General features: G+C 37.4%; 1 protein-coding gene across 3 annotated transcripts; it reads left to right on the forward strand.

The window, feature by feature from the left end:
• The first annotated feature begins 15,156 nt into the window (after window positions 1-15,156).
• Window positions 15,157-95,693, forward strand: LOC149185399 (lysine-specific demethylase JMJ27-like). Of its 3 annotated transcripts, none has more exons than XR_016257379.1 (8): window positions 15,157-15,254; window positions 57,962-58,291; window positions 58,867-59,496; window positions 59,592-59,664; window positions 59,773-59,858; window positions 94,902-95,021; window positions 95,128-95,282; window positions 95,317-95,693. XR_016257379.1 is itself a non-coding variant. In XM_089417921.1 (8 exons), the coding sequence occupies exons 2-7, from the start codon at window positions 58,034-58,036 to the stop codon at window positions 95,203-95,205; spliced, it is 1,245 nt and encodes a 414-aa protein (XP_089274047.1). In that variant the 5' UTR covers window positions 15,157-15,254; window positions 57,962-58,033; the 3' UTR covers window positions 95,206-95,237; window positions 95,343-95,693. The 3 variants fall into 3 exon arrangements, 2 of the variants coding, with proteins under 2 accessions (XP_089274047.1, XP_089274048.1); XM_089417921.1 differs by having other exon boundaries at window positions 95,128-95,237; window positions 95,343-95,693; XM_089417922.1 differs by lacking the exons at window positions 95,128-95,282; window positions 95,317-95,693 and adding an exon at window positions 60,111-60,149 and having other exon boundaries at window positions 94,902-95,024.
• Window positions 95,694-144,179: the final 48,486 nt, after the last annotated feature.

Below are 144,179 nucleotides of genomic sequence, written 5' to 3' on the forward strand. Positions count from 1 at the left end.
CAGGGCTTCTTCTGTGGAACCATGACAGAAGCACATATCTCGTCTATCTCAGTTGCCAGCCTCAGGGACAGCCCCAAGCCCTCCAGTTGCAGGCGCTTCTTTCTGTGGAACCACGACAGAAGCGCATATCTCGTCTATCTCAGGTTGCAGCTGCTACACAACCTTCTAGTGCTACCACTTCTACAGTTGCGGTTGGAGATGATGATGAGGAGGAGCCATGGGGCCCCTTGTCTGACTCTGATGATAATCCAGAGATTGATCCACATGATCCTAGCTCCTCTGGCTGTAGCCAGTAGTACTGGTCACAATTTATTTTTGTTGTAGAGGCCATTTCTAGCCTCCTTGGTTATGTGTTTTTGTTTTGATCTCTATATCATCATCATATATGTATTGGACAGTGCATTGGGTGCCATGTTGATATAATGAATATATACATGACACTGCTTTGATCATATTTTGTCTTTTATCTATATTCTAATACTGTGTGTTTGGAAACATGAATGAAAATCTTTAAAACTATGTTTTTTTATAAAAAAATCAAGTATTTAATGTATTTTTTACAACGACCGAGTCATTGAAATCAAGCCGGTGGAGTCGATACCGAGTCAGAGTCGGAGTCAGAGTTAGAGTCAACCCTCGACCGAGTCAGTGTCAGAGTCAGAGTTTTAAAACATTGCTATTTACAGACAGCTTGTGGGTTCACTTATGTATTTGGTGAACACACGACGAACATATGTTTTGTAGTTAACCAACTTAGTCAAACAATGGTTAAGCCAACCGAACTCTATTGGAAGGCAAATAATCATGTGTTGAGATACCTCAGAGGCGCCACATTAGTTTAGTCTTTGGTATGAACAGACAAAGTGAGTGAAGCTTCAAGGCTTCATAGATGCAAATTGGGCAGGAGTCCATCTGACTCGGAAAACACGTTAGGGGGAATCTTTAGTATTGGGTCAACAATAGTTTCTTGGTACAACAAAAACCAGAGATCAGTTGCATTCAGTGCACCAAAAGCAGAGTACATGGCTGCTAGTCAAGCAACTTATGAGGCTATCTGTATGAGGAAGATCCTTGTTGGGTTATTTGGTCAGCAGATGGATCCTACAGTGATTTATTGTGACAATCAGAGTTGTATCAAACTCCCTGAGAATGGAGTTTTTCATGATCGGTTTAAGCATATCGGCATCTGGTATCACCATCTACGAAATTGTGCAGAGGAGAATCATGTTGCTGGAGTACATTCTTATAGAGGGACAGGATGCAAAATATCAAGATGCAAATTTGAGTTTCATAGATGTAGGATCGTGGTAGCAGATAATCCCTTTCTTGTTGAGAGGGAGTGTTGAAAATGCAACAAAAAAATCCTAATATAATTTTGTCCTTGAATTAAATTGCAAATAAAATTGTAATTCCACATCTCATGACAACTTGTAATAGTTAACTAAGTTAATTTGACTTAGTTGGCTCAGTTAATTTGAGTTGCGGGTCTAACTAGAGTCATGTAGAGTGTCTCTTACAATTAGGAGCACTAGTTGAGTTACTTTGAGTTGTAATTAATTAATTAGTCTAACTGAGTTAAAGCCAGTTAAACTAGTTCCAAGTAATGGAGGAATTAGTGGGAGGTGTAGTAGTGGGGTGCTGCTTGCAGTCAAATGTGGTGCCGACTAAAGTGCAGTGTGGTGCTGCTTGAAGTGCAATGTGGTGTTGCCTAGAGTGCAGTGTGGTGCTGCCTGAAGTACAATGTGGTGCTGTCTGAAGTGTAGTTCGATGCTACTTGCAGTGATCAACCAGTGAACTGAAGATTCACTCATTATTTACTCATGCATGTCAGATCAGAGAAAGACCCAGTTGAGATTGAAGTTTAGGGACAATGTACTATGAGTTGTAAAATCATCTAAATTAAATAGATGGTGCATGCAGTTAGAGGAAGGCCTATGAGGATTGCACAATGGGGCTAATTCCTTGAGGAACAACGCAAGGAAATAGGGACTTGGGCAAGCAAGAAATTGGCTAAGTATTGGCTTGAGCTTGTCTAGGAAGTAGTGAGATAGATAGAGATAGTGCATAGGTTGCTTGGGTTTGAGCAGGGCACTGTAATCTTCTCACATTTTTTACTAATGCAATATACAGATAGCATGGGTTTTTAGTTGTGGCTTTCCCAGTAAATCATTGTGTTATGTATGATTGAATTCTCTCTTATATGCTTCTTGATTTCGCAATCGTTTAATTGTTTCCGCTGATGAGTAGAGTAGATTTAAGTCTATTGTTTTAGCATATTACAATTAGCAGTTTGAATCTACAAGGAATTTCTACAGTCTCCTAGGCTTGGGCATCTGCGCAAAATTGAGAGGTTTAAGGAACATGACTGTCTCGTTGACCAGAGATAGTGGCACGTCCACATCTAGCTCCTCATTTCCTTGAAACTGAGCGACCACGCAACATGTTGATACAAGGAACAAGAGGGTCAATAGATGGCATGGGGAGATATGGCATGGGCGAGAGGTGGTGTGAAGGAGGAGATATAGGTGCTGAGAGGGAGGAAGGGGCAGGATAAGCCAAATAAAGGCCATCGAAAGACTATGAAAGTGAAATGGGTTAAGTGAAGGAAGAAAATTCAACGACCTTGGGTGAATTGCACTGGAAATAGAGGAGGGCGAGGACCAACAATTAAAGGGTCGTGATTTTAGGGTGGGCCTCCAACTTGTTCAGGTTAGCTTTGATTTTACAACTATCGAAATCCAAAGAGAATTCGAGTGAGAAAGATAACATATGACTTCGAGGTTTTTTATTTTTTAATTTATTTTTACTTATTCTCTCAAATTTGTTGAAATTGAAAGCACTCTTGAAAAAGTAATGGTCATATTTTACACATTTGCAGGTCCAAATACAAATGCAATTAATATAAAACAATGTAGGTGGATTAATATTTGGAATTTAACAAAATCCTGGACAATCCAACCAGCTTGTTTAGTGGAAGATTAGAGATGGTAATGTGATGCCAATATTTGGTTTAGGTATTTTTTGGTACAAAGATACATGTCTTAGATTTTTCAAAAAATGTGGAGTGAAATATTGGATAATCTCGTAATTCTATTTGGATCAAAAGCATAATTTTTTTGCTCTAATTTAAAAGAAAAATTATTCGGGTGTAAGATTGGTGGTTGTGAGAGCATTTATAGCTAAGTTGCACCAGACGGGGAAACGAGTATGAGTTCCCGAAACGGGCATGGGTACAAAACGTGATCCCCCCAAATTTTGGATATGGGGAAACACGATATATATATATATATATATATATATATATATATATATTAGAATTTAGGACATTTAAGAAAACTTATGTGCAATCATAAAGCATACATGATACATTATAATTTATTACATTTAAAGTTTAAACATTATGATTAAATTTACATTACATTTACCCATGAATGATCACATAATGAAAATAACAATATCGTAATATCCAAAATCAACCTTTGTTATATATCCAAATCTCAAAATCAAGTTTGATTATATATATGAGGTTGCAAGTACAATAAAGCGTATGAGGCTGCAAGAACTATAAAGACAAAAGACCACTGCTCTCTCCCTCTTTTCAACTTTGCTAAAATCGTCCGTTTCCTAGAGAAATGACTTGCTCAATTGTGTGATGAGGGAATGACACAAGAATTTTTTTATAACTTGAGAGAGGCATCTAGAAGCATCCACAAGATATTTTATTTGCCTAATAAAAAATTAGAACCGATAAAACAAAAAAAAATTGCAATGTGAAGTGGAAACTCCGTCCGTCGTACGACCTGGAAACTTGTTTCTAGCCGCACTGGCCAAGTTTCCCCAACATGAAACGTGCCAGTATGGCTGGAAACTCGTTTCCAGGCCGTACGATACGTGTTTCCACGTTTCTGTTTCGTTTCCTGGCTGAAACGAACACGGGGGCAACATTTCCTGCAACATAGGGCTTGATATTTTGTCGTTCGCATTTATAATGGCTCACATATGGTTTATTCCTATGACTCATATTTATGTGGCTCACAACGCTCTGAGGCTCGTTTTGTTACTTCTATTTCTCCAAGGGTCACCCTATACTTTTGTGACACACACTTTGTATAGACAATGTACATGACATATACAATAGTGAGATCGTAATCTATACGATAGTATGGAAGCATGACAATGATCTCTAACTGTGATAGTGATCTTGACTTATTGCAATCTATATGATAGTGAGGAGGCATGACTATGATGGTAATATGGCATGGTCATAACCATTGTATTTGATTTGGCAGAAACCGTACATATGACAGTGCTCATGATTTGTGACAATATCTTCATGCGGCTTTGATTTATATATATGACAATAACCTTGGTAAATGACATAACAATAACTTAGTTCTGAAGGACATGACAAAGTCTGCAAAGAACATTAGTTTAAGATATAAAGTGCTCACTACAACATCTTGAGGGTCTTCTCCCTTTACAAAGAAAGCATTGCAAATGATTGATGCATTTGTTCAGTAACACATCTTCTACAAAGCATACTCTTCGTGACTGCTATATCTCCGTGACATGACAAACTACCTTTATGAACAGTTCATGATGATAAAATTTTCAGTGGCAAACACTTCTCAAAGGCATTGAATACAAGGACTTGTGGGATAGTATAAAGACATCACTGTGTAATGCAAATTACTGAACTACAAAGACCATAGAAGTTGTAATCTTGAAGACTACTAAGAAAAATATCTATGAGACATCTACACCATTTAGGGACTTTGTAGAGTTTATCAGATTGTTGGAAAACAATTTGAAACATACGTTGAGAACAAATAATGCCTTTGCAGAAGACAGACCTAAGATCTGTGACAATTTTGAAGTCTGTAACTAGAGGAAGTGTGACAAGTATGAGACTTCTTTGACCATGAAGCCGACTTGTTCAATTTTGAAGCATGAAAGACAAAGGACTTTCTCTCTAAGGATCGATAGCTTAAGTTTTGAGGTATTTTTAAGGAAAGACTAGACAAATATCTTTGCATGGACCAGGTAAGGTCAAAAGAGGTAACACATCATCCTTAATTGTTGTAAATAAGTTTTCTAGATCATGGTCATTGATCTTATGCTCTTTTGAAATTTAGTATCAACAAGATATATTAACGCCTGTCATAAACTTTCTCTTGCATATTAGGACTAGGTTCTAAAGTCATAGAATGGAATCTCTGGTATAGAAGGCTTGCCAAGAAAGTTTATAGGGTTTACACAGAATTTGCAATTCCTAACATGACCGATCTTGAAGACCTTAAATTATCTAGGGTTTTGCAACTAACCATCTAAGTGTAGTTGTAGAACTTTGCAAGTGACAAGGCTTGACATCTAGGGTTTTTAAACCCTAACAAAGCTTGGAATAAGGGGAGAAACCCTAGGAATGGAAAACCCTAGCAAAGCTTGGAATAAAAGGAGAAACCCTAGGGATGGAAAACCCTAACTAATTGTTTCTGTTGTAGAAAGGAAAAATGTAGTTATGAGTTTGACATGTATGACAAGGTTGGTCAGCATGTCCAAGATTGAGAGGGAGCTAATCCTTCTCAAAAGATAAGTAATTTATATCCCCTTGTTTATTATATTTGTGCCTTGTTCTCCTTGTTCTTTCATGGTCTTCTAATAAAGGTTGCAGGTCAAGACAAGATTTATATAAAGCTTGAGTAATAGAAGAAGAAGTGGAAGAACATGGCAAAGTATGAAGATGAAGAAGGAAGCAATTTTGAAGTTTGCATCAAGAAAGTTGACTAAAGGACACATGAAGGTCACTTACCTCAGATGCAAAGGAGCTGTAAAGACCTTGATGGAATTGAAGCTGTTGATTGGGTCGTTCCAGGAACACACTGATTGATGTTTGAAAGTTGAGGAGCATGAAGTAGAACTTTGTTCGAATATGAGGATAGGCCATGCAAAGGAATATTGATCTCAGAGGGAGAGTAGCAAAATTTGACATGATGAATCCCACACCTTGACTAGAGGCTATTTTGATTTGATATTGATGATTTGTTTGGGAAATGATTTGGCTTCCTGAAAGGACATATTGCAAAATTATGTGTAGAGGCTGGAAAAGATAACAGTTGAGATAATATGATGTAGCTACAACTGCTTGGTTTAATTCAATTTGGGAGCACATGGATTGAGTGGACAACACTGATGATGGCTTGGAAGAGCACGAGGGCAAAATTATGTTATGTAAGGAAGAAGACATGTGCTAGCAACTATGAGGAAGTTTGGCTCCTTGAAGATGATAGATGAATCATTTGATGACAAAGTTGCATGATGATTGTCAAGATCCAGGAAGGTCGAAGTTCGATATGATGTGATGCTATTAGGAGTCAAGAAGCCCTGCAAAGATCTAGAAGCCTTACAAGCTACCACAAAGATCTCCACAGAAGAACAAGTAGCTGATGAATAAGACAAGCTGAAGCCTGTGGTTATGTCTCCCTAGGTTGAGAGGGAGTAAGGATCTCCTCCCTGGTTGAGAGGGTGTGATGGAGGACACCGTATTCTCCATGTGTCATGCACTAGGATAGGACTAACAATCGTAAGTGTAGTGAAGGCATTGGTAGGGAGAATGGAGGATTGGACAAGCATCTGGGATTGATACTCCTTGAGGATTGGGAATCGAAGATAGGAGTAGTCCCGAGGATAGGTACTCTTTGAGGATAAGGCAGGGTATCCAAGATAAGAGTAGTCGAAGAGGGCCGATATTCTTTGAGGATTGGAATCCAATATAAGAATAGTCCTGTAAGGACATACCTGGTGAACATCCGGATGGGGTATGTGCCTTGAGAGGTGGTAGTGGTGGTGTCCAAATGTATGCCTCCCAATTTTGTGCTCTAATCTAATAGAGAGTCAGAGCTTGTTAGTCAAAACCGTGCTATATTGCATTTTGACTATGCTGGTCATGATGTTGTTGCTTGATGATGGCTTATCAATTCAACTCTTCTTATGAGAATATTTCAATTTGAGAGTATCCTTTTATCTTGTTGTATAATTATGTTGGAAAATATTAACTAGGTTCGGTCTTCATAATTGTACTTGTGTCATTGTATATTTTATGTAAAAAACAAAAAGAAGAAAAAGTAGATTTATTTATTTATTTATTAGTTAAGCATGTTCTTCATGCTTCTAGGATTTATAGAGTCGGAGTCAAAGTCTTATGTAGACTTCTTGTAAAGAAAAAGTTTTTGTTGTTGTTGTTCTTGGTTTATTTATATTTTTGGGTCAACTTATCTCAAGAATCGAAGTTGGCCCTTTTGGATGACAAGTAGGCTAATTCAAAGGATGTGTCTTTTCGCACATGAGAACAACTATATACTGGCATACGTCCACCTCTAAGTTGGAAAGCAATTTGATGCTTTCTATAAGTTTTGAGGCAGAGACATGCAGAGTTGAAAGGCAATGTTCTTGTACGGATTTGCGAGTTTCTAAGGTCATACATCTGCAAAAGAAATGCGAGTTACCTGGATCTGAGATGATGCAAGCTTTTTTTGTGGGAGGTTATCTAAGAAAATTGCGAGTTCTTTGTGGTAGATAATCTGAGCTACTGTGGCTGAAACTGATGCTATGTCTGTGATTGAGAGGGTTTGACTTGGCTTTTTGAGGCATTGGAATTTTGTCATGGTCTTGGGTCTTGAATTTCTCACTTTGATTAGATTCTATAAGAAGTGGATTTTTTCTGGGTTTCCCCCTTGTGGGGTTTTGTAATAAACAAGCCAACAAATTCACAAATAATTATCATTATAGTGAAATAAACCCTAATTCACATGCTTCTTGATTTTTTGAAACAACTGCCTCTTCATAGGTGGATGGCTCAGATTCAATGATCTTACGCATCAATGCTGCATAACTTGAATACTTCTTTGGCCTCTCGCTTTTTTTGAAGGTGCCACGAGGTGCGCATGTCCTTCTGCTTCTTTTAAAGTTCTTTTAAGCCAAACTGGTCTTTTTCTCGTCTCAAGTACAATTACACTTGGAAATTCAACAAATTCATGTGGTTCATTTGACTCTTCACGGGGATCTTGTTCCATAGGTTGAAGTTCTTTAGGTTTTGATTGCATATTCTTAGTAGCCACCTGCATCTCATCATTCAAGTCCAAGTGCGATCCTTTAGACTTTCAGAAAGCAACATCCTCATCAAAATTGACATCCCTGCTAGTTTCACTTGATCGTTGTCCTGGTATATAGATTTTGAAAGCCTTTGAATTTTGAATGTAGCCAACAAAAGTTCCCTTCTTCCCAGAAGATTTCAACTTTGTTCTTTTCTCCTTAGGCACATGAACATAAACTGGACAACCAAAAATTCTCAGTTGTTCAACATTGGGCTTCTCACCTGTGAAGACTTCTTGAGGAGTCTTATATTTCAAAATTTGGTGTTGGTATCTATTTTGAACATAGATAGTTGTCTTTGAAACTTCTCCCCATAGAAACATAGGTAGCTCTTGATCATGAAGCATGGCTTTAGTAACTTCCATAATAGTTTTGTTCTTCCTTTCGACAATTCCATTTTGTTGAGGATTGTAGGGAACTATCAACTCCCTCCTAATTCTAGCATCCTTGCAAAAAGCAATGAGCTCCTTTGATATATGTTTTTTTTTTTCTATGTAAGGCTAATTCTATTAATAAAACCAAAATATAATTACAAAGAGGCCCTGCCTCAACCGTTGTCACTGAAGTTCATCAAGAAAGTCTAAACTGCCCCAGATTTGGGGAAACCAGTTTGACATGGCAAAAGACCAAACATATAACCCGAGACTATCACCAAAGGAAAACCATACATAAGACCTGGACCCATGTTTAAGGCGAAAACCAGAGGAAGATTCAACACAGCATCACCTGAAGCTACTGCAAAATGACAAACCCACTTATCGTTCATACAAACAGCAAAAACAACAAGTGACTGGACCAAACCCGTCAGCAGCAGAAGTCTGAGTTGGCGCTTGGGTGGCCACGGATGCCACGTGGCGTCATTTGTTATCATCCTGGTCAGGTGGCTCCTCGACAATGAGGCAAGCGTACTGGTCCCAGTCTTCATCCTCCTCCGCCACATCGCCCTTCGCTACGCCACCTGGAGGCTCCCTTGCATGCTGGGTGCCGCTCGAACTGCCAGCTAGTTCCATCTTTATTGAAGCTCCTGCTGAGCTGCCACCATCTTGCTGAATGTCACCAGCGTGAACTCCTTCACCATGTAGACTACCATGACTAACGCCCCTGCAATCATCCTTCGGGCTTTTCTCAGAACCACGACCCGCTCCCTGATTTCTCTCCTCCTGAGAAGGCGCTTCAGAATTTCTCGCTTGAGCACTGTTCGGCTCATTTTCTTCAGAGAAAACTATGGTCACATTGGCAGTAATGATGGGCCTGTTCAGGCTACTTTGGAACCTGAACTGGGTCGAGTGAGGGACAGAGCTGGGATGCAGAGGAGAAATTGCAGTGTGGAGCCGGATATCACTGTGCGCAGCCATTGAGGCCTGGCCTTGCCCCCGTCCACTGCGCGTATGGGGATAGTGTCTGGGCGGTGACCTGGGAGGAGGCGAATTCTCATGGGAATGAGGGGGAGAGGCAGGAACAGAGCTCTGCGCTGCTTGTGGGCGAGCGCTGCCACCGCGGGTGCCTCCTCTGCGACTCCTCATGCGGTGACGGACCATATCAGTGAAGTTGGCATGCAATTCAGCTGGACAAGAGGTCGGGAAGGAGAACAGGTTGTGAACAGAGGGCTCCTGTGCAAGATTCAAAGGGCAATGCCTGGAATGGGAGTAATGGTGCCCATTTCCGAGGTCAATGCAGCAAAGAAGCCAACATCGGCTTCCGGTGACAGTTCTGCTGCAAGAATTTCCAGCCTGAGGCGGACAGATGCAGAGGGAGGGAGGATAAATAGGGGGGTCGAGAGGCTCCATATTATTTCCAACTGCTTCCGGATCTCGGCCTGAGGGGCCATTTAATGCTGCTCGCAGGCTTACCTGCGCTCGTCTAAGGTGAGCGTTGAACAGAGCATTACCCACCGTCTGGCAAGTCCGATCACCGACGATCCGTTGGGTGGCCATTAATGGTCTTGGGTTTCACCCGCATCCTTTGATATATGTTCACCTCCATTGTCAGATCTTAATGTCTTTGACCCTTCCTCCTGTAGCATTTTCAACCTATGCCTTGAATTCTTGAAAATTTTCAAACACTTCATCCTTGGATTTCAAGAAATAAATCCATGTCTTACGGGAGTAATCATCAATGATAGTGACATAGTACAAATATCCACCCAAGGATTTGTTAGACATAGGTTCACAAACATCAAAATGTACAAGATCCAAGATTCCTTTGGATCTACTATCACTACTAGTAAATCTTCCTTTGACATTTTTTCCAAGAGCACGTCATTTGCAAACTCCATGTTCAATCTTGATTTCAGGTACACCTTTAACAAAATCCTTCATTCTTGTCAAAGATTTCTAATGAACATGAGCGTACCTTCGATGCCATAGTTTACAAAGATCAGAGGTGTTGTGTATCAATGACTTTGGTAGATTCAAAGGAGCAGTCTTGCTTCCATACTAGAACTTGACCATCAACTAAGGCAATTCTATATCCTTTGTCTTCAAGAGATGAAATGGCTAACAAATTCTTCTTCAAACTAGGGACATATGAAATATTGTTAATAGAGACATTAGCTCCCGATTCCAATTGGAAGGATGATGAACCAATGGCTTTGACTTTGTACTTGCCATTGTCTCCAAGCTCTATCCTTTGAGATATCTTCTGCTCAACTAATTCATAGAGATGTTCACGACTTCTAGTGATGTGCCTAGAGGCACCACTATCCACCAACCAAATTTCATCATGACCTGTAATAGAACTCGTGAAAGCAGAATAAAAGGAATATTCATCATTATCATAATATTTCTTTCTAGGCCTCCTCTTCAATGAAGGTTCATTAAGATTAGTTGGAGAGGCATGTCGCCCTTGCCTTTCTCGATCTTCGTTCCTTTGAGGACATCTGTTTTGATAGTGACCATATGCTTGGCAACGAAAGCATTGAACAATTGACATGTCCCTTCTTTCTTGAGAGGGAGGAGGAAGTCTTCTTTGTGGAATAGGTCCTCTATTTGGAGCAGGTTTTGAAGTAGGTCTTCTATCAGTATTTCTTTGAAATCTTCCAAAATTTCTTCTTCCCTTGTTATTCTTTGAGTGGGCTACAAAAGCTTGAGAATCTTCACCTGGATTTGCAATCTTGCCTTTAGACATGAGCCTAGATTCTTCTTGAGTGCAACTACCCATAGTTTATCAAAGGTAAGTGCATTTTCTTTGCTACTGATACTTGATGCAAAAGAATCCCAAGAGATAGGCAAACCATTGAGAGCTACAACTACTAGTTCTTTATCAGGTACCTCTACATCAATAGCTTTGAGTTGATCTCTTAATTGAGATATTCTTACGAAATATAATGCCACAATATCATTCTTTGTCATCTTAACATCGCGGAACTAATTCCTTAGACTTGTAGATTGACTAATATTGTTGATGGTGTGTAATCCAATGAGAGCCTCATACATTTCCTTGGAAAATTTATGATCGACAATATAAGGAATTAGATGATCTCTAACAAATTCCACAATGATGCTCATAGCCAAGATGTCATCTTTGTGGAACTTGTCTTTTCCTACTTGATCAACTGGTTCAATAACTTTTCCTTTCACAATACTTAAGACCTTATGTCTTGCAAGAACAAGGTCAATTCTAGTCTTCCATGCTCTGATGTTTGTAGCTCCTTTGAGCTTTTTTTTGTCTTCATGAAGGAATTCATGATGAAGATGGTTAATCAAGACAAAAGATATGGGATCTCAATGCTCTTCTTCTTCACCAAAGCTCTAATACCATGTTGATTTTCTAGTTGCAAACAAGACTGGAATGTTTTTCAAACTGATAACTACTTCCAATGATACAATTTGACTTCTTTAGAACATTCCAATCATTATTCAGTTATACTTGAAAATTTCAACCATAAACTTCAATATAGCAATAAAGATCAAAGTAAAAACAATAGAGCAAGAGACATCAAAATTTCTTGGGACAAAACCCCACAAGGGGGAAAACCTAGTAATTTTTCCTTATGAGAGAGAGTTAATTCATCAAAATGTACATCAAAATATTTCCAGTCAAAATGACAATCTTTGAACTCAATAATTGTGAAGTCAAAACTATTCAAAAGAGAGAAAATGTCAACGAACTGCTCACAGTCAAAGTTTGAACAAGGGGCTGAATTTTGTTTTTGAGGCTGCCAGTCAAAGGGCCAAAATTCGGCTTGCAATTCCACAATCAAGATTTTGTCAAACTTTAGTAGTTGACTTGTGGTCAACTCTCGATCCATGCGCATAACAGAGACAGGACTTCGGTCAAAGAACAATCAACGAATCACAGAAAATTTGGCCTCCAATTCTTAGTCAACAATTCAGTGAAACAATAGAAGTCTGGTCAAGTCAATGTTGGCAACAAAAGTCAAAGCTCGCTAGTCAACGCAAAGATAAACCTTATTCTTACTTCTCGCACGTGTGAACGTATCTCCTTAATTGGTCGAATGAATGAGTTGTGATGTGATGCCAAATGAGGTCCAACGAATGCCAATTTATATGAGTCAAGAGGTGGATTTTGACCTTGGGGTCAAACCCCTTCAAGTAGTGGGGCTGACTTGTCCAAATGAGGCCGACTTGGATAGCTGGAAAATAATAATTTCTCCTTCAATTTTGACCATGAAAATACCAACTGAAGCTACCATTTTTCTACAAAAGATAGGTCAACTTAGATATGTTCAATGGTATTTAATGATGGTGCATTTTTTCATAATGTTTTGTTCGTTACATGTCTTTTGGGAATGCAAAATTGCTCAAGTTTTATGGGGATAAGGTGCCTTAGAATGAGCTATTTGTTTTGTTAGTGATTATCATTGGAAAAGATTCATGTTGGGAGACAATAGAGCATTAGACAATGTGTAAGAGGAAATTGGAACAACATAAGGTTGATTGGGACATTCTTTTCATGGGAAAGGAGAAATTTAGGTACTTTTAAAGCAAATTTTTCTCCTTTTCATTTAAGGAGATTACAACATTTAGAGCAAAATTGAGCTCAAGTTTGAACCAAAACTAGCTTTTTATATAATGACATAGATTGTTTGAGTTTGGGGCCATGGTAGGTGTGTTTTCATTCCTTGCCTGTGTAGATAGAGCAATTGATGTAATTGCATCTTGGCTAATTGATATGTATTCTTTGATGTCCTATATTTTTGTGCTAAAGGAAGAACTATCTATTATGAAAATCCAATGTGGAAAAAGTCGACCTCAGGAATAAATCAACAAGGGTCCAAAAATTGAAAAAGGCGTTAAAGTCGGGACAAAATTGAAAAAATCAGCAAAATCTCGGCGAAATTTAAAAGGTACGAAAATATTCATTTTTTTTTTTTTTTTTTTAGCATCGAAAGTATCCACGACATCAGATAAATGCATTTCCACATAAATATGAAAAGAAAGCTAATATATAAGATGTATAAGAAGTCTAGTGCTACATCACATATCAACACTGAATCAAGTCTTGAATCCCGAGTCTTGACTCAGCCTCGTGTCAAAATATCAACGAAAGATATAATAAATGTATATAATTATCATGAGTCATCAACATGTCATAAACTAATCACTCACAGAATTCCTCTGCCCCTCCAAATCCATGCCAAAAAACTGGTAAATCTCCTCCACTTGGGTAGTGACAAAAACCTCCTCTCTCCATTGGCACAAATTGCAAAGGTTAGAGTGCAAAATGAGTGGAAAATTCAACCTTTTCTTAACTTATATGTGCCTCGACATCTCACTCATGAGTGTTTGGATAAACTCCCGATTTTATCTAGAGTTTTACTATTAAATCTCGAATTTTTCATTTTTGAAAGAATCATGAAAAACTCTGTCGATAACATCGACGAGTTGAAAAAATCACAATTTTCCGATGTTATCATGATTTTATGGGGACTTTTTTCACTGGGTGAAAAATCAAACGTTGACGATGATTGTGGATTCTTTTAGCTATTAGTATGTTCCCTTTTAAGATGCTTTTGTGGATGCAGAGAATTTGTAAAATGGAAAAAATATGTTCAAAAGGCTTGTTTTCATGAGAAATGATGTGTAAATCATCATTATGACTTGCTTGTAGGATCACATATAGGATTCCCTTAGAGAAAAATTTAGTTGAAGGTTCAACTAGAATTGGTATTTTCTATAAAAATGTAGTTTCCCTTGAGATTGGGGCTAAGGTTGATATTTTTCCATTCCATTTCTATTTAGAGAGTGAACTATGTATAATTACATCTTGGCTTGATAATGTTTATGCCTCAATACATATTTTTGTGCAACTTGAATAACAATTTCTTTATGAGGAATTGTATGTTAATTATGAATGTGTATTCCTTTACCTTTTAGAATGTTTCTTTGTCGAGATGCTTTTGTATATGCATAGGGATTTGCAAAAGATGGAAAAAGAATATCCACAATGCTTGATGTTATGCAAAATGGTGTGTTGATCATCGTTATTACTTGTTTGTCAAACTATGTTGTGAATGATTAACAATGATGGAGAAAATTATTGGAGTCTTTTGAAGTTGAAGCCTAACGAGCTCCTCGTGGTGTGGAGAGTTGGCATAAGTGATGTGAAACTTTGAAGCATAATTTTCCTCGTGGTGTGGAGAGTTGGCATAAGTGATGTGAAACTTTTAAGCATAATTTTGAGTGGAAATAGGTAGGACCTATAAAATTCATCCTATGACTTATTTCTAATAATCCTTGGATCCATGATACCATAAAAATGAGACTTGAACATATTGACAAATTGCATGATGTCAAAAGTTATTGTAGGGATTCTCTTCTTTCATTAGAGGGATCCTATTCTTTCAATGGAGGCATTCTATCCCATCAGTGGATTATGAGTCGCCAATATTCTTTCTTAGTTCAACTGGTGGTTTGCCATTGTGGGAGAAGGATTTCTTGTCCATTTTCCCCTTTTGATCAAGGAATTGATTGTAGTGGATGGATGCATTCTCTTTAATGTAGAGATTCTTTTTGATAAATGAATTATGGTTCAATTGTGCTCTAAATTTATTTCAGCTTGTAGTTTGGACTTGTGGGAGAAGGATTTGATGCTCAAGAATTCAAAGGCGTTGAGGTTCTAGCAAGCATCAAAGACAATTCCTGGTGATATTTTCTCCATCTCTATTCCTTTTTATTATTGATATGAAATAATAACAATTTTTCTCCCTTTTCCTTTATTATGGGTTCATGGTTTGGGTTATAGGGGGTGTAGTTTATAAATATAAGAAATTCTTGTATGATGCATAAGATTTTGTGTGAGCATTGTTATTATGCTTAATTACTCAATATCTTTCCCTAAGCATTTGTGATGGGATGAATAACATTTACCTAAGTTGCCTCGAGGGACTTTGAGAATCATGTGGCTTATAGCCATGGTTGAATATTATGAGCTTCTTTAGGAATTATAATTTTATCACAATGAGATAAATTGAGTTGAGGGTGATGACTTAATTGTCATAATGTTGCTTTTGTATGATTGTGTTGCAATGGTATTATTTGATAATAATCAATTTTGAGATAATACCATGCATTCATGGTATTGGGCTGAAGTAATGACATGTTTATGTAGAAAGGCTTGCTGATTGATGGCAATGACATGTTTGATGGTAATGCTGATTAGTAGAAAGGATTGTGAAGCCTTTGAACAGATTTTTGCAGGTTTGGAACTTGTGTTCAATACCTTGTCCCACAAACTCAAAAAATACAAAAAAGAAAGCTGTTCCCCCTATTACATCTCATATTGTATGAGGTTCCACATTGTGATTTGATGGAGATTTGATATTGGTTACTTGGAGCTTTTGGATATTCGGATATTCTTAGGGGAATTCATCTTCATGGAGCCTTATCTCTTTGGTTGGGTGAGTCTCATTTCTTGGTTGGATGATGGTTGGGGTTGCTACTTTGTGGTCTTCTCCCATGTGGTTTTCTTGTTGGTCACCCCTTGGTTGCTTTTTTGAAGGATATGGGAAGCTTGGTGCTAAAATATGGTAACTCTATTCTTTATCTAGGAAATATTCAGAAGAGTAAATTGTGATTGATTGTTTGTTATGACTCTTTATGTTTGCTGTTGGAAAGTGCTAATGAATTCCATGCCCTCTTAATTAGAGTAAGTTGGAAATTACATTTTGTAAGTTGCAAACATACACTTATGCTCAATTGTCAAGTTCTCCTTCATTGGGTCTTTGAAATCAGATTTCTTCATTCATAAATAGCCATATAAGATTGGTGTAATTTGTTCATTCTACTGATAACATTGCCTTTCTACTTGAAAATATAGCTCATAAGTCATGACCTTATAGACTCCATATACCCAATGGATAGGCACTAAGCTTGATTTGTCCATCACCTTTTATTTTCTTATACTACGACTCTTGTTTTGCTGAAGTTAGTCTTCATTTCACTTCGACCCCTTTTCCCTAAGCTTTAGCAATCCTACCTTATGGACATGCCCATTGGTTGGAGAAGAATCAACCTAAAGTCTGAAGAGGTTTGGTGCGGGGACATTAGTCTACCCCTTTGTACTAATTTTTGGACATTAGTCTAAAGGTGCGAGTTTGTAAAGGAACATTACATGTGGATTTTGCATGCATTTACTTAGTCCTATTACTATTTTTTAGGATATAATTGAAGGGTGCACTTGTGGAGACATTTCTTGCTATATATATATATATTCAAAACTCTATCTTTCCCTTATTTCCTTGGATTTGTCTTATGGAGATGATCCACTTACTATTTTGGGGTTTTGACTATATTTCTTGTGGAGCACTACATCTACTTGGGATCTTGCACATTCATCCATGGATTTAGGAAAGATTTAACTACTACATAAAAATAATATTTATTTGGTTTGTCATGGAGTTAGTTAGCAAATAATAACATTTTATTGTGTGACAGAAGGGACTCACTCTATAAAGACGAGCTCTATCTCCATTGTGATGATGGTTGGAGATGTGATTTCTCCCGTATTGTACTTTTGTCAAATATCTCAAAGGCAATGGAAAGCTAGCTTCTATTGTTGAGGTATATTTGCTTGAGGTTTATTGCTGAATATTAAGGTTGAAAATAATTTCATAAATGCATTGGAGGTCTGAAATAATATAAGGAACAATATGCCTCCTTGAGAATAATGTACCTTTATTAATAAGAGCAGTAGTGTGGTTCACTCCCCTCTAAGCTTTTGCATTTCGTTGCTGGAATTTGTTCACATGTCTTTCTCCTTGATTTGGACTAGTTACATCTTTAAATATCCATAAAGAAGTACACTCTCTTATAAGAAATGACAAGTTATTGATAAGAAATAATATCTCCTTAATTCAAGTATTGACAAGTTATTTTCTGCATTAATGGATAGGAAGAAATGATTGATTATTTGCTCCGATCACTTCTCTTTTAAGCCTATACTACAACACTTGTTTTGCTAAAGTCACTCTTCATTTCACTTTGAGCCCTTATTGCCTAAGCTTAGCAATCCTTGCCTCAAGGAAGCCTAGATTGATTGGAGAATAGCCAATCTAAAGTGAAGAGGGTTGGTGTGGTTACATTGGTCTCCCTCTTAGTTGCCCGTAAGTGTGAGGTGACAACCCCCTCCCTAACCCTCATCCACCCCTCATCCTACCCTCATCCTAGTGCATTTAAAGTCTACCCCTCCTCTATTTGCTTCACACTCTTCTTTTAGTTATTTTGTGATGATTTGAAGATTTGAAAGCTGAAGCAAAAAGAGTTTGTAGGCTGAATTTGATGGATAAAATATCTAGATTAGTGGTCTACATATTATCTCAAGCTTTGAGGTGATTTGAAATTAGCTTCTTTTGCGAATTGGTAAGTGTGTAAAACAAAACAATTCCACATTATCTTTCTCTATAATTAGCTGATTACCAGTTTCTTAAACAAATAATGGTAGTTCTTCTATTTGCAATTTTTATTTTTTATTTTCTTTTTCTTATTGGTAGACATTCCTATGGCTCTTAAGGATTTGAAAGACCTTGCATGGAGCTATTGTTAAATCTTTGATGGGAAATATGTATGCAATGATTCTTAGAATGAAACCAAGGGGGTTAGGGATACATACACTGAAATGTGACTTAGTTAGCATACCGCAAGAAATTAGATCATGTATGAAAGTGTTTGATGATATAAGGGGGCCCAAATGTTAGCTTTTGATGAAGTTGCTCATGTAGTGAAAGCCAAGAGAAGGGAGATGAATGATGAGATAGGAAGAAGTGGATAAATTCCTGGACCTGAAAGTGGAAGTGGAAACCCTTTGTTGTAAAGGTTGATCCACTTACCCTTATAGGGATCCCATTAGATTACCCCTCTAAATCAAGGAAGTGAGACATCCACAACAAAGAAGAAGATGGTTGGGCTTTTTGTACATTGCATAATCCCTAGTTCTCGAAACGATGGAAAGATTGAAAGTGATTAGTCTGGATTACTATGGGTAGTCAACCCTAGTCAATGCCTCCTATTCATGCCCCTCTCAAACAATGGAAAGAAAGGCCCCAAAGTGTTGAGAAATCTAGGGGCAGCTAGATTAGATGATTTCTCTTACTTTGCTAACTACTTGTGATGTAATTTAAACATAACTTGATTAACTTTTGCTTTCACTTATTATTATTATGTTCTTATCATCAAACAACTACCAAACCATAAAGAATAATGAGACAAGAGGACACAAGATATAGGCTATCAACCAGGGCCAAAACCTCTCCTTTTGAGAGGAAAACCCACAAGAACTCTTCTCTTCTTATAGAACTTCAAATGATGAATTCCAAGACCTATGACCCTTGACCAAGGCCCCTCCAACACCAAGTCAAACTTTTCCTTGAGGCACTTTCTCAACCCAAGTCGAACTTGCCCTATAGCAGCCTCCACTTCTCCTTTGACGAAGAATTTCGACCTGCAACTTTAACAACAAGTTTGAGCTCTCTTACATGCAACTTTCGGCCTCCTGCAATCACTGCTACATCGCACATGTGAGAGGTCTAGGGCACAATTAAGAGGCTTCTCTCCTTTTCTATGCTTGGACTCTTCTTCTCATGAATTCAACTTGCAAGAATGATATTTTGATGTTAGATTTCAGCGTCTTTTAAGGTCTGCAATTTTCACTTTGGAAACCCTAGTTGTAGTTGACACGTGTGAGAAAAAAAATCTTCTTAATTTAGATTTTTCTCCTCGGATTCTCCTCTTCTTCACTTTTTTCTAGGTCTTTTTCTTCTTGATAGTTCGAATTTCTTTTGAGTTGAATTGATGCCTTTTAAATGAGGTTGATACATCCTTATATATAGTCTTCCTTGGAGGTCAAATCACGGTCCATGAGGTCGACTTGATGCTGCTTGTAGGCCAACTTGTTCTTTGCATGATGAAGAGGTCTTGGATGGTCTATTTGAAACTTTTGACTTTACATAAGTTTTCTTTACAAGATGTAACATGCCCAAAAGGGTCTTCCATACATGACATTGACTCAATTGACTTGTAGACTTAATGACAAGCCCTAGAAGCACTCAATGGGTGCTTGATCTATAAATAATTTTTCCTTGAGCATGAAACCCATGCCTCAAGAATAACAATAATAAATTTATTTTTCTCTTTACATTATATACATAAAATCATGATTACAATGCAAATAACCTTTGTATTTCATTAGATTGAATTTTTTTTTACAAAAGTCAATTACTTTAATAATTCCTTTAGCTAAAGTAATTTGCGAAGGTCAAAGGTCCTTTAGACGACTTCTACACATCTAAACACTTAGACTTGCGCAAAAGTACTTGTCTGATGCTAATATCATAAACATGTAGTGCATTTTTGGTATTGCTTTGTGTCTGGAGGAATTGGAGAGGCATATGGTTTTTGTGTATGGACACCCCATTATCCTAATAATCATTTCGGCCATAACTTAATAATTTGCACAAAATGAGAACATTTTGTGATCATAGGATAAATTGTTTAGAATTGTGCATGAGCATATCTAATAGTGGTGTGCAACAAAAATTTGTCAAAATTTGGGTACCAGAGGACAAGTGGTTCCTTAAGGCTTTGATCTTTGGCCTAGGGAAAATTGTCCAAATTTATTTTTTACTTTTCTCCTAAAGTGGCTTTGTAAGTGGTAAAGTCAATTTAATTTAAAAGTGACTTTATAAGTGGTAAAGTTACATTCTAATTTGAAAGTGACTTTATAAGTGGTAAAGTTACATTCTAATTTAAAGGTGACTTTAATAAAGTGAATGAAGAATTAGAAAGTGAAAAAGTGACCATGGAAATAAAAGGCTAAGTGGGTCTTTATTTAAGTGGGTGAGTTAAAAAATAGAAAGTGAGAATTAAATGCACATTTATTCTCATCCCTAGATCTAAATGAATCTCAACCATTAGATCTTAAGGTAACCCAAAAGGATATTTAGAGAATAAAACGAGAAGAGAAGAGGAAAATATCAATTCATTCTTTCATGAGCATTTGGGAGAAAGAGAAGAGAGAGCAAGGAGAAAATTTCTGAGCAGTGAAGAAGTGAAGGAGAGCAGCGAGAAGACATTTCAACAAATTTGGGCAACAACATTTATTGTCACGCATCCCAAGGAAAAGACGTATAGCAGGAGAAAGACACAGAAATTGAGGAAGAGGGACATCAAGTTCTGGGCACATTTTTCGAGGCTGGTTGCTGTACAACATTTAATGTTGTTTTATTGCTGTAAAAATTTCTGTTTTGGCTACTTGTTGATTGGCACGATTTTCGAGGTGGAGTTGAAGCACATAATCGAGATAAGTTGTAATTTGTGGTTGTTGGAATTTTTACTGTGTATTTTAGGTTCTCTGTAAAATCATTTTTAGAAATAAAGAAGAGCTCTCAAACTGGTTTTCCCCAAGAGTTGTAGGGGGTTTTTCCAGGGTCACATTGACCCAAAATCATTGTGTTATTTTCTGTGTGTGGCTGTCATAATTGTGCTGTGTTTTATTTATGCAATTTCAGCAGTTGTGAAATTTCTAAATTTGTGTTTTCAGAAAAATATTATCATTTCTAGATTTTAGAATTTTTTTATCATGCTTGGATTTAAAACTAAATGCATGGAGTGATAAGGAAAACTGATAATCGGAGTGGGGGTTGAAATTTCTTCATGGTATCAGAGCTTGGTTGGCTAAAAAGTGCAGTTTGAGACAACAAAATGAAAATTACAGCGAGCTGATTTTTACACAGAAAACAAAAACCTTTACCATAGATTTGAAAATTTCAATTTGGTAGGACAGTGAAATATGTCTTTGGGTTTGAGAGTTGAAGACAGGTTGGATGGGCAGAACAACTACAGTGCATGGAAGGAGAGAATCCAGAGCATCTTTGAGGAAACAGAAGTCTGGGGCATTATGGTAAATACCACACAGAACCCAGTAGTAGTACCTGCTGACCCTGTACAGTTGGCAGAGTTTAACAAAAAGAATGCTAAGGCAAAAAGATTGATTCTGGAAGGAATCAAAGACCATGTCATTCCTCATGTGAGAGGAAAGACTTATGCACATGAGATGTGGACAGCGTTGACCAGTGTTTACCAGAGCTCAAATGAAAACATAAAAATGGTCCTAAAGGAGAAACTGAAGGCCATTAAAATGGTTAAGACTGACAGTGCTACAACATACTTCACAAAGATCACTTCAGTGAGAGATGAGTTGGCAGCCGTAGGTGAGATCATTGCACCTGCTGAGTTGGTGAGAATTGCTTTGAATGGTCTTCCCAAGACTCGGGAGAATTTTGTGGATGGCATTGTTGCACGGGAAAACCTTCCCGATTGGGAGAGGTTTTGGGATGATTGCATTCAAAATGAGATCAGAAAGAACCATCTTGGGGTAGCCAAACAGGTGGAGGAGGATGACAATGTGGCATTGTTAGCAAGAGGCAAGAAGGGCATAGCAAAGAAGAAAGCTTTCAACAGTGGAGGCAAAAGCAAAGGTAAAGGCAAGCAACAAAATAAGGAGAAGGACTATTCCAAAGTCAAATGTTGGAATTGTCAAAAGTTGTGTTGTTGTGTGTCTGGAGAAGAAGAACAAGAAAGGGAAAGACACACCCATGGCAGCTTCTATAGAGATTTGATTGGCAGTTTGGGTTCATAGCTTATGAGGCCACTAGTGCAGGATCTGGAGAGAGGCCATGATGGAGGAGTATTCTTCTATTATGAAGAACGATGTTTGGGAGGTAGTGCCGAGGCCTAAAGGTAAATCAGTTGTTACTTCCATATGGCTCTACAAGATAAAGCATGTTGCAGATGGCAACATTGAGAAGTTCAAGGTTCGATCTGTGGCGAGAGGGTTCTCACAAGTAGAGGGAGTTAACTATGAGGAGACCTTCGCTCCCGTAGCTCGGTATACATCTATTCGCTCCATTATATCGATTGCAGCAGAGATGGGTTGGAAGATCCACCAGATGGATGTGAAGACCGCATTTCTCAATGGCTTCATTCAGGAGGAGGTTTATATTGAGCAGCCGCAGGGCTTTGAGGTGCATGGGAAGGAGTCCCATGTATGCAAATTGAAAGAGGCACTCTATGGCCTGAAGCAGTTGGGTTTCAAAAAGAGTGAGGTTGATCCGAACCTATACTTCATCGTGGTGGGTGAGGAGCCTCTCATTCTGGTGTTGTATGTTGATGACTTGATCATCACTGGTGCAGAGAGACTCATTGAGGGCTGCAAGAGAGATCTTGCTTCAGAGTTTGAGATGAAGGTTATTGGCTTGATGCATTATTTTCTGGGATTGGAGGTGTGGCAGGACTCAGGAGGAGGGGCATTTCTTCCTAGGACAAGGGAAGTACATTGTGGATATTCTTAGCAGATTTCACATGGAGGACTGCAAACCCATGTCTACACCTATGATCACTAACTAGAAGAAGCTTCATACTGTTGATTCCGAGTTGGTGGATCCTACTCTATACAGACAATTCACTGGTTGTTTGATGTATTTGGTCAACATTCGACTAGATATATGTTTTGCAGTTAACACTATGAGTCAATGCATGTGTGAGCCCAGGAGAGTGCACTGGGTAGCTACAAAACACATTCTTCGTTACTTGAAGGGGATTGTGGATTTTGGTCTAGATTATAGACAGGGTGATGGAGTGAGACTGGCAGGGTACACGGATTCAGATTGGGCAGATTGAGCTTCAGATAGGAAGAGTACTTCCGAGTGTTGTTTTGGGTTGGGTTCGACATTTGTGTCGTGGATCAGCAGGAAACAACAGTCAGTTGCATTGAGCTTAGCTGAGGCAGAGTATATGGCTACTAGTTTGGCTAGTTGTGAGGCCATATGGCTTTGCAAGATGTTCTTTGGTTTATTTGGTCAGGGATTGGGACCTTTAGTAATTTACTGTGACAATCAGAGTTGCACAAAACTCACGGAGAATCCAGTTTTTCATGACAGGTCAAAGCATATTGAGATCAAGTATCACTTCATTAGAGACTATGTCCAAAAGGGAGTTGTCAAGCTTGAGTACATTTCTACAAATGAGTAGGTAGCAAACATTTTCACCAAAGCCTTACCACGGGGCAAGCATGTATACTTCAGAGACAAGATGGGAGTGGTGAGGAACACTTTCCTCGGTAAGAGGGAGTGTTAAAATTTGGGTACCAGAGGACAAGTGGTTCCCTAAGGCTTTTGATCTTTTGGCATAGGGAAAAGTGTCCAAATTTATTTTTTAGTTCTTTTCCTAAAGTGACTTTATAAGTGGTAATGTCAATTTAATTTAAAAGTGACTTTATAAGTGGTAAAGTTACATTTTAATTTAAAAGTGACTTTATAAGTGGTAAAGTTACATTCAATTTTAAAAATGACTTTATAAGTGGTAAAGTTACATTCTAATTTAAAGGTGACTTTATTAAAGTGAATGAAGAATTAGAAAGTGATAAAGCGACTATGGAAATAAAAGGCTAAGTGGGTCTTTATTTAAGTGGGTGAGTTAAAAAATAGAAAGTGAGAATTAAATGCACATTTATTCTCATTCCTAGATCTAAATGAATCTCAGCCATTAGATCTTAGGGTAACCCAAAAGGTCATTTAGAGAATAAAACGAGAAGAGGAGGAAAAGATCAATTCATTCTTTCATGAGCATTTGAGAGAAAGAGAAGAGAGAGCAAGGAGAAAATTTCTGAGTAGTGAGGAAGTGAAGGAGAGCAGCAAGAAGACATTTCAGCAAATCTGGGCAGCAACATTTATTCTTACGCATCCCAAGGAAAAATCGTATAGCAAGAGAAAGACACAGAAATCGTTGAAGAGGGACAAGTTTTGGGCACATTTTTTGAGGTTGGCCGTACAACATTTAATGCTGTTATATTGCTGTAAAAATTTCTGTTTTGGCTAATTGCTGATTGGCACGATTTTCAAGGTGGAGTTCAAGCATTGAAATCGAGATAAGTTGTAATTTGTGGTTGTTGGAATTTTTACTGTGTATTTCAGTTTCTTTATAAAAGCATTTTCAGAAATAAAGAAGAGGTCTCAAAATGGTTTTCCCCAAGAGATGTAGGGGGTTTTTCCAGGGTCACATTGACCAAAAATCATTGTTATTTTTTGTGTGTGGCTGTCATAATTTTGCTGTGTTTTATTTCTGCAATTTTAGCAGTTGTGAGATCTTTAAATTTGTGTTTTTAGAAAAATATTATCATTTCCAGATTTTTGAATTTTTATCATGCTTGGATTTAAAACTAAATGCATGGAGTGATAAGGAAAATTGATAACTGGAGTGGGGCTTGAAATTTCTTCAATATTTTGGGCTACATTAAAAATGTGCCCATGGCATATCTAAAAGCCATTGAGATTTATGTAATTCACTAATGCAAATAACCTTTGCCTTTCATTAGATTAAACTTCTTATAAAAGTGAATTACTTAAATAATTTCTTTAGTCAAAGTAATCTGCTAAGGTTTAAGGTCTTTCTAATGATTTCCACAATTCTAGACTCTTAGACTTCTGCGGAAGTACTTGTTTGATGCTACTATCATCAACAATCCCTCTTAGTGAGGAAGGTACTTCCAAAAGAGCCAGCTGGAATTGGTTTTCCCTCCAATCTTAGCACAATCTCCCATATATTATCCTTCACCATGGATTTCCTCCAAACTTCCTAGTCTATTACCTCTTCAATGATGCCACTCATTAATGCGATGTAGTTCAGATACTTCTTTGGAGGCCCACTTTCACTGAATTTGCTTCTCAAAGCCTCCACATGCTCTTGAGCATCCCTCAATGTCTACTCAAACCACTTAGGCCTTCTAACAGAACTAGGAGCTACTAACTACTCCCCACCTAAAGGATAACTCCCTGAACTGGAAATATCTACATGTTGCTCTCTCATCTAAGCCTCTTGCTTCTAGTCCTCTATCATTATTAGTGGTTACTCATGAAACATACTAGATGTCGAGTTCTTCTTGAACTTAACATCTTTGCTTGCAACTGTCTTCCTTTGTGCTAGTATGAAGATCCTGTAAACTTTTGAGGTTTCACCGTATCCAACAAATATCCCTCTCTCCTGAAGGTTCCTTATTTGTCCTCTTCTCCATAGGTACATGGATGCATGCTAGACAACCAAAGATCCTCAAGTGTACTATCTCTGGATTCACTCTTGTGAAAACTTTCTCAGAAGTCTTGTCCCCCAATATCTTGTGAGGACTAGTGTTCTGCACATATACTACAATGTTACATGTTTTCTCCCAAAGAAACATAGGCAGATCTTGGTCATGTAGCATAGCCATGGTAAAACTGATGATGGATTGATTCTTTCTCTTAATAACCCCATTTTGTCGAGGGTTGTGTGAGACTGTCATCTCTCTCTTGGTCCCTGTCTCCTTGCAGATATCCTTGAAGTCATTGGAGCTGTACTCATCCCCATTATCCAACCTCAATACCTTGATCTTCTTGCTTGTCTGGTTCTCCACTTGGGCCTTGAACTCGTAGAACCAATTAATGACCCCATCCTTAGTCTTCGTGAAGAAGATCCAGGTTTTCCTGGAATAGCTGTTAATGAACGTGACATAGTAGAGTGTTACATGCATTGATGCCACTAACATCAGTCTACCCACAATTGAATGAATGAGATCCAAGATTTCACTGACTTATTATTGTCGCTCGAAAAAGAAGCCTTGGCATTCTTGTCAAGTGCACATCCTATACACATAACCTATTGCTCACAACACTAAAACTTGGGAGACTAGTGAAAATCTCCCTTGGGATCAACAACACCCTGTAGTGCAAGTGTCCTAACCTCATATGCCATAGCTTACACTGGTTATCATTGTTATGTACCAAATCCTGGATATGTTTTCTTTTCAACTTGTATAAGTTGCCTTGTTTAACTATGATGGCTAATGTTGTGTTTGGTCTATAGTGTCCTCTAGACGAATGAGTGCTTGCCCGTTCCTAATCATGACCTCATATCCTCTGTCCTCCATCACTAAGACTAAGAGAAAGTTCCTCTTCAAACTTGCTTGAAACAACATGTCCTTGGCTTCCAACATTCTTCTTAACTTGAGTTGGAACTTAATGGTTCTTTCTGCCTTCACTACATACTTAGCATCATCACCAAGCTCCACATGAACCCCTAGGTCTTTCTTTGTCAGACTGCCAAACAACTCCCATGCTTCTGTCATATGGCATGATGCACCATTGTCCAAGTACCAAGCACTCCTGGTGATGGTGTTGGTAGATAGACAAGAGATTAACTGGAAGTCTTTCCCAAGCTTCATTGCAATGCAAACTCATCAAGTTGTAGCTCTGTTGATGCTACTGTTAGTTTTGACTTCCCTTTTCCCCCCTTCTTCTTCAGACACTGTGATACATAGTGCCCATTCTTGTGGAAAATGAACACTAGAGATTGCTCAAATTCTTTTTCTTGTTTTTTGTGATGCTTCATCGTTACCCTTCTTGGCCATATTGACTAGGGCTTGGTTCCCTTCAACATCTCCTTGTGTATTGGCCTTAGACTACTCCCAAGCCTCTTTATAGATGCAATCATACCAAAGCATCTCCCAGTCGGGAAGTTTCTCTTGAGCACAGACTTGCTTGAGAAATGGTTTCATCGTTTCCATGGATTGGTGAACCAATTCAGTGACGTATTGACAAGTTTTGTCTCATCCATTTTCTCCCCAATGGTTGCAAGCTGATCTTGTATTTAGGTGATCTTCATGAAGAAACTGGTAACTTTATTAGAGCTTGACATCTGGATGGATCTGAGCTTGTTCTTTAAGATCATGTTCTTGTTCATGTTGTCACTCTGTAACAGGTCCCCATTAGATTCTTAAACATCTCTCTAGCCAATTACTTTGCTAAGCACATGATCAAATGATCCTTGGTGGCATCCATGATCACACTTTGTGCTTTGATGTCTTTCTGCTCATGAGTCGCCTTGAGTGCTACATTTGTCGATACAAAAACAATCTTCTTGGTCATCTCCCATAGGTCATGCTCCTTTAAAAGCAAGTGAGACTACCCTCTTCTTCTAGGATAAGAGGTTAGATGCTCCGCCCAATTGGTCTTCAAACCTGAGACTAGTTGTTGCCTCAACTAGATTTGATGTTTTTCAACCCCGTTTTGAGTTTTTCTAGAACCCACAAGCATAAAAATAGCTATTGGTTTATAGTTTTGCTAAGATCTCCTTGTGGATATGTGTTTTGGTCCTTTAAAACACCCACAAAATGTTAATTTTCTTTCAAAACCCTGACTGTACGACCTCCCTCTCTCCCTCTGAAGAACGACCTCCACCAAACCATTGTTGGCAGATTTAATTTGTGCCTTTTTGTTGTCGTACAGATTGCTTCTCTGTGTCATTTGTATTGCACATATGGCTGGCTATCGTCACTCTGCACAGTTTGACTTGTATATCGCACTTGTATCACCTATATAGTTGGATCCATGCATATGGACCACTCTTTGTCACTGTATGTAGCCACATAGTATTGATTTTGTACTTTTTCATGTAGCCGCCTATCATGCTCTGTGTATGGTCAACTGTCGTGCTTTTTTAGTTCCTCAGAAGCTACTAATTTTCATTCTCCATGTATGATTGTCACTTTTATGCCTTCATATGGCACTGTGTATGGTTCGTAGAGTCTGCTGTATATCACGTGTTTCCGACCACCATACTCATGTTCGTTAGCCATGTGTTACTTGTCACGTATGCATATGCCCACTATACATGCCTTTTGTCTGTACATGTGTGTACGACCATGTTTCATACTGCGTATGATTGCCTTTCGAACTGTGTATGATTGCTTGCGTCTCTCGTGCATGTGCATGTATGATCTGCTCTTGCAATTTCTGAATCTGGATTCTATGCAATGCTTTAGAAATTGGCCTCCTTCTTAAATTTTTGATACCATGCTAATTTTCTAACCCCAACCATTGAGAATTTATTCTCTAGTAAATTCTTTGCTATAAATATTATTAATTGTGGATCTACTGAATTAAAGTCAAATTCACTGCCCCTTCTTCTCTTCCTCTAGACTCTGCACACTTGGATGAATGTACTTCACCCAATCGTTGAGATCTCTCTATTTCACTGTCTTGTGGTCACTAGATGTGTCTTCTCCCTTAGCCTTGCCTTCCTTTTATAACTATGGAGTTATTGATTAAATCCACAACCCTAATCTCTGAAGTGATCGATAGTTGAGATCACTTGAGGTCAATGATTGAGATTTATCTAATTCACTAATGCAAATAACCTTTGCATTTCATTAGATTAAACTTTTTGTTATGAAAATTACTTTAATAAATCCTTTAGTTAAAGTAATTTGCTAAGGTCTGTTACGAATATAAATTATATAAAATTAAATAAATATAAATAAATGTAAATATTAAATAGTCAAGTAATGATTATGTTAAGTAGTCATTAGTTAAGTGAAAAGGCATGTCTTTTAGACATGCCCAATCATGAAAGGATACTTGCCTAGGTATATAAGCAGAGTCTCATTGTAACATTCAACATCCTTGTACATTTTATATATATAATAAATTATTATTACAAATGCCTTTGTGTATTTTAACATTTAAAGTGAGCAAGCTACAATTTTGTTGCTTCAGTGGTATCGGAGCCATGCGAGACTTTGATCGTTATCCGCCGCACAATATAACCATGCGAGTCCTTGAACGTTATCTGCCGCACAATATACCATTACGTTTACGTCCTGAATTCATTGAGCAGTTTAGTAAAATTCAAGAAAAAACTTCAACAATGGGAAAAATCATATGTAGAAGTTACAACACATCTAAAGGGAATTGATAACAAGGAAGATGATAGCGATTGTGAAACGAAACAAGGTGAAACATGAGAAGAAGATTATGATCAAGATGATGATTCCGATGAAGCTGATATAGATCAAGATGATGATCCAGATGAAGATGATCTGGATGACGACTATCTTGAGAAACAAGAAGATGAACAATATCATAACAATGAGGAATTTGAACGAGAAATGATAGAGTACTCAGTAACGGAATTCGTAGAACCAGGGCAACACCTATTGGTTGCTTGTGGAGGAAATGGACTTTATACAACATTTGTCCATGGCACTGACGGTGGGCAAGAAGTTGATCCGCTAGCTCAAGGGGAGTTGAGTGATGGAAGACTGTCACTTGAACATAGGACAACTGGAGAGGAAATGGCTGCATCTTCTGACTCTGGCAATAAAATGGATGATGGGGAGTACATAAATGCAACTTTCACAAGGGAATAAGAGGATGATGAAGTTACCTTGTTAGAAGAAGAGGAGCTTGCTAGAGCAGAGGGTAATGACACAACCAGAGAGTTTGAGTTTTTGAAGGCAAAGAGCGAGTTGCTGGTTGAAGAGTTGCTTGCTAGATATAAGCAGATGGAATGCTCAGATGAAGAAAATGCTGATGAACTAGAAGATGCAGAGGGAACCTTTGAGGCAGGAAAAGAAATGTCAAACGCAATCCCTGTTGAGAAACTGAAAGATGGTGCTGAAAGAATTGGAACATACTTAGAATATGATTCTTCAATTGCAGAAGAAAAAGATGGGGATGTAGTTTTGAAGGTGGAGATTTCTCCACCAGAAACAAATGAGTTACAGAAAACAACTAAAGAATAAAAAACCAGTGAAGTTAGAATTGCTGATGCAGCAGCTGCTGCGCGTTTAGCACAACCAACAGGAAATACATTCTCTACGACCAAAGATTGCACAAAGTTGCCATTCCTTTCGAAATACTCGCTTCGTGAGTATCAACATATTGGTTTAGATTGGCTAGTCACTCTGTATGAGAAATGCATTAATGGAATCCTAACAGATGAAATGGGCCTTGGTAAGACAATTATGATGATAGCACTTTTGGCACACTTGGCATGTAAGAAAGGAATTTGGGGACCACATCTTATAGTGGTTTTGACAAGTTTTATGCTTAATTGGAAAACATAATTTATGAAGTGGTGCCCTGCTTTCAAAGTACTTACTTTGGGAGTACTAAAGAGCGTAAGCTGAGACGACAAGGTTGGGCAAAGCCCAATTCTTTCCATGTCTGCTTTACAACATATAGACTCGTGATCAAATACGACGACTTTTATCCACATAAGTTTATAGCTATATTCCAGAAAGTGGGAGATTCTTTTATATTCGAATTAGTTTATTTGGAAACAATGGAAGAAGAAAATCGAAACATGGATACAAATCCCCGTAACGAATATCTGAAAGAACTGGTTCTCGCTGTTATGAGAACTATGGAAGCGAACGCTGAGATCACAATGGAAGATGATATGATTATGGAGGGTGATATCCAAGGTGTAATTGAGAAGAGACCAAGCTTGGAGAATTCCAGCAACTATGTTCCAAAGAAACTATTTGTAAACATCATGCTATCAGGCTGAAGCCATGCCATACTTTCACAGGCCCCTGCCATGCAACGAAGATATATCAGATGATCACACCAGATAGGGAACCTTAGACCATCAGCTCAATTGCAGTATCAGATAAATTAATGTTTGTGATGGGAATATATGCATCAGTTGTGGCAATCAACCGTGAGAACCCTAAAAAAATATATGAAGTCAGGCCCAAAGTTAAGAATTGCATGATTTGTTGCAGCCTCATGTATGACCCAGATCAAAACTTGCGGTTTATATATTGAAGAAGTTTTTCGAGAAAATTGAGTCCAGGCCTTCAGTTGCCTTTTATTGCGTCATGGTTGAATCGATCTTGAGCGGAAATCCAACGTAAGGGATCATATGTATCTTCAAGGATCGTCTCCCCGTGGAGATGCAATTTGATATTACACTCGGTGGTTAGTGAATACAGATGAGTTGAATGAAGGATTTTTCCTCCTGCTCTACAAAGTGCAACCGTGGGTACAACATTTAAATCCACACATCTCTCTGTCTTTGCGCAATCCCCTGTCACAGTTTCCACAATCCCCTGTCAGTTTACACCCTCTACCCCGCTGCGTTGCCCAGATATTCCGCTGTGCCTGCCCCGACAGGTTCCGTGGATTATCATGCTGTCCCGATAGTCGCCATTCCAACAAAGACCAATTGACAACCCGCTAAAAGAACAATGCACCCTTTGCCGTCAAGCGATGTGCCCTGGTCGAGAGGTCATGGGTTTTGGCGTCGATTTAAATGTGGATCAATGTGTTAATTAGTGCTTTGTTATGTTGGTTTGATACTTGTGGTTGGTATATATATTATGATTGTATACACCGTAAATGCACATCTTGAACTATCAGAGGAAGATTGTCTTGCTGTCTGCAAAGTCTTAGGCTGTCAAAAAATGTCTCAAGAAGTCTGCGTTCATGTTGTTCAGAGTGAGTTGATGCCCCTCCGATTGATAATGCAATCCATGTTCATGCAGCAATTGCAAACACATCAATCTATTAGGTCCAATTCTGAAAGTAGTCAAACTGCAAGGAATGATAACATCGATTCACTATCTTGTCTTAATGACATATCAACCCTTTCATCCCATTTTCTGTCGGGTGATGTTAGATGTAGCGTTACTGAAGACAAAGATGGGTTTTCATTAAGACTTATTCTGAAAAGAGATGCAACTTTTCGTCAAGCTGCTTATTTGAATGCAAACTATGAAGCTACAAGTTTCAGATTGAAAAATTTAGAGGAAGAACTCATTGCAATGAAAGAAAACCTTGATAGAAGTAGAGAGGAATCTGGCAAAACCAGGCATATTTTTTCAAGGGGAAAATCAGGGAGCTTAAGAGTAGTTAGCAATAATAAGCTAGTTGATATTGGATGCACCAGAAGGCTTGGAAATACATTTAATGGTGGTACAAACTGGCTTTTTCAAAGGAAAAATCATGGAAATTTTGCTAAGAAATTACTAAAATCTTTACAACTGTTTGGTTTTCGAAAAGCACAAATTGATCAAAATAATGCAGCATAATACATCGATCCATGTCCACAGACTGAAGCTTCAGATATGGAGGTTCCTCAAAGAAATCATTTTCACTGTCAGAATTATTCACTTTCTTGAAGTTCATTTGTAGATAGAGAACAAAACAAAGGCTTAAATCATGGGGAACTACTATTGGTTGGTATTGTATTTGAATACCTTGAAATAACGACTTTGAAGTTTTAACTCGTCTATGCAAATATCAAGTTTCTTTTTCCTAGATGGCACCGTCCTAGAAATTATATCATTAGTTGATATAACTGCCTTGTGTTTCTGGATTACTTGATTAATAATGGTAATGTTCAAATTCTTCCAAAAAAAAAAACTAGTTCCAAGACATTGTTACCAGCGAATTGAATTATATAAGCTGAGCCACCAGTGGCATCGAGTTACATGACGCAAGATGAAGAAAATTGTTTAGAATATAACTTTGAGGACAAAGATTTTGAAGGAAGGGGTAATGTTACGAATATAAATTATATAAAATTAAATAAATATAAATAAATGTAAATACTAAATAATCAAGTAATGATTATGTTAAGTAGTCATTAGTTAAGTGAAAAGGCATATCTAAAAGACATGCCCAATCATGAAAGGAGACCTGCCTAGGTATATAAGCAAGGCGTCATTGTAACATTCAACATTCTTGTACATTTTATATATATAATAAAAAATTATTACAAATACCTTTGTGTATTTTAACCAGTGATGACAATATTATCAATATTCGAAAATATCACGATATTTTCGAGGAGACGAGATATCGCGATATTTTGTCTCCCCGAAAATATCACTCTATTTTTGAAATATCGGCGATATCTCGGGAAAATATCGTGCTACGATGCAAACTAATGCTGGGCTCAAAAAAAAATTTGCCGCCGCAGTTAGAAAAGGCCGAATTTTTTTTGTTTTGTTTTCACTCATTTTGTTTTCTGATTGCTGGAGAAGGAAGGGGAGTGCATTGTGCTTGCTGCCAAGGAGGATTCGAGGGTTGAATAGCCATTATCGCCACCAACAACGAATATTTTGTTGATCAAAGATTGAAGAACATTGAGACAATCTTCATTTCTTCCGTTAACAGGTATGTTAAAATAAACCCCTATGTTAATGATTTTTTTGATAGTTTTAGGGTTATTCTTGCTTGCCTGTTTGTGTACAAACATTTTGCTTTTTTGTTTTTGTTTTTGTTTTTACCATTTGCTATGATTTTCATGCCCATGAGCAAATACAAGGGTTCTCTCCATATTTGGACAACAAACTCCATTTTTTTTGAACTTTCAAATGCACCCTCTTATTGTCATTTATGATTTTTCATTGAATTAACATTGCAAATAATGTAGCAAAAAAATTATTATGTAAAATGAGGTGGTTATTACATAGCAATTCCAATTTTTTTTTGGTGCCCTAGGTTTGAGTTAGCTCATTACAAAATTCAAATATGCCAAAAGCCTTGGACCCATTTTGGGAGTATGGGGAGCTTGATGATGGGACAAATCAGGCATATCTATCATGCAAATTGTGTGGGACCAGGATGACAGGAGGGTTTACGCGATTGAAATACCATCTGGCTAGACTCACTGGACATGATGTTGGGATTTGTACAGTTTCTAGTCCGAAGCTTATACAAAAAGCTCTTGAGGCAATTGATGAAAAAGACAGAAAGAAGGAAGAGACCGAAATAAACAAGGCTGAACGTGCAGGTAGATCTTTCGGGATATCTTCTTCTAATTTTGATGCTGAGGGTAGTGGGAGGGGCTCCACAACATCACTTGCTACTGCTAGTGTGAGGTCATCATTTTTTGTTCCACGAACAGGACATGGAGCACAACCTGGCATAAAATCAATTGTTAAAAAAAAGGAGAAGCAAGAAGCAGATAGAGTCATGGGAAGGTGTCTTTTCTAGAGCGACTTACCTCTCAACATCACTAAAACCAATCCATTTTCACAGCCAATGTGTGATGCTATTGCTGTTGTGGGCCCAAGGTACAAAAGTGCTACATATGAGGAGTTGCGAGGGTCAATTCTTCAAGCAGAAAAGTAGGACATCAACTTTAGATTGGCGGAGTTGAAAAAAACATTGGAAGTTTCTGGATGGACAATGATGTCTGATGCTTGGATAGATAGGATGGGTAGGACCCTTCTAAATTTCTTGGTACATTGTCCTAAAGGTACCATATTTATTAAATCAGTGGATGCATCATAACATATCAAAGATGCAACAAAGATATGTGAGTTGTTAGATGGGTTCATTCGGGAGATTGGTGTGCAAAATGTGGTGCAAGTCATAACAAACAATGCAGCTAATTATGTGTCTGCCAGCAAGATGCTTATGGAGAGGCATCGCACATTGTTCTAGACTCTGTGTGCAACACATTGTCTTGATTTGCTGTTTGAGGATATGGGGAAACTCTCCTTCATCAAGGAGATGGTTGATATGACTAGGAGCGTCCCCAAGTTTATTTATAACCATGCGTTTGTTCTTAGCCTCGTGAGGAGGTTCACTAGAAACAAGGAGTTGCGGCGTCCTGCGATCACACGTTTTGCCGCAAACTTTATTACTCTTCAGTCTTTGCTTCGATGTCGGTTCAAGTTGAAGCAAATGTTTGTGTCTGATGATTGACACAGTTGTAGATGCATTAGGAGACAGGACGGGAGAGCCATTGCAAAAATGGTGTACTCTGACACGTTTTGGCATGGAGTAGAAGGAGCATGCTCAGTTAGTGAACCTATAGTAAATGTTTTGAGATTGATAGATGGGGAAAAACCTGTAATGGCTTATTTGTATGAGGCCATGGATAGGGCGAAAGAGGCCATTCGTTCTTATTATGCAGACAAGGGTTCTGCTAGGCTTGATAGGCATATGATGTTATGGGATGTGATTGAAAGTTGGTGGACAGGGATGCTTCATCGACCTATTCATGCAGCAACACTCTTCCTCAACCCCACATTTTCATACAAATGCAGCTTTGATTTTGATGGCGAGGTGATGGAAGGGCTCCATTCCTATATTCATAGGATGGTACCTGATCCTGAGCTTCGTAGCAAAATCAATCGCGAGATACAATTTTATTGGTATTGTGTTGCCCTATTTGGCTTTGATGATGCTATTAGGGAAATGAGCCTTTTCATGCCACGTAAGTGACAAGTCATCACTCATTAGAAATTAGAATTTTCAATTTAGAATTTCCTTACTTATAATTTAAAATTCAATTGTGTAAATTTTATTTGAAAGTTTAATTATGTTTTAAGTTTTTAATTTTTTATTTCTTTATTTTGTTGTAGATATTTGGTGGCGAAGCTATGGTGCAAGGGCACCAAATTTGTAGAAATTGGCCATAAGAATTTTGAGTCAAACATGTAGTTCTTCAAGGTGTGAGCGCAATTGGAGTGTATTTGAGAAAATACATGCAAAAAGGTGCAATGGGTATAACTTTGAGCTCCAGCCTTCAGTTGAGCAATTGCACTTGTTGTAATTTTTAATTTATGACCTTCAAGTGTCAAGACTCATTAGTTTTTTGACACTCTTATAGGCTGGAGTTCACATGCCTCAATGTTTAGTGTATGTGCATTACAATATCCGATTTTGAGTGAAGCAAATAGAAGCACCAATTGATCCAGATGCTATTTCCTTAAACAATATTGATGCATTGTCTCAGTGGAGGGTGGAGTCTGAGGAGCCCATCTTGGAGGAGTCACCTTCATGGTTAAAGCCAGATGATCCATTAGAATAGGGGCAACAAGAGGAGGAGGACTCGGAGGAGGAGCAACACTCGGAGGAGGAGCAAGGGGAGGAGGAGGAGGACATTGTGGGAGCAACAACATCAATACCATCTGCTATAGATATAGGAGAGCACAACTCCATACCTAGCACTCATTATTTGACATTAGGTGCAGAGGCAGGGCTAGGGCCTTCTACTACTAGGGGTAGGCTTGGCAAACAACCTATCATGTTTTCTCGTAAAAGGGGGAGAGGGCAATGATTTCAGATAGATAGCTACTAGTTTTATTTGCTTTGTTACATATAACTTGTGATGATGAGATACTTTTATATATGTGATGTTATTTTGTATTGGTTCTCCACATTTGAGTCCTCGATTGGACAATTATCAGGGATCAACAGGATTTGGTATCGCCTTTGATGTATCATTTCTATTTGACATCATATATATCAGTGCTTTCTTCATATTTATGTGCCAATGTGTTTATTTCATGTTGTTATTTCTTTATATGTTTAAAAATCTGAAAAATGTGAATATATTATGCATTTTTTATGCTTGCTGATATTGACAATAAGATGTTTTATGGACCCTCACTAATATTTGCCGATACCAATATTTTCAACACTGATTTTAACATTTAAAATCAACAGGCTACAATTTTGTTGCTTCAAGGTCCTTTGGACAACTTCCACACATCTAAACAATTAGACCTCTGCAGAAGTACCTGTTCGATGCTACTATCATAAACATGTTCATTCTTTGTATTACTTTGTGTTTGGAGGAATTGGAGAGGCATATTGGTTGTTGTGTATGGTCATCTCTTTTCCTAATAATTATTTAAGCCCCCCTAACAACTTGCACAATTTGAGAACATTTCATGACATTGGCTAAATTGTTTAGAATTGTGCATGAGAAGCTCTAATGGTGGTATGCAACAAATATTTTGTGCTACATTAAAGATGTTCCCATGGCCTAAGTCACCATGTTCGGTGAACAAAATTCTTGAAATTTTAAGTTCGCCAAACTTTAATGGCGATTGAATTTATTTGTTTCGGTTCGTTGAACATCAAGGTGAACTCGAACTCGAGTCAAATTCGAACAAGAACAAAAAAAAAAGATTTGCATTAAGATCGATTAAGTTCGACGTCATGTTTAGGTAAATTTGGGTGGTTGATAATTACAAAAAATTAAAAAATCAAAACCCTAAATTTACATCGCGGTTTGCACACTCGCAACCTCACTGAAGCTCACAATCGTAACCCACTACAACCTACAATGCACTCCACTCTCAACCCCTCCATCTTGACAAACACAACTGCAGAACAACGACAAATAGGTTACGCAAGTTGGCAGGAGCTCGACCCCGAACATGAATGTGGTGACTTAGCACATTGCATGGCTAGAAGTATCCACTTCATTTTATTTATATTTTTTGAATTTTCTATGGAAAGCAAGGACAAGAGGATCCTTATTTGCACATGATCTCATCAAATACATCTTGTTACACAATTGAAGTGGACAAGATCAAGGCTCAACGGATTGAGTGGGTACACGACATGGGAAAGTGAGCAAATAATTTGAGCAAGTAGTTATTAATTCCCTTGAAACATCCTAGGGCATGAATACTCTTTTGGTGCTTGAACCGTGCTCAAGTGATCTTGGATAACATGGAATGAAATATAAACATTCCCTATTGCTTGAATGTACAATTCTTGAGATTGACTTGTAGCTTTTCTTTGTGCAATGTTGTAGATATTTGGTTGAGATCAATATGGAAAAGTTGAAGTTGGGATTAAATCGGCAAGGGTCCAGAAATTGAAAGAGTCATTAAAGTCGGGAGGTTTTTGAAAAAGTCGGCAAAATTAAAAAAAATTCTTGAGGTTGACTTGTAGCTTTTCTTTGTGCAATGTTGTAAATATTTGGTTGAGATCAATATGGAAAAGTCGAAGTCCGGATTAAATCAGCAAGGGTCCAAAAATTGAAAAAGTCGTTAAAGTCTGGAGGTTTTTGAAAAAGTCCGCAAATTTTTTCCCCTAGGACAAAAAAAGTTGGCAAAATTAAAAAAATACAAAAATATTTATTTTTTAAAAGATCTTGATTTTTTTCCATAAAATCTTGATTTTTTGGAAAAAAGTCCCGATTTATTCCTGAATTTTTTTATTTCATCCCAACTTTTTCCACTGGGAAAAAATCGGCAAAAAATTGGGTGATTTAATCAACGAGCCAAAAAAATCGTGTTTTGGGGGTTTAATCTCGATTTTTTCCTGACATTTTCCACACTGCGAGAAAAGCCTTAGAAACACTTGACACTTGAGATGGTGCAAGTGCTCCTCCCAAGTTTTTCTAATACTCAACAATATCTTCCATATACATGATCATTTGATTAAATGAGTCGAGATCTTGTCTCAAGACTTCATTTATTATCCTGATTAATGTTGCAAGGGCATTAGGAAAACGAAATGACATTTTCTACCTTGATACATATTTGATGATTAAATGATTCTAAAATGATCTTATTTAAAAACTTTATTGCATGTTGTTAATCGAACGAGTCATCTATGTGCAAAAATGGCCACTTGTTCTTAAATGTGATTGTATTAAGAAGTTGATATTCCATTAACCCACGGTGAAGAATTGGGGCAAATGTCCTTTATGCAACAACTCTTGAATGTTCATCCTTATCTTTTTATTTTGTGTGAATGAAGTTATGCATATAGCCTTATGCTGTAGAACAACTCATTGTTGCAAGGAAGTACTTTGTTCAATTTTGTGACTAAGCAAAATATCTTGAGGTTCTTGAAATAACATTGCATAGTACCATATCAAGGCATCAAATTGGTTTTACTTGTTGGGTCGAGTCTTTGTGTGACTACGTAGATGCATAATTCTAGGTGTTGGAATTTTGAAGCTGATTGGATATGTAAATGCTTCTTCCTTTGATTGCAAAAAAGAACACAATGCAATTTATGCTACTAAGGATGGATCTTTCTACAAGGTCATTAAATAGGTTTGATTGTAGTCAATTAGTCCAAACTAGTTCTTGTGCCTCTGCTAGATTGTATCTTGATCGTAGCTAGTTCTTACGCCTTTGCTAGATTTTATCTTGATCATATAGGTAAGAATTGTAAAAAATTGACACCACATACATTCAAAGGTAACGCACCAAACTTGACTTTGTCAAACCAATTTTTATGATGACGATATTCCCTTTGCACTTACATTGGATATGCAAATCCTTATTCTTTCTAAGCCATCCCAATGATGCTACTATGTGTCCTTTAAACACTATTGTTGAGGTTAAAGTTCGTTGCGTATTACTATTAAGTATTGTGATGAGGAGATCCTTATTAATCTAGGTTTTGATAGTGAACAACTTTGTACACTCCATATAATTGGGATGGACCACTAACATTAGAGAAATATATTTGGTTGTAGAATCAAGCATTGATAACTCTTAGCGACACAAGTTTAATCCTAAGTCATGGTATTGATCAAATGTGTGAACTTTTTTATCCCTTTTGGAGCACAAAATGCTGCAAACTATCTTGAGTCCTTGGTAATGTTTGAACTTATGTGGCTAAAGCGATGCTAAGGGTAATGGATCTTTTTGTAATTGCATGGATTAGCCTTGATCAACCAATTTTCTTGGTTAGTGTGTTGTCACGAGCTTGTATCATAGAGGTAAGAATTTTCTAGAAATTATACTACACATGTTAAAAGGTACCACTTTTTAACTATACTTTCTCAATGTAATCTACAACGATAAGGAACTTCGCCATGCACTTATGCTAGATGCATAAGTGGTTATTGTGGACAAGCTACCTTTATTAACCTACTTTTGAGATTAAACTTCTCGTTGCCTATTGGTATTAAATATTATGGTGGTAAGAATAGTTTTGGTATCAAATTTGGATTTTGATTGAGAATAGTTTTTCACACTTGCAAAGTCAAGCATCAATAATTCTTTGCTTTGTATGGGTGGACTTCTATCGCTTATTTGGATGAGGACCCCAACTTTGAGTGTCATTTACACTTATAATGATTTCAAAAAGGTACTTTTTGTTTGATGCGGGGTTAGATCCATTCCAGGTACTTTCTGTTTGATGCAGGGTTAGATCCATTCCTCATTGTTTTTGACTCTTGTTTCTGTTGCATGGTCCTACTTAGTCGTCTTTCCGAGTTTGCATTAACATTAGTAAAGCTATTTGGCTTCTTCTAATTGTTTGTGGTAACCTTTCTTTGTGATGGGTGCCATCCAAAGTGTGGATGTTGAACATCTCAAGCCCCATTTGAATTTGGGTGACAATCCATCAGTGAATTAGATGTTTAACCAAGTATCCAAATATCGTGTCAACTTCTTTTCTAGGTATTTTGATTGTTGTTGTTCTTATTTTCAATAGTTGATGTGATAAACTTGTCATTGCCAACAATTTTAAACTTGTCCCACATCATGGCTTGTGTCAACTCAAGTGTTTATTTGCAATGTATAAGTTCTTCCACTAAAGTAAAGCCATTTTGCATATTTGTTACTTTGCAAAGGCAACCTTGTCTTCATAGGTATATTGTTGTACCTTGTAATAGGTATCAAGTTTCTACAACAAATCGCTAAGCCCCAGTGCATCGATTTGATTGTCAAATGGAACCCCACTTTGAGAGAAGGTCTTAAATTCAATAGTGGAGGAGGGTGTTGACTGGCTTCTTACATAGGAGTTGTTCAAGGAATACTTGTAGTGATATGATGGCAGTTTTTGCAATAACCAAGTAATGTTGGTCATTTTTTTGTCTAGATTCATAATCTAGCTATTAAGATTGGCAATTTATTCCTTGAGCAGTTCAATTTGTCTTCATTCTTCTTATCTATATAAGACCTAATCTTGCCCATAAAGCTTTTAAGAAACACTATCAATTATGTGCAAAATGATGTTTGATAACAATATGTTCGAAATTGAGAGTAGTTTAATGAAGTGTACAAGCAAATCACAAAACAAATTGTTCATTTCATCACACACTTTTAACGTTATGGTGCATCTTATATTAGACCACTTAGACAATAACACAATTGTTTGAGTAGAAAATCAACCATAATTATTATCAAATAGAGATAATGTCAACATATGAACAACATGAAGTGCTTCAGGACAACTTATCTACAATGGCAAGATCTGTCTAACTAGTATAGCTAAGGGAAGACAAAGTGTATTTCACTTCTTTGTTCATATTTGTTATAATACAATAGCATACACAAATTGAGGAAGAGGAAGAGACATGGTAACTTTTGTTGAATTTTCTAATTGCAGCAACATGTTCCTCACTCTTCTACTAGTTCATGAAATAGTTCATGGTTAGAGATAAATGGACATGGTGCATGAAGTAGTTGGCTAGAGAAATACGTAGGAATCTTATTTTTTAGTATCAAGGTAACATTGATACAGACAAAGGTTCATTATCATACAATCATATTTAAAATATCTGGAATATGAGGATATCCATCATAGGACAAATAATATTTTATATAAATATTTGAATGTACAAGTGATATGATTGAATACTATGATGGGCTCGTTGTCTGAAATTATAGTAGGTCTTGTGAGGTGAGCTTACAAGGCAAAAGCTAGATCAAGTGACAACACTTATGAGGTGTGGCCCACTATCACCACAACCACTACCTCCAACTCTTTAGTGGGTTTGCATCACAAGGGAGGCTTCACTGTTTTAGGTCACCTAAAGGATGTGTCAAGTCCAAGGGTTAGAGGTGATGAAATAGGCCAAGGAGAGATGCTCTACTTAGGAACAAGGCTCAACTAACACAAATAAGGGAATGCACATTCTCTAAGAGGCCTAATAAGGATATAAAGTGACTTAGGGTTTTAGAATACGCAAGGTAAATAGGCTTATTTGAGGATCACAAGGGCCAATAAAGGGCTTGAAATAGACAAATGTAGTCAATTTATGGCACAACAAGCCTTTATCAAGGCCCAAGTTGAAGCCTACGACAATATTAGGGAAAAATTTACCTAGGGGAAATGATGTTGGGCCTGAAATGGGGAAATTAGCCACAAGAATATGTTGATTTTGAGGTAATGACCTCACAACCAAGTGTTGAATCCCTCCACAAGGCAGTGTAGTGAACCCTAGTTGAAATAAATCCCTAACCCTAGCTAGTGGCTTTCCTTAAGAAGCCGAAAATGAGATTTGGGGAAGAAAAATGTGATTTAAAGATAGTTTTTGGTGTGATCAACAATGTGAATAAGGCCATTGCCTTGACCTTGGGTGACGCAGTCTAAGGGAGGTTTACGTAGGAAAAAATACTAAACCCTAGGAAGGAGTAAGCGAATATGAAACTTTAGTTTCAAACCCTAGCTATCATTTTATGAGGGAGCATGGTCAATGAAGAGAGCTAGTCTAAAGATTCACTCATGGGATTGTCACACAAATTCTACAAGGGTAATGCATACAATACCATTGCTAAGATTCCATAGAAAAACTTTCAATAATAACTAGCACATAGAAACCCTAGACAATCACCATTCCATGCAATAGCCATAAAATAAATTCCATTGCAAAGAGAACTTACAAGATAAGTGTATGAACCAATTCTTTATTTCTCCAAAGTGACATCTCCAAAACAAAAGAATAGCTCCATAAGCAAAATTACAAAATAGATCACATCTCCACAATATATAAGACAAATTTAAACTAGGTCGAAATCTCTAAGAGGGTCGAATTGATCCAAAAGTGATGATCTAAATGAAATGAGAGTATCCTCTAAGTAATGACAAAATAAACCATAATTTTCCCACACGTGTTAGCTGTAGCCTCTCTAAATGTTGATGTAATGCCCAATTAGGGATCCAAATGCCATGTCAGGGTGTGTTGAGGTGCTAAAATGTGTGATGTTGCCTAGATGATCCAAAATTTGAGGGATAGTCCTCAAATCCTTCTTTGGGGTCTAAAGTGCAATTGGGGTACCATCAAGCGGTCTCCATGGGTCTCCAACATTCAAACAAAGCACCTCCTCTCCAGCGATTGGTATTCATTTGGTGGAACAAGCCTTCCCTAACCTCTCAATGGGAGACCATCTTCGTCTGTGCTCAAAATCAGTTCTTGCCCATCAGGTTGTGTCAAGGCCAGCCTAGTGGCACACTGGGTCCAATGGTGTCATCACGAAAAATCCTCGAAGCTAGGTTGAAGTTGACCAATGTCCTGGGTCTTGTAGGTACTCTGGTATGTGTAAGATTTGCTCATGTTGTCAGGAGCTTGTAGTTTCTCAATGCTGCACTTGCTAAGGCCATGTACTTCTTTGGAAGACTTGGGTCTGTGGAGTGGGTTGCCTTAAGGTTCGGGCTGTTGTGGACCACTTGACAAAAACAACATGAACTCAAGTGAAAGCAACCATCCATTAGAGACAAGGCATACATGCATGTAAGTGGACAAAACATGAATGTTAAGGGGATGTTAATACTTCAAACAAGGATCACCTTTCAAAATCTAACTAGATCAAGTTTTGTAAAGGTGTTCCCTACCTTGGTAGAGGTGACTAATAGCCAACCCTATTAGGTGCTTCCAACCCACAAGGGGAAATGACAGTTCCAAGGTGAACCCCTCAGTCAATAGGTGTTAGTGAAAATATTGTGGTAATGAAGGGGGAAGGCTTCATGGCCAAGTTCCATGTTTAAAGGGACCATATGATGGGTTGTCCACATCCTGAGTGTATGGATATAAGGAGGAAGCATTCGTGGATGCACGAGTTACTTGTTTGGCCTGGTTTTTTCACCCCTCTCGTGTGCCTTTTACTTCTTCTCGATTAATTCCTTGTAGTGCCTCATATAGATCAAGGGTTAGAGCTTGCTTTTTATGATGTAGTAGTTTTATTACCCCTTAAGATGAGCCAATTTATCTCTCATTAGGGTTGAGACATGCAAGGGTTGCTTTTTGATGTAATGGAGCATCATGTGCTTAGGAATTGGGTGATGGCCATATGAGGATGGTAGAGTTCATGCATAGGCTTTTTGCCTGCATGCTAATCTTTATGTCTCGATCATATTTTACATTTTGATTTTCTTTCTTTTGTTCCATTATGGCCATGATGTGCTCTTTCTTTTCTTTTAGTTGCATCAACGTCGAGGGCAAAGTTTTTTGGCTCTACTCAAGGTATGTGAACATACGAGTGCCAAATCCCAAAGAACCAATGACAAGTTGAACTCTAAGAATGGAGGTGAGATATGGGGCTTGTAATGTGTCATGGAAAATGATAAGTATGGTATAGGGGATATTGAACACGTTATCTCAATCATGGTTGTCCAAGCGGTACTCCTCCTATATCCCAAAGGGGCCTAAAGGGAGATCCCACTAGACTAGGGCTATAGATTAATCCCCAAGTAAGGTGAGAGAACAAAATTACAATCAAGATCGGTCAATCTTCCAAATCACTTGAGTGAAAAATGATCAAAGTACCTTTTTAATAGTTGCCCACCTTCATCCAAGTGTAAATGCCATATGGTAAGAGGCACATGGCTGTTGCAAATGACTGAATCACACATCACATGATTGTTAAACTGTGGCTAGCAGGGGCTTCTAGCTGGTTGACTGTCCAATCTAGGAGAACAATTTTTCTCCTATGGGATTTACCATTTTGGTGGGTAACAAGGCCTCATATATTAGGCGGGAGTGCCCTTTTGTAAGGAGTCATGTCTTTTGGAGACATGCCCTTTCATAATTATTAATTATATTATTTATTATTTGAATTTTTCCATATTCATGTTCATAACGTTGTCTTCCCCTTTAGAAATGCTTTGTCCTCAAAGCATATGGATGAAAAGGATTTTATATTTGTACGTTTGCTTGTAATATCTTTGCATGATCTTGATGTTATCATGTTTGGTGATGCTAGATGATGCAAACTTTGAATTGCTGAGTAGAATTGTCGAATTGTAACATGAGTTGACCAACCTAATTTGATCCTTTGTGGCACGTCGCGGTTATAGGCTTCCCAAGATGAATTGTTATCGTAAGACTTGAGAATGTTGGTATCACTATTCTTCAGAAGATATGTTATTTTCTTTATGATTGATGCTGATGCCTTCACTAATTAATTTACCCGTTCTTGTGATTAGGATGTCAATAATGCATCTTAGTGGTGTTTTGTTGCTTTGATGTTGGAGTTTTATTTTCTCTATGCATTAATGTTGCATCATTAATTGTTGAGCTTTTATTAGTAGGTACCCTCAAAAATTTCTATAGGTCACACTGAATATATCTAAGTATGTATTTACTTCAATTGGATTTGCATCTTTTTGAGTTGTAAGATTAATGGGATATGTATTTGTTCCCTTCTCCTGAACTAGGACATTTTTACCTAAAGACTTTGATGCTTTTGTTTGGATAAGTTGTTCTATTCTAGTTTCTAATGACTTCCTCATTTCCTTGGACTTTTTGACGTGTGCAAGTAATTTTTTACTGTGATATTTTAAGCGACAAATTTGTTCATTTTTATTTGAAATAACCTTCTCAAATTCTTTTTGCATCCTTGATGTTAACTTTTGATTTTCCTAAAGTATCACATTCGAGATATCTGTAAAGTCTTCTAATGAAGATATTATCGATTTTGACTTCATTGTAATGTCTTGGAGTGTCATCTTCTTCTTCTTATCGGGTAACGTCGATTTTTTTGTTTGTTTGTCTTTGTTTCTTTATTTGTTGTTGTTTATTTGTTCTTTTTTCTTTTCTATATATATATATATATATATATATATTTTTTTTTTTTTTTTTTTTCTTTATTTGTATTTAAGATAAAGGACCCTAGTGATTCCATCCAAGGTGAACCCAAAATAATGTCACTATCATCACAAAATAAAGATTTAATGGTGAATTGCGAGACAAAAGTATAGTCCCCAATATTCAATTGTAAATTGCTTATGTCATATTGTTTTTCATCCCTATCTATTGCTTCAATTATATTAAATGTTGCAAAAACAACTTTGCTAAAAGTTTTAGAGAAAAACATCCCTTCCTACAATTGTTCCTTTGAATTTAAATAGTGCAAAAACAACTTTGCTAAAAGTTTTAGGAAATCTCCCTTTGCTCTATAATCTATGTCAAACAATGCTTTGATTATGAAGCTTATGTACTCTTTCATAATGAGTGAATGTAAAAAGTGTGAATGACTTGCTTCTTCAATATGCCTTTTAAGTTAAACTTAACGTCTCCCTTTTTAAGCGTCAAGTTCCTTGAATGCTCGACACAACTCTCACGGCATAGTCCTTCGATTCCCTTAAGAAAAACACTTGGATTGGAAATGAATCATGTGTCCTTGGAATGTTTATGTAGGAACCTTGTGCAAATCTCTTCTTAGATAATTCACTTCCTCTTCATAGATATTTCACTTCACAACTTATGGCGGCAATTGCCAAAAAGATTATACCCTCACTTCTTACCTTGTACAATTATAACTTTCTTACTCCTTCTATATATATATATATATATATATATATTGATGTTATAAAAAGGGTAATCAAAGATATATATATATATATATATATATATATATATATATATATATATTGATGTTATAAAAAGGGTAATCAAAGATATATATATATATATATATATATATATATATATATATATATATATACAATTTCCTTCACTTCTTTGGGATATAATATAAAATATATGTTCGCTTACGCAATTTCAACTCCTTGGTTAATTTCCTCCACATAAAAAGATAAAGTAAAACTACCATTCATGTAAAGAGATGTTTGTATTTCTTTTGTTTTTCTTTACCTAGAAAATACCATTGGTTGCTAAAATCATGAGCTTATAAATCACCAATGGTAATTAACGAGGAAACAAGATTATCTTGTTTACTCTTATTTTTCTTATGTGTAGTCTTAAAGATTTTTGGAATAATTCCTTTTAATGTGGTTAAGGACCTGAAGAATAGGGATAAATTCCAAATTTTTTTTTATTGACTGGCTAAAAAGCGTATATGGCCGGATTAGTCTGGCTTTGATACCAAATGATACGAAAAAAAGTTCGTTATCACACAATCATATTTAGAATGTTTGGAATATGACGATATCCATCATAGCACAGATAATATTTCATATAAATGTTTGAATGTACAAGTGATATGATTGAATACAATGATGGGCCCCATATAAATATGAGGCAAAAGTGACTTTTTTTAAGGAGTCATCTTTTTTTGGACATGCCCTTTCATAGTTATTATTTATTATTTGTGTTATTCCATATTCATGTTCATAACAAACATTATAATCAATTTGTTGGGGATGATGGCCACAAATTTGGAGATCTTTGAATTTTTCAAATAAGCAGTTTTAGTGTTTATGAGCTTAGCAGATTAAATGAATCTCGTCTCAAACGAATGTCAAGAGGTAGTAAAATACAAGGAACGTGGCAATGGATGAGTTCCACTTTATGAAAGAATGTACTTGGAATATGCATCGTTCTGTTGAAAATTGGCAGCTATAGGATGAATTTCCCCAAGGGGAAGCCCAACAAACCCATGGAGGAACCTTTCTTCTTCAAAGGAATTTTCAAAATGGTCAAAGGAAAATCGCTTCTTTGTGTTTGACAAGTCGACACAATGAAGATGACAAGTCAACCCCACATGTGTGAAATTAGCCCTCCTTAATCTCATAAAAATAGACCATCGTTGACCTCACTTGGAGACCATCCCATCACATCAAGTGGTTCGTACATCATCAAGTGGTTTTTACTCTAAAATTGCAGGTTGACTTCACACATGTGAAGGAGGTGAAGGATTTCTATTTTGGGACTGTGTTGACCAACATTGACTCAGTTTGACTTGGGCTTATTTGACTTGGTTTGACCAAATTTTTGATTTGTTTTGGGACGATGAATTTAGGGAGATTTGATTGAACTTCTAAGCATGCTTTGACTTGGTTCAACCATTTGAGCGAAGGTTTGACCGCAAGTTGACTATGGAAGTTGACTGAATTGGAGGCAGAATTTCTAGATTGTTTTGAGTAGGTTTGACCGAGCAAGGGAGGCTGAGTTCATTGCTGGTTTGGCTGAACTTTTATGAGCAACTAAACTGTTGACTTTCACTGGTTAGGGAAAACCGTTGACTATTGTTGACTGTACTTTCACAGGGCCAAAATTTTGCAGACTGTTACCTTCGACCAAATTTGACTTTATCGTATTGTTGACTTGTATTGTATTGGTTGATTTGGCAAGTCAAGGCTTTGACCTTGAGTGGTTGATGGATGTACTATGTATCTCTTGCTGAACATTGGTTGACTAATAGAAGAAGAAGAATTGATTAAAGGGTTTTCCCTCTTGTGGAGTTTTTCCCTGGTCTTTGGCCAAATTTCTGTGTCTCATTGTGCTTGGCTATCTTCTATTGTGCATTTATTATTTACTGTTCTATCTATAATTGCTCTATTGTTGTTGGGGTGATTGGAATTGAAGAAATTGATTTAAAAGTGATTATATCAGCATAGACCATTGTGTAAAATTAACACCTCCTAGATAAGGATCATTGTGTATTTCATCTTTCTTTGGACATCATTTTGTGAGAACCAATAGATTGTACAAGACAAATACTTCAAAGTCCGAGGAAGGGCGACTAGAATACCGTAAATGTACAATGTGTGCAAAGGAGAATTCAATCCAAAGGACAAACTACATGAAGAAGTGTTGGACTCTATATAATAGTGTGTGAAAAATATAGGTTGCAAGGACAAGTTGATTGGATAGGTAGCTAGGAGTTTATGTGCCAATTTGAACAATGGGTTAATGTGAACCTTGCCTTCTTGTTTGTTTTGATGGACAAACTAAAGTGTATCTTGTTGGGTGGGGATCAATCACATGCCTTGATTTTTACTAGTATCTTGGGTACTATCACCCCTCTTTTAGCAGGGGTACCTATAGATTCATTGTAGCATTCTTAAGCACCATTGTAAGCCCAAGCTCACAAGTCAAAATCCATGTAACAACCAACCACGCGAGGCCTTGTAGGCATCCTTAACCCCGTGTCATGTTAGTCAGTCTTGCTTTGGTTAGACCATGCCTTGCCCCTTTGAGTTTGCAGCAGGTTTTTTTCATCGCTAATAGGATTGGAGGGCCTGAGGTAAGCTTATATGTGGACTCATGGTTTTGTGGGAGCCTTGCAATGTAGGGGTGATCACCATTATAGGGGCCAGTCTCGCCCATGTCGGGTGCACCTTTGTCTTTTTGCATGGTTATGAGCCTATTGAGTTTATACGTGGCCTTGGCTTTGGTGTTGTATCCCTTGTATGTTTTCTTAGATATAACAATCTCATAGTTAGTGACATTTTCACACTTCCCAAGGTAGTTCATATTTTCCAAGGCAAAGTGGTCTTGGAAGTCAAAAAGTCAACAGGGTCCCAGATTGCAGAGCTCAGTGAGAGGATGACATGCCACATGAAATTTTTCCATTTGGTGAAGGCATTCTCAAGATATGGCTGGTCAACGCTGGTCAAATAACAGTGTTATAGGTTTTCCATGGCAGAATAAGGGGAGCATTGGGAAAATTTTCACATGCATTACGTTAAAAGTGGTCTACTCGCCGAGACGAACATAAAACATGCCTCGTAATGTTTTTATCCTCAAGTGCATTAGATATCATCCACTTGGGTGTGAAGATGTGGCAGAGCAGTGTTTCCACATGGCATAATTGTTGAAATGTGTAAATAGGTTTGGTCTTCATAATGTTTATTGTAATCATAATTTTATATATTCGATATCAAAGAGAAAATAAATTTATTATTGTCATTCTTGATGCATGGGTTTCATGCTCAAGATAAATTTATTTGTAGATCAAGCACCCATTGAGTGCTTCTAGGTTTGTGATAGAATTATGAAGTCAAAAGAGTTATTGTCATACATGTAAGACCCCTTTGGGCATGTTGTATCTTGTAAAGAATTTTTTTGTAAAGTCAAAAAAGTCATAAAGACCCTCCAAGACCTTGTCAAACATGTTGGCCTACAAGAAGGACCATGTCGGCCTCATGGACAATAATTCGACCTCTTAAGAAGCCTATATATAAGAGAGAACTCGATCTTCTATGGAAACTCACTCATCATCCAAGCGAAGAAGAGGCAGAAGAAAGGCAAGTGAAGACGGATAGAAGGAAGGAGGACAATTTTTTTTGGGTTTTTTCTATATCTTCTCTACACACGTGCGAAGATCAGGGCAACTTTACTACAACAAAGTCGAAATTGCAAAAAAAACCGCTGAAGTTGCGAGAAATTGTTGGAAGTTCGAAGTTGCTGTAAGGTCAAAGTTGTTGGAAGTTGCTGGGTCAAAATTGCTAGAAGATGTTAGGTCAAGGTAGCTGGAAAAGTTCATCAAAAAGGAAAAGTTTTACTCGGTCTTGGATTTTTCTTTGACAAGGGCTTTAGGTCTTGGAATTCATCATTTGAAGTTATATAAGAAGAGAAGAATTCTTGTGGGTTTTCCTCTCAAGAGGAGAGGTTTTGGCCTTCGCTTACAACTTGTATTCTGTGTCCTATTGTCTCATTGATCTTTATTGTTTGGTAACTGTTTGATGATAGAAAACACAATAATAATCAATTGAAGATGGAGCTAATCAAGTTAAGTAAAAAGGCATCACAAGCAGTTATCAAAGTAAGAGGTCATCTAATTGAGCTTCCCCTAGGTTTCTCAATAATAACAGGGGCAAATTTTGTTAGAATTCAACATATAATATGTCAAAATTGGTCTACAAAATGAGAGGAACAAAATCCATGTCTTGATTTTTCCAAATTCCCAAGGACATTATGGTTGACATTGGTTTTAGTGCTCCCCATGTGTTTCGTGACATGGACTAACCGCCTCTCGTGGATCCTAACTCTCGTGATTGTAGCAGAGACTAACCCCTGCGGGTTTTGGTCTGATGACAATCGTGATTCCAACAAGTGGTATTAGAGAAATAGGTCTTGAGTTTGAAACTCACCCGGCTCGCACTGGGGGGAGATTGTTGGACATTGGTTTCAGTGCTCCCCGTGTGTTTCGTGACATGGACTAACCGCCTCTCGTGGATCCTAACCCTGGCGATTATGGCAGGGGCTAACACTTGTGGGTTTTGGTTTAATGACAATCGTGATTCCAACAAGTTAGAGACCTTGAGGTAGTTGAAAATTCAAAATACACTCATTAATGCATGGAAAAGTCAAGTCACTTGAAAAATAGTCGTTGGAAAGGTCAATATAGCTGTTAGGGGTTACTATGTCCAAGAAGATTAAGATAAGGATAAGAAAAGTAGCTGTTTAAAGTCATGTAATTAGTCTTCAACTAATGGAGTGAATTCCCAAGGATGATCACTCCCTTTCCCAAGAAAAATCAACACTATTCTTCATGGTTTTGACTTCCGGACAATTTCCTTGTGTAATTGTGGACTACTTTGGTAGTGATGAGGAAATTAGACCCATTACGTGGGCAAACTCAATGTAATTAAATATTATTTTTTTCTTGAGTAGAATTAGTATCCAAATTAATTGTGGATGACAAGTCATATTATTATTTTAGTGGAGGAGGAAAACTAACCGTTAGCAATGAAACTTATAAATTGCTAGCTCCTCCTCCCATTAGAGGTTGTTGACAGTGAGATCATTTTCTCTATGCAATAAAGAAACTAATTAGAAAAATACTCTCATGTTTATTGAATTGATTTTTCTATGCTCTCTTTTCTCAGTTTTAGCCTTTAATTTGTGTGCCTAATAAACTATCTTGCAGGTACAAGCTTAAGTAACACAAAATTGTCACCCCAAAGTTCACGTCTTAGTAGGAAGGTTCTAGTAAGAAAAAGAAAAAAGAAAAGAAAAAATGAAAAAAAAAATGAAAAAAGGCGAAAAAAGGGGGCCTAAAATGAAAAAAAGGGAGTTAAAAAGGCAAAAAAAGGAGTTAAAAAAAATGAAGCAAAAAGAAATAAAGCAAAACGAAATAAAGAAAAAAGAAAAAAAGACGCACCTACGTATTTCCGTAGGGAAAAGTAAAAGTAAAAAAGAAAGAAAACGAAAAAAAGAAAAAAAGAAAACGAATTTTTTTTTTTTTTTATTACGATGCAATCGTAAGAAAAAAGAGAGTTAATAAAATAAAAAATTGCAATCGTAATAAAAAAGAGTTAAAAAAATATTTAACTCTTTTTTCCTTACGATGCAATTACTGTCAGGTGGAAGGGGTACTTCTCTCACCTTAGCTCTCACCAAGAAGACACATTTTAAAGTGTTAGACAATCCCTTGTAGGGGGAATCTACAACCGAACTTGTGGGATATTGGTGACAACTATTTTTGTAGCAATCAGAGCATATCGAAGGAGTAGATCCTTCTAGTCGAATAAAAGTTTTCTTGCAGGTTATTCGACACTAATGTTAGTGGGGTAGTTTCACCCCCAAATCCTCACTCATCCCTAGTTGTGAAGGTGGAGTTGACTTGAGGACAATTGTGATCGCAATCCAGCAGATTGATAAGCTTTAGAGCAAAGATAAAGTCTCATATCTTTTAGCCATTTTATAAATAAAATTCTCAAAAACTCTTTTTCTTTTTTCCGCATTTTATTTTTTGTTTTATTTTACTGGCTTGTTATAATTTTCATATGTTTAGTTAGTAAACCCTTGGAGTAAAAGTGCATAAACTTAGTTCGTAACCAAAAAGATAAGTATATTTGGTTTCCTCGAGTTATTTTGCATGTTTTACACCAATATGCCTAGTTTTATGTGTGGCAATTGGCAAGTATAGTTTGTGGTTCCGAATTTTTAGATTGCAGATTTCACTCAAAGAGGCACTCTACAAGGTTTGATACACCAAGTCTGTATTTATGCCTTGTTTCAGCTCAGAATACCCTATATTGTTTATTTCTTGCATCTGAAGCTAAATTTCAAGTTAATTCAGTCCTGAAATTCATTTGTAATAGTTGAAATAATTTTATGGGTTATTTATTCAAGGGGATTTGACCCCAGGACGTCAAAAAATAATTTTCAGCTAGCTAGAAATTTAATCTGAGAGTTGATCCAAGGCTTAAAGTTGGCCTTAACTGGCTGAAATTTAGTCTTTCAACTTTCTACCCTTAGATTTGACATTTGGGAGTGTTTCAACACTTTTGGGTGACTTTCCAAGGATCCTGTTTGCTGATTTCTACATTTTTTACAGAAATTACAGGCCTATCAAAATAGGGCAGCGAACAACTTTACATAGAATCCCTCTTAACCAACCAGATCCTGTTTGCTGATTTCTACATTTTTTACAGAAATTACAGGCCTATCAAAATAGGGCAGCGAACAACTTTACACAGAATCCCTCTTAACCAACCATTAAAACTCAGAAATTTTTACATTTTGGGTTAGGATATTTTAAATAGACCAAAATCCATTACTCATACGCTATTTCTAATGAATTTTTCGAGTCTTAATTTGCTGTTAGAATTTTTATTTGCAAATTTACATAACTGCTAAAATAGGACAGCAAACATTTTTGTTCAGGAGTTTGTCTAACTAAATATCCATTTATAGAATAGACACCTTTTCTGTTTAACATATTTTTAGTACACTAATTTCTATTATTTACATGTTAAATTCTATTGAGTTTTGGTGTACTTGAGTGCTGGTTTAGCTAATCTTGAGTTGGAGACTAATATATTAAGCAAAGAGGACAACGAACCGCTGACATCAGCCACAGGGTAAACCAGGACAACAAATACAAAATTCATCCCTTCAAACATCAAACCCCATGAAAGGCATTGGTCTTATAGTGGGTTGGTTGAAGTTGTATTATGGGAAACCTCCCTTGGTCTTGTGGTAGGAGTTGAGGTGACAATGGGCCTTTACCCTATGTGCGCCTGCCATAGTGAATTGTACGATCTTCCACAATCTGCTAAATGGAGTGGTAACAGGTACTTACTGCCATTAAAATGGCTAGGAAATTCTGTGAGATCTGGGGATATCTATAGGTTACTGGTCACATAAATGAGGGATGCCATTTGTGCCTTGGAGACACTTATGAATATAATTTATATAAAAATAATACAAATAAATAAATAATCATAGTAATAGTTAATTTATTAATAATTAGTTTATGAAGAGGCATGTCTCTAAGGACATGACCATTCATGAAGGGGCAACTGCCTAGTTATATAAGCGGGACCTGATTTGTAACAGACAATCGTCATATCTCTTTTGTATTCAAACATTTTTATATATATTTATTATCCTATGATGGATACTTTTATATTTAAGATATTCTAAATCTCTTTGCTGTGTATACGAACTTTGTTCGTTACATTGGTATTAGAGCCACGTTCTCTGATTGCAGCATTTGGCTATCACCTCTCTGTCAACTTTGTTTCCGTTGTGATCAAAGCGTTTTGCTACATAGTTGGAGCTTCTGCATTCTATGGAATTCATCATTCTGGCCTTTGGCCAGAATATATATATATATATAACCAAAGCCTCGCCACGACTTTGTCGAAGAAAACCGCCAAAAGCCTCGCTGTCGAAATGTTGTCCATGACTGCCGAACGAGCCGTGGCTGCCTAGCCCTCGCACGCAGCCTCGTAATCACGAGAGATCATAGTCGAGGGTTAGCTGCAGACCTTGGCCGCTTGTTCTAGCCACCACCACATCACTTTCCAATTGTTGCAGATGTACTGCCATCATTCGCTACCATAGTTGCCACCGTTGCATAAATGATGCCGCCAGTACACCCGTTTGCAAACAACAACCAGTGGATGCTGACTAACTGCATCTTTTTCATCCAAGTAGTGTCATTTGTATAGCCGCCACCTATGCACCGTCACCTCTGTGCGGTCAGCCACGGCTAGCCAGCGATTCCACTTCTATTCTGTCAGCCATTACCATTCTGTTCAAAACTTCAAACTATCTGCGCCAATCCCATTCACCCTGCAAGCAACTGCTTCCAAGTTCCACCCCCTAGCACTGCACAATTTGTATCAACCAATCAACTGTCGCATCCTAAGCACGCTGTCGGTATAATCAGATATCCGACATCCGCCATCACTGTGGAGAAAGTTACTGTTAACTGCCAGTCGTACCATTGAAATTCTGCACCAACCGTCGTAGAAAGAGTCGTACACTATCTGTGATCAAACATTTAAGGAATTGAAGAGTAGCATCGAGTTAAGAAGAAAGGTGTGACCTTTCTTACATGAAAGACGTGACTTTTTATAAGTAAGAAAGTTTTTTAAATTAAATTATATATATATATATATAAAATAAAGAAAAAAAGAAAAAGAAATAAGAAATAAATAGATTAAAAAAAAGGAAAGAAAAGAGCGGTGAAACAATCCAACAAAGAAATCAAGAAAAAGAAAAGATGCTTTCGATAAGGAAACTGGATTTTTTGTCAAAATGTCCCTTTTGTTCAGAGGGATATCCTAATTGTCCAGAGTTACTTAGAAATCAAAATGTCGTCTGCACAAAATGTTACAACACTTTTACTTTAGTTGAATATCAAAATGACACACAAAAACAATTGTCAGAAATAGATATGAAGATTCGTGAAATGATTAAACAGTTAATGGAAACACCTGATCAACAACATGCAGATTTTAATAAGGAATTTCTGAATCTCTCTGCTATTAATAAGGAAACGACTGACAAGGAGACCACGTGTCTTGCAAGTATTCTATGCAACAGCTTAGCAAGTGCTTCTAGGTTGTTGACATTCTAGGTGATAAGATAATTTTATTAATGTCCAACAAATGACCATAATAGGTCAACGGGACTGTCGGTTACAATGATTACATCATGCCTAGCCGGTGGACCAAACGGTCCCCTTTAACATTTCTTTTAAAAAGCAGAGAATACATCTATAATCTAAGTAAATGTAAATGTAGAAGCTAGAAGCTCTCGGCTTCGAAACAAAGCACTGCGATGAAGCAGAGAAGGAGAAGAAGAAGAAGGAGAAGAAAGGAGTCTCCTGTCCAGTTCCTACTCCTAACATCCGAGGTCGAGAGAAGAAAACTGAGAGAAGCTTGTCAAAGTCTGCTGTCTTGTGGGCATATTGGGCTGTCCCCTGGAGGTTCTAGGGTGCCTCCCAGGGGTGGATCCATTCCTGGAGTGGATGGATTTGAGGAACACCTTTTAATCATAACCAAAAAAATCATATACTGAAAAAATGTGAGTGAAATTGAGATATGGTTGAATTAAAGTAAGAGGGGGGACGCCTAGGGAAACATTGTCCATGTCTCCTTTTTGGGAAAACAAAGGGGGAAATGTTTCCTCGATGGGGGGGACAACTTTCCCCAAAACGGGTGCTTGTGGGGGGTGAATGGTTTGATGACCTGTTTGGTTTTGATAACATTGGTTCGTTGTCCATTATCCACTTTTAGTTTTAACTTTTGAGTCTTGACTCTAGATACTAATGACCTTAGACTGAGTCTTTGACCCATCACTCTTTACTAATTTTGAGTTTGAGCAATTTCAATTTACTACTATACCAGTGCTCAAACTTCAATATCTACTATTTTGCTTAGTATTAATGAGATTCTAGAATAATGTATGTAAATTCTAGAATGATGAATGATGAATTTAAATCAATGTGTACAATATTTTACTATTTCTATTTCATTGAATGATTTATGATGTATGAATCAATGTATTTTATTATTGAATTTGAATACAACAATATTCATAGGCACGTAGCCATTGCAACAATATTTTCTCGTCATCATGTCACTAGCAGGGAATTGAACCTGGGTGGGTGAGATAACAACCATTCTGCCCAACCACCCGAGATAATCAGAATTGACAAGAACACACACATGCACACACACACACACACACAGCGATGTCCGCCCTGCCCCCTCGAATTTCCCTGAAGTTTGGGTGTTCTCCGACACATTCCCCCCTATGCATCTCCCTGTTCTCGTGCCCCCCCATCCCAGAAACTTGGTGGAACATTGATATTTATAAAGTGGAATGTCCATGAGTATGACGTTATTGCCCCACTCAGCATGTGATTGCTTATTTGCATGTACAACAAACAATAAGGTTTTGTAAAGTCAAATGACAATATGTTTTATGCCTACTGAACTTGTGATAGAGAAACTTTCAATTGATTTGTTTATGGGGTTTCATCCTTCATTAAATTAAGAAATATTGAAGCTTTTTATAACTAAATGTTCTTTAACATCATTCAGAAGGTCAATGTCTTGAAGTGGAGTTCTCTCTAAATACTTGCCATTGCCATTGCCATTTTGAGTTTATGTTGAGAATCAAGGTTTTTGTTCTCATTAGTCTTGTTTCATGTTTCAGTATTTATCATAGAGAAACTTTCAATTGATTTGTTTATGGTGTTTCATTTTAAATTAAGAAATTTCTGAAGTTTTCTATAACTAAATGATCTCTAACACCACTCACAAGGTCAATGTCTTGCAGTGGTTCTCTCTGAATACTTGCCATTGCCATTTTGAGCTTATATTGAGAATCAATATCTTTTGTTCTCATTATTCTTGTTTCATGTTCCAGTATTCGTGGTGATTTAGGTTATATTAGATGCAATAAAATATAGTTATACTTACCTTTTTTCTTATTTGAAAAAACATCATGGTGGTCTTTCATTAATGTTCCAAAGCATTCATGGTGGATGTCTGTGTGTCAATCCAATGCATATCAAAAAAATAATTTTCTGTTCCTTGTTCTTTTATAGTTCTTTGTAATCAGGATAATCTTTGATTTTAATCTGACATTTTGTTGTGCAGGTTGAAATCAACATTCATCAATTTTTTAAAGGATATTTGGAGGGCCGTGTTCATGAAGGTGGCTGGCCTGAGATGTTGAAGTTGAAGGATTGGCCTCCATCAAACTTATTTGAAGAGCGTCTACCTCGACATGGATCTGAGTTCATTAACGCATTGCCCTTTCATGAGTATACTCATCCGAAGTGGGGTCTGTTGAATCTGGCCACAAAGCTTCCTGATACCTGCTTGAAGCCTGATCTAGGGCCAAAAACATACATTGCTTATGGAACCCTTGATGAGCTTGGCAGGGGCGATTCAGTAACTAAATTACACTGTGATATGTCTGATGCGGTAGACTCTCATCACTAAAAAATAAATTTCATATTTGTCGTAGATCTTTTTGTGAGATGAAGTTGATAGGTTGCCATTCATTGATTTATTTCTGTCCTCTATGTGATGCCTGTGTTTTCTTGTCTTTTACTTCAAATTGTTGATGCATGTTCATAGGTCGGTATTAGAAGGCTCGTTTGGGGAATATGGTGGTGCTTTCCAATATCTGTATATCTGTTTCAAGGAAGAGTGATGGTTTTGACAGAGATTGTTTTATGGAAGTTATTTCATATTGACGTTAATAGATTGGAGGCCTTTTAACTGGTTTGTAGTATTGCATGTCATTTTTGTCCTGGGAAGTGTGGTACTTGCAGCAATCATTTTATTGTTCAAGAGATGTTGTAGTTGTCTTCAGAGTCTTTACGCCCCTAATTTTGCTGATCATACTGTAGGCATTACTCAGCTTTGATCTATTCTTCATACTTGGATGAGCCTATGATCGTTATTGCAGTTACATGCTTCTCGCTTTGGATGTAGCATCCATACTACTACTATCAAGTGAGGAATTTATAATTTCTTTTCAATTCGTTTTTCAGGTAAATGTCCTGACACATACAGCTGAAGTTAAGTTCCCACGTTGGCAAAGAGCTTATATAGAAAAGAAAAAGAAAACATACATGGCACAGGATATGAAAGAACTTTATGGGGATGCTGATGCGATTGCCAATGTGGTCAGTGAAGAAAAGCATGAGATACTGGAGAAGGTGGAGTCAGAAGCAGATGAAGTTGGTGTTTCAGGATCCCATGGAGTACTGAAGGAAGAAACATCTCGATCGCCTCCTCCCTTGGAACGATCTCCATCACCTCCTCCCCTGGAACGGCCTCCATCGCCTCCTCCCCTGGGACAACATATTAATTGTGATGAAAGTGACTCTAAAGTGATTAGCAATCTAGATGCTGACTTGGAAGGACCTGATCTATATAATGTGGAGGACCAGTCTGATGGGCTACCCAAGAGGCAAGATGAAAATGATGAATCTCCAGAAGTCAGTACCAAGCATTCAGAAAGGAAAACGGATTTTGGTAGCAGAGAAAATAATTCAGAGATCACCTATGGGGGTGCTTTATGGGACATCTTCCGCAGAGAGGATGTATCAAAGTTGCAGGCTTATCTTCGGAAGCACTGGAAAGAATTTAGGCATATTGGTGGTGCCCCGGTCAATTCTGTAAGAATTTGTACTTTTAGTAAAATCAATTGATTGTGTTTTCATTAAGAATGCCTGCTTTTCTGTTATATTCTGACAGAATATTTGTGCTTCAGGTTGTACATCCCATTCATGATCAGACACTTTTCTTGAATGAAAAGCATAAGAAGAAACTGAAGGAGGAGTACCGTAAGTTGTGATGAATATTTTGTATACCACTCATTTCTTTGTAGATACTAGGATGCATATTCATTGCAAATAAGTTATTTCTGTACAAACAATTTGTGTGCCTTGCAGAAATAGAACCATGGACATTTGAGCAATATCCTGGTGAAGCAGTTTTTATTCCAGCTGGATGTCCTCACCAAGTTAGAAATCGGAAGGTATGATATTAGTATGTATTTCTGCTGTAAGCTATTTATAGCTTTGGATATTGTTGGTTATTTTTATCCCTTTTTGGAATTATGGCTGCTTAGTCATAAGGTTGTTTGTCTGAAATTTGAACAGTCTTGCTTTGATGTCATACACATACACACAATGACACACACGTGAACATGTGTGAACACAGACATACTGTGAATCTGATTGTTTTATGTTTTGCCTGTTGGCATGATTTGTTTGCGGGTTCTGTTCAGGAGGGCAATTAACAGGTGGTAATCCACATTTGAATGGTGGTAATGAATATCTGTCTCTTTTCATCATAGAATAACAGGACTTCTGCAGTGTTATTGAACATGAATGAGATGGTTTAGATTAACAAGAGCTTCTGTTAAAATTTTAAAAAGGGATGTTTGTTAATGAGTTTAATTCACAGAACAGGTTCCATATTTTAACTTAATGATTACATGGTAAGATAGTTTATAACTTTATTGAAAGAAATAGTTGTGCAGAAAGGTTTGTTGGTAGTGAGTTATCAGGTCTGTTCGGTTAAACGTTTTTCAATCCTTAGCTAATGAAGCAAAGTCAACCCTCCATTGTGAAAAGATATCAATGCTACATCTCCTTAAAAATCCACATTGAAGAGACGTGAACCCTATGTCTCCTTTGAAATAGAACCATCTAATATTGTAGCAAACCACCCTCTTGCTGCCAGAATCCAGTAACGCAGAAAGTTAGAGTTCTGATCAATGTGCAACCTTGATCAATTTTTAAAGGCTCTGAGTCAATTCAGAATTGGGAACAACTGTTGAAGTTATTAGCGAGAAAAAGATTCTTTGATTTGTGCCTTAATTGTAGGAGCCAGAACGAGTTCCTTCTTGTGCATGATTCAAGTTCCTAAAAATTAGGAGATTCTTTAAAAATTAGGACGAGTTCCTATAATTTAGGAATTCGTCCCTAAAAATTAGGACGAGTTAGGTTGCAGTTAACTGATGTGTTGAAAGAGTTCTTGATTTTCTAGTGTGAGTTGATTGAGGAAAAACACAAGTGATGTTAAAATTTGGGTATCAGAGGACAAGTGGTTCCCTGAGGCTTTGATCTTTGGCCTAGGCAAAAGTGTCCAAATTTATTTTTACTTTTTCTCCTAAAGTGACTCTATAAGTGGTAAAGTAAGTTTAATTTAAAAGTGACTTTATAAGTGGTAAAGTTACATTCTAATTTAAAAGTGACTTTATAAGTAGTAAAGTTACATTTTTATTTAAAGGCGACTTTATTAAAGTCAATGAAGAATTAGAAAGTGGAAAAGCGACTATGGAAATAAAAGGCTAAGTGGGTCTTTATTTAAGTGGGTGAGTTAAAAAATAGAAAGTGAGAATTAAATGCACACTTATTCTCATCCCTAGATTTAAATGAATCTTAGTCATTAGATCTTAGGGTAACCCAAAAGGTCATTTAGGGAATAAAAGGAGAAGAGAAGAGGAAAATATCAATTCATTCTTGCATGAGCATTTGAGAGAAAGAGGAGAGAGCAATGAGAAAATTTCTGAGCAGTGAGGAAGTGAAGGAGAGCAGCAAGAAGACATTTCAGCAAATCTGGACAACAACATTTACTGACATGCATCGTAAGGCAAAACCGTACAGCAGGAGAAAGGCACAAAAATCGAAGAAGAGAGACAACTGAAATTCGTATGGTCCGTACAAGCTATGGGCACATTTTTCGAGGCAAGCCGTACAACATTTAATGCTGTTTTATTGCTGTAAAAATTTCTGTATTGGCTGTTTGCTGATTGGCACGATTTTCGAGGTGGAGTTCAAGCACGAAAATTGAGATAAGTTGTAATTTGTGGTGGTTGGAATTTTTACTGTGTATTTCCATTTCTGTGTAAAAGCATTTTCAGAAATAAAAAAGATCTCTCAAACTGGTTTTCCCCAAGAGTTGTAGGGGGGTTTTCCAGGGTTACATTGACCAAAAATCATTGTTATTTTCTGTGTGTGGCTGTCATAATTTTGCTGTGTTTTATTTCAACAATTTCAGCAGTTGTGAAATCTCTAAATTTGTGTTTTCATAAAATATTATCATTTCCAGATTTTAGAATTTTTTATCATGCTTGGATTTAAAACTAAATGCATGGAGTAGGAGTGATAAGGAAAACTGATAACCAGAGTAGGGGTTGAAATTTCTTCATGGTATCAGAGCTTGGTTGGCTGAAAAGTGCAGTTTGGGACAACAAAGTGAAAATTACAGCAAGCCGATTTTTACATAGAAAACAGAGACTTTTGCCACAGATTTGAAAATTTCAGTTTGATAGGATAGTGAAACATGTCTTTGGGTTTGAGAGTTGAAGACAAGTTGGATGGGCAGAACAACTACAGTGCATGGAAGAAGAGAATCCAGAGCATCTTTGAGGAAGCAAAAGCCTGGGGCGTTATGGTAAATACCACACGGAACCCAGTAGTAGTATCTGCTGACCCTATACAATTGGCAAAGTTTAACAAAAAGATTGCTAAGGCAAAAAGATTGATTTTGGAAGGAATCAAAGACCATGCCATTCCTCATGTGAGAGGAAAGACCTATGCACATGAGATGTGGACAGCCTTGACCAGTCTTTGCCAGAGCTCAAATGAAAACATAAAAATGGTCCAAAAGGATAAACTGAAGGCCATTAAAATGGCTAAGACTGATAGTGCTACAACATACCTCACAAAGATCACTTCAGTGAGAGATGAGTTGGCAGCCATAAGTGAGATCATTGCACCCGTTGAGTTGGTGAGGATTGTCTTGAATGGTCTTCCTAAGACTTGGGAGAATTTTGTGGATGACATTGTTGCACGGGAAAACCTTCCCATTGGGAGAGGTTGTGGGATGATTGCATTTAGAATGAGATCAGAAAGAACCATCTTGGGGCAGCCAAACAGGTGGAGGATCACAATGTGGCATTTTTAGCAAGAGGCAAGAAGGGCAGAGCAAAGAAGCAATGTTCCAACAGTGGAGGCAAAGGCAAAGGTAAAGGCAAGCAGCAGAACAAGGAGAATTACTATTCCAAAGTCAAATGTTGGAATTGTCAAAGGTTGGGACACTATGCTGTTGTGTGTCTGGAGAGGAAGAACAAGAAAGGGAAAGACAAACTCATGGCAGCTTCTGCAGAGACAGAGAGCTTCTAAAAGAGATTTGATCGGGAGTTTGGGTTCATAGCTTGTGAGACCACTAGTGCAGGATCACCTGCCATGCAGGTTCAGAGGGAGTGTGCATTCTCCGCTACTAGCAGAGCATCTTCTAGCATTTGGTATGTTGACAGTGGCGCTTCCCGCCACATGACAGGGGTCAGATAGTACTTCTCAGAGCTTTTAGAGGGTGATACTGATATGGAGGTAGTACTTGGTGATGACAACATTGTTATAACAGTCGGTGTGGGGACATTGACATTTGATAGCGGACCCAAACCTCCCTTGAAAGTGCGAGATGTTCCATATGTGCTTGGAATGAAGAAGAACTTGATATCTGTCTCAGCACTTGAGGACAGAGGGTATGATGTGTTGTTCAGGAGAGGGCATGTGCTTATATATCCTAGGGGAACTCCAGCTTCTTCAACTAGAGTGATTGGTGTGCGCCATGCCAAGGTGTACAAGTTCTCATTCCAGCGCTTGATGGCATTGAATAGCAGCACTCGAGACAGGACCGACAACAGATCTAGCAGTTCAAGTTGCGTGAGATTTGGCACTGCAGGATGGGGCACATGTATCATGGGGCCTTGAGTACATTGCGGGAGATCACCACTGGTGTGCCAGATTTCAGTTCTGATCACCTTGATGTATGCAAAGGATGTGCTATGGGGAAGTTTGCCAGATCCCCTTTTCCCAGCAGTGACAGTAGAGCGACTTGGATCCTTAACATGATTCATACCGATGTGAGTGGTCGGATGTCTGATGTCTTGAGTGGCTATGAGTACTATGTTTTATTCTTTGATGACCACTCCAGGAAGACTTGGATTTATCTCTTGAAGACCAAGAGTGAGGTCTTTAAGCGGTTTCAAGAAAGCTCTTGTGGAGACCCAGACAGTTACGAATATCAAGGTCCTCAGGTTGGACAATGGAAGGGAGTATACCCTTGGTGAGTTTGTTGATTTTTGTGCTAAGGCAGGCATTAGGAGAGAGTTCACAGTTCCTTACAACCCCCCAACAGAATGGGGTTGCAGAGAGGAAGAACAGATCCATTGCAGGGGATGCCAAAGCCATGCTTCATGTTCAGGGGTTACCTTTATTTTTGTGGGCTGAGGCTTGCAACACTGCTGTGTACTTGTAGAACAGGAGTCCACATCGTGCCTTCGGGAATATGACTCCGGAGGAGGCTTTTTTTGGGAAGAACCCTGATGTTGGGCACTTTCGTATCTTTGGGTGCCTTACGTATTCCTATGTCCCCAAGGAGAATAGGACCAAGCTGGAGCCCACTGCAGACAAGGGCATCTTTGTGGGTTATAGCCAGATCTCAAAAGCTTATCGGATTTATATTCCTGCGTAGAGGAAAGTGGTTGTCAGGGGGGATGTGAAGTTTGAGGAGGAGATAGCTTTCAAGAAGTCACAGGAGTTAGAGTATCCAGAGTCACCAGACCCTCGGGAGCAGCTGAATCAGTCACAGGGATCCAGTGGTCAGGGATTGAGAGGTACATCGATTATAGTGTCAGGTCCATCAATGAGCAGTGGCTCTCAGAGTCAGGTGGGTGGTTCCTCGGGCAGCATGTAGGGCAGTCCACAGAGCAGTTCACAGGGTAGTCCACTAATGGACAGTTCGCACGGTGCTTCAACATCTATAGGCATAGATTCAGGTATGAGGTCAGTTGGCAGGCCTTCAGGAGTTCAGGCTTCTGATGATGATGAGGATTCTTTCACTCCGGTGGGAGAAGTATGCTCAGGGAAGAGGAAGTCCAAGTGGCTTCAAGATACCTTGCGCGAGGCCACATCAGTTGCTAGGCCAAAGAGACAGGTTAGAGAGAGTAAACGACCTGAGCGGTTCTATAGTTACATGGCACTGATAACAAGCATTGTTGACTCCGAGTCTTCTAGTTATGAGGAGTTATCGAGCCAACAGGTCTCGAGAGAGGCCATGATGGAGGAGTATTCTTCTATTATGAAGAACAATGTTTGGGAGGTAGTGCTGAGACTTGAAGGTAAATTAGTTGTTATTTCTAGATGGCTCTACAAGATAAAGCATGCTGCAGATGGCAGCATCGAGAAGTTTAAGGCCCGATTTGTGGTGAGAGGGTTCTCACAGGTAGAGGGAGTTGACTATGAGGAGACCTTTGCTCCCGTAGCTCAGTATACATCTATTCGCTCCATTATATCGATTGCAACAGAGATGGGTTGGAAGATCCACCAGATGGATGTGAAGATCGCATTTCTCAATGGCTTCCTTCAGGAGGAGGTTTATATTGAGCAGCCGCAGGGCTTTGAGGTGCATGGGAAGGAGTCCCATGTATGAAGATTGAAAAAGGCACTCTATGGCCTAAAGCAAGCTCCTAAAGCTTGGTACTCGAGGATTGATACATACTTGCAGTAGTTGGGTTTCACAAAGAGTGAGGTTGATCCGAACCTATACTTCACTGTGGTGGGTGAGGAGCCTCTCATTTTGGTGTTGTATGTTGACGACTTGATCATCACTGGTGCAAAGAGAGATCTTGCTTCAGAGTTTGAGATGAAGGATATTGGCTTGATGCATTATTTTCTTGGATTGGAGGTGTGGCAGGAGGAGGGGCATTTCTTCTTGGGACAAGGGAAGTATATTGTGGATATTCTTAGCAGATTTCACATGCAGGATTGCAAACCCATGTCTACACCTATGATCACTAACTAGAAGAAGCTTCATGCTTTTGATTCCGAGTTGGTGGATCCTACTCTATATAGACCATTGATACCTATACTTCACTGTGGTGGGTGAGGAGCCTCTCATTTTGGTGTTGTATGTTGACGACTTGATCATCACTGGTGCAAAGAGAGATCTTGCTTCAGAGTTTGAGATGAAGGATATTGGCTTGATGCATTATTTTCTTGGATTGGAGGTGTGGCAGGAGGAGGGGCATTTCTTCCTGGGACAAGGGAAGTACATTGTGGATATTCTTAGCAGATTTCACATGGAGGATTGCAAACCCATGTCTACACCTATGATCACTAACTAGAAGAAGCTTCATGCTTCTGATTCCGAGTTGGTGGATCCTACTCTATATAGACCATTGATTGGTTGTTTGATATATTTGGTCAACACTCGACCAGATATATGTTTTGCAGTTAAGACTGTGAGTCAGTTCCTGTGTGAGCCCAGGAGAGTGCATTGGGTCGCTGCAAAACACATTCTTCATTACATGAAGGGGACTGTGGATTTTGGTCTAGATTATAGACAGGGTGATGGAGTGAGACTGGCCGAGTACATGGATTCAGATTGGGCAGGTTGTGCTTCAGATAGGAAGAGTACTTCTGGGTGCTGTTTTGGGTTGGGTTCGACAGTTGTGTTGTGGATCAGCCGGAAACAACAATAAGTTGCATTGAGCTCAGCTGAGGCAGATTATATGGCTGCTAGTTTGGCTAGTTGTGAAGCCATATGGTTTCGCAAGATGTTGTTAGGTCTATTTGGTCAGGCATTGAGACTGTCAGTAATTTATTGTGATAATCAGAGTCGCATAAAACTCACATGAGAATCTAGTTTTTCATGACAGGTCAAAGCATATTGAGAGCAAGTATCACTTCATTAGAGACTATGTCCAAAAGGGAGCTGTCAAGCTTGAGTACATTTCCAGAAATGAGCAGGCAGCGAAAATTTTCACCAAAGCCTTACCACGAGGCAAGCATGTCCACTTCAGAGACAAGATGGGAATGGTGAGGAACACTTTTCTCGATAAGAGGGAGTGTTAAAATTTGCGTACCAGAGGACAAGTGGTTCCCTAAGGGTTCGATATTTGGCCTAGGGAAAAGTGTCCAAATTTATTTTTACTTTTTTCTCCTGAAGTGACTTTATAAGTGGTAAGGTCAATTTAATTTAAAAGTGACTTTATAAGTGGTAAAGTTACATTCTAATTTAAAAGTGACTTTATAAGTGGTAAAGTTACATTTTAATTTAAAGGTGACTTTATTAAAGTCAATGGAGAATTAGAAAGTGAAAAAGTGACTATGGAAATAAAAGGCTAAGTAGGTCTTTATTTAAGTGGGTGAGTTAAAAAATAGAAAGTGAGAATTAAATGCACATTTATTCTCATCCTTAGATCTAAATGAATCTCAACCATCAGATCTTAGGGTAACCCAAAAGGTCATTTAGAGAATAAGAGGAGAAGAGAAGAGGAAAATATCAATTCATTTTTTCATGAGCATTTGAGAGAAAGAGAAGAGAGAGCAAGGAGAAAATTTCTGAGCAGTGAGGAAGTGAAAGAGAGCAACAAGAAGACATTTCAACAAATCTGGACAACGTTTGTTGGCACACATCCCAAGGCAAAGCTGTACAACAGGGGAAAGGCACAAAAATCGAGGAAGAGGGACAAGACAATAATCGAGAAAGATGGAAAGCAACAAAGACATGAATTTCGAGGTAGATTCGGGCATGAATTTCGAGGCAGTTGTACTACTGTAATCCGTAGTACGTACAACAAGTTATGGGCACATTTTTGAGGTAGGCCGTACAACATTTAATGTTGTTTTATTGCTATAAAAATTTATGTTTTCGTTGTTTGCCGGTTGGCACGATTTTTGAGGTGGAGTTCAAGCACAAAAATCGAGATAAGTTGTAATTTGTGGTTGCTGGAATTTTTACTATGTATTTCAGTTTCTCTGTAAAAGCATTTTCAGAAATAAAGAAGAGCTCTCAAACTGGTTTTCCCCATGAGTTGTAGGGGGTTTTTCCAAGATGACAGTGACCAAAAATCACTGTGTTATTTTCTGTGTGGTTGTCATAATTTTGCTGTGTTTTATTTATGCAATGCAATTTAAACAGTTGTGAAATCTCTAAATTTGTGTTTTCAGAAAATATTGTCATTTCCAGATTTTAGAATTTTTTATCATGCTTGGATTTAAAACTAGATGCATGGAGTGATAAGGAAAACTAATAATCGGAGTGGGGGTTGAAATTTCTTCAAGTGATTGAGTTTTAAGTGGTTGACTTGAAATAGGATGAGTTGCATGAGCAGTTAACTCATGCTAACTCAATTAATCACAAAATCATTCCTTAATTAGAAATTCACTAATTTTAACCATTTCAATTGCCTTTAAAAGGAGGAATGAAGGCACAAGTGTAATAATTGTTTTGGTGAGCACGAGTTGGTTTGACCAAGCAATAGGAGTATGCACAAGGTTGTGTGTGAGCTTGTGAGGAAGTGTGTGAAAGAGAAACTTATGCACAAAATTATTGTGAGGAAGAGTTGCCTTGCGTAGTGTGCATAGAAATAGGAGGAAATTCCTATTTGATAGGAGCACCTATTGCGCAAAGATTTAGGGACCAGATCAAGCTACAACAAGTGTACTTTTCAAGCCCAGGCAAGGCAGGAAGAAGGGTGTATTCTCTATTTAAAAAAAGTTGTATTGTAAGAGATCATTCCTCAGTTTCTATCTGTTGGAAATACTGAGGGGGGGGGGGTGAATCAGTATTTCTTTTCAATTATTATTTTTATCAGTTAAAAACATTTATATTTGGAACAGATAACAGGAATAGATGCTTTTATTAATATGATCTTTGCAATAAATCAAGTACAATATATATATATATATATATATATATATATATATATATATATATATATATATATGGTTTCAATCAGTTTCCAAGCACCAACTTGGACTTTTGTGAGGTTCCAACCTCCAGAGCACCAACTTTGTTTTGTCAAGGCACCAACTCCCAGGACACCAATCCTTTCAGTTCTGAGGCACCAACCTCAAGGGCTCCAACCCTCTGCTGTAATTGTTTGGATCTGTTTGGTTGTAATTCTTTGCTCCCAACCCTGTTGGACCTATGACTTACTTCTGTCCTCCTGTTCCTTCCACTTCTGCCAGAACTTTGGCTCCCTTTTTTTCTTACAGTTTGCCAGCAACTCAAACTTTCCCTTGTTCTCTGTTTTATATGCCTGATACTCCTGACCTTTGGCTTCCGCTCGTTTCCTCTTCGCTCGCTTGATCTTTCGGCTTCCTCTGCGCTCACTCTTCGGCTTCCTCTGTCTCTTCGGATTCATCAAATTCTTACAGGACATGTTAATGCGGAAGAGAGGCCGTATTATAATAGAAAAATGTTGCATATTAAAACTATATTAGAGAGGCCCTTTTTCAATATTTATACAATAGATTCAACATTTATGGAGGATTTCATAGGAGAGGTTGTACCAACAGGGAGGTCCCACATGCCACGTCACAATCTCAATCACAATCGCAAGTTCTGGAGGTCTTTTATAAGTCGTGCCCAAAACATAGCCGATGGTCGATTCCCCTTCTGGATGCGATATTATATTAACTCCACAACTTTATCGCAATCGACAAATTTACACATAACATAGCCAATTCCTTCATACTCGGACACGATATTATTATAAACTGTTTTTAATAACTCCGTCGGGTCCATATATATATATCGCAATCGGCGCTTTCAATGTGGCAAGGCTTTACAAGAGGTTTGCAATATGCGACGGATGTGATTATATTAAATCATACTGCAATGGTGTAGTCGGGTCCGTATACATGCACATTTTTCGATGTTTGCCTTTTTCGGATCAATCCTCCACCGTAGATCTTACCATCCCATCCGACGGTTGATATTACACCCGAAGTTTCAAATAGTCCGTTGATTCTTCGCCGTCGATCACCTCCCCCAAGATCCAACGATTCACAAGGAGTTCGAGTGGACAAATAGCTCGAGGATTACCCGCCCGAAAAACGGTTTCCTCTCTCCTCCTCGCTGCTACGTGTCGCTCGATAAGTGGAATCGGGTGCTCACCCTTCAATACCACTTACCACTTCTGCCTCGCTCGAAATACCATTCCCTGTTGCAAAACTGCCTTCCTCGCGAGTTAATGCCCTCACATCTATGCCATGCGATGACCGTTAGATCGACATTTTTCGGATCAATCCTCCACCGTAGATCTTACCATCCCATCCGACGGTTGATATTACACTCGAAGTTTCAAATAGTCCGTTGATTCTTCGCCGTCGATCACCTCCCCCAAGATCCAACGATTCACAAGGAGTTCGGGTGGACAAATAGCTCGAGGATTACCCGCCCGAAAAACGGTTTCCTCTCTCCTCCTCGCTGCTACGTGTCGCTCGATAAGTGGAATCGGGTGCTCACCCTTCAATACCACTTACCACTTCTGCCTCGCCCGAAATACCACTCCCTGTTGCAAAACTGCTTTCCTCGCGAGTTAATGCCCTCACATCTATGCCATGCGATGACCGTTAGATCTGTCGATCTATCGATTGGACGGTTCTTGCTTACTTCGGGTTTAGCTCAAGTTTTTTCGGGTTACCCTTTGTTCCTCAGCGGCTTGATCTGGACCATTGATCTCTAAGATCCAACGACCCTTATGCATTCGGGTTCGTAATATATATATATATATACTCTTCTGCTCTTTGTTCTTTCGATAGCGGTTTCCCTTGGACATATCTCTTTGTGATTTCCGATGACTCTGTTTATGTACCTTCGCTGATGCGATCCTCTTTCCAGTGGCTTTGCTCCTATTTTTCACAAGTCTGCTTTGCTTCTGCTTGGCTTCATATTGACATTAATGACAATCTAGATCAACACTATCAATAATATTCTCAACAAGCAGAGTGTTTTCCTAATTCGGTTCCCTAGACAATTCTGTGTTTTTGAATTGTGTGACTATGCTTTTATTTCTGTTCCTATTTTGTCGCATCTAGTAGAGAAATTATGTGTTATGTGAGAAGAAATTTTATCTCAGATTGCTAATATTAGCAGACCAGGATTTCGTGGATTTTCTACAACAACTCGTATGGGCATTGTTCCTTCCACTACACGGAACTTGGAATATGGTGGAACTCTGGTAATGCCTGAAATTTCTGCTAGATTCTTGTGAGATACGTGTACTCAGAGGGGTCCTTTTGCTACAATATTATCTTACTCCTTTAGCAACCTTTGTTGAGCAGAAGTCAACTCTTCCATCTTGATGACGAATCTGGATCAATACTTTCCCCCTCGTGACAATTTCATGCTATGACTGTCAGTTTTCCATTTTGCAGCAGACTGTCAAAATGCCAGCTTGATGCTATTGAGCGCTTAACACCAAAACCACATAATATTGCCATAGGTTTAAACCTTTAGCACCCAAGCACTAAACTCAGACCAAGCGCATAGGACTAAGTGTTACATTCTAGCACTTATTGGGACTTGAGATATCGAAGTTTGTAACAAAATCCAATAAAACACCAATATAGAAATAATATGATATGATGGACATTTCCCAAGAGAACCCTATTCCATCACACCTTTCACATCAACAAACACTATCGGCAACCAGAGGGTGAATGCATTGGATACCAGAGGTCAACGATATTGGATTATCGATGATTTTCCAAAACCCGACAAAACTCTGATAGGAGTCCGTTTTGGTATGATAGTCTATTGTTTGACAACAAAATATTTGTTTATTGTCCTTGTCAAATGATAGACCCTGATATCAAAATACGGGGAAACTAGAAAATGTGACAATATTGCAATATAGCGATACTCCGATATGACAGATGGTATCTAATGGGAATATTTATATCTAAGACTCTGTTTTTAAAAACGGTCGAGTCGACTCTAACTCGGCCGAGTTGATCCGAGTCATAGGCCAACCGGGTCGAAACGACCATTGAACTGGATCGAATCGGCCGGCCGGGTTGTTACGAAGCGGGCCGAATTGGCTAACAACTCGGCCGACTCGGTAAGAGCGGCTGGTCAACTCATTTCAGCTGTGTTTTTTTTTTAATTTGATTTTTGGGGACCCCAAAGCCCACTGTAATATGCCTTTGGGTTCTTTAGGGTCCATTCCCCTCTCCTAAACCCTATAAAACCCACCCAACCCCTCTCATTTCCTCACAGCCATCTCATTGCATTTGAGTGAGAGTTTGTGAGGAGTTGTGGAGTTTATTTTTGGAGCAGCAGTGAGGAGTCTTGGGCAAGTATTGTAGTAGGAGCGAGGACCTTCTTGGGTAGCCATTGGAACAACATTGAGGAGTTGGTTTGTTGGAGCAACTTTGAGGAGGCAGTTTGTGCCTAAAGGTATTTTTTTTCACTTGTAAAAAATTGTTTTTGCTTATTTATTTTTTTGTGAAAATCTAGAAATTTAAAAGACTGTTTTTTGTGAAAGAAATGAACATTAAAGCAATGCTATTTTTTTGTTTTCATTTTCAGATTTTTTCCTTTATTTCCAAGTGAAAAAATGGCACCTAGAGTGAAAGATGCTGCTTTGGGCATATGTTGAAATGGTTGATAGTCAAATGCATTGCAAATTTTGCCATAGAAAAATTAAGGAAGGTCCTGGGGGCATTAATAGGCTGAAACAACACTTGGCAGGGATTAGAGTCCAAATTACTCCATGTGAATCACCAGAAACTGGGGAGATTAGGAAGGATTTGGTAGCCAACTTTGAGATGTTTAAAGAAGAAAATGCTAGTCAAAAAGAATTAGAGGGTGAAATTGGGAGGAAGAGGAGTATGCAACAAATGATGGCAAGCAACCCCCATTTTGATTTTGAGGGTTCGTCTTCTATCCCTTGTACTGATGCATCCAACCCCTTCCTATATGTTCCTCCCTCTTTGGAGTCTATTAAAGAAAAGGGTAAGGGTAAAATGAAAAAGGAGGCTGATATGAATATCAAAAGTTATTTCACTATCATACCCTCCTCTCCATCATATGCACATGGTCCTCAAGCTAGTAGAACTTTGCAGCCCACTTTAGATGACCATTGAAGAAAGAATTGAGGGAGACTGCTTGTGATTACATATGTATATGGTGGTATGATGCTGATATCCCCTTCAATGCTTCCCGTTCACCATATTATGAGCCTATGTTTGGTGCCATACATGCTGCTGGAAAAGGCTTCAAAGGCCCTACTATGCATGAGATAAGGGGGTATCGTTTGTAGAAAGAAATTACCTACATTAATGAGTATTTAAAAGATTTCAAGGACTCATGGGCAAGAACAGGATGCACCAACATGTCAGATGGATGGACTGATCAAAGGAATTGTACCATCATAAACTTTCTTATCTTCTGCCCACAGGGAACCATGTTTCTAAAATCAGTTGATGCACCTGATAGGGTGAAAGATCGATAATTGTCGTTTCAACGATTGGATGAGGTTGTTGAGGAGGTGGGGGTGGCTAATGTTGTTCAAATCATCACAAATAATGCCTCTAACTATGTTCTCGCTGGTAAATTGTTAGAGGAAAAACACAACCATATTTTGGACCCCATGTGTTACACATTGCATAGACCTCATGCTTGAGGACATTGGCAAATTAGATTGGGGCAAAAACACTGTAGATCATGACAAAAGCATAACAAAATTTATCTACAATCATTCATGGATTTTGAGCCTTATGAGGAGACACACATTAGGCCTGCCATCACTAGAGTTGCTACTCATTTTTTGACATTGCAATATGCTTTCACAACATAGAAACTTGCAAAAGATATTTTCTAGTGGCGAATGGAATCAAAGCCAGTGGTCTCACAAACAGGATGGCAAATAATTGAAAAAGAAAGTTAATTAAGAAATATTTTGGAGAAAGGCAGCAGAGATTGTGAAGGTTGTTGAGCCACTGGTTAAGGTGTTGCAGTTGGTGGATGGGGAAATATTGGCTATGGGCTTCATTTATGAGGCTATGGATCAAGCAAAGGAGCAAATAAAGAGGGCATACAAGGATAAAGTGGCTAAGTATGAACCCACAGTATCATTATAAAGCTCTGGAAGCAGGATCTTTGAGGGGGGAGGTTAGAGATGGATTAATTGACTGCATTGATCGCATGATCCCATTGGAGTGTGATCAGTTGGAGATACACCGACAGGTCACAACCTTCAGCAAAGCCACTGGTACCTTTGGGAAGAACCTAGCAAAGATTGCAAGGGAAGCAGATGAGCCAAGTAAACAAAAATTTCAATTTTCAAATTCTTAATACTTATTTTGTTAAATCGTTTATAATTTGAAAGTTGGATATAATTTGTAATTTTGTTGAGCTAACTCATTACACTCCTATGTTTTTTGCAGCACAATGGTGGGAGGCTTTTGGTAGCCATTGTCCTCAATTGCAGAAGTTTGCAATTCGTATTTTGAGTCAAACTTGCAGTGCTACTGGGTGTGAGCGCAATTGGTCTGTCTTTGAGAGGATTCACACAAAGAAGAGAAACCGTTTGGATAAAAAACGGTTAAATGATCTAGTCTGTGTCCTTTACAACCTCCGGCTCAGATGCAACCAATTGCTGAACAAAAGACCTGATTTAGATCCCATTGTGTTGGAAGACATTTATCCAACATCAGATTGGGTAGTGGAGAGTCATCCAGCTGAGTTTGATTCTGATGAGGATCTTGATTTGGATTTACAAGTGGAGGCATCACTCGAACATAATGTTCAATTGAATGCAAATCCACTTGTACCAGCCTCAGGGCCAGCTCCATGTCCTCCAGTTGCAGGCGCTTCCTCTGCTCAGCCACGACAAAAGCACATATCTCGTCTATCCCAGCTTGCGACTGCTGGATAGCCTGTTAGTGCTACCACTTCTATAGCTGCAATTGGAGATGATGATGAGGATGAGCCATGGGCTTCCCTATCTAACTTTGATCCGGAGGTTGAGCCAGATGATGTTGGTCACAATTTACATTTGTTGCAGAGGCCATTTCTAGCCTCCTTGGTTATGTGTTTTTGTTTTGATCTCTATATCATCATCATGTGTGTATTGGACAGTGCACTAGGTGCCATTTTGATATAATGGATATATTCATGAGCCTACTTTGATCATATGTTGTCTTCTATCTATATTCTAATGCTGTGTGTTTGGAAGCATGAATGAAAATCTTTAAAATTATGTTTTTTTATAAAAAAATAAATATTTAATGTATTTTTTACAACGACCGAGTCATTGAAATCGAGCTGGTCGAGTCGATACTGAGTTGGAGTTGGAGTCAGAGTTGGAGTCGACCCTCGGCCGAGTCAGGAGTCAGAGTTTTAAAACATTGGTCTAAAATCTTTGTTAACTAATAACAGTGGCATGGAACTTTGGAAAATTTCAAGTTTTCTCACTTAATGAATTTGCTGAAATTTCTTTCTCCATGTTGGAATCTTTCTGTGGAACTCTGGTACTAGTATATTTGAATTCAAATCCTGATATTGGAAGAGGAAGTGGAACCTTGATATTGTAATATTGAAGCCGAGTGTTGGAACCTCTCTTGGAACCTTGACTAGTTAATACAATCATGTGTTTCTCCTATAAATGAAAAGAATGCTGATATGGCTTGATCGTTGTTACGATAACAATTATTTAGCAGAATGATAAAACATCAACAATCACGCATAAGCATCATTCACTAGAACAACAAGGAGGTATGAGACTAAGATTTATTCAATCATCAAAACAGAGATGGATGATTACAAATGTAGCTGTGTTTTGCACTATCACCCTTCGGTTTCACACAGACCTCTGCTCATATAACTCTCTCTTTACCTCACACATAGAGCTCTCCTTTGAATTCTTAATCACATTAAAAAATGCCCTCGTACAAAAATCTTCATTGAACTTTCCTAACTATCTAGATACCTTCTAAAATATTATAATATAGAAATTCTAAATATGACAAATTTAAATGAAAATTTGAGGAAACCAACTTTCTCTAGTAAATCTTTGACTTATGAAGGTCCATCATTTGTTTGACTAATAATATGCTTCTGCATTAGTTTCTTGGGGAAGAAGATAATTGCTCATGAACTCTTCAATACTTGTGAGATACTTGGAAATTTTTATTTTTGCCATCTAAGTAGCATCCTTTAAGTCTGATTCTTCCACTTAACCAAACACTGAAAGTATTCTTTGTCTCTTGTTCTTTTTGGAACCTTTTGGTCGAGTATTGCTTCAGTGTTCTGAACTGTTTTAGGATGTTGTTTCTTCCATCCAATGGTTTGATTTTCATTAGTAACAAGTTTATCTACTGAAACATCTTCTGTATCCTTGAAGGGATACACATCAACAACATTAAAGAGTGGAGGTGACAAATTACATATTTTACTCGATAATAATTCTTTTTACATGATTCAAAAGCCCAAGAAGGGTCTTATTAAATGGACAATGACTCTAATGACTTAATATAAAACCTAGAAGTCCTCTATGGGGAATTTGACCTAAAACATGATGACCCAAGCATGAAACCCATGCTTTAATAAGTCGTAATAATAATAATAAATTCTTTTTCTTTGTTTTGATAAATACATTTCATTATGACTCAAATACAATTATGAAGACTGAACCTAGTTACATTCTTCAACAATAGGTAGGCCTTGTCACAACTTTGTCATGGTGATTACCCTTGAGTTGTCGATGAAGGACACATGGCATGTTTAGATAAGGTTGGATAGGTTACATATATGCTATGCCTTTGCCCCCTTATATAAGTTTTATTTAACTCTTAATAATAAAAATTGTGTATGAGAACTCTTGTCTAAATTTTATCATGGTATAAGAGCAATGGTAAAGCGGGTTAGTATAATGAGAGAATCATGATGAGACATAGGCGATGGATCTATGGAGACAAATATTTGAATGCTGGGGCATGGTCTCTTCATCAACAAAGGATTTTACATTAGGGAGGTACTCCATTGCTACATGAAATGTTTTAGAAATTCCTTTTGAAATTTTGAATTAAAATTGTGTTGTGATATAATCTAGATCTACAATATTTTGAAAATCAAATTGTAGATCTAATATATTATTTTGAAGATTTGAAAAAAAGAAAAAAAGGGGAATTTGTTTTAATAAAAAAGGGGGCTTCTGTATTGAATAATTGACTAGATCTTATCAATTAGAGAATTATTATCGCTTGTGGGCAAATTCTAGGCTATTGAATTTTCTATCAAAGAAATACAACTATTTCAAGATATGATTCTGATCTATAGCAAGGGATCAGATCATGTTTGGAGTATCAAGAAATAAAATGGCCTTGACTGGGACATTTGGCAACCTAGATTGTCGAAAAGAGGTGAAGGAGGTGCTTCAATCTACATCCAAGGGTAGGTTCATTCCTTCCAAGCCCATTTCTTTGGTGTCAGTTCCTCTTCCGCAAACCCCTCTTACCAAGAAGGATAGTGCCTATGGCAAATTGTGGCGTCATCTTCCTCCATAACATGCAATCATACTATTTCAGGACAACCATAGCCACGATGAATTCCCCTCATTGGAATTGGGATCCGTAGTTGTTCTACTTGGCATGAATTTCCCTCATTGGAACTTCTGATCTATGTATGACCACTTTTGATTTTTGTATGGGCACTTGTGATCTCTGTATGACTGGTCCTCCATGCAAAATAATTTGTCAAGCTGTTGTAGTGGGAAGTAAGGAAATCCAATTGATTGCATGATTCTTGGCTACTGTGCTTCCCATCTTACCATGGTCTGACTAAGGTAAAGCCCACCTCATGCAATACAATCTCTGCCAAAGAGAGTCTTCTGATGCTGCAACCCTCATGAATTGACACACTAATGCACAATTATGGAAAATTGTGGTTGAACTATGTCATCTTCCTCCATAACATGCAATCATACTATTTCAGGACAACCATAGCCACGATGAATTCCCCTCATTGGAATTGGGATTTGTAGTTGTTCTACTTGGCATGAATTTCCCTCATTGGAACTTCTGATCTATGTATGACCACTTTTGATTTTTGTATGGGCACTTGTGATCTCTATATGACTGGTCCTCCATGCAAAATAATTTGTCAAGATGTTGTAGTGGGAAGTAAGGAAATCCAATTGATTGCATGATTCTTGGCTACTGTGCTTCCCATCTTACCATGGTCTGACTAAGGTAAAGCCCACCTCATGCAATACAATCTCTGCCTCTTCTGATGCTGCAACCCTCATGAACTGAGACACTAATGCACAATTAACTAGGCCCTCTAGAGAGAGAAACTTGATTATATGTGAATAAATTATTGTAGTTATCTTGCTAAAAGGCCCATTCTCTATGTAACATTTCCTTTTGAAAAGTCATGTAATGTTTCTTGAAGCTTCTACATTATGCTTCATTATTGCGCCAACATCTTTTTTTGTAATTTCCTCCACATATCCTACACTTCAGACTCGTCCAAATCAATACACTTTGAGTATCTCGATCTTGAATTTTCTTGGCCATTATGTTGGGAGTCTTCAAGGAACTTGACAAGATCAACAACTGCATCGTCCTGTTTGAATGCGAGAAGGACATAATGGCCCTCCTAGATTTATTATTTTATGGTAAAATCGATTGTTGGAATTCTCAATGTTGAAGGACAAGTAGCTTTGGTGAGACAACAATGTATGCTTTAATATTTTTGTGGAAATGGGAAGTGAACATATTGTGGTGAAGACGTCGAAAGAAGCTTTATGTAACATTGGAATGATAAGGTTATAAAAGAAAAAGTTTGGGTTATTTAATTTGTTCTCTTAGTAATTAATAAGGTATTCATACCTAACGGGGGGGTATGAAATATTGACTTTTTGAAGGGGCTTAATTATTGTTATGGAGTTGAGGAATTATCATTGTAAAAGGGGGTATTCTTTTGTGATCATTGGGTCAAATTTTGAAAGTTTGACCAAAATTCATTTGTAATTTGTAATTAAAAGCATTGATAAGAATCCAGTGAAATACTCTATCAATGAGTTTCTTGTCCCTCAAGGCCAAGCACCTATGACACTCATTTGGAATGTGTGCGTGTTGTCTCTTGTGCATTATTGTCTTCACTTTCTTGATTGTGGGCATTTGATCTATAATTAATCATGTCAAAGCTAGTCAATTTATTTGTTGAATCAGAAAAATTGAAAGGACCCAAGAACTACATGACTTGGTGTCGTCATATGCAAAACACCTTAGTCTTTAATGACTTTTAGAAGATATTTGTAATGGAGACAAAGCTCCAATTAAGCCCACTGATGCTAGAGAACTAGCAAAATGGGAAGCACAAGATGAAAAGGAACTTGCATTGTTGAGATCTTTTGTCACAGATGAGCTATATATTCATATTGAAAATGTATCTGATACATGGACTACATGGAGTATTTTTAAAATATGTTTGATACTCAATCCAAAACCAAAGGGGTTGTTCTTCATAATAAATTGCTAAATCAAACATTGGTTGAAGGGGGAGATGTTACAGAATACATCTCTCGCTTAAAGAATATCCAGCAAGAGATTTTGAAATTTGGTTTTAAAGACGTGTAAGAAAGTTTAATGACTAGTAATTTGACGAAAGGTTTGCCACCATCATATAATCATTTTCTAAAAACATTACAAATTGCCGATAAGCTGGCAAATCAAAATTTTGGTTCTCATAGTGACTTGTTGGTTCAACATAAAAGAACCTTTGGTAAAAAGAACTCAGGAGAAAATCCATGTGGCAGAAGGCTGTAGAACAAGAAATGAGAATCTGCGAAAGAATAAACTAAATTTCCAACAACATTCTAAGTCTAATCCTTCCACACCAACACAATATGCAGAAGATGAAGAAGAATATTATGTGTTCACAACTACTCAAGAAAATGAATCTGCGGATTGGATGGTTACCAACAAAATGCCAAGGAAAGATTTTGAAGATGATTGGACACTTGATACAAGCGTGCTACTCAGCATACATGCTCTAGAAATGATTACTTTTGGACATATTAAGATATGGATCTAACTTTCCAATCTATTTGACCAATAATACAACTCACACTCCTATGGGATACGGATCAATCTACTTTTCTCTTCTAGGAATTGGAAAAGTGTTATTTTCAAATGTATGGTATATTCCCACATTTATGAAAAATATCTTATCCCTAGTACTCATTAGGCAAGGAGGCCATCAAATAATAATGGAAGTTGGATGGATTAGAATCAATTCAATGAAACAAAACTTCAAGAAAATATGAAGGGCTATGAAGATGGAAAGCTTCTAAGGCTACAAGGAATAATAATTCCTCCTAAAGAAGAATTGGCAGCATCAATGGATTTATCACTTAGCTCTCCAAGATTATGGCATTATAGATTTGGCAACTTGAATTTTGATAGCCTTGGTAACTTAACACCGATGAGATGGTTAAAGGTTTGGCCTTGTTGACCACAGTTTTGTCAACAGTTCGAGAAAGCAGTGTACGAGGAAGTGGAGAAATTTTTTCAAAGATGAAAGTCTTTAGTCAGAATTAATATATCATTGTAAACCCAATTTCTGCAGGGCTATTGTAAATGATGCTATTATGACCATTTAATTATGTAACAACACCTAGGTAAGCCTTTGATTTTGGCAAAGAATTTCATCCTAGGAAGTTTTTTAACCTCCCCGAATTATGTGTGTTTGTAAACATGCATAATCGACAAAGTTTTTCTTCCAACTAAAACCCCAAAGCTAGGGTGGAATTTGTTGACAAGGTCTTAGGTGAGTCCTAGTGTTTATTGAGTCTATTGTCAAAGGGTGTTTAGGAATAATTTTAGTGCATGGTCCTTCATAATCAGAACACCACGACTAGATTGTTTTATTATAAGCACACTTTGTTTTATACTAGATCATATTGTGTTGCAGAATTGGGTAATGTTTTGAGGGTTTTGTCTAAATGCGTATTTCCCCTTCTAAGGGTTGAATTAATTGTAATATTTTGATGTAAAAATATTTTAGTACATGGTCCCTCGCAATAAAAAACCATGGCTAAAATATTTGAGGGTGGAAAAATAATTAAATCCCCTCTAAAGTCAATTAATTAACATTTTTAGCAAAATTAAATAAAAATCCTAAGCCAGAAAATTAATTAATTTTGAGTCAAAAATAATTAAAGAGAAATTAATTTCTCTCCAACTGAAAAATGATCAAGAATTCGTCGGTAAAAAAAAGTCAATTTTTGGAGGTCCTCCATCAAGGGAAAAATGGATATTTAATGAAAATTTGTGCCCTTGGACCTTGGTGGTTAAGTCAAAGTCGATTTTTTGAGGAAACTAACGCAAAATATTATTTTTTGGATTAATAAAAAATGATTTTTAAGAGAAATTCGAATTTTCCTCGAAAATAAAAATTCAAAGGTGGAGATGAAAAGAAGATCAAGTTATTTTTGATGATCGAGATTAATTTGAAGATGATCAAGCCAACTAGTCGTTATTTTCCACTTGGAGGGTTTTTTCTATATGAAGCAGCTATCATGCTTCTATTAGATTATCTGATTTCTGGGTGAAATAATGTTTTATTGATGTACTAAGTTTCTGCTCTATTGGAATTATTTTCCTCATAATAAAAAGACTTTGGGGTTTCAGTTCATGGTGTTCTTCTATCTGCTGATCTGTGGTATGTGCTAGTTTATGTGTTTATACTCTATATTGTGTTGAATATTACAAACTGTTATTTCATTTGTCGGTGATAAGAACATTCTATTGGTACGAGTTATCTTAGGCGATTTGATTCACTATATGATCTAACAATTTATTTTAAGATTGAATAAAGATTTACAAGTATGTTAGCCCATGGGCTCTAAGTTCACAGACTGTGGGGAAGGGCCGACCTTATTTGAGTTGCAAGCTTTCATTGCGATGAATTATTTTGTAGGAGGGTTTTGGCTAGTTATATTTTTTGAAATTATTCATACATGAAATTTATTTAAAAAATTCTCAAAATTTTTATTTGATACTGGGCTACAAAGATTTAACTTTTATTTTGTAAATATTGTAGATATTTGTAAATTATTCTAACCCTTGTATTTTAGAATTTAAATTTGTTATTTTGTGGCACTTGGGGTTTTGGGATTATTTGAATTTTTTGTATATATTGTGGTTTTGGGAATTCTTCTTATTCATTTTTGCAAGTGAATCCTCAACTCACCAAGAGAAATCAATTTTTTTTTTTTTATTATTTGAAGAAGCTAGCCCTAAGGCTAGGGTTTGAAGGATTTCTCTTCTAATGAAGACGTCTAGCCTTCTTGAGCAAATTCGTTGGTGTTTTGATGCAGATCTAGGCCTAAGAAGGCAAGATCTAGCCTCTAACTACCTCGTAAGCTCAACACTCAACCAAGAAGAGAAGTTGTTGGTCCAACAAGGTGATTTTTTTGAGGTATGTGGCAATTTTTTTTTTTAGTTTTGGTTAATATTTGGTGTTTTGCAGGGGTCTGATTTGTTTTGAGGCCTCTAAGGCCTTGTTGAAAACACTGATACCCTAGCCATAGCCCTATTTCCTAAGTTACCGGAAACACCTGAAGAATTTGCCGGAATTGCAGATCCCCATTTCCGATACAGAAATCAATATGATCCTTGTCCGAAACGCTGTAAAAACGTTTTTGTACTGTTTCAAAAAATCAGAAATTTCAGATTTGGAATTGGATACATTTCAAAGGGTTTTAATTTTTTTTGGATTCGGTTCCGAATTTCCGGAAATGGATACACGAAAATCATGATTGGAATCCACTCTTAAAATGTTAAAAAGCATGAACATTTGTATAGACATAAATAAATAATAAAAATGAAGAAATCATATTTGCAAGTAAACTCACTATAAACACAGTCTCATAACGTCTCTTCTAAATCTTTAGAAACAACGACACCATATATTTGTCAAGGATTCTTGCTAAGAAAAAGATAGATGTTCAAAAATACAAACAAAAGGGTTTGATGAATGTCTTCCTAAAAATATTTATTTGAGCGATTAATTTTCAGTTTGGTTAAGGTTTTGTTAATTGTCATTGATTTTGCCCTTGATTTCATAAATCCCTCCAATATAACAAATCTTCTCTAGCCAATCTTTTGCCTACATATAGTCAAGAGACCAAACTGACATTGAGAAGATTGAAATGTTCAAATACGTCTTGACGGAATATCCCAATGATCCCATGGGCCTTTTAATTTCCATGCAAGGAAGATAGATATCATCTGCCATGCATGACACGTTCTTTGAAGGAGTTGGACCCGAAAGCACAAGGGCTGTAGTATTTCTGATTACATTACTAATGATGATGATAATGTGTTGGATGTTATAATAATCATTAATGATGATGACAATGTTTTTGGTGAATGGATGATTATGATGATTTGTTTATGTTGAATTCATGACGATGATCATGTATTTTTAGATATAGATTCTAGACTCTAAAAGATGAATGGTAATATATATATATATATATATTGTTTACTTGGCGTATTGTATCCATTTTATTTTGAAAAGCTGCTGTATTCATTTCAAACCCCGTATCTGTATCCATTTTAGTGCAACTTAGCCTATTTCTCTTCAATCGGTAAGCCACAGCCTTTGTTCTCCTTAGAGTGAGCCTTATTGGGCCTTTTCCTCCACAGAAGCCTTATTCGGGCCTCCTTTGAGCCGCAGGCCTATTAATGGCTCAAATCCTTGACAACAACCTCTTCTTATCTTGCGACTGCCTCTAAGATGCCTATCTCTGAATGCCGCAACCTTTTTGGCCGTCATCCTCTCACCGGTGACCTTAGCCCTTAACCCTCACCGCTGCCCTTTTGCTCCCATCTCCTAGCCTTGATCTACCTCTTCTAGCCCTCATTCAGGTGCATTTTGAGTTAGCAGTGGTTTCCGAGCACTAACATTTGTTTTTGCAGGTGATTTAAGGTGATTTTGGAGCTAACTTTGTGTTTACAGGAAGACATTTCCATTGGAAGCCTAGCTACTCACCTACAAGGCCATTTGGTTTGCCTCTCGACCCTTCACTCTCATCACTGGTTTGCTACAACCATCTATGCATCTATAACAATGATATAATACACTTAGCAGTGGCATAAAAATTAACCAACTGCTATCTCATTTCATTGGTAAGTCATCTGCATTGTTGGGCTTGCATTGATTGGCATCTCTTGTGATTTTGGGAAGGTCTGTCATACTAAATCAAGGTCTGATATAAGCACTGTAAGGTTTGATCATAGACATAACAGTGACACAAAAGTTCTTGAAAGTCATACTATCTCGTTGGGCATTCATTCTGTGCCTCTTTTGCATCTTGGGTAAGTGTTTCTTGTTTATTTGGGTTGCTTCTCTTACTGCTGTGACCATTGGTCCTTGTTGTAGCAGCTACAACCACCCTCCAAAATTTTGGGCCCGCATCAATTTCGGAGCCTCCCTTGAGAGTTTCACTTGATAATTGCACACACTCGGGTTCACTCCGTGAGCTCGTGTGAGTCTTTGCATCCGCCTTGCTTGCTCTTTTCATTCAAGTTCATGTATGCTGGTGTCTAAGTCATGCTTGCGACCATGTTTTGGTTATGCTTGAAGTCTTTGCTTCATGTGTGCTTGTTGTGTTCGTTATGAAAGCATCTGTCGCACTCACACACGGAGTCGCATTCACTGACGCCCAAGCATCGTCTCGATCAATGAATGGTTAATCACAAGCGACGCGCTTGTCACTTGCACCGTCGGTCAGTCATGTTGAACATGTGTGTCTAGATGGTTTGGGTCGTTTCGCCGTCGAGTCATGTGAGTGTTCATGTATGCTGGTGTCTAAGTCATGATTGCGACCATGTTTTGGTTATGCTTGAAGTCTTTGCTTCATGTGTGCTTGTTGTGTTCGTTATGAAAGCATCTGTCGCACTCACACACAGAGTCACATTCACTGTCGCGCAAGCATCGTCTCGATCAATGAATGGTTAATCACAAGCGTCGCGCTTGTCACTTGCACCGTCGGTCAGTCATGTTGAACATGTGTGTCTAGATGGTTTGGGTCGTTTCGTCGTCGAGTCATGTGAGTGTGTGTTTGTATGATCACTTATGCATCTTTCAATCATTCACACACTTAGTCATTTTTGCTGAAGTTCTGACGACCAGACTCCCCTCTGATAGCTGGACCATCACCCTGCTTTCGACTCGATCGACTGTGAACCAAAACAGCATAGAAGCACCAAACTAGTCTTTTCAAGTTGCGCTGCCTGCAAGCAATCAAATCATATCCCATGCTGACCACCGAATAGTCGGACCCGATAGTCACCCCGGGACTGACTCCCTTCAAGAATTGCATAGAGGCCACTGACCTCACTCGCTCAACTGACTGAGGAAATTGCGCAGACAGGCCGGACAGACACCAAGTGTCCATTCAGTCATCCGGATAGTTGACCTGCTGCTCATCCAAGGAACTGCACAGTTTTCATGAGCAGGCCTTATGCCGTCCAACAATCTGCTCAGCTCAGAAATTGTGCAGAGATGATCAGCATGCCAACTTCCCAGCTTCAGTGCAATTTCCCTGCTAGCAGCTCCTACCAGCAATTTGCCAGTTCCCTCCAGGAATTGCGCAGTTTCTGTTGCCAGTGACTGAGCAACCAATTGCCAGTTCCCTTTGGGAATTGCGTAGTTTTCGCTGCCAGTGACTTGAGTAGCCAACTGCCAGTTCCCTCTAGGAATTGCACAGTTTTGGCTGCCAGTCTCCCAGGCAGTTCCTCCCAAAAACTACACAATTTCTGCCTGCTGACCCTTCATGAAACCTGACTTGTTCCTTTGGAAAATTGCGCAAATCTGGCTGTGCAGCCCCCGCTGCCCGTTCGTTCCGAAAAATGCACAGAGCATCCCTGCCTTGCCTTCCTGCAGCCCAGACTATCCCTCCCAAAATTTGCGCAATTTTGCCTCCCAGCTGACCAAACCTCACAAACAGTGATTGTCGACTTAGATTGCCCATCTCCATCACTCAGTGACTCTTGCTTTGTTTTCATCAGTAGTGCCTGGAATCACCATCCCGCTTCGCAACCTTGCTGCCTCTCCTGGTCACCTGCATCCGAAATGATCATGTGTCATGGTAGACTAGGGGGTTGTGGATTTGATGTCATCTCGTCATGATTGACTGCAGGTACAGGTATACCATTAAACATGGCAAGACGACAAAGGGGATGAACGAAGGGAGCACATATAGAAGGACAGGTTCACCAACGAACAAATGAATGATGCATGTGAAACAGACGAACGTGACGAACATGCACCTTCACGAACAGATGAGCCTGTCAAGCCTTCCAACATGCAAGCAAGGAACAACATTCAAAAGCTTCATGAAGTGGAGGTGAAGCTATGATACACTGTGAAGACATCCATTTCCCAGCAGCACTGCAACTCGACATGCACTCCAACAACAACACGAATGTACCAGCACTGTCATGTCAAGTCATGTCGAGTCATGTCATGAGTCGTGTTGCCCACATCTCCACTATGGGCTATGTTGTCAATCAATGTGATGTAACGTGGAAGTCCAAGAGACCCACTTGTTGAACAAAGAGTCATGTAAGTCGAAAATTCATGGAAGTCAAATTGTCATGAGGGCAGTCGAACAACCACAAGGGTCAGTTTCACCCTTGGATATAAATACCCCATCATTTGTACATGCAAGGGACTTTTTCACCTCAGCTCCTCCCATATAGCCAAGAGAGTCGGTAATATTTTCTTTGAGCAGTAAATAGTGGCTCCAATGCCTCGCACTCGGGGTTTGTGATGTATGGTGTAACGATGTGTCTTGGAACTTTCGCTTAATTCAGAAGCCTGCTAATAGACCAACATGTTTTCACACATGTATTGTATCTGTTGTAAGACTAATCTTTAATACTTGTAATGCATGTTGCTTTAACCTGTGTTCTACATCTGAACTGTTTCATTTGTTGTAATGTATAATCTATTAATGGAAATGTGTTGTTAACGTTGTCTTGCCTGTGTAGACTGCTCTCTCGAACATCAGGCACTGCTCTCTCAGACATTAGACACATGAAGAGTGCTGTAACAACCGTTGCACTCGTTCAGACTGATCCATTGAGTGCTGTACATGTTATCTTACCTTGTATGTTGTGACTGCCGCATCCATGTGGAATGCTCCTCCGAAAGCTGTGCATGTCCTGTTGTGTTGTGTGTTCCTAGCCAAGTTGGGACTGCATCCCATCCAACCTAGGACTCAATTTCACTTTCTCCCCTTACAGTGAAAGAACCATTGAGACGAGTACACTTACACTCACCAGGCACGTGAAACTCGCTTCCCGAAGACAAAGCAGACCACTCTCATGTGTTGACAAGCAAGAGTTGAGGCAAATCCTTAAGACAATGGCAACCGGGCCATCTTACCGGATGGGACTCCCACACCAAACAGTGTGAGGTCTAGTTGGGACTTCATACCGAGGTGATCCCATGAATGTTGGCGGGTCAAACATCGTCAACAGTCATTTCATTATTGCATTCATCTAATTGCATTCTTGCATCCATTGCATGCATACGTAACTCACTGTTTGCAATCTCATCTGATTGGCAAGGTATATGTGCTCTAAATAAGAAAATAAGTGCTGAAAAGGATAGCTGATATATTTGAAATGATTTGGCATCATTCACTTAAAAGATTAGCTCACTGCTGTCATAAGTTTGTTTTTGCTCCTATAATGTCTAAACATAATTTTAAAGAGCAGTGTTTGTGAGTTTTCGTAAGTGCAAAGCATTCTTACATGTCATTGGTTGCCTTGTCATTGAAAAGCATTGATACATTGTGTTGCCTAAATGACTGTTAGCATTTTTATGACATTAGTCTCTAAAGGAATCCTTACTTGTCATCATTATCAGTGCTAAAGGAATTGGTTAGTGAATATTGCTTTTCATTGCTTATAATAATAATATAAGCATTCCTTGTGAGTTTACTTTCGCAACAAGTGTACTAACATTGTGTTTCTTAGCATCACATTAATCTTGCAAATCAACTCGCTCTTGAAAGCACCTAATTGATTATCATATTGTGATCTTGGCATCTACATAATCTCAAGACTTGCCAAATTGTGTTAAGGATCTTGTTGAAGGATTGATATTGTCTAAATTGGTACATTTACATTGTTGAACATTGGACTTGTGTATTTATTGTCATTTCATGAACAATTGCCTATTGTGATATTGGTAATCTTGATAACATTTTCTGGTGCCATCTATTTGGTTTGTTGAACACTTTCTTTTGGTGAAGATTGTCTTTGAAAATTATTAAGTACTCGCCTTCATGGTTCTAAATTGAATATCATTATAATATGTTTCTAAGTACTTAAATATTTAACAATCTCACCTTAAGGATAATCACTCATATTTTGCATCCACATTCTAGGATTAGCCTTGCACCAATTAAGTTACCTCCAAGCATAAGCTTGGTTGAAAGACTCTAGGACCACCTTTCTCATCTAGCTTGCGAAGTTTTGTGGTTAACATGGTGACCTTGGAGTCTTCAAAGCTAGTCTTTGTAGCGCCAGAGGCATTGGGTGGTTAGATTTACAAGGGATGTATCGTTAACATAGCCTTTGCTATCTTTCACTGGGCTTCTCTCCAGTTCCACAACCTATTCTAGAGACTAGTTTCAAAATAGCCAAGGGAAAATATTCATCTAGTTAGGCATCTACTTTGAAATCAATCAAGATCCTGCATTTCACTTAGATTTTAGGTATCTCATATAGGATAGTGAAGCATCCTAAAGCAACAATTGTTCATCCGGTGGCTTGGTAGATAATTCACTTCAAGCAAATAATTTGACTCCATTAAGGCATTGGTCTTTCAAGATAATCCAATCAAATCATTAAACTTGCTAAATTAACCAAGTTCCTAGGCCATTCAGTTGTGTCTCCCGGACTTGTCGATTGCTGATGGGTCTTGCATCTTCATATTTCATAGGGGCCACCCCCCATACCCTGCTGTAGGGAGACAACTAGAACAGAGAGGGTGGGGATTAGAGTGTTAGCCCCTGCTTTGAGCGTTGTTGTATCTGGCCTGTACAATTTTGGCAACAACAAACCCATTTCAAACAAGAGAATGCTAAGTGTGAAGCTTGTATCATTGGAAAACGAAAAAGGGATCCTTTACCCACAAGTTAATGGCAATCAAACAAGTGCTTACAGCTTATCCCTAGTGACATATGGAAACGTCTTTTGGTGGATACAAATACTTCATTCTTTTCATAAATGATTTTTGTAGAACGATTTGGGTGTATTTTCTCAAGAAGAAATAAGAAACCTTTGATAAATTCCTACAATTTCAATGCTTAGTTGAAAATGCCACCAAGGAGAAGATTTCTACTTTGAGAACAGATAATGGGGGCAAATTCACTTCTAATGAATTCAATGATCATTGCCAAAGGAGTGGAATAAGAAGACAATTGACTAATTCTTGTACTCGACAACAGAATGGAGTCACAAAAAGAGTGAACCACACACTACTGGGAATGGCCAGATCTATGATGCACTTAAAAGGGTTAACAAAAAAGTATTGGGTAGAAGCAGTTCATACAACAATTTATCTAAGAAATTGATCCCCCACATCAGCCTTAGATGGTATCACCCCATATGAAGCTTGGTATGGTACTAAGCCTTCAGTGAATCATTTTTGAGTTTTTGGCTCCACTTGCTATGCCTTAGTTCCCAAGGAAAAAAGGACTAATCTAGAAAACCTGAGAATGAAATGCATTCTCTTGGATATTTAGATGAAAAGAAAGGATACATATTGTTATCTAATGGGAAGTTTATTATTAGCAGTGTTCCACGGGGACGCGTCCCCCAGGGTGGGGTGCGCGCACCCCGCGCACCCCACGCACCCGGGACGGGGAGACTCTCGGGGGTGCGTTTCCCCACGTCCCCCTTTTGGGGAGACTCGGGGAGACGCAAGGGGGTGCGTTTCCCCAGTGTGGGAGACTCGACTCCCCGAAAGGGGTGCTTCTGGGCGTCCCCCCCAAAAATGGGGTTCTTCTGGGCGTCCCCCCGAAAATGGGGTTCTTCTGGGCGTCCCCCTTCATTTTTGTCTAATTACCCTTTATAAACCAAAAAAAAAATTAAAAGAAAATGAAAATTAATTTATTAAAAAAACATAAAAAATAAAAATAAACTAAATTAATAATTACAAATAAAAAATTACATTAATATTGGAAAGTTAGGGTTAAAACTTAATTCAAGTTTTTAATTTTCACTTGCCGCCATTCATGAATCATTATGCTCTTACGGTTTACCCCTCAACGCATTTTTTTCTTCCATTTGCTCTTCAAACCTTCAGCGCATCCTCCCTCTTCTCCACGCAGTCCACGCAGCGGCTTGCTGTTAGGTTCAGGCTTCAGCGGTTAGGAACAGCTGAAAACTTGCAGTTCTTGCTCCACGCAGGCGGCAGGCAGCAACGTATCTTGCTCCACGCAGGCAGCAGGCAGCAAGGTATCACTATCAACAGCAGTGGCAGCGGCATCCTCCCACGCAACGTATTAACAGAGGCATTCCTCCCACGCAACGGCAGGCAGCAACGTATGGTGGGAGCATTGTTGTTTGAGGAGGTGCGGAGGAATTCCAATATAAACTTCCGTGACAGCAGTGGCAGGCACTGGGCAGCATCCTCCCACGCAGCGTATCAAGTTTCAAGTTCAACAGCAGTGGCATCAGGCGGCAGCGTATCAAGATTCTGATTCAACGATTCAGCAAATTTGCAGTGGCATCCTCCCACCCAGGCGGCAGGCAGCAGTGTATTCAAACAAGAAAACTCGTTTCTGAGGTGATTTTGTGAAGTAATTTTGTGGATTTTTTGCTGTCTCTGAGGTGGTTTCGTTGGGCTTCTCAGCGTTCACTAATCGGGCCATGTATTATTTAATGTTATTATTAATTATTAAACTGTTTTAACTTGTACCAAACCCTCCACGCAGGCAGCATTGCTGCTATACCATCGTCCTCCACCCAGCCGGCATCTTTGCTGTAACTGTAAGCCTGTAAAGTGTAACGCTATTCCAAAGTCCAAACTTCCACGCAGCTGCTCCAAACTGTACACAGTGAGTTTGACTGCAATTTTTTTTAATTTTTTTTTTCATGTTTCACTGTTTCAGTGTTAAAGTTTTGAAGTTTTTTCATTTACATGGCATTAAAAATTAAAAAACTCAGAACTGTAAATTCAATTGTTTGTCAAATTCACTGTTAAATTTTTTTTTTTTAAACTCAGAACTGTAAAATTTAAATTGTTTGTTAAATTCACCGTTTAAATTTTAATTTTTTTTAAGCAAACCCTTCTTGCAGGGCATTAAATAATACAAAATCTGCAAAATAAACTATTTGCAAAATGAGTGACAGCATTTAATTTTTAGATCAATGATTCAATGTAACAGTAAATTATAGAATGATGATTGATGATTGATGAATGATGAATGATATGGATCAATGTACATTGTATTTGAATATTTCATATTGAATTTTATTATTGAATCTTGATGAATTAGCATTATTGAACAATGAATATGAACATGAAAATTTCAAAATTATATACATATATATAATATATATAATTAAAAATTATATTATATATACCTCGACGTCTCCCCATCTCCCCTAAATTTCCCTAAAATTTGAGGGTTCTCCCACACGTCCCCTTTGTGCGTCTCCCCGCACCCGCGTCTCCCCGTCCCGGAGACTTGGTGGAACATTGATTATTAGTCAGGCTGTTGTTTTTGATGAAACAAAAAGTCAAACAGTGCAAGAACTTGATAATCACTTCAGTCACTTGGAAATGCTTGTAGAAAAATCAATTTCTCACGGAAAATCAAATTGCATTGAGAAAGACTTAGCCCCCAACATGAATTTTCATGAGATAGATCATTCTGTTTCAGATGAAGATCCTTCTACACAGGATATAACTACTGTAGTAACTTCTCCACAAGGACAACATAGCAAACCAAAATGGTTCACACAATTATTAAAAGATGTTCATGAAGATGAACAAAACAAAATAGGAACAAGAAGTTTCGCTCAACCCAATTTTGCCGTAGTCACTCATGACTCCTTTGAACCAACAACTTTTGCAGAAGCAGTAAAGCATAAGTGATCTCGCTATGCTTTCAAATACTATATCTATTGTGATGCCAATGTCATAAATTTTCTATGGGCAAGGAAAGCCTGTGTCTCTTTTCCAAGTCAAAGCAGTGATAGGCTGATTGAAAGCATTATTCAACTCAATTTTTTTCCATGAATCATCATCAACAATTAGAGCTTGAATCATTATTATTGCCTTCTCTGTTTTTCACTGCCTACAAACAGTTCACATCTCACAAACAACTATCTTTGACAATCCTTGTTTAACCTCTATGAGATACTATTCTCAAAATATATAATGTACATTATCTGGTCTCAACTACTTTCAGTAATCCTTATCTGTAGAATTCTTGCTGGCCTGAATTTACCAACTGTCATGCACCGAACAAGTTGCAAGTGCAAGGTGTTTTAAGTAGAAAATATTGGAATTCAAGCTGAAACTACACATGGACTCCAAAAAATTGGGTTTACCTGCATTCCAGCATCATCCTTACTGGTTTGCAAACGGGCACATTTTCTATGGCAACCTGTAACATCTAGTGTGTTCCTGTCCATATTATTTTCTTGTAATGAGTAATATGTGGCAAAATGATTATAGAATTGCTTAATGAGAAGGAAATAATATTCATCAACAGTCTTTGATGGGTACCTGTTTAAGCATCAGAAATGCTGGAAACCAAAAGTCCATCCCAGCTAGATTTTAAATTATCCAACCACTGCCAATGTGACTTTTCTCTTTTGAAAGCAGGGTGGCTGTTACATTCTCATAATTAGGGCCCTTGTATCCCCACAGTCTATCATTGTTAGCCTGAATCATGTTATTGAAATTTTAAATATGGTGAGTGAGTGACAAACATTAAATGTGAACCCACATGCATGCTGGGACTTGACACCTTCCAACAATTTTTGTCCATACTGCATCAGCCCACATGCATGATTGCACCTGACACCAATCAATTTTTGTCCATTCTCCAACAGCCTACATGCAGTTACCATCCTGCCCCTGTTTCTTCCATCACAATTAGCGTTGAGAGCTTGTTCATCTTAGAGAAGGATTTCGACTACTCTTTTCTCTCTTAAAGAGGGTAGTCTGTGCTGCATGTTCTTTGTCTTTGGGTAACCTTGAACTCCAAGATCGCCTTCAGGAAAATTCGCTGCCCATATCCCTTTGCTTACACCTCTATTCAAAAGTTCCCTCCCCTTTCATGGCGACTGTTTTGGTGATTTGTTGCAAAATAGGGTATTTTAAAAAATAAGTGTTTGAGATCATTCACTCGTGTTACCAGAAATATCTAACAGGGATCACTCAAATATTTTGGAGTTGGCCTTGCAGTTTTTTTATGTAAACTTTGTAAAAAAATATCATTAAGTTCAATCTTTTTTTGTTAAGCCATGAAAAAATGTATATATCTTGAGATGTTTTTGAACAATATATTATGTTCTAACTTCTTTCTGGGAAGTATAACAATTTTGTGTATCTTGACTCTTTTCAAGAGCAATTTTTTTTCCAAATTTCATTTTTCTCAGTGAGAGAACATGCTTCTTCTTGGAGTTTTTTGCAACATAGTTTGTAACTATTATCAACTACTATCCTATTAGATAATATTTTGATGTTCAACAAAAACAAGAAAGAGCATCAGTGATTCCTGGGATATGTTAAGAAGGTGTGACCTTTCCTCCCACCAAAAGCGGAAGGTTAAAGTCACATTGTTCGAGAGAGGGCATGTTGATCCTAAGAAAGTGGAAAAGACTGGTTAGTTAGGTACGAAGTTTCGTTGGATTCTGCAGATCTCTATGGAAGTTTGTGGCTTTTTTTGTTTCTAAAATAGGACACCTTTAACAGTGTAGTTGAAAAAGACAAATAAATTTGCATGGACATGAAAGCACAAGATAGTTTTGACTACTGAAAAGTTGATAGAAGCTTGCATGGACATGAAAGTACAAGATAGTTTTGATTACTGAAAAGTTGATAGAAGCTCTGGTTCTTTTTTTGTCAAAGCCTTTGAAACTGTACTGGTTCCTATTCATACCAGTGGAACAACCATAGGGTTGTTATTATCTCAGGTTGGTATTGCTGTAGGTTATGAAAGTAGAAAGATGGTTGTCATTGATAAAACCATGTAGCTTATGATAATAGAAAGATTATTGCCATTTAAAACCATGCGGCTTATGAAATTAGAAAGATGAAAAGATGTCTTATTTTTTATCAAACAACTCGCCTTTAAAAGAGTTGATGGAAAGGACAAGTAAATTTTCATGGACATGAAAGCACGAGAAAGTTTTGACTACTGAAAAGGTAGTTAATAGAAGCTTTGGTTCTAACCCCATGAAAGACCTTAAAACTTTCTTTGCTCTTACCCATGCTAGTGGAGTAGCCATAGGTCTGGTATTATTTCATTGTGCTTTAGCTTATAAAAGTAGAAAGATGATTGCTGGAAAACCATGCAGCTTATGAAAGTAGATATATGATTGCTATTGATAAATCATGCAGCTTATGAAATTAGAAAGATGTCTGCTGTTGAGGAAAGATGTTTTATATCTTATCAAAGAACTCTCGATAGTTTTCCATGTCTTGAAAACATGAAAGCATTATCATAAAAAAAATGACTGTTCATAATCCTTTGCTATTTTTTTCCTTCTCTAAAGCTGAACTTGCTCCGAGGCAATTTAAATGAGAAATATAATCTAAACATAATATACGGTGTTGGAAAAAAGAAGGTCAAGGATGTGTAAAGTCTATATGCAATATCCATGGTACAGTGAGCATCAAGGTAAACTTGCAATCCATGCAGTATTGAGTCTTGACTTCGGAAGCTTGGATTTTACAGGACACCTTAATTTCTCTTCATCTCATCATCCCGTTATTTTTCATTCCTTGTTACATATGGGTACAGGTGAATTTTCATATTAACTTACACATATACGTTACATGCTCCCTTAAGCAGGGAATGGGCAATGCAACTCTCCCATAGTCCCTAAATTTGAATCTTAATCAAAATTGTGTTGATTATGGTTACTTCAGCTTTCTTAGTATAGAGCCATTCTGCATGGCTATTTACTTAAAACTTGTGTTGGTATTGCAGTCATGTATTAAAGTGGCAATGGACTTTGTGTCCCCTGAAAATGTACAAGAATGTGTGCATTTGACAGAGGAATTCCGCTTGCTTCCAAAGAATCACAGGGCTAGGGAAGACAAGTTAGAGGTAGGTACTTTTTTAACTAGGAAATTGTTAAATAATTTCCTATATTTTGCCCCCTTGTTTCTTCTTAAATAGATAAATATCATCTGAATAGGTTATTTTTGAGCAGGTAAAGAAGATGACCCTATATGCAGCCAGCCTTGCAGCGAGAGAACTGCAAAAATTGATACCAGATTCAAAGAACTAAGACAGTAATTTCAAAGAAGAAGATACCTTTATGTGAGCTGAATAATTTAGTTTCTGACTCTCTACTCTGTTTTGAAGATTAATGTTATGTCACATATGTCACGTGTTGTCAGTCATCTAATTGACCACTGGTTGCAGGGGACACAAATGAGGGTGGAGAGTACACAATTTGGTGCTGATGTTATACAATGCTGGCTACATAGACAAAATAACGGCTAAATCTCTATTATACCTGCTCATGCAATTGGCATTAGCATATTGTTGCGTAAATACATACAGTTATGTGCAAATTACAACAATGTATTTTCATTTTCTTTTGTCGGTTCAAGCAGCAGATCACTGACAGTTCTTGCAATTATTGTTTCCACACAGCATCGCAGGGTTCCATTTTGTCCCCCATTTTTGTAAAGAATTGCTGTTTATTTTGTTGAAGAAAGTTCTTTTTCAGTCCAGCGATTGTGGACCACATTTCTAACTTCAGAAGATCTAGAGGGCAGTCTCTCGGTAGATCCATCACATGTTAGCTTGAAACTGCTAATTTATTCTAGTTAAAGGACTAGATTGGTTTGTGTGCACCTGACGAGAATAATATAGACTTACCAACCCTGAATGAGAAATTTAATAGGGAGTTCCCTGGTTAGAATTTGAGTTAGTTTGGAACTTTCGAAAAACTATAAATAAATATCCAGGTCCGGGGTCAATGTTCTGTGTTGACAATTAACTTTAAGTTTCAAAATTAGAGTAGCTTAGCTTGCAAGTTGTTTTCAACTCGTAATACAGGCCAATAACTTAATTGACTTGGAGCTAGCTGGTATGTTTTCTCATGGGATACATAAATTCATATGAACGAAATGTGCATATTTTTCAGAGTGGGAAAACCTGTCATAACTCAGTTGTCAAACCAGCAGTGAGGACAGGCATCACTTGCTGCTATCTGCAAATGCAGTTTGACTCACCACCATTATTTAAGAAAACCATGCCACCTGGAATAACCCGCTGGTGGTCTGTAAGGGGGCAGGCTTTCACTCAAGAGGCATGGACTGATTTTTTTATTTTCATTTATATTTAACAAGTTTTCATATTTCCATGTACCCTTCTTGTACTTTGGGTTTTCAAATGGGCAAAAAATGCCATTTTATTATTAACAGCATCTCAAAGCTCTGTAGAACTTCTCTGTTGCATGGTCTTATTTTTCGGTTTAATGTTGAAACTTTTAACTATTTAACATTGCTACTTGATCATTTTCCCTGTTGAAGTCCATGGCTTTTACATTTCTATATCGAATACTATTCTTCTACTGTACAAACACTCTTGCAGAAAAAAATGATCTTTGTTTTTCTTTGGTGTTTTTTGGTATTTTATGTATCTTAAATCTGTAGTATTGTTTTGAAATCGGAATTTTGTACTTCAAATATAGGATTATATTCTATGTGGAGAACTTGATTCTGTGCGGTTGTTTTAAAGTGTTGTATCTTCCAAAAAATACTTACCGTTGAAATATTTCAGGAGTTCCAAACATTTCTGGCAAGATACAGGTGGTTTGGTGGTGTTATTTTTTTAGTCTGCTTGTTAATTATAATTTCCTGCACTGGGAAGCTTGTTACAGCAAACGTATTTTCCTGCCAGATCTATGTTTTTAGTCTGACAATTGAACAATGGATTGTGAGATTTAAGAGTTGTGATCTGTTTACATGAATATTTCCATTTCCTGCATATATATCTATTCTTGTAGGAAATTCAAGTGCAATGATGTGAATTTGTTAGAAAGATTTTGTAAGTTGAACAGTGACATTCGTTTTCCACACAGCTATATTATAATGTTGATGCCACTCTAGAGATTTTGAAGGCAATTTTGAGCATATTGCATGTTGTTATAACGTAATTATAAAGACTTTCCTACACCTTGAATTAGCTGATCTTGAATTAGTTGATCTCCCAAAAGACAAAACCAATATTGGTGTAGACAAAACCAACAGTGGTGTCAAGTGGGTCTACAAGACCAAATTGAATGAAAAAGGCAAAATCGAGAAACGTAAGGCAACACTGGTTGCCAAAGGGTTCTTTCAACAGCGTGACATAGACTACGGCGAAACCCTTGCTTCAGCAGTTAGGTTAGATACAGTCAGGACTATTCTGGCCACTGCAGCTTTTAAAATAAATGGCAAGTTTTTCAATTGGATGCCAAATTTGCTTTCTTAAATGACATATTGGAGGAAGAGATTTATGTGGATTATCCACTTGGTTTTGAAGTTCCAAGACAAGAACATAAAATGTACAAGTTGAAGAAAGCCTTATATGACTTGGAACAAGCTGCTCCCTGAGTTTGCTACAATTGAATTGGCTCGCTCTTCATCAAAAGTGGATTTCATGGAAGAAGCCTTGCACCAACTCTTTATACAAAAAATCATGAAAGTAAAATTCTCGTTGTTTGCCTCTATGTTGATGATTTGCTCTATATAGGTAATCTGATGATGAAAGAATTCAAAGTTGCCATGTAAACAAAATTTATGTTGATGATTTGCTCTATATAGCTAATCTGATGATGAAAGAATTCAAAGTTGCCATGTAAACAAAATTTGACATGACTGGTCTTGGCCTCCTGAAGTATTTCTTAGGAATTGAAATTCAAGAATCCGCAAATGGCATTTTTGTCTCTCAACAAAATTATGCCATTGACATCGTGCACAAATTTAAAATGATCAGTTGTAAACCTTCTGACACAACAATTGTTCTAGGCACCATGCTGAGCAAACAAGGTGGACTCAGTGGATTCTACTTGTATAAAAGTTTAGTTGGTAGTCTTTGGTATCTCACTACAACTAGACCAGACGTCATGTTTGTAGCAAGTTTTGTTTCTAGATTTGTGCAATCACCCAAGAATTCCCATTGGAAAATTGCGAAAAGAATTTTAAGATATGTTGCAGGGACATTGAACTATGGCTTATTCTACAAGAATTTTGAAGATTATTCACTCTCCGACTATACATATAGTGACTACGCAAGAAACTTAGATGATTAGAAAAGCACCTCATGTTTCGCTTTTCACTTGGGAAGAAATCTTGATCTCATGGGCGTGCAAGAAACAACCCGTGCAAGAAACAACCCATTGTTTCAATATCTTCTACAGAGGTAGAGTATGTAGCTGCAACTTCTGTAACTTGTCAAGCATTATGGCTGAGAAGGCTATTGAATGATTTTTCACATGTTCAAAAGGAGCCAACTCCTATTTTCTGTGATAACAACTCCACCATTGTTTTATCCAAAAATCATGTGTTTCACAAAAAGAGAAAACATATTGACACACGCTTTCACTTCATTCGAGAACTTGTTAATAATGGAGATATATTTCTTGATTTATGTGGATCACGAGATCAACTTGCACATATTTTTACAAAACCATTGGGAAAAATTGTATTTGAATTTCAAAAATGGGAAAAACTGTATTTGAATTTCAAAGAGAGTACTTAGGCATTGTAAGTGCCAATAATTGTAAGTGTTGAGAGCATTAATTTCCCCGTCTTATCTTTGTTTGCTAGGTGTCAGTAAGTTTGAGTTCAATTCAGTTAGTTGAGTTCTAGTTGACTCTTACTCTAGTGATAATTGTAAGAAGTGTTGAGAGCATTAATCTCCCCGTCTTATCTTTGTTTGCTAGGTGTTAGTTTGAGTTCAATTCAGTGAGTTGAGTTCTAGTTGACTCTTATTCTAGTGATTTATTGTTGTTGTTCCTTTGTCTATCTATATAGCTGTTATTCAATGATGAGAAGAGATGGTTCATTCCATTTCTAGTTTTGAGTTCATTCAATCAAATTAGGATAGTAATTTGTTATTTCAAGATTATTATTTGAATATGAGAGGTCTGGTAGATATAAAGTAGAGTTAGTGGGAGCTTTTGAGTAAAATTCAGGCAAGGGAGATTGATCCTTTTCTAGAACAAAGACCTGATTGGTAACTTGCATGTATGTTGTCGCAATTATAATGTTGTAAAGGTGAAATCTCATTTGAAGGATGTTATAACCAACCAAAGCAAATTTAAAATTTAAATGTTAGGAGGAAATAGAGATACATAAAACATAATTGGTTATTGAAGATATGTTTATGATATGAGAGGTTGGCAGATTTAAAATAGTATCTGGCTGACCATTTTATTAGTAAATTCAACGATGGGATATTGTTCCTTTCTAGAACATGAGACTTGGTTGCTACTTATACGTTGTCACAAATGGAATGTTGTAAAGGTGAAATCTCACCAATGCACCCACTCTTAAATGTAAATAATAAGGTACAAGGAAAGAGAGACATAATAAACCAGCAGTTTTAAGAGTAAGTAAATCGTTGCAAGAGAGACATTTAAATCAATTCTTAATGCAATATTTGTATAAAAGACGAGAAAATTATAAATTGTTGCAGTCTTCTAATCTTTCAAACAAAATAGAGTAGTTTGGAATTTGCTCTTCGAATTTCACATCAAGAATAAAATATTGTGCAAATATATGGTAATCTTCTAAAACTAACTTGGCCAAGACAACATTTAAGTAACCATAATCATTCATATGAAACATAATCTTCCCACATACCACAAAGTTGTTTAGTAGGAAAGTGGTAAAAGACTATAAACATAGAAACCATTATAATCATAATATTAGTAGTACTACACCAATAAACCTCTTATTTTAATGATATGAATTTCCAAAATTCGCTTGGAAAATTCAAACACAAGCAATGGATAGATGAACATTACCCTTTCAGAGTTTTGACATAAAAGGTAATATAATCGAGCAAAGATGTGAAACATAACTAACATAGTAAGTAAAGGTGTAGACAATTCATTGTTTATTTACAAATTTTGATCATGTAAACAACATTCATTCCTTTGAATTCCTCAAAGCACAATTACAATAAATTCAAAAACAAAAAATAAGACACTGTGGATTTTGAATATAACATATAATTAAGTGTCAAGCCGTTGAAGTCATTCAAATAGTAATAGATTTACAATAAAAGTATATCAAAGTTCCACAATCATTGCAACATAATTAACACCTTTTTCATTAAAAAATTAAGGGCTTATATACATGACCTTCCATGTCCAAATGAAAAAATATGTTTGAACAATGTGGAGGAAAATGGTGCTGGGTTGGCGAATTTAAAGGAGGTCGAATAACAAACTGCACGTAGGCAGTAAAAGAGAATGACACCTGCAAGTATTTGACCCAAGAGGTAAGATTGAAATCTAAGAAACTAAAGCTCGAACCTCCAAAATGCGTTTACCAAAGGTAATATTTTCATGCAGTTAGGATGGTGTCACACCAGCAAAAATAGGTCAAAAGCGTTTATACACAAAATAAAAAGATTTTTGCCATCATGCTATGAGTTGATTTTATGCACTAGCATAAGAAAGAAAACCAATGCCGAAGTCCATACTTGTTCAGACCAATAAGATATTGTTGATGTAGACTTTCAAACCTTTTGTCGACTAAGAGGATGTGGCCCAAACTGAGGCTCTTCAAACATCCCAAGTCGTTTGATTAGTTACTCTTGACAGGTTTAAAGACTCCGTTGGCCTTTGTATCTCTTCTCTTGCGAAGAAAAGAGTTCTATATATATATATATATATATATATATATGTATGAAACTAAAGCTATTATTCTACATTAACATAACTAATATACAAGTTGAATGATTAGTAAACTATGATACAATAATTAGTAATTGGATGTTAATATACAACAAATAATCTACAAGTTGTACAGGGAATATAATAAAGAAAGAAAAGACCCAGAAACTTGTGTTACTCATAAATATGATGGAGAATGAATAACATTTTTTCTATACAACGCTGAATGTAAACTGAATAAGTAAACTTAAATTATATATGCAATTTATAATTTTAAATTTAAATCAATTCTTAATGTGATATCTGTATAAAATACAAAAAAATAACAAATCGTTGTAATCTTTTAATCTTTTGAACAAAACATAATAGTTTGAAATTTTCTCTATGAATTTTACATCAAGAATACAACATAGTGCAAATATATGTAATCTAAAACTAACTCATCTTAAACAAGATTTAAATAACCATAATAATTCCTATAAAACATAATCTTTAGACACTGATACCACGAAATCATTTAGTAGACAAGTGGTAAAAGACCATATAAACACATAAACCATTACAATCATAATATTAGTCCTACTTCACCAATAAACCACTTAATTCAATGATCTGAATTTTCACAATTTAATGTGAACATTCAAACCCAAGCAATGGATAGAATAACAATACCTTTTCAAACTTCAGACATGAACTAATAACACAATCAAAGAAAGATGTGAAACATAACTAACATAGTAAGAAAAGGCGTAGACAATTCACTTTATTTTATAGATCTCAGTCTTGCTAACAACATTCATTCCTTTGAATTCTTTAAAGCACATTTACAAGAAATTAAAAAAATAGGTTAATAAGTAACATGGATTTTGAATAGAATGTATAATTAAGTGTTAAATTATTGAAGTCGCTCAAATTATAACAAACAATAAAAGTGTATCAAAGTTCTATAGTCAATGCAACATAATTAGCACCCCCCTCGCACTACAGTGATAATATTAGTCCTACTTCCCCAATGAACCACTTACTTCAATGATCTGAATTTTCACAATTTAATCTGAACATTCAAACCCAAGCAATGGATAGATTAACAATACCTTTTCAAACTTCAGACATGAAATAATAACACAATCAAAGAAAGATGTGAAACATAACTAACATAGTAAGAAAAGGCATAGACAATTCACTGTTTATTTTATAGATCTCAGTCTTGCTAATGACATTCATTCCTTTGAATTCTTCAAAGCACATTTACAAGAAATTAAAAAAAAAGGTTAATAAGTAACCATGGATTTTGAATAGAATGTATAATTAAGTGTTAAATTATTGAAGTCGCTCAAACTGTAACAAACAATAAAAGTGTATCAAAGTTCTATAGTCAGTGCAACATAATTAGCACTCCCCTCCATCTTAACCCCGCCCCCTCACTCATTTCAAAAATTAGGCCTTATATACATGATCATCCATGTTCAAATGCAAAAATAGGATTTCTAAAAACATAACAAGGTTATTCCTAAAAAGTTGGATCATATCTTATCTAATCTATCCAACCAACTAGGCCGTATCAAAACTATCTAAAAAAGAATGAGAAGATAATTGACAAAATAACCTAGGAGATTTGAAAGCCGCTGAAATGTTTCAATTGCAACTGTCCACGGAATAACCCGTGCCAACACCAAAAAATGTAATGTTCATAAACAGGAATTTAAGTGATAAACCAATTAAACAAACAATCCAATTGTGGAAAATTAAAAATGTTTAGCAAACACCCATGAAACACTGTAATACTAGAACTGTTGAGCCATATATTATGAAATATGAGAGCATGAGTACAATATATGAATGGAGTAGTTCACCTAGGCTTGTCTCAAGGACAAGCTGGCACAAACCCAGGTGGTAGAATAGCTAGAAAGATGGTTGTTCAACTGCTGCTCTACTATGCTTTGTGTTGTCCTAGTAAACTATTGATCCGCTGACTTCGACCTGCTGGAAATTGTCCAAAAACTACCCAGAAAATTCTACCCTTTTAGCCTTAGACTCCTTGGACAAAACCCAGAGAAACCTAGAATGGAATTTCTTTGTTTTTGACTTTGGATTTTCGGTGTCTTTGGAGCTTATCTCCAACTACATCCGCTGACTTTCGCCCTGCTGGAAAGTGCCCAAAAACTGCGCAGAAAATTCTGTCCTTTTGGCCTTAGACTCCTTGGACAAAACCCAGAGAAACCTAGAAGGGAATTTCTCTGATTTTGACTTTGGATTTTCGGCCTCTTAGGAGCTACTCTCCAGCGACATATGCTGATTTTCGGCCTGCTGTAAAGTGCCCAAAAGCTGCCCAGAAAATTCTTCCCCTTTGGCCTTAGACTCCTTGGACAAAACCCAGAAAAACCCAGAAGGGAATTTATTTGATTTTGACTTTGGATTTTCGGCCTCTTGGGTGGCTAAATCAACCTCTGCATATTTCCCGCTGCCCAGAAAACACACAATCCATTCCTTTGGGTGGCTGTATGAGTTGTGAATCACTGCTGGAAACTTCTGCAATATCTGTGGAACAACCTCCCTAGGGCTGATACGGATGGTCCCCCGAAGTAGAGGTTGAATCTTCCTTGCGGAAGACTCGTGGCTAAACAACCGGTAGACTCGGTAAGCAACAGAGCGTACAAGAGTGAGTTTGTTTATCAAGCATTCATAATGAAAACAAAATGAGAGCTGATCTCTCTTTATAACTCCTTGGCCCCCCTTAGCCTCATGTGGGCCCCTCCATCCACCCATTCGATTTTCCCTCCAAGCATATTGAATGGCTAATTCGAACTCCTATGTGGGTGGCCCCCACATTCCACTAGCAACTAAATAAAGTCAATTTGACCCCTAAGTCCTTAAGTCGAAAGTGTGGGGACCTCTTCCTTAGTCAAAAGTGTGCATAATTGTGTAGCAGCACCTCGTTACTAATGTGTTTGAGAAGGGACATGACAGTCCTCCCCTCCCAAATGTTGCTTGCTCTCAAGCAACCTCAAAGATGGGTGCTCCAAAATATGTTCACCGTCCTAGGTGGCATCCTCATCTCACAAGTTCTTCCAATGCACCAAACATTGCTTGTCCTCAAGCAATGCCTAAACAAACACCCTCTCTAACTGTGGACCCCACTATTGCTGCAAACTTCACCAGGGTCCCAAATCTGCCATTGGATCGTCCTTGATCATTGTACTATCCTATAGTGAAGGAGTGCCTTGATACCAAGATCCCAAGCCAACCCGATCAACGTGAAGCCCCCCTTGCTCCACTCACTATCGTGCCAGGTATGGGCATTAGAACCCTTATGTGTCTATCACCAATAAGTAGAGCACACTGATGATGTAAATCTTTGCCCAAATCGTCATGAAGCTGCTCTACCGAATAGTCCATCTCGTGCACTACAAGAGTAAACTCCTGAAGATGCAATCCAATCATGGTGAAATTGAACCCTCGTCTACCCAGGCCTCCCCTGATCTCCTCTTGTTGATCACCCTGCCACACCGGTGAAGTTCCCCACACTATCAATGAATCAGTAAAACCAAATGGAAGATCCGCATGACCCTCCCCTGTAGAAACCAGCTCACCTCTACGGGTAGTTGAACTGCTCGGCCCTATTATGCTAGAATCTCCTTCCCATCTCAAAAGGAACCTATCCCGCTGACATCGTGACACTCTGGTCATGAATGACTACCTAGCATGCTCATACCATAACCTCCTCTTCCATAACTCTCGGCCATAATCTATGCGATGATTGAGGCTAGGCCAATCTTGCCAAAGTTACTCAACTGTGCCAATGCCTATCACTCCATGACTAACCCAAATTCCGCAAAGATCTAGCTATTCTGTGCATGCCAAATCACACAGCGAGATCTGCTATCCCAACTCTTGATGATGTGCTTAGGTACTACCAAAAGCCTAGGCATCATCCTGCCAACAAGGACTATTGTCCTCCACACCTCATGCTCCCCTAATGCCCCAAGCTGTCCAATAGAAAAACCACCATGTAACTCTCTCTCGGTCACCTCCCCAAGTGTGAACCCAGGGGTGGAACATATGCTACCTCGACAATCAACCATGCCATCCCTAAGTTTGTAACCGTCAACTCGTGCACCTACCAAGTGTCTCAACTGGAGAGTCTCCTCTCGGCCCATGACATGTGGTGTCTCATCCAAGTGCCTAGGGTGAGTCCCCCATGCCCTGTTGCCTGAATGGAGAGTGTCAAAGTGAAACAACCAAACTCTCTGCGATTGTAAGCAACACTGGAGGATGATGGGTGGGTATGTCCCAAAGAGTATGATCAAGAGTCTGTTGGGATGCTCAAGAGTAATCCTACGGACAACCCTCTCTCTGCCTCAGAACTGTTGATAACTCCCTCGAGGCCCTGCCTCCACTAAACATGGTGTCCCCAAATGCTCGACAATGTCCTCATCGATCCTAGGTGAGTTGCATCCAATGGTACACCTACTGTCCATAAGTCTCCTTGGAGGCAAAGCTCCAAGAACCCGTTGCATCGCATCATGTGTCACTGCATACCACCAAGTACCACCGCACTCCATGAAATGCCATTGTATGCTGCAACCTATCCCTGTACACCACTGGATACCCCCGACTACGACTATACCATCCTGTACCCTCCTGTGTCCTGCCTGTGTCACTGCACCTGTCACTCCCCGCACGTCCTCAATGCGATGCGAGTCACTCCTCCTACCCCACAGTGTAAACCGGCATGCTATGGTATACCACCATGTATCTCCATGCTCCTTTGCAGACCACTGCTCCTCACTACATAGCCCTGCACACCATTGGGTGTTATGGCCTAGAATTGGGTTTGTATGCATCAGGCCACATCCCTCTATATAACATTGAATGCTACGACCTGACTCTATGTAGTCTTGTGTACCACTGCCTACTATCATATCACCCTATAACATATTGTGTCCTCCATGTGCCAAAGTGTTCGCCACTCTGATAATGACCCTACCATGACATGTGTCATGTCCCCTCATACAACCTGGTAGACCTGAGCACCCTAACTCCACTCCTGCTAGGGGGGATATCTTTGTTGTGCCGATCGTCTGTGACCCCTGAGTCCTAAACCTCAATGGGAGAACATCGTCTCCATACAATATTTGGTTTGGTGGCCTACCCATGCCACCTCCTCAAACCCACTCCTGCCAGAGAATGCTAATCATCCTGCGCCCCCATGCGCAACCAACATGCCAAAACAACCAACAGATTCTGCTCACAAACCACCTGGCCACTAGCATCAACTGGAGCTCCCCTAAGGAATGCATGCGCTCATGCATGGGGTTGACTACCTCATCAATTCCATAGCCATCTCGCATCTTTGATATCGAATAGGAAGCCCCGCTTGGATCCCATTGCCAACTTGGGCCTCCAACACCCTCAATGTCTGAGAGCTCCCACCGAGCTTTACTCCGAACTAAGACCATCTCTATGAGTCTAGCCCACGCCACCGGGTACCAACTCAGAATCTCTCGCCATCCAATCCCAAGAGAGGGATCGAATGCACAAACTCTAGCACATAGAACAAGCCCAACGTGCGAATGTTGCATCTTGTGCAACTCTGACCGTCTCATCCCACTACCTAGGTCAACACATGAGATCTGTCTCTCTCTCTCCAATGGGAAAAGGTGACCCAACAATGCTGCTAACCTGGTCATGCCCTTTGGTATGTCTAGAAAACTCCACCTCTCTTAATCCAATGCGTAAGGATGGGCTGATAATGTTGTAGATCCTGTCAGTGTGCATCTGAAGTGAACTGTGCTGAAATCCCAATGTGTGGTCTCTATGCTGCCCCTCATCAATGACTAGCCCAAGGGATGGCTACACATCCTCCTCCATCATAGGCTCGAAATGAGCCTTCGACTGCTCCACCATAGACAACCCAATATGCACGATATGCTTACTAGTCAGCGATAGGCAATTGTCATCTGGCAACTCCGTCATATATCTGGAGGCCTCTGTACCTATCGGCCCCTCAACAACAATGGAGCTGTCTTTCGGCACCTCACCGACCTGTGGTGCATTGTTATCACCTGAGAACTCGGTCACAACCCCGAATACCTCATCAATGGATGAAGCCTCATAAATGGGTGTATGTTCAACTATCTCTTTGCCAACCATGGTCCCTTCAACTACTCTTTCATATTTTTTCTTAATACTTCTCATTATCCTTGCAAAATCCCACTGAATCTCCATTGGTTTGTGCATACCCCTTAGTTCACAAAATTCCCAAAAAGAGAGGGACGCCTAAATGCCATGACCCAATGATTGGAATGCCCTCCAGTTTCCCCCCAATAACTCCACATCAGTTGCAATCATGTCCGGATTCCCAACTGAGGAATGAATCAACTTCTTCCCCACATCAATCATCATTTGTTGTATCCTCACCACCTCATTCCAAGTCACTGCCATGTTGTTTGATTCTAATCTTTCCCAAACGCTGACCCAAGATTATGGCTCTGATACCATTGTAATGTTCGTAAACGAGAATTTAAGTGATAAACCAATTAAACAAACAATGCAACAGTGGAAAATTAAAAACATTTAGCAAACACCCATGAAACACTGTAATACTAGAACCACTGAGCCATATATTATGAAATATGAGAGCATGAGTACAGTATATAAAGGGAGTAGTGCACCTGGGCTTGTCTGAAGGACAAGCTGGACCAAACCCAGGTGGTAGAATAGTTGGAAAGATGGTTGTTCAACTGCTGCTCTACTATGCTTTGCGTTGTCCTAGTAAACTGCTGATGTACTGACTTCGGTTTGCTGGAAAGTGCCCAAAAACTACCCAGACAATTCTACATTTTTAGCCTTAGACTCCTTGGACAAAACCCATAAAAACCTGGAAGGGAATTTATCTGATTTTGACTTTGAATTTTCGGTCTCTTGGGAGCTCCTCTCTAGCTACATCCGCTGAATTTCGGTCCACTGGAAAATGCCCAAAAACTGCCCAGAAAGTTCTGTTCTTTTGGCCTTAAACTCCTTGGACAAAACCTAGAGAAACCCAGAAGGGAATTTCTCTGATTTCGACTTTGGATTTTCAACCTCTTGGGCGCTGCTCTCCTACGACATTTGCTGACTTTCGGCCTACTGGAAAGTGCCTAAACACTACCCAATTTTTTTCCCCTTTTATCCTTAGACTCCTTGGACAAAACCCAGAAAAACCCAGAAGGGAATTTCTTTGATTTTGACTTTGGATTTTCGGCCTTTTGGGTGGCTAAATCAACCTCTGCGTATTTTTGGCTGCCCAGAAAACACGCAGTCCCTTCCTTTGCGTGGCTAGATGAGTTGTGAATCGCTGCTGGAAACTTCTGCAATCTCTATGGAACAACCTCCCTAGGGTGGGCACGGATGGTCCCCCGAAGTAGAGGTTGAATCTTCCCTGCGGAAGACTCGTGGCTAAACAACCGGTAGACTCGCTAAGCAGCAGAGCGTACAAGAGTGAGTTTGTTTATCAAATATTCAGAATGAAAACAAAATGAGAGCTAATCTCTCTTTATAACTCCTTGGGCCCCCTTAGCCTCATGTGGGCCCCTCCATCCACCCATTCGATTTTCCCTCCAAACATATCGAATGGCTAATTCAAACTCCTATGTGGGTGGCCCCCACATTCCACTAGCAGCTAAATAAAGTTGATTTGGCCCCTAAGTCCCTAAGTCGAAAGTGTGGGGCCCACTTCCTTAGTAAAAAATGTGCAAACTTGTGTAGCAGCACCCTGTTACTAATGTGTTTGAGAAGGGACATGACAAAAAAACAATGATTACTTGTAACAAATTGAGAGAGGAAAAACCAGTGGTTGATAATATAACTAACATGAAGCGACTATAGAATCCTAGATTTTGTAGATGTTGGCAAAACTAAAATAAACTAAATAAAAACAAGTAAGCATACCTCACCAGATTCACAACCTGTAAATAGATAATGATCTTCATATTATTTGGCAAACATTTGACTCTAAGTGTTTGAGATAATTACTACTTTGACATTAGAAGACTTGATGACAATGTGCGTATCTGGTATTTGTGATTTTTCCTCACACTAAGAAACCTCTTTACTCTATCTACTTTCCGTAAAATGATTCATCAATCTTAGCTATTCATTTTTTTTTGCGTAAGTTGATTAATACGATGTTCAAGACGAGGTACCATAATTAAACTATTGCTACCAGTACATATTATTTGTAGATTTATCAAAGTCAATTTTGCACTAGGGATGTTTTTCAGAATTACTACCATCGTCTTGATTATGATCATTGTTTTCCATAAATAAATCATATTAGGGTTTATTCTTCTTTGGCAAGGGTTCAATAGGAGTTTCAAGATCAACATAAACCTCTTTGACAAGAGCATTTTTACTCCTATAAGCCTTGCTCTAGATATTTTTCATTCTAATTGTTTAATCTTCACTCGGGACTAAGGGTTTAGGTTAGACTGATGAATTTTGTTTTCCTGTGTAGGTCCATAATGAAGACTATGGTTTAAGGAATTCAACTTGACATCATCTTTGAAATCGAGTTGTAGTTCAACATGGTGAAACTCTAATTTATTCCCTATACTCCATGTAATGCAAACATGCATTGACTCTAGAGTTTCAACCTTAACTTCATCACATAATTTTGACCCATTAGGATGACACAACTTATCAGGGTCGAAATCGTTAACACCATGGAGTTAGACAACGCTGAACTAGCTGGTTGGAAATTAGGGGAAACCCTAGGGTAAACTCCTTGTTGATTGATCATATTGGGTTTATTGATATGGATTTATGCATGAACGAATTGAAATAAATATCTAAACAAAAACACAAAGCCACAACGAAAACTGAACTTCAATTAATTAATAACAAATATTGAAAATTGTTTACATGCAAGATGGAAACAAACTAGGTCAGGTGATGGTAGTTTATCTCTGAGGAGAGATGTGATGGCTACATGCCTTCTAAACTGTGTTAGAATGAGGCTTAGATGCCTTTTTATTATTGATAAATAATGTAAACCTTAAACATCCAAAAATCTAACCCTAGGAGATGAAGCGCTGAAAGTTTGTGGGCCTCGTTGGGATTAGTAGAACACCAATTTCTGAGGGTCGTAATTTGGGCATATGATCTCTGTTTGGCGTGCATGATATCTCGTTAGAAATATCTATCTGAGGACAAAATATTTTCCCAACATGCCCCACATTTTCCAAAAAAACGTTGTTTAGGGCCTCAAAACAACTCCGAAAGTCCAGGACCCAAAAAACTGCCAAAAAATAGAAAGATGTGTTAGAATTAAAGAAACTGAAAGGACACTGTGTTGGAGGTCCAAGTTGAATAGGCGAGTGGCCACCAATATCCACCTAGATCGGTCCTCCCCTTTGGGAAGCAATGGTATCTTATGTGTTGAGTGCCCGTATGAGATGATGAAACTTCTGCTGAACTTGATCCTTGGTGAGCCACTTACCTTAGTGCATGAGCTGGCTAGATTGTAAAACCAGATACAGTTGGATCCTATATTGGTGAGTGTCCTTGATCTGTGTGTCCATGATCCGATCAGTTATGCCATGTTCAAAGCAATATAGGTTGAGCTCTGTTGGTGTCAGGTGCTCAATGATGCCTGATGTGTCCAACAATAGTGGAAAGTATGGCCAAAAGCGATCCAAATTGAATATTGGGTGCAAGCCAAGGAATGGGGGGGTACTGAGCTCGAAAGCGTTGTCTCCCACAACCTTGGTGATAGTGTAAGGTTTGTATCGGAGTGGTTGAAGCTTCAGATGGGCTCCGACAAGGCGTTCTTTCTGCAGATGCAACCAAACTTAGTCGCCCACTTGAAACTTATGTGGCACCTAATGTTGATTGTGTCATTGTTTGTATTTGACATTGGCTTTATCCAAGATGTCATGAACCTGCTGGTGGATGTGCTGAATGCGCTCAATAAACATGGTGGCGAATTTCGGACTGAACATGTGCAAATTCTTCTTATGTAGTGGCAAGAGGCAATGTGACATCAATGAGACATAATGGTTGAAATCGCAAGCCCACTTAAAAGGGGTTGTGGCTAGTCGAGCTATGAAGAGCTTTATTATAATTGCGTTTCACAAAGGGAAGATTCTCATCACATTTTCACAAATGCTTAGAGTTGTACATGCGTAATATGTGCACTATCATCTTGTTGACAACCTTTGTCTAGGGGTGGAATGCAACCGACTTGGTGAGCTTGGTAGTCCAACAATGACCAGAGGCTCGACCATAATACACTTAGGAACCTACTATTCCGATCTGATATAATGGTCTAAAGGATATTGAAATTACACACACTCGTTCAAAGAAGAGTATGACAATGGCTTCCGCTGTGATACTGTTCTTGTAGGTAGCCAATATGGCCATCTTAGAAAATTTGTCAACGACCATAAATACACAGTCATTTCCATGCTTGGTAGAAGGAAGACCATACATATAATCCATGGAAATGGATTCCCAAGGCCGACTAGGAGTAGGCAAAGGAGTATACAAGCCTTACTTCTTAATGGTTGGCTTGGGGATGACACAGACAATGCAAGATATGATATATTTTCCAACATCCTGTCGGAGATTTGGCCAATAAAAATACTTCTGCAAGACTTTCACTATCTTCTCTACCCCAAAGTGTCCTATAACAATGCATCCTGGAGGTGGAAGTCTGAACTTGCTTGCCATCTATCAAAATTTGGTATGTCATGGTGAATTCTTGATCATTTTTGTAAAGCTGCGGCCATCCAGAAGTCTCATTCCCACAATAGTCGAGCACAGTGGTCAGTGTCACAACTGGTGGTTGACTAAGGCAATCTTCAACATTATTGGTGTTGTCCTTCTTATACTTAATTTCAGATGAAATTTTTGTAGATATGTTGACCATTTCTAATGGTGGTCGTTTTGCAACTTCCTTTGTGTTTGTATGAACTAAAAAGGGCAGTGATATGTGTGGATGATCGTCTCCTTCCCCAAAATGTAATGTTTCCACTGCTGGAAAGCCTGCACAATGGATTACATCCCTTTCTTATAGATTTGGTATTTCTAAATTATATCGGAGATTGTCTCATTGTGATAAGCCGCTGTATGCTCTTGCTGGATGAGAACTACACCAATAACATAATCGAAGGCAATTGTCTCAATTTCAAATGGTTGTTGCAGGTATGGCAATGTGAGTAATGGTGCAAAGCAAAGGCGATGCTTAATCTCAATGAACACCTTCTATTGGGACTCAGACCAGAAAAACTTTTCTTTCACTCTGCCTTTGGTAACTTGACTTAAAGACCAAGTGATATGAGATAATCCCAACATGAACCTTTGATAAAATTGACATGACCCAAAAGGATGAAAAGCTCTGTTAGAGTGGTTGGTGCTAGCCAATCTCGAATGACTTGGATCTTAGCCGAATCCACATGCACACCTTTCTCATCAATGATGTAACCCAAATATTGGCCCTGGCTCATGCTAAAGATGCATTTCTCCAAGTTGGCACATAGTTTGTGTTTCCGTAGGTTTTGAAGGACTTGTCGAATATGTTGCAAGTGTTCTTCCCAACTCTTTCTGAAGAAGAGGATGTGGTCCTGATATACAACCACGAACGAGTTGGTGAAGGGTTGCAAGATGTCATCCATTAGCCTTTAAAGTTGCAAAGGCATTTGTCAACCCGAAGGGCATGGCCAACCACTTGAAGAGGCCCTCCCTGGATATGAAGGAAGTCTTCTATACATATGTGGGTTTTATTGGAACCTAGTGAAAGCCAAACTTCAAATTAATCTTATTGAAGTACTTGGCTCCCTTGAGCTAGTCAAGAAGGCCATCAATCTGTGGGATTGGATACTTATTAATTAAATAAATTTTGAGGTCTAAAATGGGCCTCAAAACAAAAATGTATAACCAAAATCAACTTTATAAGAACCAATCAGATTCAAGATGATGATGTAAACCATGGGGGATGATTCACCATTTTTGGGTTAAAAAAAGTAAAAAAATAAAAAAATTATTTTTTCAACTCATATTTGCAACTTATCTCCCTATGATTTTACTCCAATTTTGAGTGGGAGAACCCATTCGATGCATAATTTAAGTCCTCATCCAAGGTGTGCCCATGTTGCATAGTTTTGATGGACCCTGCTACACGGAAAATGAGAAATACATGAAAAACGTAATTGCAATCACATTTTTCATGTATTTCTCATTTTTCGTGTAGCAAGGTCCATAAAAAATATGCAAAATGGGTACTCCTTGGATCATGAATTAAATTCTACATCCAACAGGTGCTCTTGCTCGAAATTTTAGTAAAACCGTAGGGAGATAAGTTGAAAAAATAGTTTATTTTTTTTTCCTCTAAAATTTGATAATGTCATCTAACCTTATTTTATTATTTGCAATATTATTTGATAATATTCCTTAGGAGGCCCATTTTAGACCTCAAAATTTCTCTAATTTCCTAATAGTGATTTTATTCAGTGCTCAATAATCAATGCAGTCTCTAGGTCTCATCGTTCTTCTATATGAGTACAATTGGGCTCCCACAAGGTGAAGAACTTGGTTGGATGTGCCCTTTTTGTAGAACTCCTGGATATTCCACTTGATTTCTTGATTTTCCAAAAGAGAGCGGTGGTATATCAGCCCGTTGGGCAGAGGTGCTCCTAGAGTTAGATCGATCAAATGCTTGCAAAGGTACCCTTGTGGGTGAGGATAATATGTCCCTATATTCTTTCATGACCTTATCTACCTACTACTTCTATTGCGTGGAGGAACCCTTCCAGGGGGGCATGGATGTGGCCACGATCTTCCCCTTTGAGAGTGAATCAGAAAGAAAACAAATTCCCTGATCTTGGATATGATATTACTGCATTTCTTACCAGAGATCAAAGAAATGGAGGTAGGCGGGGCTACCTCCAATGTCTTCTATAACTTATTGCCCAAAGTAATAATAACATTGTGAGGCCCAGGCTCATACACAAAATGATGATTCTACAAGTATGGTTGGCCTAATAATACATCACAAACTTTAAGGGGAGAAACATCACACAATACCTCATTTGTAAAGGGCTTGACACTGTTGGAAATAATACTGAGAGGGGGGGTGAATCAGTATTATCAAGTTCTTTTAACAAATCTTCCTTATTTATACTTTGAATTATTTTTGCATATCAGTACCATAAAATAATGAGCATGAACAAGAAAAACAGATAGTCACACCAAAGAACACCAGATATAAGGTGGAAACCCAATGTGGGTGAAAACCACCTGCTGCAATATGTCTCTATCTTCTTTCAAATTAGAAACTCCTTTTACAATGATTTTGTACTGGTGCAGTCCTTTACCAGTACACAGGCTGCAACCTGCAGAGAGCTACAACTCTCTCTCATTTTCCAGTCTTTCCTGGAAGGGAGCTACAACCCCCTACTTCTTTTCTTACAAGGACCACTTTTCATAAATTTTCAAACTAGATCCATAAGCATCAAATGATCATCAAGTACATGTAAATTACATAGTCAACTGCAGCAACCAGATCATCAATAACAAAACTACACCCAGAACACCTTATCAACAGAAAAATTCAGTCAACAAAAGATCTTAAGACAGATACGCAGTTTTTCTTTCTCTGGCCTGCGTCGCTACGCACTTCACCTTCTGCTTCCCTGCGTATACCCGCAGAGAGCCTTCTGCTGCACGGCGTACCCACACACTTCTTCTTCAATCGCGCTGCGTACTGTTACTGTAGGTATGCACCCAGAGACACTATCGCGCCGCGTACTGCTACTGAAGCCACGCACTCATAGATACTATCGCGCCACGTACTTTTACTGTGCATACGCACCTGAACCTCTGTCGCGCTGCGTACCCACACAGTTCTGCTTCTTCTGCTCTGCGTACCCACGCAACTCTCCTGTTTCTCCTCTGCGTACCCACGCAGTTCTGCTTCTTCTGCTCTGCATACCCACGCACTTGCACCGTTAATCACCTGCGTACTTCTGATTAGGGCCGAATTGGCAGTTCACCAGTGTGCCACAGTTAGTCGGATGCCCAGATCTGATCATGCGCTCGAGAGATCACCCTTCACAGATTTGCTTTCAACTTCACTTTCATATAGATCAAGCTTTTAAGACAATAACCCAATATTTCAGATCTTAAGATATTCAATTGCAAAAGATACTTAGCCAAGTGATCTCCTTTGCTTTATATAGGCAAGCTCCTCCTAAAGTCATGGATCAATACCATAGATAACCAATACCAGGGGCCCAAAAACATGGGGCTCAATAATAATAATAATATAAAACAATACCACGGGCCAAAACCATAGAATCAAGAGCGGCGGGCTAAATACCACGGGCCAAACATAGGAAACCCCACGTGAACGCGCTTCTCTGCCTTGAAGTAAGTGAAACTGGGGGTACGCACCTTCTGAACGGGTGACCTGCGTGTCTGGCCGCGGTCCCTTCACGGTGTACCTGCGTGTACGCATCTTCTGAACTATTCTCCTGCGTACTTCTTAATTTTCAACATTTTGAGAGCCTAATCAGAGCATTGCCATGGGTGTTTCCATCAAGTACAACATCTGTAACATAGAGCCATACCAGAATCATAATGCCAACAATCTCCCCCTTTGGACTTGATGGCAACCTCAAAATCTTCAGCTTCATTCTCCCCCTTTGACATCAAGGGCAAAGGGTTATGCTCCCCCTAAGAACATGCCCCCCCTGAATATGAACCATGAAAGAGATAGAGACATATTGCAGCTATATTTAGACCAACATCCATGATCTTCTCCTGTACATCCTCCATAATTCCAACAATGCATTATATGCTCCCCCTGAACCTGTGCCATTTTATCTTCAATCAAACCGCAACCCAGCACATGTACGCATATACCCCAGATGAACCTTGCGTACAACCATCAATCAGAAGAGTTTCAATAAGATGATGCATCAACAACCCCCAGCTTTTGCCTGAGGTATTCAAAAGTCTCCCTGGGCAATGGTTTGGTGAGTATATCAGCAACTTGTTCCTTAGAAGGAACATACTCCAACTTGACCTTCTGTTCAAGCACTTGTTCTCGGAGAAAATGATACTTGATTGGTATGTGCTTGGTTTTTGAATGCATGACTGGGTTCTTTGAGACGCTGATTGCACTTGTGTTATCACATAAGATGGAGATAGGTGGTGTACAAGTGATTTGAAAATCCTGCAAGGTCTGCATCATCCAAAGGAGTTGAGTGTAGCAAGATGCAGCAGCAACATATTCCGCTTCAGTTGTAGACAAGGCAATCGAACTCTGTTTCTTGCTGAACCAAGATACTAATCTGGAACCCATAAAGAACGCACCACCACTTGTGCTCTTCCTGTCATCCACGCTTCTGGCCCAATCTGCATCTGTATAAGCATTAAGTGTGAGATCTGTATTTCTAGGATACCATAAGCCATAATTTTGTGTCCCTTGAAGATATTTGAAAATTCTCTTCACTGCCTGAAGATGAGTCTCCTTTGGATTTGCCTGAAATCTTCCAACTATTCCTACTGCATGCATGATGTCCGGCCGGGTACCTGTCAAATAAAGTAGACTTCCAATCATAGATCTGTAGGTTGGTTGATGTACTGCTGTAGATTCATCATTTGCACTGAGGCTACATCCTGTGACCATGGGTGTACATACTGGTTTTGCATCTTCCATGCCATATTTCTTCAAAATCTGTTTGAGATACTTGGTTTGAGACAAAAAGATTCCTCCTTCTTTTTGTTGGATTTGCAAACCAAGGAAATATGTCAGTTCTCCCAGCAAGGACATTTCAAATTCTTTCTGTATGACCAAGGCAAAGCTTTGACTCATAGCTTCTTCATTGCTGCCAAAGATAATGTCATCTACATACACAACAAGTATTAGCAATTTGTCATTTTCAACTTTTATATAAAGATTGCTATCTGCTGATCCTTTTGAAAAACCTTGTTGATGAAGATATTTGTCCAAACGATAGTACCAAGCCCTTGGAGCTTGTTTGAGACCATAGAGAGCCTTTTTCAATCTGCATACAAGATTTGGATCATTTCCAAGAATGAACCCATCTGGCTGCTCAATGTATACTTCTTCTTCAAAGTCTCCATTCAGAAAGGCTGATTTCACGTCCATTTGAAATACTTTGAAGTTTTGAAAGCTTGAGAGAGCAAGGAACATTCGGATGGCCTCAAGTCTTGCAACAGGAGCAAAGGTTTCTTCAAAGTCTATTCCTTCTTGCTGCGCATACCCTTTACAAACAAGTCTGGCCTTGTTTCTAATTACTTCTCCATTTTCATTCAATTTATTTTTGAAGACCCATTTTGTTCCGATAACATTCTTATCCTTTGGTCTAGGGACCATCTCCCAAGTGTTGTTCTTTTCGATCTGCTCAAGTTCTTCATCCATTGCTTTCACCCAACATTCATCTTTGCATGCCTCTTTCACATTTTGTGGTTCAGTGGAGGAGAGTAATGCCAAATAGCTTGAAGCTTCTGCAACTGTTCTTCTTGTTTGTACACCTGCTTCTTTCTGCCCCACAATCTGAGATTCTGGATGATTCTTCTGAACATATCTGGATGGAGTCTTTTCTTCTATTCTTGTCCGCTCCTCTGGTTCTTCTTGAGGTTCTTCTTCTTCATCATTCTGTCTTTGAGGGTAGCCTTCATCTTCTTCGATGTCTTCATGATGTACTTGCCTAGGAATGTATCCCTTCTCATCAACCACTACATCAATGCTGTCAACAATTCTGCCAAGTCTTTTATTGTAGCATTTGTATGCTTTGCTATGTGGAGAATAACCAAGAAGAATGCCTTCATCTTCTCTAGGTTCAAGTTTGCCAAGTTGCTCATCAGTATTCTTAATATAAAATTTGCTCCCAAAGATTTTGAAGTGCTTTACCGAAGGAGTCTCACCACACCAGAGCTCATGAGGGGTTTGAGTGCTGTTCACCCGGACATTTGTTTTGTTGAGAATAACAACAACAGCATGTGCAACTTCACCCCAGAAAGTTGCGGGAGTTCTCAACTCATCAAGCATAGCACGAGCCATTTGTTGGACTGTTCTGTTCATTCTTTCCACAACTCCATTTTGCTGAGGAGTTCTAGCTGTAGAGAATTCTCTTCTTATCCCATGTTCTTCACAGAAATTGAAAAATTCATTTGAGGTAAACTCCCCACCTCTGTCGGATCTAAGGCACTTAATTTTGTATCCTGATTCATTTTCAACCAAGGCTTTGAAGGATTTGAATTTTTCGAATGCTTCATCTTTGTGCTTCATAAGTCCTAACCAGAAAAACCTGGAGAAATCATCAATGAATAATATCAAGTATTCTTCTCCTCGAGGTGTCCTTTTCCTGAATGGACCACATGTATCTGTATGAACTAGCTCAAGAGGCATGCTAGCTGATCCTTCCTTCTCTGGAAAGTTAGTTCTGGTTTGCTTTCCAAACTGACATGATTTGCTTATGGTGTTGTCTGGAATTTTGATATCTGGAAGATCGCGAACTGCCTGATATCTGCATGCTTTCCTTATTTGTGAAAAGCTTAGATGCCCCAACCTTCGATGCCATAACCAGTGTTCATCATCCTTGCTTAGATAGCATTGTTGTTGTCCTTCTTCAAATATGTATAGATTATTTGGAGTTCTTTTACCTTTGATCACCGTTTTACCTGTATCAAGATCACGAACAAGACATCCATTTGTTCTAAATATCACCTCGGTTCCTTGATCACACATCTGGCTGACACTTAGAAGATTATGTTTCAATCCATCAACATACAAAACATTTCCAGCCTTGACCTTTTCTTTTAGCTGAGCAATGCCTTTTCCTTTTATAGTTGCAGGAGTATCATTTCCAAAAGAAACTTTCTTTCCTTTTTCTAGAGCAGAATATGACTCAAGTTTTTCTTTATCACCTGTCATATGCTTCGAACATCCACTGTCAATGTACCATAGATTTTCCTGTCCCTCTACATAAAATGCTATCCCACATCTTTCTGTTTGTGGTTCCTTTATTCTCCATGTTTTGGTGCTTGAGGCTTGTTCCTTTGTCTGCTAAAACTTGCTCCTGCATTCAGAGTCTTCATGACCAAAGTTATTGCAAATAGAACATTCAACTTCATTTTCAAGAGCCGAAAAGTTGTTATAGGTCCTTTTTGTAATCCCGGTCATACTTCTTTGTTTTTGAGCTTCTCTAGTCATGATTGTTTTATATGCAACACATTGAGCTGCTTTGTGACCAAAGTTATGACAAGAGAAACATTGTCCATTGAAGAAACTTCTGCGGTTATCAAATCTACCGGCCAAATGATTGTAATTCTTATTGTCATCCATTCTTGAACCAAATTGAGAAGATTTTACCTGTGGCTGGTTGTAGCTTTTGTTCACCCTTAAGACAGATTGCCCCTGATAGTCTCTGTTTGCAATTCGTCCCTGCTTTACCTGATGGTCTCCATTGTGCTTTTGCTCATTCCTTCTTGCTGCATCAAGATAGCTTTTTGAGGTGGATGCTTGAGAAGTTTCTTCATTATATCCCAGACCTGTCTTGTTTAGTGGAGAACGCTGTACATTGATAATCTCATCCAAGGTTTCAGATCCTTTGACAAACTTGAGATTAATAGTTTTTGTTTTCTCAATCTCTTTTCTAAGACCAACAATTTCACCTTCTAATTTTTCAAGATGTTTTTCCTTTTCATCAATTTGAAATTGTAGAGTATCAATGATCATATTTTTTTCTTCTATACATCTCTTGAGTCTAGTAATTTCTTCATAAAGGCTATCCACATCTATAGCATCCATATAATCATCATCTTCAAATGCCATTAACAGTTTATAGTCATTACCTCGTTCATCTTCATCACTATTTGATAGACCATCACTATCTTCATGAGTGTAGTAGCTTTTCTTATTTGCACTCTGTTTCTTGTTCCATCTAGCAGGTTCTTTTCCTTTATCCTTATAAGGACATTTTTCAGCATAATGACCTACTCTTCCACAAGAAAAGCATTTAAAAGGTAACTTACCTCTGAACCTTCCAGAACCCCTTTGAAGATTTCTGACAAAATTTGATTCTTCTTCTTCTTCTTCTGGCACGTGACTTGCTTCATAATAATCTCCTTTGCCTGAAGCTTTGAAAGCAGCTTCTCTTCTGTCTAAAGGACCTCCCTTTCTCATTTCATAAGCAGTTAGAATTCCGTGAAGCTGAGACATAGTAAGAATTCGTAGATTTTCCTTTTCTTCTATTGCAGACACTTTAGATTCAAACTTGGGGGACAATGATCTTAGAACTTTTTCAACCACAATAGCCTCTTTTATTTCTTCACCCAAGTTTTTCATGCAATTAACAATCTCATCTACCCGAAGAAAATAGTTAGCCACACTTTCATCATTATACATCCTGAGATTCTCATACTGAATCCTGAGAGTTTGAAGTTTAGCACGCTTTACCTGTTCATCTCCTTTGTAGCTCAAGACAATCTTGTCCGATATTTCTTTTGCGGATTTATATTGCATAACCTTTACGAATTCTGTTTGAGATAAGCATCCCAGCAAAGTATTGACTGCTTTAGAATTTGTTTCATATTTCTTCTTTTCGGCCGTATCTGTAGGAGTAGCTGAAGGAAAAGTGTAGCATGTATCTATGATATCCGAAACTTCTGTACCAAGAGATTGAAGATAGGCAGTAACTCTTACCTTCCAATAATTGAAGTTTGTCCCATCAAAAATTGGTGGCCTGATTGATGCTTCCCTCTCGTAGTTGCTCATGATGAATGATCTTCCTTCAAGCGATCAAGCTTCTCCGAAGGACCTGCTCTGATACCAATTGTTGGAAATAATACTGAGAGGGGGGTGAATCAGTATTATCAAGTTCTTTTAACAAATATTCCTTATTTATACTTTGAATTATTTTTGCATATCAGTACCATAAAATAATGAGAATGAACAAGAAAAACAGATAGTCACACCAAAGAACACCCGATATAAGGTGGAAACCCAATGTGGGTGAAAACCACCTGCTGCAATATGTCTCTATCTTCTTTCAAATTAGAAACCCCTTTTACAATGATTTTTTACTGGTGCAGTCCTTTACCAGTACACAGGCTGCAACCTGCAGAGAGCTACAACTCTCTCTCGTTTTCCAGTCTTTCCTGGAAGGGAGCTACAACCCCCTACTTCTTTTCTTACAAGGACCACTTTTCATAAATTTTCAAACTAGATCCATAAGCATCAAATGATCATCAAGTACATGTAAATTACACAGTCAACTGCAGCAACCAGATCATCAATAACAGAACTACACCCAGAACACCTTATCAACAGAAAAATTCAGTCAACAGAAGATCTTAAGACAGATACGCAGTTTTTCTTTCTCTGGCCTGCGTCGCTACGCACTTCACCTTCTGCTTCCCTGCGTATACCCGCAGAGAGCCTTCTGCTGCACGGTGTACCCACACACTTCTTCTTCAATCGCGCTGCGTACTGTTACTGTAGGTACGCACCCAGAGACACTATCGCGCCGCGTACTGCTACTGAAGCCACGCACTCATAGATACTATCGCGCCGCGTACTTTTACTGTGCGTACGCACCTGAACCTCTGTCGCGCTGCGTACCCACGCAGTTCTGCTTCTTCTGCTCTGCGTACCCACGCAACTCTCCTGTTTCTCCTCTGCGTACCCATGCAGTTCTGCTTCTTCTGCTCTGCGTACCCACGCACTTGCACCGTTAATCACCTGCGTACTTCTGATTAGGGCCGAATTGGCAGTTCACCAGTGTGCCACAGTTAGTCGGATGCCCAGATCTGATCATGCGCTCGAGAGATCACCCTTCACAGATTCGCTTTCAACTTCACTTTCATATAGATCAAGCTTTTAAGACAATAACCCAATATTTCAGATCTTAAGATATTCAATTGCAAAAGATACTTAGCCAAGTGATCTCCTTTGCTTTATATAGGCAAGCTCCTCCTAAAGTCATGGATCAATACCATAGATAACCAATACCAGGGGCCCAAAAACATGGGGCTCAATAATAATAATAATATAAAACAATACCACGGGCCAAAACCATAGAATCAAGAGCGGCGGGCTAAATACCATGGGCCAAACATAGGAAACCCCACGTGAACGCGCTTCTCTGCCTTGAAGTAAGTGAAACTGGGGGTACGCACCTTCTGAACGGGTGACCTGCGTGTCTGGCCATGGTCCCTTCACGGTGTACCTGCGTGTACGCATCTTCTGAACTGTTCTCCTGCGTACTTCTTAATTTTCAACATTTTGAGAGCCTGATCAGAGCATTGCCACGGGTGTTGCCATCAAGTACAACATCTGTAACATAGAGCCATACCATAATTATAATGCCAATAGACACTATCGGGAAGACGACATTGCTCGTTTACACAGAGATATTTCCCTTGGTGGAGTTAATTGATGGTGTACAATTGCGAGTGTGGTGTTTTTGGTAGGCCCAAACGCTTCACGACCTCAGCTAAGATGATGTTCTTTTCACTTCTGCTGTTGAAAATGAACTGCAACGATGAACCCTTCATCCACATTTGTGAGTGGAAGAGACACTCACCCTCCTCTAGATCTTCCAACTCAATCTTCTTGACCTTGGTGGTGGCAATGGTGGCACTGGGTTATGCATCAATGATTGTTTCCCTTTTTTGAGTTTTGAATTTGAGTCATAACATGCATTTGATTTAGAAGCTTTTAACTCGGCCATCGATGACTGTTTTGCATGACACTCATTTGTGTTGTGAGTGGGGTTCTTAGGGAATGCGCCCCACTTTCTCGTGTCTTTCTTCATCTTTCTGCTATTGTTCTTTGATTGTGGCTTCTATGGATTGTTTTGGGTCATACCTTCTTGGCTCGATACTTTGTTCTGCGCACGGGGGCTTCACTTAATGAACCTCTGACATATCACGTGCATTCGTGGCATACTAAACAATACCTCTAATTTGACTACATATTCAAAAATACCTCTAAAAATCACATTATTTAACTCCCTACCAATACAAATCAAATAAACCTTCCCAATTAAAAAAACCCCTACTTCCACTAGATATTGTATGTATATGTTTTTTCGTTAACATTTTTTATACCCCTTTATATTTTTTCATTAACTTTGAGCTCCATTTTTTATACTTGCCAAGATAAAAACCTTTTACCCCCTATTATATGGTCAATATATTATGTCATTTTTCCTAATATATATCCCCCAATATGAATGCATGTGGTATGGTATTTCTTCCCCATTGAAGCTCCCATGGTTCTGCAGCTTGGAAGTGCTTTTGCCTTACTTCAGATTTGCAGCTCCAAAGACCTGCTTCTTTTGTTTAAACTTTTTCTCGATCTTGACAACGTATCGCTACACCGCGCTGATTGAAGATATGTCTAGGAACTCCATTTATGCCTGGATGTATCTATGCAGACAACAACAATACTTGAGTACCAGATGTCACTCAGATTCCTTGATACCCAACTTTTTGTGTAGGGTATGAAAAATATTTGTGAAGTATGAAATGTCTTAGTCCCTTTCCTGCTGTAAAGTGGTCCATTTTATGTGCTTATCATGATATATTTCGATAGGGTAATATTGTTCCTTGACGATGTCTCTGAAAGGATTCCAAGTGGGTGTGACTGAAAATAGTTAGGGTTCCTTCTTGTCCCTCTGCTCATAGTAGGTTCCCACCAGTCCTTATTGTGCGAGGCAACTTTGAGGAACACAAAAGTAATATTTTCCCTATTGGAAAAATTATGGACCGAAAAATATCCTTCCAGTATATTTAACCATTTATGGCATCTGCATCTATCTGGCCTTCAAATATAGGAATGTAAAATTTAACTTATACTTAAAGGGGGCGACACCTCCAAAGTGACAGTTAGGTGAATATGCTTTTCCCACTGGAAACCGTTGAAGGATCTGGGAAAAAATGTCCATCATCTTGTTCCTTTGCCACTCGAGGGCTTCTTCGATCAATAGTTTGATAGGATCTCCTACTCTCTTGTCTTTCTTTTCTTTCACCATGGGAGGTCGGCAGGGTCGGCGAGCCCGATCTTGCAAGGGCTCAACTAGTTCAAGGCCCAACTTCTTATACTCCGACTTTGTTGGGGACATGCACAAAAAAATCAAGAAAGAGAAGACCCCTTGATACATTAATCTGTATTTATGTAGGAACGTAAAGAAATATAGATTTAAACGGAGACATAGAGCTACAGTGAAAATTAAACTTCAATTAATTAATAATAGACACTAAAAATGTTTAGATGCAGGATGGAAACAAACTAGCTTGGGTGATGGTAGCTTATCTATGAAAAGAGATGTGATAATACATGCCTTTTGAACTGTGTTACAATGAGGTTAAGAGGCCTTTTTATTATTGGAAAATAATGGAAACCCTAAACATCTAAAAAACCCTAGGAGATGAAGTGCCAAACGTTTGTGGGTCCCATTGGGATTAGTTGGAACACCAACTTCCTGGTGTCGTAATTTGAGCATATGATCTCCGTTTGGCACGCATGATACCTCATTAGAAAGATCTATCTAAGGATAATAAAATTTCCTAAAAAATACCTTGCATCAAAAGCTATGGGATTTGCATGTTTTCCAAGAAAATGACGTTTAGGGCTTCAAAATGGCTCCGAAGGTTCAGGATCCAAAAAACTGCCAAAAATGAAAGGTTGTGCTAGAATTAAACAAACTAAAAGAAAACAATGTTGGGGTCCAAGTGGAATAGGCGGGTGGCCACTAATATCCACCTGGATCATTTAACAAATCCATTTCAGATATGAAAAGAGTCCCAAGTATCACTGAACTTAACCAAATGGTGTTTTTCCAACATGCAAATAAAACCATGATGAAACAAAGACCGTTGGGGATTCTTACACTCTCCTTAGTAAAAATTCGACATTTTAGAGAGGCTCTTATGTAAATAATATGGAAGATTGCGCTGGAAGTCGAGGAAAACCATTAACTGGCGTATGTCATACATAAATACAAACACATATCTTCCTTCACATGTGATAAAGCGCTTAACAAACTACAGTAAGCCTTGACATTTGGGTTTAAGAAAATTGATTGGCATACTTTTCACATTCTATCAGAAGCTCTTGGAAGCCATAAATTCTCACCACGCATGTTGGGCACCGAATAATTTTTTGACCAATTCCCACCTTCTATAGAGAGGGAAGTTGCTTCAGTGATAAAACCCATGTCTACCTGCATTTCTACATCGCCAATCTTAGCTTTCCAACCATTGGAAGTGGAGGCAAATGCCTTAACCACTTGGTCATTGTAACCCTGGAAACATTGAAAAAAATCCCACCAACCAACTTGTTGAATCAGAGTGAAGTGTTCCTCATAAAATTCTACAATATCGCCTCCAATGAGTTTGTTTAGATTATAGAAGGAATTCTGATATAACCGTGGGAAGTTAACAATAATTTTGTCTTAGGACAATGTGATTAAGCTCTGGTAATTTCTTGAGGAAAAATCCTAATTGTAGATAACCCAAACACACAGAGGAAAGACTAAACCAAAATGCAGAGTATGCTAGAATGAGACCAGAAACATCAGGATAACCCACTGGCAAGGACTGAGTACTGGGGCGAAATCGTATCAAACATATAATAATCATAATGACAATATCCAAGAACCATCTAATCACATGACTCATGTCCAGGTGTTCAAATGTGTAATTTCCAAGTGAGTATAGTAATCCCATATCATCACCTGGATATGCGATTCGTTCAACAGTGCATAATGCGAAATATTAATAAAACCGCTGCAATTAATCCATCACATAAATGCATCGAGATTTCACCATCAAAGAATTAATAATGAAAAGAATGCCTATACATGCAGTCATATTAAATCACTTCAAGCCATAATCACAATCACCAAAACGATAGTCATCAAGATAAGGAGCACATGGCAATGTTATAAATATTTAGGTTGAACCTTTCGATATGACATGAAATAAAAGCAACATATAATATAGTCACATAATACATGTTGCAACAAGGTACGAAAATAATTAAATGATTAATCAACCAAAACATAAGGTATATAAAGCACCATATGACAAACCCATTTCTAATCCAAAACTAGGGTATAAGAATCTATACAAGACAAAATCACAACCCCATAGTTGATCCAAGAGAACCAAAACGCTGTCAAGTTCATTACAATAGTAAAAATAATGTAGTGTGAATGAAAGTATAATAGTGGATAGTCTGGACAACATTGGTTTACATCAACTAATTGTAATTAGGATTTGGAAAATGTGTTTAAGCTCTTCCAAGATCATTGCCTCATTATGCATCATTGAAAGAGAATCAAGTCAAAGTGTAAAAGAGATTCATACTCATCACATAAGAGTAAAATCGCTCACTTTAAAAATACTTGATCATTCACAAAAGTAATGGTGTAAAAACCCAAAATACACACAAACATTATAAGAGGGGCCCATTTCATTTGCAAAATTAAAGGGGAGTTAATTGGGTGGCCAACAATTGGCAACTCAATGGATGAACCAATTTTCTCTGACTGAAAAATTGTATAATATAAATGAAATATAAAGAAGATGTTATATAAAAAAATAGATGCCAAAAAGTCTGAAAATTGATTGCTTTAGCTAAGAAGTGATTGCAATCAGATTGTTTAGAAATACTTGTTCATGAATTGAATCACTATACAAAAACTTAGACAAAATCCATGATGATTCATAGATTTTCAGAGAATTTATAAACAACAGATTCAAAAAGGAAACAACTAACTAGGACCGTTAGACGTCCATAGTTTCAATAAGGATGCCTTTTAACCTGGATCCAAACACTTTTATCCCACTGTTAGGATTAAGATTCATAAATTTCATTTGATTTTATCTATATTTCATCATTTAGCTGAAGACCAATGTTCTAGTTTGGTGGCCAGTTGATAACACTGCGATTCGTGAAAGATAATTTAGGAAATGAACAAGCTAGCTTGTGATGAGACCTCTTATCTTAAAGCGTGATAATTGAAATCCATCACCTTCGCTCAATGTCTAGATACAACGATGTCATTTCTTAATCATCAATGATCATGGTAGGCCGGATCGTAATGATACCTCCTATTCTCCAACCAAAGCTATCCATAGTAACATGATTTGATGAGTAAATAAACCCAAAGGGATCCTCTGACACATGGAGAAGTAGGTATTGAACAAAAAAACTCCTTAAGAGTAGTAGATGGCATAACAAGTTTACCATCACCAACCTTGCATCAATTATATTGTTTATTAAAATTTTGTTGACTGAGTAATGAATTCTCTTAATAAAATCTAGACTACGTTAAAGATTTTTTTTGTAGTGATGCTAAAGTTTTTAGATATCTTGAACATAAAACTAGTTTTCTAATTGGTAATGAAACAAACAATTCAGTGAGTTAGAGCACTAATAGAAAACATATGCTCAAAATTTTCCTTAATACGAAATTTTCAGACATAATTTTTTTTTTTTGCAAACTGTGGACTCGTCAAAACAAAGTAACAAAAGAAAAACTAAAAACATACTATATATATATATATATATATAGATTTGCATGAAAACATTGAAACTGTATTTACAAAAAAATAAAACCTCCCCGAAGGGATTCAAGAAAAATATTTCTTAAGGAGTTTCCAAATGACCGAAAGGAGTTCTGACTGTCCCTCAAAAGTTTATAGACGGAATGTATTGGGGCCAATCTTTTATGTAACAATAACTAGCCATAACCTATGAAAATTTGAATGCTCCCCTTTATCCTCGTGTGCCTTGTCCCATTTGAGAACCAAGTCACCTACCTAAAAATTTCGATTGGAAGAAGACTTTCCATCAAACAAACGTTTTACAATTTGTTGATGTCGATGAAGCTTTTATTTAGATTTCTCTCTTTCTTCTTCCAAATTGAGCAAGGCATCGATCTTGTTGTGCATGGATGAAGATTTGACTTCTTGTACCTTTTGAGACAATTGCAAAGAAGGTAAAAAGATATTAGGAGGAAGAGTTGCTTCTCTACCATAAACAAGGAAAAAGAGAGAATTATGTAGCTTTTAGAGTTACCCGATCAATCCATAATGTGTTAAAGAGAATAGTATGCCAATTTTTGTGAGGTTCAAACACTGTTATTTTCATGATTTTTAACAAATTTTTATTTGAAGATCTAGCAATCCCATTACTTTAAGGGTAGTAGTTTTCCGAATACTTATTTTTAATCCCTTTATGTAAGGCATAAGCATCTAATTCATGAGAGGAAAAATAAGACACATTATCATAAACTTGTGATTTTGGAACACTAAAACAAGTGATAATGTTAGAATTTAAGAAAAATATTACTTGTTTAGCATTAACCACTTGCAAGGGGGCTACCTATATCCATATGGTAAAATAATTAGTAGTTGTTATTATGTATTTATGTTGTTGAGACGAGGTAGGTTTCATAGAACCAACTATGTCAAATTCCCATTGCTTAAATGGAGCTTCGCCAGTGACGTGTTGAAGGGGAAATGTAGGATTTTTAACCCTACCAACAACCTTTTAGCAAGTTTCACACTTACAGATCAAAGTGTGGGAATCCTTGAATATAGTGGGCCAATAGTACCTAGATCTTAGTACTTTATGAGCAATTTTGTCCCCACCAAATTGGCCACCAGTGGGATTGAAATGGATTTCTTGCAAGACTTTATGAGAATTCTCTTGTTCCAAGCAACAAAGTAGTGCCCCATCATAGTTTTCACAGAAAAGGACAATATTAATCAACTAAAAAGGAGATGAATCAAGCCTTAATAATATTTTTTTCTTCTCCTTAAGATGAGGTGATGTTGTATGATTCAAAAGATAAAATCTAATATCAAATTACCATGATTAAAATAATCAGGCACACACAAAGCTTTATTTTACATTATAGATATTTCATTGTTAGAACATTGATCTTGGTCAGGAAAATTTATAGACTCAACGACCAATTTGTAGAGATCTCGACCCTTTAAAATCTATGTAGACTCAACGACCAATTTGTAGAGATCTCGACCCTTTAAAATCTATGTAGGCTTTATTTGTAAATCATATTCTTAAAGGGTTGTCATCCAATGTGGCATTTTTTCTCCTAAATCCTTTTGTACTAACAAATTTCTTACTGCTGGGTAGGGAACAATAACCTTAGTTTTGGATTTCAACAAGTGGGACCTAAAGTGTTTTACTGCCGTAAAGACAATAAACACTTGTTTTTCTACTGCTGAATAATTTAGTTCCGCTCCCGTAAAGGCATAGTTTATGAAGGCGATTGGAATTTCATGACCGAGCTCATTTTTTTGAGTAAGTATAGCAACATACACCGTATCAAAGGCAAGAGTATAGAGTGTAAAGTATTTGGAGAAGTATGGGCTCATCAGAGTAGGGGCTTTAGAAATGGTCTGTTTAATCATACACGAAGATTGTTTTTCTTGATCTCCCCACTTGAAGTTAGAATTCCTTTTTACCAAAACTTGAAGTGGTTTGACAATTGAGAAAAAATGGAGATGAACCATCTAACGGAATTGATCTTCCCTAGAAAGGACTACACAATCTTTTTTAAAAGTGGGAGGTGTCAAATCATGAATGGCCTGATTTCTTTCAGGATCAATCATTATTCCATCTTTAGAAACAATGCATCTTAGCAATTTTCCCTATGTGACTACAAAGATATGAATTTTTGGGATTCAAGGAAATATGAAACTTTGTTAAATAGGGAGTCCATACAGGTGAAGATGGTTTTAGATAGAGGAGGAATAACCTTTTGAGGAGTTTTGTGAACCCAACGTTTCGGACTGCCAAGTGAGTCCATCATCAGGGGACGCGACAATAGATAATCTTGAATCAATGATGTATCCATGCGCTGGGTTTTAGGGTATATATATCTAGGTTACTGAAGAAAGATGTGAGAAATTAGGTCGGCCAATGTATTTATTTATTAATTTTATTATTATTATTATTATTATTTTGGATTTTAGAGATCTGTGGCTTGTGTCATTTTTATTGATCGGAGAATCCACAGTTTCAACATCTTTATACCAACGTTTCAAATCCCAAGTGGGATCCATCATCAGGGTTGAAGAATGATGATACAAGAAGAGCAGAAAACTTTTAATAAATACTAATGAGGAGGAATAATAATAGAGAACATAGAGTCGGCTTGGGAATTTTTAATTTTATTTTATATATTTTTATTTTATTTTATATATTTATATATTTATATATTTTATTTATATTTTATTCTTATTAATTATTATAAATAATTAATTTTTATAATAAATATTTAATTAATATTAATAATATTGTTGTTATACATGTAAATCATTATAAATAATTAATATGTTTACAATAAATTAATTATTAAACCTAATGATCATAATCATAATTTCTGTTATTCATATTAGTTACTAATTCCTTAAACAAAGATGATATTAATAATTAAAATATTAATTAATCAAATTAAATTAGAATGAAACTACATTCATAGAAATCAATTATTATAAATAATTAATTAATATTGTATAATAAATAATTAATTATTATTAAATATTATTAATAATTAAATATAATAATAATTAATTAATTAATTAATTAATAAACTAATTAATATATTAATATAATTATTATAAAAAATTTTTTAATTTATATTAGAAAATTTTTTTAGGTGATTAGGCTTAGGGTTGACTAATATAATAATTAATTAATTAATATGTTTAAGTCATATTAACTAATTAATATAACAAACAAATTAATAATTATTATTAATGATTAATAATTAATTTTATAGTTATAATAATTCATAATAATGACCAATTGTTATTGATTAATTGTCCCATAAAATGATGATTAAAATATAATAATAATTATTAATTGATTAATTAATATATTGATTAGGAATTAATAAAATTATAATTATTAAATAGATTAAATTATAGGAGATTAGAATCTAAAGATGACAAAAATAATGATGATTAACTAAATAATATTTAGTCATATTAATTACTTAATAAATTAATACAAATTAATAATTAATATTTATGGCTAACTAATATTCAAAAAATTATTTAATATAATAGCTAATAAAATAATATAAGACTAATCAAATGTTAAATAATAATTTATTAATAATTAGAATAAATGATAATACATAAATATTTTAATAATTAATTAATTAGTATAATAATAAATATGTTAAATAATATAATAATTATAAATTTATTAAGTAAATTAATTAAATTTTAATTTTAATTTTAATTTTATTTTATATATTTGAATAATATTAGTAATTATAAATGGTTAATATCTATGGTTAATTAATATAATAAAATATATTCATTTTATTATTAAAGAAGACTTAATGATGAAATTAGAATAGGAGAAGGAGGGGGACAACATACCTGCATTACCTGCATTACCTGGGGATGGGTTGGCGACTTCTGATTTCTTTTATCACGGGGAGCCAGCTTCTGCTAATTTCCAAACCATTGTCTCTGTTCAGATTCTCAGGATGCTTAATAATCTCAAGAGCTTCTCTGATCTTTCGTCTTTGATGATGCTCCTCTCTTGCGATAATGGATGCGTTTTCTAGGCAAATATGGTGATTAGTCTTCAAGGAGTGTTCCGCCAATGCTGAGGTACGAGATCTTCCATTTCTGATATCAGCGCCATGTTCTTTGAGCCTTGTCTGGAGGGACCGACCAGTTTCACCTATGTAGCTTTTTCCACAAGAACAGTCTATTTTATAGACTCCTTTCAGTTGAAGGTTGTCAATATCATCTTTAACGGACTTCAAACTATGTCTGATGGTACCCGGGGCTGAGAAGTGAGTGATAATGTTTTTCTTTCTTAGGACTTTAGCGATTTTGTCAGTAACACCATGGATATAAGGTAGAAAAATCTTACCCTGAGGCTGGTCTTGCGTCTTATGCTCATGGGATGACAACTTTCTTTCAGCTCTCTCAAAGGCTTTTTTAATTTCATGCTCTTTGTAGCCTATCCTCTTGAAAGCTGAAGCCAAATGATTCTTTTCTTCATTTAGGTGTTCTGAGTCGGAAATTCGAAGGGCTCTGGTGGCAAGGGTATTTAGAACACCAAACTTTTGGGCCGGGTGATGGTGGGAATCCGCATGGAGGTAACTTTCTGTGTGTGTTGACTTTCTGAAAACCTTGTGGCCTAAAGAGCCATCTTCCTTTCTCATGATTAGAACGTCCAAAAATGGAATGCTCTTGTTTTCTTCAAGTTCCATCGTAAATTTTATCTCTGGAGAGATGGAATTTAAGTGAATGAAAAACTTATCAAGTTCAGCTCTACCATGCGTCCATTTTATGTTGGTGTCATCGACAAACCGCTTCCACCATGCCGGCTTTAAAGGATAAGATTCCAGGGCCTTCTTTTCAAAGTGCTCCATGTATAGGTTGGCTACGATCGGAGATAGGGGTGATCCCATTGCCACACCTGATGTCTGCTCATAAAATATTCCTTGGAAGGTGAACACTGTAGACCTCAGGCAGATTTCAGCCAGCTTCGCAGTCTCAGGATCAGTAACACCTTTTATAACCTGAATGGCTTCTTCAAGAGGAATCTTTGTGAATAAGGATACCACGTCAAAGCTAACAAGAATGTCGTCACGCTCCATCCTTTCATTTTTAATTAGTTTCACAAAGTCTTGGGAGTCTTTGATGAAGGAATCAGTATTTCCGACAAGGGGTTTAAGGATTTTAGCAACATATTTAGCAAGTTCATAGGTAGGGGAGCCAATAGTATTGACTATCGGTCTGAGGGGGACCCCTTCCTTATGGATCTTAGGTAATCCATAGATTCTAGGGATGGTTTCACATGATGGGGTTAATTTCTTCTTTAATTTCTCATCAAGGTTAGAATTTGAGATGATCTTTTTTACATCCTTCATGATCTTGGGAATGGGATTACTGTTCAACTTCTTATAACTGCCACAGCTTAGGTGATCATTCATCTTGCGCACATAGTCTTCTTTATCTAAAATGACTGCTGCTCCTCCCTTATCTGCTTTAAGAACCACCACCTTGTCATTGTTTCGCAAAGATTTGAAAGCTTTTTGCTCTTCCCTACTCAGGTTGCTTTTGGGAGCATTGGATTTCCTCATGATGACAGAAAATTCTTGCCTCAATGCTTCTTTGTCTTCCAGAGGAAGGTAACCAATCCCGTCTTCTATGCTACATATCATGGTTTCAATGGGGAGTTTTTTAGGAGCAACTGCAAACCCCATACCTTTGCTGAGAACATTTGTAACAAGAGGATCTAATTATTGAATAATGATTTATTTACTTTATAATGAGTTTAAATTAATTAATTAATTATTTATTTATTTATTTGTTATATTAAATTATTTGTTTATTATGATTATTAAATTTTTTATTTATTATAATTTCTTTATTCTATTTTAATTTTTTAACTTTTAATTTTTAGCATAATTATATATTTTGAAAAATATGTATCTATATATGTTTTAATTTAATTTAATTAATTAATTATTTATTTATTTATTTGTTTTATTTAATTTTTATTTATTATAATTTCTTTATTCTATTTTAATTTTTATAACTTTTAATTAAATTATATATTTTAATAAAAGTTTGATATTTAATTTAATTTAATTAATTGATTAATTAATTAATTATTTGTTATATTTAATTCTTTGTTTAATAACTTTTAATTTTTATTTTAATTATATATATTAATAAAAGTTTGATATTTAATTTAATTAATTAATTATTTGTTATATTTAATTCTTTGTTTAATATGATTGTTAAATTATTATTAATTTTTATTTATTTCAATTTCTTTCTTCTATTATAATTTTTATAATTTTTAATTTAATTGCATATACAAAGTTTGATGAAATATGAAACTATATGATTATTGTTATAATTATTATATATATATATATATATATATATATATATATATATATATATATATATATATATATAGATATATATAAATATGATATATTTTTAATTTGATTAATCAATTAATTAATTAATATAATATTAATTAATTTATTACTGTTTTATGATTTGATTAGGTTAATGAATTAATGCTTAAGGAGTTTTAAAATGATGGATAGTTTTGAGATAATCTGAGGGAAAGGGATAATCTGAGGGAAAGGGTTAATCTGAGTGGCGATTCTTGTTTTTTAGGATTTCTAGTAAAGGTTTCCAAGTGTTACTCAATTTTAATCCATCATCACGGTTAAAATTGTTTTTCCTTTTTTCTATTTCAATGGCTTCTTTAATTTTTCTTTTAAGACACTGTTCTTCTTTTCTAACAAGTTTGGCTTTTTCCATGCAGATGTAATGAGAGGAAGAGTGAACATGTTCAGCTAAGGCTGATTTAGAGATTCTTTCTCTTCTTAAGTCAGCAGAGTGTTCTTTAATTCTAACATTAAGGGATCTACCAGTTTCACCGATGTATTCCTTGCCGCATGAGCAAGGGATCACATAAACACCTTTCTGAAGATTAGGGTTTATGGGGTCTTTAACAGAGTTCAATAATTGTTTGATGGTGTTAGCTGGGGTGAATGCTACATCAATGTTATGTTTATTGAGAACTTTGGAAATTTTATCTGTGGTACCTTTTATGTAAGGAAGGGAGACCTTATGAGTTGATAAATTTTGATCCTTAATATTATTGTTATTTTTCTTTAGGGATAGGTGCATAGATTTCTTTATGGTATTTCTATTGTAGCCATTTAGCTCAAACACTTTGTGAAGATGGTTCAGTTCATTGTTTAAATGGTCACGATCAGATATTCTTACTGCCCTAGTGGTTAAGGTCCTGATGATGCCAATTTTCTGTTTAGGGTGGTGATGGGAATTTGCATGTAGATATCTTTCTGTATGAGTTTTCTTTCTATAGACCTGGAAACCAAGAGACCCTTCTCTTTTGGTTAGGAGGACATCAAGAAAGGGAAGCTGGTTGTTGTTTTCAATTTCAATGGTGAATTTTATATGGTTAGAGAGGCTATTTAAATGGTTGAGGAATAGGTCAAGCTTTTCTTTTCCATGACTCCACTTAGCAAATATGTCATCTACAAACCTTTTCCATTCTTCAGGAGTGTATGGAAATGAAGTAAGAGCCTTCTGTTCAAAGTGCTCCATAAAGATGTTGGCAATTATGGGGGATAGAGGAGAACCCATAGCCACACCATGAGTTTGTTCATAAATTTTTCCTTTGAAGCTGAAGTACGAAGATTTCAAGCATAGTTCCAAAAGATCCACAGTTTCTTTATCAGTGAGGTTTCTCATGATCTCAATGGCTTCTTCAATAGGAATCATGGTGTAAAGGGATACAATGTCAAAGCTGACCATAAGATCTTCCTCTTTCATTTCAATGTTATTTATCCATTGAACAAACGAATAGGAGTCTTTAATATAAGAAGGGGTATTGCCAGATAGGGGTCTAAGCTTTTTAGCAAGGTATTTTGCGAGCAGGTAAGTAGGGGAACCTATGGTGTTAACTATAGGTCTGAGAGGTATGTTAGGTTTATGTACTTTGGGAGCCCCATAAATTCTAGGAATGATGGAACTGCTAGGAATGATTTTCTTTTTAGTGGCATCATCTAAGGATGAATTTTTGATTTTCTTAATTACATCACGCATGATTTTCTCACTAGGATCTTTGTCTATTATTTTATAACAACCGCTATTGTTTAAATGGTCTTCCATTTTATTGTCATAATCACTTCTGTTCATAATCACAGTTGTGTTGCCCTTGTTGAAACTTCCTACATCTTTCAAACACATTTCTAAGGTGTGAGATATGGTTATATATGTTTTTGGAGTATATAGTGACATCATCAAGATATATGGAAATATATTAGTTTATTAACCCCTGAAAGGCAATATCCATCGCTCATTGGAATCTTGCCCCAGTGTTCATCAAACCAAAGTGCATGTTTATGTAGGTGAAGGTGCCCCATGGAGTTCTAAAAGAAATTTTAAATTGATAATTGGGAGCTACCATAACTTGGTTCTAGCCCAAAAAACCATCCAAAAGTGGCATCATTTTAGAGATAGAAATCCGTTGTGAGATCTGCTCCATGGGAGGGACTAGATAATTGTCTTTATCAAAAGCTTTATTCAAATTTATGAAGTCAACACAAAGATGAATTTCATTGTTCTTCTTTCTAACTAGCACTAGGTTGGTAACCCATTGTGTATGATAGACAAGGAAAATGATTTTGGTTTCCAAAAGCTTGTTGAGTTGACTTTTGACAGTGGTTCTGTTAGAAAATCAGAAAGGCATAAATAATAAGTTGTGATATTATTATGTTCTTATTAACTTTCTTGTATTCTTCTATTAACTTAGTTCATCAAGTAATTACCAAAACCATAACACAAAGATCAAAGACACCAGATGTAGGCAAATAGCCAGGGAAAAAACCCCTATCTAGGGGAAAACCCAGTCGACAACTCTTCCTTCAATAGTTTTACAAGATGATCCAAGACTCTTTGACCTAGACACAAACTTCCTCCAATAACCAATTCAACCCTTCCCTTCTTATGTAGATGATATCCTTCCAGCAAAAACTTCGACCTAAATGCAGAAGCAGATCTTTGACCTAGTAATAGTAGAAACTTCGACCTAGTAGTAGCAACACTTCGACCTAGAAGTATCAACATAATTTCGACCTAGATGTAGCAATATAAAATTGACCTTGATGCAACAATTTGACCTTCCAGCAAATAGCCCAGTACATTCACATGTGTGAGAGAGAAATAACCCAGAAACGTTGATTTCCTTCTCGAGCAAATCTTCTTCTATTTATTCTGCAATTTCGTATTCTTCTTCTTCCTTCTCTAGGATATCGAACTTGTGTGAGTGATGCTCCAAATGAATCAAAAAGCACTTCTATATATACCCTTTTCTGTGGGTCGAATTGCCCTAACGTAGGCTGATTTCATCAAGTAAGGGCTGACTTGGTGTTGGGGTGAAAAATGACTTATTGTACTCAATAATAATTCTTTTACTTGATTCAGAAGCCCAAGAAGGGTCTCATAAAATGGAAAATGACTCTAATCACTCAAGACAAAACCTAGAAGTTCTCAATGGGTACTTTGACCTATAAAATGATGACCCAAGCATGAAACCCATGCTTTAATAAGTCATAATAATAATAATAATAATAATTTCCTTTTTCTTTCTTTTGATAAATACATTTCATTATGACTCAAATACAAGTATGAATGCCAAACCTAGTTACATTCTTCAACACTCCCTCTTAACTAGGTAGGTATTCATAATTACACATATATATACAAGTACATGGAAGATCTCAAAACACTTAGGCACACATAGTGCCACAAACTAGATTCCCGACCCGGGCAATCTATCTAGGTGGGAGTAAGATGGACTAAAGATTTAAGCCTTTCTAGGTACCTTCAGGGTTACTTGCTAAACATAAACCCATGGAACTAGGGGCGTAATGCAAGGTTAGAGTTCTATGACCAACACCACCCTCCCTACTTCAAGAACTAGACATCAACACATAGGCCGACAAGATATCCTCCTAGGCATTATGTATTACACACAATGCCTCAACACATAAAATATCTTCTGATCAAACAAATCGGTAACATCAAGCATGCTTCCAAAACTTCGAGAGATTTACCTCAACAATCACAACCCTAATCAGTAACAACCTTTCAAATACACATAAGTAAACACAAACCTTCAGGGTCTTCAGACATCTTGATGTTGCTTCACAATTTATCACAGTAGGACTTAGAGGCTTCCCAAACGAATCTTGATTGAAGTTTCCTCAACCATACAACTTCCTTTCCTACTTTACATGCAACAACATATTCTACAATAAGATATTTCATTCTTTTAGCAGTACCTCAATATGCAATTCTCTGATTTCCTCTTTAAGGTATCCATCATTAATATAATATGCCCTCTCTCTCAACTTGGGAGATTTATTCTATCCAGGCTCCCTCTTAACTTAAGGAGATCAACTTATTTTCCATAACATCAGAGAATATTTCATGGGTTCATCCCTTTTTATCAAAGTCATCTTGATCATGCTTATTCATATAAATTCCTTCATCATGCTTGTCAATCAAATCAACTTCACTTACATATATCTTCAACATCTTGAAGATTAGGTGCCTATACAACTAAAATATAAAGTACAACCAAATACATATATAGAAACATGAATTTAACTATATCAGAATCATGGAAGCATTAGACTTTATATATCAAATACCTAGACTTAATTAGGTTCATAATCAACAGGAGACACACTTTTAAATTTCAACTTCTTGCTCGGGTTTTGTTACAAACCCTAGATCACGTTGGTAACTTAATCAAGATATCAGTCTCATTATATCTAGGGCCTCAATATTTCTTTCATAGATATGACATACTCTACTATAATATATTGTAAACCCTAGAAGCAATTCAAACAAGTATAGTTCTACAACGCATCTACCAACTTTAGAATTCATATGTTAGACTTCTACTAGAATTTAATGCAAACCCTAGATTCCATACACTAAGATTCAACAATCAAAACCAATCACAACACAATATAGGGTTTCAACAATATGACCAACCTTTTTTTAAACCCTAGATTTTATGATCACATCATATCCTAGAATGTCAAACTTTGACTAGGGCTTAGCTAAAAACCCTAGAACTTATGAACGTCAACAACATCTATTAGATAAACCCAAGACACAAATATCAATACATTTAAATTCATAGATATAAAAATATTGATTAGGCTAGAATTTTGATCAGACGAAGAAGCCTACACCTAGGGTTTCATTCACAGGAGCTTACTCTAGATATTATAAGGGTTTTTCTCATAAACGCTAATTTACCAAAGCCTCAAGGTCTAGGAATTCAATACATAGTAATTACCTTCCAATCCTAAAATAATAGGGTTTCCATAACAATACTAAAATTCCAAACATGACATTACCATCAAAACCCCAAACATCAAAGAATATTATTTTCTAGATTTCATCAGTAACCCTAAGTAGACTAGGGTTTTTCACATTAGCATTGACATGCCCTTAGGTTAATGTTTTATAGAGAACCTATTAGGGTTCCAAAAACGTGATTTTTTTAATGAGGGTATATTTAATCTAATGAATAATCACCCAAATAAGAATCTTTAAGATTCAAAGGTCCTAGACATAACACCTCTTAATAATGTAAAGCAAAATTATTAGAATGAATGAATATACCTTCATCACAAAGAGAAAAAAGCTTATGGTCTAAGAAATACCTTTGAGTTAGACAAACCTTATAGGACATCAATTCCAATAGAACTTATATCATTCTTAGCATTGTGAGGTTTTTCTCCATAGCCCTTGAGCATTTAGAAATCCTTTCCTAAATAAGGAAAATATGAAAAGAAATTTATTAGCATCTAATACATAATCATCTAGATAAGAGAAGGAAACCAAATATAAAAAGGATAATACAAGGAATAAGATACTTATATTTGAAAAATGGTGAGGGCTCCCTCTCAATCCAATCTCGAGGGATACCTATAACTTTATCAAAACGATTCAAAAATATTTTTCCAAAGAATGTTAATCCTACAAGTACTAGAAATCAAAACATAAAGGAAACTAATTCAAAAATTTAGAGTAGAGGAATTAGTAGTGTAAGTCCCTTATTTCCTATTCTTCAGACTTGTTATTCTTTGGAGATCCTTCTTTGAAAACATTTTCTTGATCCCTATTTTTCTTTTTATTCCTTGGATTGTCAGGACAATTATTTCTATAGTGTCCCATCTTGTGACAATTGTAGCATTCTATATTGGATAGGTCTACCTTCCTTATTGGTTCTTTAGAATTCTTTAAGGTTCCTTTATTATTGTGATGTGTGGAATAGGATTTTGAAATTTTCTCCTCTTCATTCTCTTTGTTTCTTACTAAAGAAATTCAAACTTCTTCTTGACAGCATGCATTCCATAATTGTTCGAATGTAGGAGTTTCCTTCCAACTGTTGATACCTAATGAAAATGCACTCCAAGATGTTGGTAATCCTAGAAGTGCAATGATTACAAGCTCCTTTTCAGGTATTATCTCATCTATTGCCTGGAGTTCATCTCTGATTCTAGCTATTCTTACAAAGAAGGATGCCACAATGTCATATTTTTTCATCTTCATTGTCCTTAGTTCATTCTTAAGACTTGTAATTTGGCCAAGCTTCTTGATTGTGAACAATTTGGATAAGGCCTCATACATCTCTTCAATGCAATTTATGTTGGATATATATGGGATGAGGCTATCCTTTTTTCCGTCCACCATTAGGGTCATGGCCAATATATTTGTTTATCTAAAATTTGCATTTTCAGCATCACGTGATTCATTTTTGGGCTCCTTTACTTTTTCTTTGAATAGATCCAAGACTTTATTCTTCTCGAGGATGAGATCTATCCTCTTTTTCCATGCCTTGTAATTGGATGCTCCTTCTAATTTGTTTCCTCCCTTCAATGAGTTAGACATGGTTCTTTAAGATAGTAGGATTGACTCCTTATATGATCCTTTTCCTTGACGACCCTTATTAAGACATCTTAAAATTCCTTATTCTCCTTTCAATATATCTTCACGCTGCCTTTTTCCTTCTTCTTCACCTTACCTCTAATACCTTGTTAGAAAATTAGAAAGGAAGAAAAATTTTCTTTATGTTGATAATTACTTGTGATATTCTTATGTTATTATTAGCTTTCTTGTGTTCTTCTTTTAACTTAGTTAATCAAGCAATTACCAAAACCATAACTCGAATATCAAAGACACAAGATTTAGGTGAACAACTAGGGAAAAAACCCCTATCTAGGGTAAAACCCAGTCAACAACTCTTCCTTCAATAATTTCACAAGATGAGCCAAGAATTATTGACCTAGACACATACTTCCTCCACTCACCAATTCAACCATTCCCTTCTTATCCAGATGATATCCTTCCAGAAAAAAATTCGACCTAGATGCAAGGACAGATCTTCGACCCAGTAGCAACATAAACTTCAACCTAGTAGTAGCAACACTTCGACCTAGAAGTAGCATCAGAATTTCGACGTAGATGCAGCAACAAAAACTCGACCTTGATGCAACACTTCGAACTTCCAACAAATAGCCCAATAAAGTCACATGTGTGAGAGAGAAATAACCTAGAAACTCTGATTTCCTTCTCCAACTAATCTTCTTCTATTTCTTCTACAATTTTGTATTCTTCTGCTTCCTTCTCTTGGATATCGAACTTGTGTGAGTGATACTCCAAATGAATCTAACTGCACTTCTATATATACCCTTTTATGTGGTTCGAATTGCCCTAATGTAGGCCAACTTCATCAGGTAAGGGCTGACTTGGTGTGGAGGTGAAAAATGACTTATTTTACTCAATAATAATTCTTTTACATGATTCAAAAGCCCAAGAAGGGTCTCATAAAATGGACAATGACTCTAATGACTCAAGACAAAACCTAGAAGTCCTCAATGGGGACTTTGACCTATAACATGATGACCCAAGCATGAAACCCATGCTTTAATAAGTAATAATAATAATAATAAAAAAATTTTCCTTTTTCTTTCTTTGGATAAATACATTTCATTATGACTCAAATACAAGTACGAAGACCGAACCTAGTTACATTCTTCAACAGGTTCAAGAATGGGATGCATCTTTCCCAACTTTTGTTGGAAGGGCTTACTTTGAGGTTTTATGGAGATCACATGCTACATAAAATTGGGATCAAAGGTCTTGATATCTTCGTATGTCCATGTGAATACATCCTTGTATTCCCTAAACAAACAGATCAAATTTGTTTTTCCTTGAGGGTTACAATTTGTTCACGAGTTTATATTATGCAGCTTAGTTTCAGTCCTCGAGTTTATGACTTCATATTGAATAGAAGAGATATTATTTTTACAATTAAAAACTCTTTTGAATTATCTTGTAAGTCATAATTTTTTTCAAACCTTACAACAAGTTTATGGGTAGAGTTTAGCAGATCGAAAAGTTCGTTTGTCAATCGTTGTTTGTTTACTTGTAAGAAATTGTGGAGGTTCTCTTCATGAGTAATTTCATAGATCACAACATCGTGAAAGCTATATTCTAATTACATGAACTAAATTATCTGTTGATCATCATTGAAAACATGTCGATTAGTGATATTATCTGGGATAGACGGTCTACCAATTAGTTCAATAGAAAAAAAAAATCTGGCTAAAAACCTTCAGTGAGAATTAGCCTAGATGCTATATTAGCTAATAAATCAACTTCTTGGTTAAGAGATATAGGGATAGAATTAATATTAAAAGCTAAAAAATTAGCAATTAGATCCCATACCTTAGTTTGATAACTCTTCAAGTGAGCTAAAACACAATGTATAGCATTACACACTTTCTTAATAATTATTTCCGAATCACCATAGACCTTTAAGCGTTGAATTCCAAGTTCTGGAGCCTTTTTGAGTCCCTAAATGAGTTCCTCATATTTTTCAATATTATTAGTGCACTCAAATTCCAATCTACAAGCAATAAAAGATCTATTACCTTTCGGGTCTAGAGGCAAATAGCTAGCACCAACGCCCTCTTTTGACTTGGATCCATCAAAATATAATGAACATAGCTCATTTTTTGGATCAATATTCACATTTAATTAATTGTTACCAATCTGTTGATGGATATAAGTTCAGGTTGATGCTTAGTATTTGTAAAAGGAGAGGTTTAAGCAATGGAACTTCCAAAAAAGGAATCATTAAACATACTAGGTTCATTAGGGTCATCGATATTAGTAACACCATGTTTCATATCTCATTCTCTATTAACTCTTATCTTATTGGGTTCCTCTTTCTAGGTTAACCATTAATGAGTCAGATCTATATCCAAATATCCTTTTAAGTGTTGCATCCAATCTTGACTCAGGAATAGACCATAATATTCAAGTATTTCTGCAACTACTATATCAATTGAATGGTGAACTTTGTGATCAAAAAATTATCTAATATAAACATCAATCAATTCTCCTACCAACTAGATATTGGTCTTGTCAAGTTGTACAATCTTTGCCTCACATGGTTTCATTTGAGCATTGATTTTCTTGGACATGAAAAGGGGCATGACATTAGAGGAGGATCCATAACCAATCATGCAATTATGGATATTTTGATTGAAAAATTCAAAAGTAAACAAGAAAGGAGGAGTTTTTCTCTTTTGTGGAAGAGAATTTTCTGAGGGGCACTTCAAAATATGAACATGATCAGTTGAAGATTTATGAAAACTAGCCACATTCCCACTAGGAGCAGATTTATTTTACTGGAATCTTCAACAATATGTTGTTTAGTTTTCTATTGATTTATAGGAATTTAAAGTAGCTTAAAAAGTGAAATATTGACTTTTAATTTCTAAAGTTTTTTAATTGGATCATACTCTAGGTTTAGAGGAGAAAAATTATGTGTTTCCAAGTTTTTTTTTGGAGTTCTTCCCCTTATCAGGAGGAGGAAAATATTGATTATCAGCTAGGACTTTGCTGTGTGTATTATATTGTTGTTGATTTGCAAAACCTGAATTAGAATCATCTTCAAACAAATTGTCTGAAAAATGACCCATGGTAGGAGGTGGTTGATTTTCATCTTCAGTTCCACTATCATCTTCAACCTCCTTTGTCTCATTATCATTAGAGTTTGACTCAATTACTGCAATTATTGCTTGTAAAATATTTGATAACCCTTAAACACTAAGGCCTTCATTGGGGGGAGTAGATATGTTTTAAAAAGGTTTCTTAAAATATAGTTTAAAATTCGCCCTATTAGATGGCCCTTCTGCTAAATTTTTCTTAATATTAATGACTTCATTAATATATATATATATTTTTTGTTAAGTGATCCAAGTTCATCAGAGATTACATCAGGATTTACTTGTGGCTTGAGAAACTGCGACCCAGGGGCATCTAATCTGTCAAAATCACCCGGGGATCGCACTTGGCCTAGGCCACACCAACCCTTGACATGACTGGATTTTTTCCCATAAAGTTTCGAATCAGTGATGTTCACATCACAGAGTGACTTAACAATACACCCGATCACCGTTTATTATATGCCCCATGGGTGACTTCATTAGTTATCTTATTAAGGACTTTCTGAATCTTTTCAAGATCAAAAGGTGATTGGTCCTTCTTTTTAATAGGAGATTTTGACATAGATTTAGGTTTCTTATTGGAGGATGAGGCTTGATCACTATGTTTATCATAATTGTGTTTAAATTTAAGTATGTCTTTCTCAACAAAATGAGCTTCATCAAATGATACTTGTA

The sequence above is a fragment of the Pinus tabuliformis genome, chromosome 3_2 (assembly GCF_031772625.1).
Source record: "Pinus tabuliformis cultivar Carrire ecotype Pingquan chromosome 3_2, CPIR1, whole genome shotgun sequence".
NCBI classification, from domain to species: domain Eukaryota; kingdom Viridiplantae; phylum Streptophyta; class Pinopsida; order Pinales; family Pinaceae; genus Pinus; species Pinus tabuliformis.

Bases quoted from the DNA above. Each gene is read 5' to 3' on its own strand.
- LOC149185399 (XM_089417921.1), top strand. From the start codon at position 58,034: ATGTTGAAGTTGAAGGATTGGCCTCCATCAAACTTATTTGAAGAGCGT. The intron at 59,665-59,772 runs GTAAGTTGTGAT...TGTGCCTTGCAG, and splicing joins GAAACTGAAGGAGGAGTACC to AAATAGAACCATGGACATTT. The intron at 59,859-94,901 runs GTATGATATTAG...TTGGTATTGCAG, and splicing joins ACCAAGTTAGAAATCGGAAG to TCATGTATTAAAGTGGCAAT.